Here is a 102,976-nt window from a genome sequence, read left to right as displayed (position 1 = left end):
ACCTATTTTGCGTCCATCAGTTTCTGACTTTGTGTGCATGTAGCGCGTCAGCGACCATAAGCTCCTTATTATTCTTTGCTTTTTATCCTCCCCTCTCACACCCCTTAGATTTTTGCTCAAGAGCTTGGATTCACTCTGTAGACATACATGTATATAAGCGTATATACTCGTGTATACATATATGTACTCGGTGTATACACGTAAATGTACGTATATACGTCTTTTAAGGTATATAATTGTGTTTACACGTATACATACTTATATACTCGTGCTTCCATATATACATGTATATACGTGAGTAGACATGTACAAACACGCATTAGATGCATCCACGAATTAACTCGTGTATACCCGTACATACATTTATGTACACTTATGTATGTACCCCACATGTACAAATTGTACAAATATGCGTATATACGTCTACTATACACATATACTCAGGTATGCACGTATATACTCTAGATACCAGTATAATGACGTATAAATGCTTACATTACTCGTGTATACACGTATATACTTAAGTAGGCACGTGGTTGCATGTATCTGATGTATACATGTATCTACTCATATATGAACGTGTTTACTCATGTTTACACGATATACTCGTGTATACACACATATATTAGTGCATATACTTGTAACCATAAAAATAACTGAGTTATACAAATATTAGGGTTATTTAATATGGTTTTGCATTTATTTTTAACTATGACCACTTTACCCCATGCTATGACCACTTTCCCCCATCCCATGGGGTAAAGTGGTCATAAATACAAAGGGAAAAGAAAGTGTTATAAAACTAATTAAATCAATTTTTTTTCTTTTAAATTTCAATGTACTGTGTTCTTTAATAATGCAATGTAAAATAACAACAAAAAAAGTTGAAGTGCTTAAATAATTTGTTGTATTTATTACCCACTAAAGTGTAAAACGTACGAATTTTATGACCACTTTACCCCACCAGACCCAATTGAATATTCTTATTTCTTGCAATGACTTCCTCTTAAACCAGAAGCTGAATCCCTTCTCTCTCTCTCTCTCTCTCTTTCTCTTTTAATATATTATTACGAGTTCAGTCACTATAAGAAATTCTTTAAATGATGACAAAGTTTTTGAGAAAGCACAGGAGATTTATTTACAACTATCTAAGAGGAAATATTGTTAGCAACTGTTAAATTAACCATAGCAATTAGGCAGACATAAATTAACACCGTAAATTCAACGGTTACACACGTATTTACATCCAAATACGCGAAAACACAGCGCAAAGGCTAATACACACAATAACAGAGCTAACCGCTTGTTCCATTCAAAAATCTTATCTTTCAGAAATAGGGCGACCATATACTTCATTCGAATGTAAGGGGGTTGTATATTCATTACAAGAAACTATTTACAGGTTAAGTTTCTACAGTAGTTTTAGATGAAGAATAACGGAATAAACGCCAAATTTAGCCAGATTACAACAAATTAATCACAAAAATAATTACTATTTACAGAATTTGTAACAATATTAATACATGCGTATGAAAAAATGAAGAGACGTCAAGTTGTAAAGTCAAGGAGGTAAAACTGTTTGGAGGGAGAAAAATACTGAATTTACTGACCAAAATTTATAAAATACTGAACAATACTGACGAAATACTGACTAAAATTTAAAAACTTAATAAACTTTGGCGTCCCAAAAAAGAGTATCATACTTAGTGAAATAGATGCCTCCTTTATTTGTAATGTGCAGCAACATAATGTAAAGCTTATTTGGTACAAATTTTGACTGAAAGTTGTGAGTTAAATTCATATATTTACTGAATAATGAATAAAACTTTTTTAAAACTAGGAAAATAAATTAAAAGTTCTCGCAACTGGTCAAAATATTATTAAATAATTTAGAGCAGTGTTTCACTTACATTTCTTTTCTTTGAAAAAATGCACAACTTTAAGAAAGATTTTGTGTTTACACACATACATACAACACACAACTTTAAGAAAACACAACTTTAAGGAAACACAACTTTAAGAAAATTCTGATATTAGGAAATAAAGTGAAAACAATCTATAAATTGTACATTTAACCCTACTACTTTTTAGTTAAAAAATATTTTTGTAAAATCCAGAACACATTTAAAAGATTCTTTTAATTACTAATCAGCAAATATTTTTTTATGTACAGGAACTAAGTTCACTTGTACTGCAAGAACTTATGATGAAAGTTAAAGGCAACAAATAAAGATAACAATTTAAACATAACAAATTTTTTTTTCATCTCGAAATTTTACACAAATGTCATGTATACTTTATTGCTCTGATATTATCTTCATCTTACCTTGGACAAAAATAGGGGAAAAAATCAATTTGTTGAATCAATTTTCGGAGAGATCACCCCTTACTTACCATGTACTGCATGATTAACGGTTTTGTACACCATTTAAAAATAAAATATACACACTATTATCTTATGCAGTGATAATTAATTAGATAAATAGAGACAAGTACTACATGATGTGTAAATAATACTGTTTGATATTTTAAACCGCGACCTTCCTCGAATTTGCGCATGCGTCAGGTCGCTTCTGATTTTATCAAAATAGGGGAGATATTGATATGAAAGATAACGAATGTGAAGGGATTTTTTTTTTTTTTTTTTTTTTTCGTTTTGTTTTCCGTTGGATTCGTTTATTAGAGATAGAGGTGTTGGTTTGAGTTGAGAGGCTTGTTTTTTTTTTTTTTTTTTTAATTTTTTATTCCCCTTCCTTATCACTAAAGCAGAAATGCTGCCATGGTGTATTTTCTTAATTAAGCTCTCACCCCTTTTTAAAATGAACCGTTCAACGGTGCTAGTCGAGGCATTCGAGGTCGTACAGTATTTTGTTCTAATATGAACTTTAACCCCTTAACTGCGTAGCCCGAGCTGAGCTCGGGGTGAGGTTTATGTACCTTTAACTGTGTAGCCCGAGCCCCTTGAGTAGGGGCAGTGGACTTTCCTGCAGTATTCGAAGCAACTAACCGCGGGTGTCTTAAGATAAATTCCGAAAAAAGGAGCAACCGCGAGTAGGTGGAGAGTCAGTTGTCGATCTAATTTATTTCCGCTCACTGGACAGGCGCACGTGTTCGAGAGCTATGAGTAAGTTCATCCTAACACTGCTTGAAATGGATGTGTACTCAGAAATTGTGTATTTTTAGATTGCAATTAGGTACTAAAAATGAATATTCTCGCAAAATGCTGAAAATGAAGTTTTCATTATAATTAATTATCAAATACAAAAAGATCTGAATTAGAAATCTTAGTCTGAAATAAATATAAAAGTATAACTAGCGTCCCAGCATAAAATCTTTATTAATCTGTTCAAATATAAATAACCTGTCAATTATACTTTTTCAAAAATATCATAAATTTAAATCTCTCTTATAAAATGAAAGTTCATGGCACTAGCGTCCCTAAGAACTCTAAGTGACACTGTTGTCCGATGGAATATGAACTTAATCTAATAATGTGAGTTATTTCATGTATCTCTTTTTTTTATTATTAATTCTTTTCGATTTTTTGCGTTAAATCCGAAATTGAGAGGAATTTTCTTGTCACACAACACAGTTCCGTAAAATTAAATTTTTAATATTTGCAAAAAAGATCATGCTTACAAGTGGTTTAAAATAATGAAATAAAAGCACCATTTTGGTTTTAAAGAAATGCAAAGTCCCCATCCCCCCCCCCAAAAAAAATGCTGTCATCTGTTTTGGAGTTACAAGCCCGTTTTTCAAAGCAAAAAGACACAAGCTTATTGGTATAAAATGCATACTTTTCCATTAATTAAATTATTTTTTATGAAGTATGTAATACCATCACGAAACTCTTATGCTTTATCAACTCTTGAAGAGGAAGTATGAAAGGTTTTTAGAGCAAATTCAATGTGTTCAGAGTACTCCCCTAAACATTCGAGGTAATCTACAATACTTATCACTTAAAATTAATCCTAAACTTGGACTGATATTTGCAATTCAAGTCTTCTGAAATATATTTATTTACGAACTGTTACGACAAACCCCTCTCAAGATAAAATTCTAAATTGTTATACCGATATCTGTTTTGCGCTTTTCTTTTCTCTACAGAATGCCTTTCCGTCAAGCTCTTAATAAATTTCCTAGTATGAAATAAATAAATATCTGAACTAAAAAGTAAATGGGGAAAAAATCAACAACTTTGGAAACAGCACAAGTTTACCAAAAACTCCAGTTACATGTTTCGGGAAAGGGGGGGGGGGGGGGGGGGGGGGCAAGGAAGACCTTCTTCATAGAAAATTTTTTTAAACTTAGATATGGACTTTATTGGATGTTCTGATTACCTTATAACATTCAAAGCTCACATCTTCTTATATTACAAGTTTCTCATTGCAATCCTACTCTTCACTGCAATACCCTTCTATCTGCACCTTTTTTTTTTTCTTTTCTTTTTTTGCAAATTAGTGCTGTTTTAAACGATGTTAAACTTATTAATCACCTAGTGCTTCAAGTTTTTATTTAAAAATAGAAAAATATTACATATTGCACCTTTTATGCAAATGTTTTCAAAGGAAAATATTAATTATTTAAAGATGAAATTGCGAAACGCTTCTCATACACCTGGTAAAGCTCGAACTGAAAAAACTGCAGAGAAACATGATGCATTATTATATATGCAGGGTGTCTCAGTTAAATGTTTCAGAGCTCCTAGGAGGGGTGGGATGCATCCTGACGACTTGAAATTATATCACATTGCGGGGTCGGAATTTCTTTCTCTACCCGAGAAATTCGACATATGCCAAAAGTATTGTGCGAGAGATAAAGATATAATTAGAGAGAACATAAGCAGCTGGTGCACAAAAAAGTTGGAGATACCTGAGGGGAGGGGAGGGGAGGGGGGTAGGTAGACGGTGCCTGTACAGTGTACAGGTGACTTTTTCTAAAATTTAATTTTAACGTTATTATTGATTAACAGACCTTTTCTCAAAATGTCCGGGGCACGACCTCAAATATTGGGACTAATGGTCATATGGTACTTCTTTCAATTCGATGCTACATTTTTTAATTTTTATAAAATAATAGGAACCTTTTCTTTTGAAAGAAAAGAGGGCAGTTGTTCCCCATACTAGTCGATTATAAATATATGTAAACAGAGAGAGAATCTAGTTGGACGTTTTTATTTTATTACAAAGAGTCAACTGAATCTAAACTTGTGCGGCGTTTTAGTTTGTGTAAACTAAACGTAGTGCAAAAAAATCGTGGCATAACGTGAATCAATTAAATGTATCAATCTGCAATGATGTAGTTTAAGAGAACGAAGGGTAAGGGATGCTGCCCCCCGAAATATTTGAATTTCTATGGTAAAAATAATGCAAATTGTTACGTAAAATCGTTCAAAACCACCTTTACTTATGCTGTTGCTTTTTGTGGTCCCAAACCCCAAGTTGAGGCTAGTAGTTTTCCTTCTAATCAATATGTTCTTTCTGTTTTTCTTTTTAAAAAAAAAATAAGATTTAAAAAGTAGCAGTTATCACATCGGGTCACTTTTACTATTATAGAGTGACAAGGTAGAAAATACAACACGTGTGTGTGAGCTGTTTGCACCCCAAAAAGATATCTATTCAGAAAGGCTTAGAATCCGATGCGAATAAAAGACTTCAGACACTCCCAAGAGAGATAGATGAATACGGAAACAGGTTCGCTGTCGTATCCTTTAGAGAGGTCTAAGGTCGTATCAGTGCATTCCATCCCAGTAAGCAAAATATCTTGCCTCAGTATTGCATAAAGGTTGACATGCAAGAAAAATCATCTTGCATTAATGCTGCCTCAATGTTGTTATGTTACTCCATTTATGCTGTCAGCAGGCTGCCACAATATTGACTGACAAGGTGTATGCAGCATAATATCAGGAAAATATCAAGGTAGGCTGCTTTTGTAATATTGCATACGTATTGATATGACAGGATAATATCAAGATGTTGTCATGACAGCATGAAATCAAGGTCTAGGCAAGATGATCTTGCTTTTGTAATCTTGCATACGTATTGATATGACAGGATAATATCAAGATGTTGTCATGACAGCATGAAATCAAGGTCTAGGCAAGATGATCTTGCTTTTGTAATATTGCATACGTATTGATATGACAGGAAAATATCAGGATACATTGACATGACAGTATGAAATCAGCACGTTTGCAAGGTGTTTTATCTATTTATTTATTTGTATTATTTTCACTTTAAACTCGAGAATTAAATTTCATTCTTTAATTATTTCTGTTATTCTTCAAGATAGTTTTTTAGCCTAAGAATATTTTCTTAAAGCTGACATCTGATCGGAAATTCATATAAAGGTATTAATAGTACTCGCAATTCAATTTAAAAAATGAAAGTTTCTTCGTTTTGCGTAACACTTGACTTATTTTTTAAATTCATGCTTCTAATTGTATTATAAAGACATAAAATGCCTAGTTAGGAATAATAGCGGAAGTTTTTATAGCACATTTAGGAGTAAAGAAAGAAAAATAATAAATAAGTAAATAAATACAATAAAGTACATTTCCAAATGGATGTCAGCATTGAAAATATCCCATTGACAAAACACATAAATTTATCTTAAAGAATAACATAAATAACCATTGAATAAAATTAATCTTACTCATGAGATTGAAGTGATAATACGAAATTCTGGGCTTCATGTCCTTTGTTTCTAAGTCTAGGGACGAAAAACGTTATTTTCGGCCATTTCTAACATTGATCGCACATCGTCTGCGATATGACTTGTTTAGTACTATATTAATAAACAAATGCAGTTATCAGTCATTCATAAGTTATTCCTAAAACAATACTATTCCACACTAATAACTAAGCAAACAACTTAACGAAGCCTAAAGAACGCAACGCCAACGCCACGTGCAGCTCCTCTAAACCGACTGAATCGTAGGTCGAAGGAGGAAAATGTGCCAGCAATGCGGAGGGACGCTGGGTAGAAAGAACTGTGCGCATGCGCAAGTATCAACGAAGGTCCACCTGTTCTATTGTGTACTAATTACCTTGACGGCGACAGCATGAAATCAATATCATCTTGACGGCGTCAACATGTATGCAATGTTGTTATTGTAAGGTAATATCAGTATTGATATTTTAAGATGAATGCAGTGTTGCATACGTGTTGTTATTGTAATATTGCTTTTTAATCTTTATGCAAGCTTTATGCAGCATGAAACACGTCAATATTGACGCCGTCAGTATAATATCAAGATCTGTCAAGGTTGATGCAAGAAATTTTGCTAGTAGGGATTAGCCCTACTTTCTTTGCCACAAACACAATTGTGGAATGCGAAGTTTTATAATAGCAAGATTCACTAACAGCTGGTGAATTTGAATAGAAAATCTTAAGTCAAAAAAATGTCAAAAAATAAATAAATAAATAAAATAATAATAAATTTAATCAATGATAAAAAAAATCATTAAATAATACAGTAAAATCTCATTGCAGCGAATACCTATGCAAAGAAATTTCCATTTCAACGAAATAAATATTCAATCCCATTTTTATTTCTAGTATACATTCAACACAAGATGACTGGTTTTAGAAGAAATTGATCAGAGAATATTCTTACTTTTCATTCTGAAGCTGAAAAAGTAAAATATAGTTCTGCTATAGGAAAAAAATATTTAAAATCAGTGAAACATAGTAAAAGACTCTAGGTTTCACGAACAGACATTATGTTTATGAGACCTAAGAAATAGTATTTCTTCCTCGTCAAAAGTATCATCACTTTACCAGTAAAAACTCGACCTGTTTCTTCAACTCAAAACATCTTTAATGTAAAGTAAATTTCAAGTAAAGTTTATTTTAATATTTTCGGTTAAAGGTAAATGAGGTAATCCTGTATTGCGTTTTTTTTTTCTTTTTTTTTCAATGTGTTTCAAATCAATATGTGCTGAAAAATTCTTTTTCTTTTTTTTTTTTCCTTTAACACATTTAGTTCTCTTCCGGTGATACTTTCCATAAAATAAAAATAAAAAAAAATCTGTTCGGAGTATCCGAAGATTCGGACATGCAAGGTTCTACAGCATATAGTAAATAATCTAGAATGTAAAATAAAAAATAACAATGTCACAAAGCACGATTGCAGACTACTGCAGACACGTGTTTCGGCGTTACAAGGAACGCCTTTTTCAACGCAAAAGAAATGAGCTTATGGAGGAAAAGACATCCGAAAGCTCATTTTTTTTTGCATTGAAAAAGGCGTTTCCTTGTAACGCCGAAGCACGTGTCTGGAGTAATCTGTAATTTGTGCTTTTTTGACGTTGTCACTTCTTATTTTACTTTTTAACACAAAGGTGTTTATTTTACTAATCTTGGATGTATTCAAAACGAAGCAATATTCCTACAATTCACGATATATTTTCAATAAATATGAACAAGAAAATTAAATGATGCTTTGATTATACACATAAATTGGATCGATATTAGGAGAAGAATATTTCTTATACGCTCTTTTCGTTATTCCCCTCCCCCTTTTATTCTCCTCCCTTTTAACAAATGTTGCAACCGAATCCAAGCAATTTAGTTTTTATCATGATCAAATTTTCACCGTCACATGGGACGTTTAGCCACGAAGATGAAAAATTAAGAAACAAGAACAAATTTTAATAGTTTGAAAGAGGAAAGGATAAAAATACAAAAATGTATGCTTTCCCCTCTTACTTATATATACACGTATAATATATGTGCATTAGTTTAAACATATACTAACACAACCCAGATCTTTTTCGAGTACTAATTCTAATCACAGAAACTAGATTCTAATGCTCGTTCAAGCACGAATTCCCACGTTGATTCTTCTACAATAGTTCAGGTTTTCTTTTGAAAGGGGATAATTCTTTGCTCTTGCTTTTCAGGGGTGCAATGTCTGACTGATAAGGTGTATACTGGCTGTGCATGTGCACTTCACAGTAGCTGCATTGTTGTATCTACAACGAGAAGGCCTTCATTCTTTGTTGAACATTCGATGCATTTAGAACATTTTCTTCTTAGCGAATACTTACATGCTTCATAATGTCAGACGCAGATTATTCGAGCAACGACAGCTCTGATTATAGTATTTATTCTAATGACCAAGAATCTTCTGATGAAGAAAACAGCGCAGATGACAATTTAGCCAAATACCCCCCCCCCCCCCTATCTCCGCCGAAAGGATACGTACTCCCACGACCCGACAACGATACTTGAGTCAGTCGCTACTCACCATCTTTATTTGTGGGCCCTCCCCTCCCCTGCTTGGTGGTTGGGTGGACCGGTACCAGTAAGGAGGAAAAATTTGCCGGTCCTCAGGGTTTTTTGCTCGTCCTCGATTTAAAATCTACATAAATAAAACAGTCAATATATATATATACGTATGTGTGTGTGTGTGTGTATGGGGCCCTATATAAATCCACAGTTTACGTCGGATCTCGAACAATTTGGCAGGGAGGTACTTGAGCACCCAAGAAAGAACGTAAGGGGGTTTTTGAACGCGAAAAAAAAAAAAGAAAAACCAAACCGTTTGAATTCTAATAATAAGATCCAAAAATGGCGTTTTTTCTATAATATGAGGGCAAAAAAAAAAAAAAAAATGCTCACAAAAATTAGAATAAAATATCCATGGAAACCACTGATTTTTCTGCATCATTTGTTCCAATGTCCCAAGGTGATTAGAACGTGAGTTACAACTGTTTTTAACTAATTTCAATTTTAAGATGTAGGTAGGCCTTCAATTTGAAATTCGTTGCTGCTTACGGTCATTGTTGAACAATGATTTTATAAAAATTAGTAGCGTGACGAAAATCATTGAGAAGAGAGAGCTGTTGCCGTTTTTTCTCTCTCGAATATGAACAAAAAATTCTACCTTTTGTTTTGAGGCTTTTTCAATAATTGGGGGATTTAAAAATTTTCTATTTTGGTAACTTTTTCTCGCTTCGTCAGGAAATTTTGAAGATTTTTAATATTATTTAGCCTGATCGTTTGACATAACTTTTGTTTTCGAGGTAGACCGATTGAAGCCCAGGTGACGCAGCTATGAAATAAACAAATTAAAAATTCTTTATTCAAAAAGAAATAAATGTAAAAGTCTAATAATATCCTATATAACGGTTTTTGCATGAATTTGGTGATTAATTTTCAAAATTGTCTGATTTTTCTCAAATGCTCACTTACTTATGGATAGTTGTTACAACAATTAGCTATCTACAACCTTTGCTATAAAATGTTTTGCAACAAATCTCTAATATGTAGTAAAAAAAAAAAAAAAAAACTCGACTGCCCACTAACTTTTTCCACAACAATCCGCAAGTCAAAAATTTCCTTTTTTTTTGAGAAAAAAAAAAACAAAAACAAAAAAAACAAAAAATAAAAAGAAAAGGAGAAAAAAAAGGGGGGGGGGATTCTCCGGTCAGATTAGATTTTTAGCAGATTTTTCAGGTTCTGCGAGTTATTTTCTTTTTTTTTCATATAAAAAAGATAATAAATAAGGCAAGAAAAAAAACTGACCGGTCCGGGAGTTCTTTTAAAAAGATGTTGCCGGCCCGCGGGTCAAGAAAGGTTGAAAGAAAAATCAATTTAGTGCTTAGGTATTATAGCAGTCACTGGCGTAATCAGAATTACCATCTGGGAACTGGGCCGTAGCCTACGGCTCCTGCTTTTGAAATGCTCCCAAGTGACTAAGATTTTGATTTAGCCAATGGCTAAATCCAGTGGCGCACATGACAACCCCGTGGTGCGGGGGGGGGGGGCAAGAAGTATGAGGGCGTACGTTCAGAAAAATAAGCACTATGTTGAAATTTAAATTTTGCGGGGGGGGGGGGGAGAGCATCAAAGTCTATCTACGCCCCTCTCCCCATATTTTAGTCGGATCCTGCATTTGATTTTGATTTCAGCTACAGTTGAGGTAAACCTAACCTGACAGCGTCGTGATGTTATCATTAGGATCTGCTCAGCCTTCAAAATGCTGCCAGGTTAGGTTTGCCCCATCTACAGTTACATTTTGTAAGCAAACTCTTCTTCAATTGTAAGTTTGTAGACGTCGGTTCCGAATGACAATATAACATATACGAAGCATTCAAGTTTATCGTTTAAAAAAAATACAATCGCTATTGAATTTTTTGCCGGCTTGAAATTATTAATATAGAACAGGATAAATTATAAATGTTTCAGTCTGAATTTCATTGCTAGAAAACATTGGTTTTAAGTTGGTTGGAACCAAGGAAACAGTAGCACACCCAAGTAAATGGGTGTGACTCAAGTCATACGTGATGAAAGTTAATGCCCCAGCTTTTGGCTACTATATTAAAATTTATGCAGCAAAACTACAAACCGTTAGTTTGTAAAAAAAATAACATTGCTTATCATAGTATAATCATGTAGCAAATACTAAGCTTCGCAGTTTTAATAAGCAATCTAATTATCCATAGAATATAAAGAACTTCATGTTAAAGTTTGTGGTAAGGGAAAGTTATTTCAACTTCCATCAATTATTTTTTTTAATCTTATTTTTTCAATTTTTAAATTAAATTGATTTAATTGCGCAGTTTTAAAAGTTGAACAGCAAATTTCAATAACTAAACTAGTTTGATTAGCATTTACAAAATATATAACGTCTGTCTGAATATAAGTAAATATTTCGGAATTTCGTAGTAAAATGCTTAGAGGTCCTTTTGAAGCTAGGAGAATTTCAAAATGGTTTCCAGAACAAACCTAAGAAAAGAGAAAGCCAAAATGAATACATTCCAGCTGTCATCGTCAACCTACCCCTTGCACCTCAGGGACAACGTTCCCTCCCACTCTTTAGAAACCATCGCGCGCTGGATCCCCATAATGGCTAGATTGATCAAGCAGAAGCTCCTTTGTAAAACGAAAGGAGTAGCAACCCAGGAGGTCCCGGAACCAAATGCATTGCTGGGAAGTGAACATTTCTCTTCAAAATGTTTACGCATAAAAGGACCTTTTTTGGGGAAGAAGTTCTCACAGTAAAGAGGTTAAAGAATAGTGGGAGAAAGGAAAATTTCTTAAAGTTAATTTTAAAAAAATAATAATAATCTATACATGTAATAAAATAAGATGTTTGTGTGTGTGGCGCGCTTCCCGGGAAAACGGTAAGGCCTAGAAAGATGAAATTTGGTATACAGGTACAGTTTCTGCCGAAGATGTGCACCTCGGGCTTCGATTTTTGAATTAGAAAAAAAGTTATTTAATGTTTTATGTGTTTTTTTGCACTTTTTACCTCACAGACCCCAAACCAATTGCACCACACAAATATTTTTTGTACTGTAGTGTTGGAAAGTTAATTTTAAATATGATGAATGAAAAAATTTTGAAGATTGAGCAATTTTTGTATTTTTTATGAATTTTTGAAAAAACCTTCAATTTGCATTTTTTTCTGGGTTTTATATTTTTCTAATATCATCCTGCGAGAAGTATCAAAGCCTCATTTCTAAAATTTAAGTTGGTAATAGTAAAAACATTTCGCCCTCTTCAGAAGAAAAAAGTTCTTAAAAATACGCAATAGTTTTTTTTTTACAATTTTTTTAATGCTGAACACATCATGTCTTTCCACGCATCCGTCGAAAAAAGCGTTCTTCAATCTTTTATACCTCTGACGTCACTACTTGGATTTAGATTCGATATTTACGACGGAATCTTAATTGCAAACAATGTTAATCTTTTTTTTACTATATATCTTACTTCTGCTTTTTATAACGTGATGGTTACGTGTTTTTCCGGCAGCGCTTGCTTTTTTTCTTCCCTTTTTTTGTTTTATTTAATGATTACATTTATTTCTTCTTTCACCCCCCCCCCCCACCCCAAGCTGGAAGTTTTGCTGTATCTATATTACGTTACATTTCATATTTGCGTGCATTTAATTCAATAAAAACAGCGAGATTTTTTTTTTCTTTGTCACTTGCTTTACTTTGTTACTTTTGTACACTATGGGGAATTTTGGAGACAACTTTTTTTTTGCTCTACTTAAATAAAAAAAAAAGCGGTTTTTTGAGTGATCTTTGTTTTTATTAGGAAATGAGCGGGGATGTTGAAATAAATCGAGATGGATAAGAAAATTTAGAGATAGATCGTGAAGGTAGATAGCCGCCGGAGGCGGCAATCTCGGCGTCAAAACGGGAATGGCACAAAAAAAGATAGAAATGGATTGATTAATACTGCTGCCAAATTTATTTAAAACAGTCGCCGAAGGCGTCAAACTTGAAATAAAAAGGTAAATTACAAGTTAGTCAAACATCCGCCGTAGGTGGCTGCTTGCATAGAAAGGTGAATGGCGTAAGAAGATGAACCAGCTGTCGCCGCAGGAGGCTAGTAAATAAATAAATAAAGCAATTTTTCTGTTGCAATAATATTTACATTTTATTTTGTAAGTATTAAATCAATTTTAATCAAATAAATTTAAAATAAAATTCTTTTTTTCTTGAAAATTTATTAATTTTTTCCCAGCAGAATTCTTGATTACCCTTTTTAATCATTGCCAAAACAAAAAAGAATTTTGTTCCGATTCAAAAGTATACTTGTTTTGTTTACTTATTTGCACATTTTCAAATGTATATAAATTGATAGGTTCAGAAATTCCAGAACATGTTTGATTCCTGACATTGAACGTATCAGTGGGTCGCATGGATTAGTTTTGCGGGCCGTATGTTGGCCACTACTGTTTTAGAGTATAAGAATTCCTCTTTTTCTGTATTCTTTCGTCTTACTAAAGATCTTTAGTTTCTAAAACCTTCAACAAATTAAGGTAAATTCTGTTAAATTTAATAAAAGTTCTTACGAGTGATGGAATCGAATTCGGATGCAATTGAACTGCTTTTTAAGTGATGTCCAAGCAGTAAAATCACATCGCAAAAAAAGGCAAGCGGCTGCGAAAGAAGTGGATGCAATGAGATTTCAAAATTCAGATTTGATTTTGGGATCGTTCAATTTTCTTTTTTAATGGCTTTTATGTGCTATACTGTTAAATTACTCAAGATTTCTAATGCTCCTTTAGTTACTGTTACTTCGCTACATGTCCGTCAGCTTAACATCCAGGATATTTTTCCATGACTTGAAATAAATTTCCATGACTTTCAATGAAAATTTCAATTTTCCATGACTTTTCCAGGTCTGAAATTCGCTTATTTTTTTCCATGACCCGTACGAACCATAGGCTTCTTACTCTCCTGACATGGCTCCTTGCGACAATCTGGCTGTTCCCCATGCTCAAGAGGCGATTGAAATAGTGCTGTTCCAGTCATTTTATCAATATATCCCAAGAGGGCACAACACTTTACGTCAGTCAAACTCTATTTGCCAGTGACTGACGCCACTGACAGACAGGAAAATTTTAAAGCATGCGCAATGCATAGAAAGGTCCAAAGTTGGCTTTTGCAAGCCTGTTTGATTTATCAGTGGTACAGCCAAAGGGAGGTTTTGGGGCAAAACCCATCCCAGAACCCTTGGTTTTGACCAGGGATGCGGAGTCAGAAGAAAATTGGCCGACTCTGACTCCAGGATTTTCAAACGTACAACTCCGGCTTTTTTTGCTTTTCTTTTTTTTTTCAAATAACCCCGCCCCCCTCATGGGAAGGTGAAATATAACTCTTAAACAGAGATTGAAATATCAATTCCTTTTAATGAAATTTTTGCGTTGTATTTTATTGTAAACCTAAGATGCATACAACATTGGAAATTCCATTTGAAAATCAAATTATTCAATAGTTGTGATTTCTAAAGTAAGGTTACTTAAAAATCCCATTTTTAAAACACTTAAAAGGATTAATTTGCTCCCCTGTAATATTTAACAAATAGATGTTGATCAAATCCTGTGCTTTCAAGTTTTGAAAGTCAGGGTTCGTACTCAATTTCAGAAATAAAATGAAGGAGTTTTGAAGGAGTTAAATGAGATTTCGAAGGAGTGCTAATGGGCTGTCTAGAAATGATGTGATGACATCACTTTTTTTTTCAACGCATTTGACCCCTTCCTCCTTTGTCACAAAGTGTCACACTTCAACTTACTCCTCTTGTCTCATGTCATAATTTTTACAAACATATTGTAATACTAACAGTGAGATGTCCCTTTTTGTCACCCTCTCTCTTCCCCTTGTCACAATTTCATTACCCTGTCTCTCCCTCAAGGTATGACAGCACTTGTGGATGACCCTTTTTACAATATCATAACTGCTATTTATTAAACAATTGTTTTTTTAACACAATCATTTAATAAAGTACATCTATTTATGTATTTTTAAATATTTAAATAATAGTTAGACAAACTGACTTTTGCTGCTGAGAGTGTGGTGGAGCAATAATCATAAAACTTGAAAAAAAAAAAAAAAATGCCAAGCACCAATTAAACATGTTTTACTTCACTTATGAAATGTCTTAGGCATTTAATAATATTTTCACCTTTAACTTTTAGGACTTCTATGATCAATTTGTAAATCACCCCTTGATGAAAAAAATAAATATATGAAATTACTACATTAAAATCGCCCTCATACCTATCGACCCTTCCCTTGAGTTGTCGATTGTTGAAGTATTTTAAGTTACTGTCATAGAGGAAGATTTATGTAGTCTTGAACTAAAAAAGGAGTTTTGAAGGAGTTAAAACACAAATGAAGAAGTTTGAAGGGCCCTTCAAAAACAATTTCCAAAGGAAGGAGTATTGGAGGAGTTTTTTGAAGGAGCGTACAAACCCTGAAAGCACATAGAAGAGTGAGAGAAGGAGTTACGAGAGAAAAAAATAAACCTTTTTGTGAAATAAAAAAATTTTTCTTGAGAGGGGGCGGTAACCCCCCCTTCCTCCCGGATGACTCATCTGGAGGATGACACCTCAACTTGATTTCAGAGTTTATAAAAATTGAAATACTTTTAATTCTGAGAAAAAAATTCCCAATAAATCTTAACTTTCATTTAAAAAATTCAACAAAAATATTGCACTATACTGCGGAGAGAGGTCAGGGACATGTACATCTGGAGTAAATTTTACACAAAATGCGGCAGTATACATCTTTGTATGAATAGCTTTTACTACACCAATATTTCTTGACTCAATTTTCAATTTTAATTTTATTGGATTAACTATAATAACTTAAGAGTTGTAACCAAATAAATCATGTACTTTTAGTGAAAACCAAGCTTTCTTTGATAAAGTCTTCAGATTTAAAGAAACATTTATATTTTATCGGATCTTTTGGATTTGCACTTTTCTGCCAAAGTTTATTTGAATTTACCAAGCACCCTCAGAAGTTTCCCAACTTGCTCAAGCGATACATACATTCCTTTTACTATTTCATAACTGAGATGGAGGTAAAAATATTACTATTATTTGAAAGTGATTACTTAGAAAACATTAGACAAAAAAACTGTTTGTTGACAGTTGCTATCAGTTAAATAAAGCTAGAAAATAAGCAAACTGGGAGACGGCGTAGGTAGGTGTTACAGAAAGTTCAATAAACAATCAAGCCAGCTGGTTATCACAATGACAGTTATTTTCTTATTAGTAGGCCATTATACATGCAATCAAATTAATTGGTACTCAGTTTTTTTTAAATGCAAGGATAGTCAGTAAATATTAAAGCAAAAAAAGATACTTGGAGTCGGTATGTTTTCGAACAACTCCAACTCCGAATCCTTTACCACAAAATCAGTCTGACTTCGACTCCACAGCCCTGGTTTTGACACATACTGCCAACCTAATAAAAGAACTAAATATACTAAGTGTGGTTATGACTAAAAACCCCACCCAGAAGGTAATGTCTGGCTGCGCTACTATGTCCATTAGGTTTTCCCACAAAAATATGGTCAGCTATTTCTCCAACAACTTGTATATATGTAGCGTGCATGACTGAAGAGCAGCTAGTCATCAAAAGATGAAATTTCGTACACAATACATGAAGAAGGTATAATGTCCAATATCTATTTGTACATCTCCTTTTTTTTTGTTACAATTAGGGATTGCAATACTGGACCAAAAATTCAATACCGATATTCAGTATTTTTAAAATGTGATACCGGAATACTGGTATAAAATACCAGTATTTGAAATTTCTCAAAACATACTTGAAAACCTATTGTTCCGTTGCCACACATTTCATTATTGAAAACATATTGTGAACAAATACAAAATGAAGGAACAGATGTCATAATTAAAAATCAATAATGGTAAAAAACATAATGCTTCTATTGAATCTGAGCCTAGAACTCATTTAGTGCTCAAATTCCCAACAGTTAGAAATATTCTTTCTGAATTCATGCAGGTTGGTGTTACTGTTAACGATGGGCGATACACCTCCTTCAATTGTCTAGAAGTTCTTCATCTTCAAATAATTTGATCTCTTGCGCGTTATTTTTTGATAAATCCTTTTGTGTGTGTGTGCGTTTATTTTGCATTGTGCGTATTATTATTATAATTTATAGCTAGTTGTAATTTCTTTCCGAGAGATACTTTTCCATTTGGTTAGAAAGTTACGATAAACTTGAAAATTTAATCTTGTTAGTTTCTCTTATTCATTCTCGCATTCTGTTCAAAACTCTTTACAATTACAATTATGTAAATAAAAATGATTATGATTAAACCTCTATGCAAATTTTTAAGACATCATATAGTTCCTAAATATTATCTTGCCAAGTATGACAACAAACCAATACCAGCGACAACAAATTACCATTTGCTTTACTAACAAGAAAACCTTTTTTGCCAAAATTCAGTACAGTTGAGACAAATATTTAAAGAAAATATCATAAAGTATTACTGCAATTGATGGTTGGAATAAATTATTCGTAGAACAAATACATTAGAAATTACACTCGAAATTAGCTTTCACAAAAGGGAGTTAGTGATCAGGAAAATAGGGAAAAAAACATGGTGTACAAAACTGCGATTCATCTCACCATTTAGTAATGAAAATATCATTTTGCAATCTTTCCTTTACAATACTTTAGTTTCATAAAACGATTATTAGTTCGTGATTTTCAAGCCAAATTTTTACATCAATAGATGGATTTTGGTTCTGTATCACGGAAAAAGAAATGTAAATTTAAAATATAAGTAGATATTTAATAAGTTAAATTGAGAAAATTCTTGAATTAGAACTTTTTTTCAGCTAATACAGAAAATACCGGTATTTCGAAATTGTAAAATTGCTCAAAATACGGGTATTTGGTATACCAGTATTGCAATCACTAGTCACAATAGATTGCTTGTCAAGAGGTAAATAGCATGCAGTATAAGGATGTTGTGACATCGTTATAATGTCCATAATCTCAATTATTTTTACAAGGTCGAATACTTAACTACCACCCAAACTTCCCCAAACCAGGGTAGAACCCTCTCCATGCTTAATAGTTCATTGCACAAGTTGAGGCTTCAGAATCCTTCACTCACATTACACGTTAGTGTCCTTCTTTCACTTTTTGCATTAGTGAGGGAATGAAATTTGTTAAATTTGATTTTAGTAACCAGGCATAGTTGATCTCAGAGTTTAATGACCCATAAATGTTCTTCGACACGGAAGTAACTAATGATTTATCAGTTTTAATGATATTTTATTTTTCTTTTGAAAGCAAAGTGAGAGAATGACAATGGTAAAAATAAAATTTACATGGTTTTGAGAATTCAAATTGATTTCAGAGAAATTTTTAACAATTGGAATACCAAAACAAGCTGCAGTGTTCTTCAGTGTTAGTAGCTGTTAACTATTAAATATTTTATTTTTACTTTTTTATATTTTGTTGTGATTCTGAAGGGTTAATTTACTACAGTGACACTGTGAGGGAATGACAGAACATGCTGGGGACTAATTTAAAAACATTTGGGTGGAAGTTATTTTAAAAGAATTAAATTTAAGAATTTTAGTATTATATAATTCACATTATTTTGAAATGAAAAATAGAAAAATTGAACTTACTGTTTGCTTAGAAATAATTTTTTGGTTATTTTTTTTTACTAACTGCAGGGACAAGTGAGAGAATGAGTTTCGCACATTGGATGTATACAGGATGAGGACTGCTGATGGCCTTTGAAAAAAGTGAGAAAGGTGACAAATTTGAAAACAAAGGTGACTAAAAGGTGATAAAAAAGTAACTAAAAGGTGACCAAAAGCAATTTCTTATGAACTCAAAAAACAGAAAAGAAATATCCCTTTTTACTGACTTTTACCAAAATAGCCTATATGCTTTTTGTAAAGATTTCTTCAGTTTCACTTTCAATAGATGTTTTAATTTTTTCCATTTTCTTAGTCATCCGACTTTTGTCGGATGTCTTTTCATTCATAAGCTCATTACCTTTTTGCATTGAAAAAGGCGTTCCCTGTAACGCCGAAAGACATGTCTGCTGTAATTGGCAAATTTGTGCTTTTTTTAACGTTGTTTTCCTTACTTTACTGTTCAGCACAAAGGTATTTACTTATTACAATATTTTATTGTTCGTTGCAGTTCTTTTTTGTCGTTGCCATTGGTAGTTTCATCAAAGCTCAAAGTATAATAGGATAAACATGCTTCTTTTAACATACATTCCCGAAAATAAGGAGCAAGTCCATCTGTAGAAGGGATAGAAAGACTGGTTCTGCTCATAGGGTGCAATTGCAAGCGATTAAAAAAATTCCCTGATTTCCAGTAGCATAGCTATTTTTCTTAAACAACATGGTGGGAGGGGGCATATTTAAGGCTATTTTTTAATTAATTTACTGTTAAAGCTATATTCAGATACTTTTCAAAGATTTATTTTTTTAAAAAAAATCCTAAGACGCGCTTCAAGAAAGGTGAGAAAGATGACAAAAGTTGCAAAAGGTGACTAAAAGTAACCAAATTTTCAAAAGGTGACTAAAGGTGAGAAAGGTGACTGACTCCTCGGCCTGGATGTATATAAAATGTATTTAAAACAAAATATAAAAACTTTGCTTTTATTATCTTGTGAAAAAAATTCCAAAAGTAGTTAAACCCCACAAAATGTGCCAGTCATAAAATATTGTTAAATTATAATGAGGACATGAAAAATGGCTCTTTTTGAGAGAATGACCCATATATGGAGAATGTAGAGTCCCCTTCCAGCTTTCTGACTTCCTTTTATAGAAAAATGAGGCAATGGAAATCAAACCCTTGTATATGCAGAGAGGCAAAAAAATCAAAGCAAGTTTAAACAAAAACATTTTTATTTTTGAATCATTAAAACAAGCTTTAAACGGCAATTTTATTTTTTATAGTCATGTACGGAAATATAGAAAAAAGTAACTATATTTTTAATCATGAACTTCAAACTAATGACTTAGGAAATATACTTATAAAAAACAAATTATGTACAACATTTATATAAAGATATATAGCACTATACATTTTTTACATACACACAATGCAAAATAAAAAATTATTTTATAATTTTTACAATAATTTTGGAAATAGCTAAAATAATACATTTAGGTCCAATTAACACAAATCAGTACTTAATGGAACATACAAGAATAAGGAAGGAATGTGTAAAATATGCATTTGAGATTTCTTAATAACAATACTTTTCTAAAATGTTTTATGAGCTCCTCCTATAATTAAAACTTCTGAAATAAGATACTAAAGATTTCTCAAGAGAATACAGAGATACTATTCACTTCAATACATAACAAATTTACAACCTCTATATAGATTTTCGTTAGTATGAAAAAATATACTATGATTAAAATATACATAACTTTTTTTAATGACTTAAATGTCTGTACTTTTGTCTTCACTGAAAAATTACTCGTGCTCTACGCAAAAAGTAAATAAATTTAAACCATTAAATAGATTTTTTTTAATGAATTATTATTAAAAGTTACATAAGATTTTTTATGGCTTAAATGTCAATACTTTAGCATACAAAGAATACCTTTCCTTATTTACACACCATAGTTAAATGATTGTAGTTAGGTTAGCAAACAATTTTTCAGGATCCCAATTCAAGCAATATTTTAAAGGTGATTTTCTCCAACATAAGCTACACAAGCTGAGTATAAGCAATGTATAACTTGCTTAAATGCAGCTTTAGGAATATTAGGGAACAAAAGTATAAGGCATTAAAACAGCATTTGAGTACAGACCCGAAAAAATTCATCACTCACCGTTTGGTTTAATTTATTATTGCAAATATAAGCTTAGTTTTGAGATGCAGCTTGTGATCATATTGCTACACATGAAACTTTAATCAATAAGGTTTATTTAGAAGTTCAAGTGCAAAACTAAGGTACAAATTTTGTTTTCACAAAGAGAAATACAGAAAGAAGTATTCAATTCAGTGGCAGATTTATTAGGGGGGCGGTGGGGCTGACCGTAATTTTGTAAAACCAATAATATAGAATTGAAGGAATTACTAGCTATCGCTACTAATTTCAATCAAGTAAATTCCAAAAATTTGTTTTAAAGTTTAGACAGTTAGTGTAGTCGAGGATGGACAGCGTTACCCACTTTTTAATTTGAACCCAAGCTCACCCCCCCCCCTTTTTTTAACTTTAATAATGTTTATATTTCTATATGTGTCTTTCAACCTTTTTCTTCCATGAACTACACTATACTGGTATGATAATACATTTTGCAACGACTTAGAACAGTGGTTTCCAATCCTGGGGGGATAGCCCCGAAGGGGAGATTTAACACTTCAAGAGGGCGATAAGTTCGTGAGGGGCGATAGGGTGCAAGTAGTATTACAGGATCGGGGGGGGGCAATTGATTCCCCCCCCCCCTACATGACAAGTTTGAGGGGAGAAATATAACTTTTACGGTTTTCAACTGCCATCCCCTTGAGTAGACTGTAAATCTGCCAGACTCAATTTTACCAATACAACTGCAATTACACTAAATAAATATTAATAAAATTATTCTCAAGCTTCAAGTTTTTTGTTAACTTGCATGATTTTAAATACTCTTACAATTAATAGAATAAATTCATAACAGAACAGATGACGACTTAATTCTTTATTTATTTTATTGTTTTTTTTCCCTTGCATAGTGAAGAATATACTGAAATGAGTTTCAATTTTTAAAAATACAGTTAAGTCTCAGTAACTAGACACAACAATGGAAGGTAAGTACTGGAGCACATATCGAGCAGAATTTCAGCTAATAAATATTCATAGGTGGGGAGGGGAGAGAGTATGGGGTAAATGGAAACTGCTCATTTATTCCCCATGAGGTTGATGTAGGTAGATGATTGCACCATACACATTAAGTTTAGAAACTTAAGAATGCTCTACACCAACAATACTCAATCTGAGGCCTGTAGGTCGCATACAACCCACTGATTCCTCCAAATTTAATATAAAATCATACAAAAATCAAATTAAGCGCTGAACTTTATGTTAACACACACATCGCACACACACAAATGTAATTTGCATCAAATCTTTTTACAAAAATAGGAAGAAAGAAAAATTATGTTGCTTCCATTTATTTCAGAGTTTGTTTTTTTTTTTTTTTTTTTTTGAGCAAAATGCAATCTAAATTGTACATTAAAAACAGCTGAGAAGATTAAATTCATACATAGATGTTTTAAGTAACCTTCCACATGACAAGTAAAATTTTTTCAAACCACTTATTTTGCATCTGTGTGTCGGGGAGGGACATGGTCAAGGCAAAGGTGGTTCCAGGACATGTAATCAAGTGGGAAAATAGCCTTTAAAAGTTGTGTTTATTATGTTGTTTGCAAAAATTAATCAACAATGTATTTAAAAAATGCATATCAAATAATTATTTTAATATATTAGTTCATTAATATTTGATAACTAATTTATATTTCATCGGAATTATTTATTAGGAGCTCAAAAAATAAAGAGGACTTGTACGCTTTTACGGTCTATAACACTTGATACAGTGTTTATTACATGTTTGCAATTACAAATGCATGCATCAGGGGCTTTTAGAATAACTTTCACCTAAATAAGTGAAAATAGTCACAGTTAAAAAGTAATCTACGCTCACCACCTCAAAAAATAAATTAATATTCTTAAAGGCTTACTTTATTAAAATCTACAAAATTAAGCATGTAATCAAAAATATGATGCAAGTGCAAAACTAAGGTACAAATCTTGTTTTCACAAAGAGAAATACAGAAAGAAGTATTCAATTCAGTGGCAGATTTATTAGGGGGGCGGTGGGGCTGACCGTAATTTTGTAAAACCAATAATATAGAATTGAAGGAATTACTAGCTATCGCTACTAATTTCAATCAAGTAAATTCCAAAAATTTGTTTTAAAGTTTAGACAGTTAGTGTAGTCGAGGATGGACAGCGTTACCCACTTTTTAATTTGAACCCAAGCTCACCCCCCCCCCTTTTTTTAACTTTAATAATGTTTATATTTCTATATGTGTCTTTCAACCTTTTTCTTCCATGAACTACACTATACTGGTATGATAATACATTTTGCAACGACTTAGAACAGTGGTTTCCAATCCTGGGGGGATAGCCCCGAAGGGGAGATTTAACACTTCAAGAGGGCGATAAGTTCGTGAGGGGCGATAGGGTGCAAGTAGTATTACAGGATCGGGGGGGGGGGCAATTGATTCCCCCCCCCCTACATGACAAGTTTGAGGGGAGAAATATAACTTTTACGGTTTTCAACTGCCATCCCCTTGAGTAGACTGTAAATCTGCCAGACTCAATTTTACCAATACAACTGCAATTACACTAAATAAATATTAATAAAATTATTCTCAAGCTTCAAGTTTTTTGTTAACTTGCATGATTTTAAATACTCTTACAATTAATAGAATAAATTCATAACAGAACAGATGACGACTTAATTCTTTATTTATTTTATTGTTTTTTTTCCCTTGCATAGTGAAGAATATACTGAAATGAGTTTCAATTTTTAAAAATACAGTTAAGTCTCAGTAACTAGACACAACAATGGAAGGTAAGTACTGGAGCACATATCGAGCAGAATTTCAGCTAATAAATATTCATAGGTGGGGAGGGGAGAGAGTATGGGGTAAATGGAAACTGCTCATTTATTCCCCATGAGGTTGATGTAGGTAGATGATTGCACCATACACATTAAGTTTAGAAACTTAAGAATGCTCTACACCAACAATACTCAATCTGAGGCCTGTAGGTCGCATACAACCCACTGATTCCTCCAAATTTAATATAAAATCATACAAAAATCAAATTAAGCGCTGAACTTTATGTTAACACACACATCGCACACACACAAATGTAATTTGCATCAAATCTTTTTACAAAAATAGGAAGAAAGAAAAATTATGTTGCTTCCATTTATTTCAGAGTTTGTTTTTTTTTTTTTTTTTTTTTGAGCAAAATGCAATCTAAATTGTACATTAAAAACAGCTGAGAAGATTAAATTCATACATAGATGTTTTAAGTAACCTTCCACATGACAAGTAAAATTTTTTCAAACCACTTATTTTGCATCTGTGTGTCGGGGAGGGACATGGTCAAGGCAAAGGTGGTTCCAGGACATGTAATCAAGTGGGAAAATAGCCTTTAAAAGTTGTGTTTATTATGTTGTTTGCAAAAATTAATCAACAATGTATTTAAAAAATGCATATCAAATAATTATTTTAATATATTAGTTCATTAATATTTGATAACTAATTTATATTTCATCGGAATTATTTATTAGGAGCTCAAAAAATAAAGAGGACTTGTACGCTTTTACGGTCTATAACACTTGATACAGTGTTTATTACATGTTTGCAATTACAAATGCATGCATCAGGGGCTTTTAGAATAACTTTCACCTAAATAAGTGAAAATAGTCACAGTTAAAAAGTAATCTACGCTCACCACCTCAAAAAATAAATTAATATTCTTAAAGGCTTACTTTATTAAAATCTACAAAATTAAGCATGTAATCAAAAATATGATGCAAGTGCAAAACTAAGGTACAAATCTTGTTTTCACAAAGAGAAATACAGAAAGAAGTATTCAATTCAGTGGCAGATTTATTAGGGGGGCGGTGGGGCTGACCGTAATTTTGTAAAACCAATAATATAGAATTGAAGGAATTACTAGCTATCGCTACTAATTTCAATCAAGTAAATTCCAAAAATTTGTTTTAAAGTTTAGACAGTTAGTGTAGTCGAGGATGGACAGCGTTACCCACTTTTTAATTTGAACCCAAGCTCACCCCCCCCCCTTTTTTTAACTTTAATAATGTTTATATTTCTATATGTGTCTTTCAACCTTTTTCTTCCATGAACTACACTATACTGGTATGATAATACATTTTGCAACGACTTAGAACAGTGGTTTCCAATCCTGGGGGGATAGCCCCGAAGGGGAGATTTAACACTTCAAGAGGGCGATACGTTCGTGAGGGGCGATAGGGTGCAAGTAGTATTACAGGATCGGGGGGGGGGGCAATTGATTCCCCCCCCCTACATGACAAGTTTGAGGGGAGAAATATAACTTTTACGGTTTTCAACTGCCATCCCCTTGAGTAGACTGTAAATCTGCCAGACTCAATTTTACCAATACAACTGCAATTACACTAAATAAATATTAATAAAATTATTCTCAAGCTTCAAGTTTTTTGTTAACTTGCATGTACTCATTTTAAAGTGATAAAATTAGCATATTTTTTTGTTACAGGCTATAATTTAAACCAATACTTGACAGTTTTCTAATTTTTTCCGTAAAAAGTTACTTGAGGGAACATTATTACTAAATTTAAGAAACTGCTGGAAGTACCAAAGATGATCAATCAAGCCTTAAAAATATATCTTTTCATGATGCAGCTACTGCTGAACGACTTTTAATTTCAATTCACGTCACGCAAACTTTGTTTCAGTTATTTTTACCCAGCAATCAATTTTCACCTTACTAAAATTAAGTTGAATAGAGAATTTCCCATCTAATTTCTCATTCACCCAGTGCAGCAATTGTTTTGTTTACCAATATGCACTCTCTCTCTCTCTCTCACACAAAATTTGAAACCACTCCTTAAATATAAATTATAAACACTGAATATTAACAATTTGATTCCGATAATAATTTCAAGAGATGTAAATTGAATATTTTTTTTTATTTTCATAGGAAAAGAAAAAGTTAACAGATTTGCTGTTTATTTTCAAATGACTTATGCAGTTTTACACATAAACAAAACCTCAATGCAAAAATTTGAAAGTGCTTGCCACTTCCTTACATAAACAAAATATAAACCAGAATGTTTGACTTAAGAAGATTTAGCACATTTAAGAGTGCTTACTGAGCACTCAAGCAATTGCACACTAAATACAGAAAGAAAAGAAAAAAGTTTTCAGATCAAGGTTTCAAATAATGTAAATGATTCAAGATATCATGTCAGTGTGTGTTTGATTAAATGTAGATTTCCCATAATTAGATTTTCACAAGACGTGAAGTCAACCAACAAGACGAAAGAATGTGGGCATCAAAATTTTGAACTGCATTAAAAATCAAAATATTTTTTCCATAATGTGAAAACTACAATTGGTTTAGGAAGAAGGGGGAAAATCCTATAATACATATTTAAAAATGACTAATTCCTTTAAAATGGATAAATTTTCTTTCTTATCAAGAATTTCTGTGTTTTGATCTAGATCTTCCAGCATAAAAGTAAAATTTAATATAATTCTCAAAAAAATAAATAAATAAATAAAATAAGAAAAAAGAAAGGATTTGAAGTAAAACATTGATAAAAATAACTTGCATTATTTGACTTAAGATGCTTAACCCCTTCTGCACTAGTGAAGTGCCTGTCATTTGTCTGTCAAAAATATCTCAAATATACATCCTAGACAATATACATGACATGGTAAGTTCCTATATGGAAGATATGAGTGTTTGGTTTACAGTAGATTAATTGCTCTCTGGTACTGCATGGTGCAAAATCGCATTTTATTTTTTGACTGCAGTTTTTGAAAAATGGATTCAATCTAAAAACTAGCCCAACTTTCATGAGAATTATGCTTGTTTTTCAAATGATTTACAATATTATTAGTAATAACGTTGTAATTATTTTATTTCATTAATGTCTTATAATCAACTATCACTCATTTTTCATGTATTACCTTAAAAGAAATTAAATATAGATAACTCCAATTTTAGTATTTCCAACTTTGCACACATGGTATTAGGGAAGCATTCTACTGCACTCAACTAGCAATGAATTGGGTTAATAGCATTTGTTGCAGAACAAATGGCAGCAATTTTTTCACTAAAACGTACTTAATTTGAAATTTGAAATTAGAGTATGCCTGAGTTTAAGGTTTTATTACTATATTTATAGTCAAAACTACTTTTATGAAAATAACTTATGATTTCTAAAATTTGAAAAAAGAACGAACACATCAGCGATGTTTACAATTACACATTGATTTATGCTTTTGCGTACTAGCCTATTCAATTCAGTCTCAGAGGAAATTATTCATGAAGTGCCACAGAAGAGGTAAATCTAATATAAATGACTATAGGGAATAATATAGATTCTCTTCAGATTTTCAGTGGAAAGAATTGGTTACCATTTTTTCTCTTTATGGAATATGTTTACAAAACTTTACATCTTCATGGCTTAATATCAAATTTATTATAAAAATAACTCCAAATTGCAAGCATTTTTTTCCCCTTTAAATTTAACAATTAACTGTCATGCAATTCTTAACTTACATTAGAAGATAAAGGACATTCTTAGGAAATGGCACAGTTATAAACTAAAGCACTTGGAGTAGTTCAAAAGTATCCAATTAAAATTGTGCAGCTTACAATCTTGTCAATGCTGTAGAAAAACTTCGATTTGAAGCATCAGAATTACAGTGTACTAAACAGGTCCTTCGATGCTGCTAACTTTCATTGTGAAGTAATAAATTGCACGAATAAAAAACAAAATTGACAGAAGAAAAGCACCTGAAAAGAAATGGCAATATTATTTTTAAATACCAAAACGGAAAACACATCCACAAGCAACCACAAGCAAACTTAAAATTTGGAGCCATAAGTTGAAAATTTAAACAAGTAAAATCATTTAAAAAAATACTTGTAAAATCTTATTTTAAGATTAAAGAAAGAACAAAATGAACCCCAAGGTGCACCATACAGAATTTTTGAGTTTTCTGAGATAAGACAAAGTCTATGTCTTCATTTTTGATATTGTTAGAATACAAACTAAAATGCTTTAAACTTATGAAGAAATACTAATTTTAGGTCTCTCTGACTGCATCTTGCTAAAACTGTTTCAAAAACCATATTTTTTTTAAAATGCACATTACAAACCTGCATGTAAATAAAAGTTCACATATGGCTTTTTAATTTCTTTTCAACCATAGATTCTTTTTTTGTTTTTTCCTTTTTACTTTCAAAAATTTACACAACGTTGGTCAATAAAACAATTTACCAATTCAAACACTAGAAAAAAAATCAGGGGTGTCCTGTCTTTTAAAAAAAGAGAAAAAATGAGTGGAGATTGGGAAAAGTGCAAATTTTGTTGTTGAATATGTTAAGATAAGCAGTCAGAGGATCAATACCGTAAAAGAATTTAATTATTAAATCATTCCAGATTCTAACAATAATTTAATGGTTAGAGTTGAATTTCTGATGAAAAAATGAAACAGTATTAAAATCTGCAAATTACACACTAAGCACAGGGGTCTGTCCAGGATTTTTTACAGGGTCCGTTTTTTATGAAAAGTAAAATAATTTTGTGAAAAATGAATTAATTTTGTGAAAAATCAAATAATTTTGCAAAAAAAAAAATGTTAAATCGAAATTTTAGAATTTAGAGCGGGCACAAACTGCATAATTTAAACTTAAAGTAGAGTATTTTCCTCTTCTATGTTGAGAATATCATTCTGGGGTGTTTTTCTAGTATTTGGCGGGGGGGGGGGCATTGCTCCCTTAAGTAGCAATATTTATCTACCATTCTACATTATGTTAAATTATACTAATAATATTTCTGTACAGCATTTAAAATAATTGTAACAAAATAAATAAATAAATAAAATTCAGACGAGGGGTTTAAGCATTTAACTTTTTGACCAAAGACACTCTTAAAAAGCACAGAATTTTGTTTAAAACTTATAAATTCCGTGATTTTAACAAAAATAAAAGGAGATTTTATTTGTTTACTTTTTAACAAAGCATATTAAACATCAAAAATTCAAAAAATCGGATTCCCACAGCGGATGCAAAAGATCGCAATTCTCAAAGTGAAGGCATTAAAGGTATAAAAACGGCTTGTAAAAGAAATATTTTTGATAAAATTATTTTTAAATTGCATTTTAGAGTCCTACGATAAACATATCATTAATATCTGTGGACACAGTTGAAGCAAAAATAAAATTAAACCATCAATTCAGCATTTTAATTTTTGACTCATAAAGAAAATGGAATTTTGCTTTAAAAACTTGAAATGCGTGTTCTAACAAAAGTAGAGACTTTTCATTTATTTGCATCCTAATAAAGCGAAGTTAGCTTGAAAAAAGAACAAAATATGATTCTTATATCGGATGTTAAAAGATTGTATTTTTCAAAATGTAGACATTTCAAGAAAAAAAAAAGGCAAGTAAAACAGTTTATTAAAAGGCAAGTTAATCATCCTTGTTAGCATCGAAAAAACAAACCTATATAATTTTCTCCCAAAATAACAGTTAAACATCGCATAGCAACATAAAAACGCAAATATTGACAAGCTGGTAAAATGATGAGAATATTTTCTATTCAAGTCATTATAAAGGTTTAACGCCAGACGGTAAATGGCAATAATTTTGAAGTTGGTAACCCTATCTGAAGCGATCATATTTTTCCCCAACCCTTGCTATCCCTTTGCAGTTCTAAGTTCATTTCACAGATATATATTATTATAATTATTGTTCATTAAATCATGAGCGGGGGGGGGGGAGTGCTTACCAACGCATTTTCAGAAAAGTTTACAACAAAGCTGCTAATTAGCTGTGATAAAGCAAACAAAATTATTTAAGACTAAACTTATTTTCAGCTGTTAATTTCTTTCCAAGAAACAAACAACAAGCATTATATTTATTTGGCAGTAGCAATTATTTATCGCTTGAAGGAGCATCAGAGCATCACAAGAGTGACAATTTTTTTTTTCTTTTTGCAAAATTAGCAGATTTTGTGTAAGCTGATCCTTTTTAATTTGACTTCAAAAAAGGTTCCAAAAATTATCATTTTTATCCACGGAAATATGCGTTATTTTGCTTTCAGATTTGCTCTTTCAATAAACTACTCGTGAAAGATTCGTTCTTGTTTATCAGAATTTTGTGAAGGGTCCGTTTTGGTTGATCGGGATTTTGTGAAAGGTCCGTTTTGGTTGATCGGATTTTTGTGAAGGGTCCGTTAACGGACCCAAATATCCTCTGGCCAGACCCCTGAAGCAGGCATTCTTCCCTATTGACTGAATAAAAAAATTACTTTTTGAAAACAAGCTGTCCTTTACTTACCAGTATATACAACTATTATTCCTCCATTTTGTTTTACTGTGAATATTGTTCCTAACTAAAAACAGGAAAAAAAGTTGAAATTAGAATTCATGGATACACTCATTGTTCATTATTAAAGAATGCTAAAATAAACTTGAAAAAAAACTTCTCAAATGTTTATGTTTTGAAAATCATAAGACATATTGAGAAACATATACAAACAGAAGGAATGAATCCAGAAGGTCATAAGCATAGATCTTTAAAAGGGATAGATAGGCCCTTCTCCTACAGCGCAGCGCATTTCGCCCGGAGAAAGTGGGGTCATCATGATTCTTCCGAGAATCACGTGATCAAGGGACATTGTGTCTCCCTCTTCTCGGGCAGCAGTGATATAACGACATAACAATGCGAAGCGTCGTTAAAAGTCCAGGATTGTCTGAAGATTTTCATTATACTTATGTGAGAAATCTCTATATGTGTGAATCTGAGATTTTCTAGCGAAAGAGGATTTGATGAATTTTATTAAAAAATAAAGACATAGTGAGTAACAGAAATCTTTCTTTCTGCGAAAGGCAAAAAAAAAGTCCCCATGCAGAGTTGAAATTAAGAATATTTTAAGCAATTTACTGTAGATGGCGAGCATTATATTAAATCACTAAAAACAAGCGATGGAAAATTAGTTATAGTATGCCCGCGAAAAATTGAAATTTTAGGTTTTTCTAATTTTTATGAAAAGTGTGCTGGGAACATATGAAAAGTATATAGGTGCGTAATGACTTATAAGCTTACTCAGGATCACCTTGAAACTTTTTTCAGTGCAATCAGGTTATGAGGGGGGATTCAACAATAATCGTCTGACAATTTCGAAGTGCGAAAAAAAGATTATTCATTCATACGGAAATTTAAAGAGTCCAGTTCTTCAAATTGCCTGATTTTGAACACCTTCAAATGCTAAGATTAAATTTGAAGCGTAACAAAAATTCTTTGAAAGAAAGCCTAAGAGTTCTACCGATTCCTTTGACGACGATTTGGAAAATTCAGAAATCATCTCAATTAACATGACGTAGTTAATTAATGATGTTTCTGACTATGCTGGATTTTTTGTCCGGCAAGTGCACTCTGTTGTGAACTGCGACGACTGCAACACAGTCTTAACTACAACAAATCAAAAAATAGACCTAATAAAATTTAAGAATTTTAAGACACATTCATGTATTGCAAGATTGCAGCCATTGAAATATGTACATTTGTGAAGAACAACTGAGCAAAAATGTGAAAAAGTTTTGGGAGTAAAACATAAAAATATAATGTTACTCATGAGACCACAAAAGTTATGAGAAAAATTTCGAATTCCGTTTTTCTAAGTTTAAATAAGCATATGTTGGAAACAGAAGCAGCAGATTTTCTTGTTAAAAAGTTTATAAAATTAATCGTTACTAAATATTTAAGCGTTAGAATGTATCGCGCAGTCAATTCAAACAATGAAAATAATTCACAAAGACCAATAAGTAGGAAAGTATCAAAATTAATATTGTTAAGGGACAATAATCACTAGTTTTCTTCACCCTCAAGTTTAAATTGTCAAAATTATCATATTCTGTGGACGAAAAAAAAAAGAGAAAAGAAAAATATGGGAGGGGGCGGAAGTCAAATGACCATTCATGTAGTTTATAATTGCAAATGAATTTATTTTCTGAGTACTTAAAAAAAACAGAAAACACTGAAGTTGCTTAAAAATTAGGAACAAACCAAAGTTATTGGTGTGGCTAATATAGTGTTGGTGCGAAACGCATGCGAATGTTAGAATATTATTTAATTGAGTTGATATTCGATACTATTTACATTTGTATTTCTAATTGGTTTATGGTTTTAGATAGGGTTTTATGTTAAATTGTTGCACTGGCTTCAAAAGTTATGGGAAAAAGCACGCATTGAAACTATTTATCTGTATTTGAAAAATTTGATTGAAATAAAAGAAAATTTATAAGATTAATTTTTGTTTAAGATTTTTGAAGACGTCTATTTCTACTCAGTATTTAAAGCAATTGAAAACCGGTTTAAATAGCTTGTGCGCCTGCTTCAAAAGTTATGATTGGAAAAATATCTAATGAACCATTCCATGAAAAACTGTCATTTTGTCCTGCATTTCATTAAAAAGTAATAACTTAAAAAGGTAACAAAGAACATTTTTTGCAAAAGTACAACAAATACATTTGCGATATCTTAATGAAAAAAGTGTTACCTTTTTTAATTATTACTTTTAGTGAAAAATATGAGGTGTTACGTGAGGGACAGAGTGTTCCCTTTTTCTTTAATATTGGGTAAAATGCTTTAATTTAACCCATACTTAAAGGGGGGTTTAACCCTTAAAGCATTCAACCCATGGGTTAAATGCTTTAATTTCCCTTAATTGTGCAAATGATCGCGGAGCAAAGTAATTCTCTTCGATAAGGAAAACAGTTTCTTGTGAGGGGTGTCCCTTGATCACGTGATGTCCAACGGGGGATGTTGACGCGCGCTCTGAGGAGAAAAGTGGGGAGAAGGCACATCTATTCTATTTTAAGATTTATGGTCATAAGGTCAAGACCACCTTTCATGTTACCAAAGGCAGCCTTAAACTAGGTTTTGAGGACTTAATTTGGAGAAATTCCCGGAGGACACTCCTAAGCCCCCCCCCCCTTATTATTTAATATTACACTTAGAGGAGGCTAAGGGGTACAACAGCAATGGTGCCCGGATGGAAAAGGGATCCGGTATGATAAAAGTGAATTAAGAAACTTTTTTCATGTACAGTACCGCTCAATAATTTCAATGCACCAATGAAAAAAATGGAAAAGCGTGCAAAAAATGTTTTAGATGTGTTAAGTTTTACGCAATGAGCATTTTATTTCAACAAAACACAGTTCTGGGATAAATCTTAATCACATTCTGTAGGGATAAAGAAATTATTTCCTTTTAATTATTTAGAAAAATGGAAAAAGGGTAAAAAGGGCAATATTTAAGAGAAGACGGAATAAAACAACATAAATACACAAATATTTGGGTTTGACAGGACACTCAATAACATAGATATATTTTCAATGCCATCACTGTTTGACAAAACTTTGCTCACAAAAGCAAGACTACCCCATTGCATTAATATTGCATTTAAATTTACCAGTGTTGTATTTTAAACATCTATATTTCTTTATTTTTAAAGAATTATTAATTGCACTAAAATTATCAATACTCTTAATACAATCATAATAATAAATAAATATGCTGGATAAAAATTATTTTATATGAATTATGACATTGATTTTGTAACACAAATAATTGGATTGGAACTACAGGATAACTTTTACAAAGTTGTACTGTAAAAATTGACGAGGGTTGCAAAACTATTTATGAGAAAGGGGAACCCTGATACCAAAACTGTGGAGCCACTGTGTTATACCGTTAAAAAAGTGTCCTTTTTGCTGCTAAGAAATAAGCTTATGAAGAAAAATACATCTCAGGCAAGTCAAAAAGTTCATTATTGACAAAACTTTTCAGTTTTGAAGGCTCCCATCTGACTGAAGGCTCTATGCATGTCCATATGGCATTCAGACACTAATTATATGTATTCTTGTTTGTTACCATATAGATATTTCAAATGATTTTTTTTTTTTAATGCAGTTATAAAAAAACATTCAGAATTCAGTTTATACTAAAATAGAGTAGCTTTGTTTTTTGCTTCTTTTTACAAAGAAAAGGAAGTATTGTATTTGCGAAACAAAATTGCACTCAAAAATCGATCTTAATTTCCATTTTACTCACCCCCCGAATAAATATTGAGTTTTTTTTCAACTCGACCACATGTGGATAAGTGCCTAAGAATATATAGACACGCGAAATATCCATTTTGACAATTCCCGAGTTAATTACTAGGAGTTTTTTCATGATGTCTGTATGCACGTATGTATGTTGCATAACTCATGAACGGTATGTCCTAGAAAATTGAAATTTGGTACGTAGACTCCTAGTGGGGTCTAGTTGCGCACCTCCCCTTTTGGTTGCATTCAGGTGTTTCTAAAAGGGTCTTTTGCCCTTTTTTGGTGGGAAATCATTGTTAATTTTGATGTAAACTCAAGTGGTGTTATAATTTGGCTAACACTTGGCAATATATCACCAGTCTTTTGGTCGCCAAATTTTGTTGCCAACTTAGCGAAAAATTTAGCGATTTTTTTTTTAAATCTGTTTTCAATTTGGCCATTGTTGGTGATATTTAGAGAGTAAACTATTGAATCACACTACAATTGCTAATAATAGGAAAATTACATTAAATTGTCATACATTTACATAACATAACAACATACAATTACATAAAGGAAGTCATGTGATGCACAACATCAGCTCGTTTAATACAAGATTGCAATGAAATCAAATAGTTAAAATGCCCCCCCCCCCAATGGTTTTTGTTGATTGTCCTTCAACCCAAGATGTCTGCAGATTTTTGTACACACAAACTGAGAGCTTATTTTTAACGTTTTTTCATATTTTTAATTTTTGGTACAAAGCTATTTTCTTTTTCTTTTTTCAAAGGAATATTCAAACTTGTCTTGGTACAGGAGGGGAGAAGACAATTTACAAGCAAATTTTCACCAAATCCTTTTGCAATTGGTGATGCAGCATATACTCCTTGTTTACTTTAGCAGGCAATGTGTTCATAATTTTTCCTGTTTTATTTTATTCAAAGCACAATGAATATTCACTTCAAATTCTTCTTTGTGTAAAAACAACTCAACCCATCACCAAAGCTAGGCGCACACAAGCACGCCATACATGCATACATTTGCAGTAGATATGTGCATCGTCCGATAACAGTAAATCAATATCAATATAAAACAATGAAAGGGTGCGTAAATTAATGAAGTTCCGTTTTTGCATTTATGGATACCTGATCGAAAGCAAAAAGCCTCTTTTTATAAAAAATTTTGCCAACTCACTGTATATTGATCTTTCTAACAGCAGATAGTTTTGAGTTGTGTGCACAGATACTTGATATTTTTATTCTAGTATGCACATCACACACTTAAAATCCCTTGACTACAGTTAAGAGAAATAAAATAATTGATACAAACAAAGAAATAAATGAAACATTTAATATCAAAATACTTGGAAATAGTTTTTGTATGAATGGTTCAAATTAAATGCATAATAACGAATCTTTTGCACATTTAAATGTCGTCCAACTAGTTCATTGGCAAATTGTAAAATTAGACCCTCAGTGCTTGAACAGTGTATAACATATAACTAAATATTCTAAAACTCTCAATCTTCATTATGGTTTTCAGTAACTTTATCACAGTAACATCAAAACTAAGTCTTGAAGTACGGAAATTGTAGATAAATCCCCAAGTTTTTATCAAGTTGTCACACCTCATCTTCATTTCAAGAGATTGCCTATTTTTAATTGCAAACTTCTTTAAACTGTCTTTATGAAGAAATTCTTATAGTCTATCTGTTAAATAACTGGGCCTGTGTAATGTCTATTTCAGTGAATGACGGTTCATCAAGTGCTTGCCAATAGTAGACCTAAAAAGGCAATTATTTTCACAATTTGACAAAAATAAGAAAATAAATATATGTGCAATAAAAATAATGAGGATGACATTTTTTAAAAGTTCATTGAGTGATTAAATCTAGCATCCATTTGGGTGAAATTGCTGCCACTCTTTTTGATACCACCACCATGGTAAATAAAGCCCAAACACAGCATTTTAAAATTCTAAATGGTTTCATACAACAGCACAAATTTTTATTTGAAAATTTTCCACATGAACTCTAAAAGAAAAACACTAATCTCAAAATTATAATCAAGCGCTAGGTTACCAATGCCATCAAATTTAAATTTTGTTTGAAAATCTTTTTTTCACTACCTAACGGAAAAAAAGTGAAGAAACCTAAAAAAATATTATGATGCATTTGGCACAAAGAGATTATTTTTTTTTTAGGTTAACATTTAAGTATATTTTTGCTTCATATAAAGACTATGCATGAAAAATAATTACAATTCTACAAATAAGTAGGATTAATAAAAACTTACAACAAATATATAATTACAGATGTTTAAAAAATCAACAATTCAAAATAACTCCAATTATTTTCAGACATGCTTATGTGAAACATCATTTCTTCACTTATTTTATACAACAGCCTCTTCCTTTTTATGCAGCATGTCAGTTGAAGTTCACAATTAAAAGCCCGGGGTTAGAAATTACAATTTTATTCAAGGAAGCACAATGACACATGGGTATGTTTTCTAGGCACAAAAATGGAAAGATAAGTGTTATATTTTGCAAATCAAATTACATGAAATTATAAATAAAATCCACTAAATAGAAACAAAACTGTTTGGGAACAGATTTTGAAATTTTAAAATTTTGAATTCATTTCTATTCTTTGCCATTAATTAAGTATCACAATAGCAATGAGTGGGGGAAGAAACTGCTTTCGGGTACAAATTTGATCCCCACAGGGTTCATACTCTATTTGGATGAAAAATTCCATGACTTTTCCAAGACTTTTTCATGATTTCATTGAAAACTTTCATAACCTCATTACATGAAGAGAATAGCACTATTTAATCTCAAACTTAGTAATATTTTGAAATGAGCATTAGCAAAACGTCTAGTATATGAATGCCACAGCCTCATTGAAGCACTTACTTGTAATGGAAAAAATATAAGTGCACACTTAAAAAACTAAACTATTCTTATTTGTCTTTATCGTATAAATTTTTGTAAAGTAAAAATGCAGTGAAACAAATATGATGCTGCTTAAATGTCTGATATTTTTTTTTAAATGTGCAGAATGATATTGAATGGGACAAAGGTCATCACTAAGTTTCAATAAATTTGCTTCAAAAGTTACCTTTTAGTGTCAACAGTGCATTTAATCATCCACGTAACTTGATAGTATTTTGGTTCTTTAAAGTAAAGCCACATAGTTTAGTTCTTTTTATGTTTTTAAACCAGATCTTTTTTGAAAAAAACATTCACTAATGAATCAATCTTCTGATTCAAAAGTATATTTGTTTTGTTTACAAATTTGCATATTTTCAAATGCATATAAATTAATAGGCTCAGAAATTCCAGAACATGTTTAATTCTTGACATTGAACGTAGTAGTGGGTCGCATGGATTAGTTTTGCATGCCGTATGTTGGAATTGGGAACTACTGTTTTAGAACATTAGAATTCCTCTATTTCTGTATTCTATCGCCTGACTTAAGATCTTTATTTTCTAAAACATTCAACAAATTAAGATAAACTCTGATAAATTTAATAATAAAGTCCTTACGAGTGATGGAATCAAACTTGCATGCAATTGAATTGCTTTTTTTTTGAGTGGGCGTGGCAAAACTAAGAACATGAAATTTTGCTACTACAGAATATGAAACATAAGAAGTGTTGAAAATAACAGAAAATTCAAAATAAGTCCAGGCAATAAAATCACATCTCAAAAAATGGCAAGCAGCTGCGACAGAAGTGGATGCAATGAGATTTCAAAATTCAGATTTGATTTTTGGAACGTTAAATTTTCCACTTTCAATAGCTTTTATGTACTATACTGTTAAATCACTCAAGATTTCTAATGCTCTTTTAGCTACTGTTCCTTTCTCTTTGTCCAAGACATTTTTCCATGACTTGAAATAAATTTTCATGACTTTCATTGAAAATTTCAATTTTCCATGACTTTTCCAGGTCTGAAATTCTGTTATTTTTTTTCCATGACTTTCCAGGATTTCCATGACCCGTACAAACCCTGTCCCCAGGTTTAGAAATGAGGTAGTTAAATTAAAGTATTTAACCAAAAAATAATTTAAAATACAATATGAATGTTTATTTTGAACACTGCAAAAGCAGTAGGCATAGCATAATCTATTGTTTTAAAAGTCTAAAACTATACAAAAAATTCAAAACCAAAAATTATGAAACTAAAAAAAATTGTTAATCTAACTGATGAAAAAAATAAAAAATATTTTTAGACAGTTACTGGATAAAAGTTTTCACCAATTATTGTCAAGAACTTTGTCAGAAAGGTATTTTTGACACAACACTTAAAAGTTGGGCATGCCAAGTGTCAAGAACCTGCCAATTGATATTTACTAGCTGTCAAAAACTTTGACAACCTTGTGTATAACCAAAATATCTGTTTACCGTCTTTATGAATTAGTGCTTTCTTGGGTAAATGATATACTGTTTTGCTACTTCAAAGTAAATTTAGCATGTATTTACCACGACATACACACATAACATTCAAAATTAGTTTTTACCGCTGTGATTTAATCTGATCGTTGTCAAAACAATGTGAGGGAGGCCTAGCTGAAATGCCTGCCCCAGGCCCAATACTGTCATGATCGGACTCTAGTTAGAGTTTTGAGATTTTTTTTTTTTTTGTTGAAAGATTTTTTACAGAAATTTATATATACATATAGATATCAGTGTACAATTAAGTGCTGGTAGTAAATCAATTTTTCTAATCTATCTCAAAAATACATTTCATAATCAATGCAGAAAATACATAGGTTAAAATTAGATTATGAGTAAACCATTAACGAACAAAATCAGTTTTCTGACAAAAGGGAAACAAATGTGAATGATACTGCATTGATCTTCAAAAGCTAAGACAAAAAAAAAAAAACTTTAATATTAAATTGCATACCGTTACTCCTAAGCCTATTGCTAACATAATAATGGCTATAATAGAGAATATAATTCCTCTACTTCTGGAGAACTGCCTGCCGACAGATGATCTGAAAATGAAAAAAAAAAATGTTAACAGCATGTATTTAAAATATTAAACTTGGACTGACATCAGATAACTAGAGTATGACAGGATTCATACACAACTTTTAAAGGCAAAATTCATCACTTTTTAAAGAATCTTTAAATACTTTTATAAAATTACAAAACAAATAAGAACTTAAACACAAAAATACAAATGATATATGCTTGGAAATTTAATTAAAATTTTATAATTTTGTTAAAAAAAAGGGAAATATAAGTAGCACTAAGCACCAATGTAGCACTTTTACCAAAACATCTGCAAGTAATCCAACAAAAGCATAAACCAATTTAGTCTCATAGTTAATCACAAATCATCTTCAATATTGCACTACTATTAAAACTTTCATCACAACAAGTTTCACAAACACTTGCTACTGAGCATCCTGACAGTTGTAGATCTGCGCTCAGAATAATAACAACAATATATAGACAACTTTCTGCTATTTTCTGGAGAAAGACCCATACCCCATTAAGTATTTTTTTAATGCTCTAATGAGCATTAAAAAAATATTTCGAAATATGAAAGCAAGAAAGAAAAATAATAAACATAAATTAAATTAAGAAAGAGGAAATTTTAAAATCACCAACAAAATTTGAAAGTTTTTCAAATTAAATTTCATTGTCAACAAAAATGCACTCAAAACTCAGATTCCCGATTTGGCACTACTTCTGTAGATATTTAATAATAAATCATACATTTTTATGAACATTTAAATAAAATTAATAATATCATGTACAAATATCAAAATCTAAATAGTCATCAGTTTCTAAATTTTTGCAAAAGTAGAAAGATTCTAATAACAAACTTTGAATTTATTTCATTATCAACACTTTGAGGCAGAAAAAAAACTTACACTTTGCGACAATGAGGACATCTTGCAAGAGCATTCGTTAAGGTATTGAACTACAAAATAAAACATATAACATTTATTAGACAACAATCATATTTGACTGACATCAAGTTTGAAAGAATTGATGCAGAATTTTTAAAAAAGTATTCAAGTAGTAAATGACAGTGATTTTAAATACTCTTACAATTAATAGAATAAATTCATAACAGAACAGATGACGACTTAATTCTTTATTTATTTTATTGTTTTTTTTCCCTTGCATAGTGAAGAATATACTGAAATGAGTTTCAATTTTTAAAAATACAGTTAAGTCTCAGTAACTAGACACAACAATGGAAGGTAAGTACTGGAGCACATATCGAGCAGAATTTCAGCTAATAAATATTCATAGGTGGGGAGGGGAGAGAGTATGGGGTAAATGGAAACTGCTCATTTATTCCCCATGAGGTTGATGTAGGTAGATGATTGCACCATACACATTAAGTTTAGAAACTTAAGAATGCTCTACACCAACAATACTCAATCTGAGGCCTGTAGGTCGCATACAACCCACTGATTCCTCCAAATTTAATATAAAATCATACAAAAATCAAATTAAGCGCTGAACTTTATGTTAACACACACATCGCACACACACAAATGTAATTTGCATCAAATCTTTTTACAAAAATAGGAAGAAAGAAAAATTATGTTGCTTCCATTTATTTCAGAGTTTTTTTTTTTTTTTTTTTTTGAGCAAAATGCAATCTAAATTGTACATTAAAAACAGCTGAGAAGATTAAATTCATACATAGATGTTTTAAGTAACCTTCCACATGACAAGTAAAATTTTTTCAAACCACTTATTTTGCATCTGTGTGTCGGGGAGGGACATGGTCAAGGCAAAGGTGGTTCCAGGACATGTAATCAAGTGGGAAAATAGCCTTTAAAAGTTGTGTTTATTATGTTGTTTGCAAAAATTAATCAACAATGTATTTAAAAAATGCATATCAAATAATTATTTTAATATATTAGTTCATTAATATTTGATAACTAATTTATATTTCATCGGAATTATTTATTAGGAGCTCAAAAAATAAAGAGGACTTGTACGCTTTTACGGTCTATAACACTTGATACAGTGTTTATTACATGTTTGCAATTACAAATGCATGCATCAGGGGCTTTTAGAATAACTTTCACCTAAATAAGTGAAAATAGTCACAGTTAAAAAGTAATCTACGCTCACCACCTCAAAAAATAAATTAATATTCTTAAAGGCTTACTTTATTAAAATCTACAAAATTAAGCATGTAATCAAAAATATGATAGGATTAAAAATGATAGTTTTGATCATATAAATCTGTTACGTCTTTTGTTGAAGTGTATATCAAAGAATGTTTTTAAAATGTTATCCATAACAAGTCATTAGCAATCAGTAAAGGTGTGAAAAAATGATGACTTTTTGAAATTTAAGAAAAAAAAATGTATGGTGGTGTAGAGGGAGGGGCGAAAAGAAGAAGAGGTCTGAATGAAAGAAGATTTGTATAACAAGGCCAAGTGATAGTGAAGGAGGAATCAAAGGAAGAGTTTTGATTAGATTGTCTTCGTTTCTTTATTTTTGGGAGATAGTTTAAAATTTCGGGGGAGGATTTGTCCCAACGGTCCTTGCCCTGTCTACGGCTCTGTGCTGAAGGGGAAAATGTGAGATCACTAAACTGGTGATGCCTATGCAATAGTTTGGAAACATGCGGAACTCTCAGTTCCCCGTTGCATAACTGTCTACTCAGGCAGTTACGCAACATAGAGCCTAGAATTCTGAATGTTTTCAAACAACTGTGTAGGAATACAGGGCGGTAATTTACTGAACATAAACTGTGTAGGTGTCACTATAGGTTAAAGATGGCACTGTGAAAAAAGTTGCTTACTTAAGTTGAATGATCCTATGCTTTCCTCTCTAGCAGGAATCCAAATATTTAGTAAGTGACACCATGTTGTTTTAATTTACAATGTGAGTTGTTGCAAAAAATATTTTCTTAAGGACTCCCCCCATACTCTTGATTTTCAGATTAAGTGTTTCCATTTACCTTATACGAGGCAGTGAGAAGCAAAGGGAGGTAAGTGGCAAAATTAAGAATTTGGAGATAACCAGTTCACATTGTAGGTGAACCTCTCCTCTGTCTTGGTGCAAGAGATGATACTAGTAGCCCTGATAGTTGCTGCTATACAGCATGATTTAGAAAAAAAAATTTCAATGAAAGCCTACCTAGGATATTATCTTTAAACGTGCTTAACTCAAAACTTGAAAATGTCCACTTACATCCCTTTGCTTCTCACTGCTTAATATATACTGCACTAAGAGGTAAATGGAAACAACTAAGCCTGTTATTGTTACCTGTTCTGAAGTTTAGACACTGATGCTAATTATACTTTTGTTTCTACTTAACATAATGTTAGTGAATTATAATTTTTGTGTGATATTGCTCTAAATTATTTCAGAGTACGATGGGAGGTTTTAGTAGGTCATATGCAACTTATCAGCTGTAGATTGAGTATTGTTGCTGTAGGACTTCTTAAGTCTAAGTTAAGATTGTGAATATTACGATTCTGCCACCATTAACCTCATGGGGAAAGAAATCACACTTTCCATTTTCCCCAGTCTAGAGCCTGTATTATATGTACAAAAATATTAAAGTAAACATCAAATATGCACTAAAGACACTTAAGATAAGCACTAAATATTTAAAAATGTTTTTTTTTTTTTTTTTTGAACAGTTGTCCCCTCTGAATAAGAGATGATTATTTCTGCTTTTGCATTTCGTTCTTAAGACTATAAATATATTTTAAATGATAACATATATTAATTTCATTCCAATAAATCACAATACAGTACTTTCTCTATTCTGGACAGTCATGGGGACGAACAAGTCTTCAGATTACGGGGTGTTTATTATAGAGAGACATGTGCTCCTCGGGACCATCAAAATGTCTTCAGAATATTGGGGTGTTCACATTAGAGAGTGCTCAAATAGAGAGAGTCCACTGTATATTTTTCAAGGATTTCTCTAGTTCGAAATTATATTTAATATCATTCCTAAAGATGAAAATCTCCCTTTCAATTTTTGTAGATGTTATTGGGCAATATTTGAAATATATTTGTCCAGTGACTTTTTAAACTTATTTGCAGTAAAATATTCTCCATATTAGGAAATCGAACTCTTCACAAGCATTCTTTTATTGCTTCAAACATATTTACAAGAAAAAATTCAAATGAGAATTTTGAAGCATGGTATTATACCTTAGTAACCCAAATTCTTCATTACTTAGACCAGGGTTTCTGAACGGGGGGCCACAGTAAAAAAAATTTAATTTGCAGTTTTAAAAATGCATTTTTGATGTTCTTTGATAATTTTACGGAGAGAAGAGGTTTGAGGGAAGTCCCTTGGAAATGTTTCGAAATTGTAGTTTAAAACACATTTTTAGGCAAATTTTGGAGATTTTATGATGGGGGGGGGGGGGGCCTCACCTATAAAAAATTTTCAATGTATAGTCTTAAAAAGGCATTTTGAACTATCTTTGGTCTGGAAGATGTTAGGGGTTAAGAGATTTGGGGGGTCCACCCCCAGGAATTTTCAAAATTCAACTCTTAAAACCGCATTTGTAGGCTATCTCTAGAAATGCTTACCGACAATTTTTTCGAAATAGAAGCTCTAAAAACACAATTAAAACAACTCTTTAGAAAACCAAGATTAAAAAAATTATTTAACGAATAACAACCAATCTGTGAATCCCTATTTAGTTTTGGAACCATTGCTCAATTTTTCAGAAACTCTTAGATGCATTTTGGGTGTCACCCCTCCCTCAAAAGGATGTCAGCTGGCGCAATGCCCCCATCACCTCTGTAGTGATGCTACTCTGCTTGACATATTAAAAATAATTTTAAATATTGGAGAAAAAATTCAGAACTGAAGTAATTATCAGCCCGCCCCCTTCGAGAGGGTGTCTACCAGCACAAGCACGACCCCCCCCCATTTGTCTTCATGTGGTGATGCAACTGTGTTTGATGGAGTAAATATTAAAATATTCGGGGAAATTTTCTGACTTGAAGTATTTGTATTTTTCAAAAACTTGCAATTCCACTTTGGGTGTCACCCTTGGGTGGGGGGGGGGGGTGCCCTTAAACTGGTGACACCCAGGCCACCCCCCCCCCCCCTCTCTCCTCCATAGCAACCCCATTGACTTATATTAAATCCATTTTCAAATATGGTAGTGAATAACATAGAGATTAACTCTTCTGAAAGAGTCCAAAACAAAGATCTTCGGCTCATCACTGGAGTGGTGAAAACAACTCTGCTTCTAGCTATGCAAAACTACACTTCCAACCCACTGAACCCAATTGCCACTGAAAAAAAAGCAGTTGGTACATTTGTTAAAATGAAAGCATTACATCAAGCGAAGTGCATGAATGAATGCAAACCAAGCACGTTGAAGACCCATGATCCTCCCCTAGGAGTTTGCAAGAATGTACTACTACAATAAGACGAAAACAAACCCATGAATTGTAAAAAAATCATGGCTATCTCCTTGAATATATAGATATCAATTAAGACCTAGATATTAACACTTGGGAAAGAAAAATATTTATGACACAATCTTGACAGCAAACACACTATGAATGTCACATAAACAATACTTAGAACCTGAATGGACAAGAGTGAACACTGGTGGCTCAAAAATACGGGACAGCTCTGGGGCTGTTGTACACAGCAAACTTTTCCCGAAGTGCTCCTGAGCAAGGATGTTGGCAAGCGAGGGGGGGGGGGGGGGGCAATGGGTCCAGACCCTCCCTTCATGAAAGATCCTTGCCTTTTTTTCTTAATTGTCGCACTTCATGTGAACAAAATCTTTTCAAAAGAAAACATTTCTATTCAAGCCGGCATTATCCCTTTAAATATTCCCATTAATCAACAATTTTCCACGAGAACCTCCTGCAACAACTGCCGTTTCCCAGTTGCTGTCTTTTACTGTGTCACATACTCCGCCCAAAACTAGGAATTTCCGTTTCTTCCTCCAACTCAGCTTTGGGCCTCTCCCTAAGTCCACCAGATAATTTTCCTTTATTTTGCCAATGACAAACATTCATCATTAGTTTCCCTGTACCCCAGCCTCATTGGTATGGTTTTCTTTCTTTCTTTCATTCTTTTTTACTCTTATTATGTTAGGACTTGATTTTCTAGACACATGTTGCGCGTAAGACAGCCAGAGTGCGGCTCGTCCGTGATGAACCAGTAATAGAGTAGTTTTAACCTATTAAAAATTCCTATTTTGACTATCAGATATTGTTAACAGACCCTCAAAACTCAGAAATTCACCAATGCTGTATTTTAAAACACGACTGATTTTTAATGAATTTTTAAAAATTACACGTGCAAAAAAGTGCGTCTTGAGGTGACATCACACGGCTGTACAGAGACTCACTTCAAGCGAGGTCCCATGTTAAGACTACGAGCACGTAGAACGGTCCACATTTAAAACCTTGAAATCTATTAATTAATCCATTTAATACAAAACGGAGGCTGGATTTGTGAGAGGACAAATAGGGGTCCAATAACCTTCCTGAAGTGACTTCGATGATGATATTTGACTTTTTCCGAGAGGACAAGAGATTGAAAGTTTAAGAAACGCAGGGAGTTAAACGAACAACATTGATTGCTAGCATGGTGTATGGTAACCCTCTGTTTTCGCTTGAAAGTTTTTCTATTCATTGACGATAACTTTTGATAAATCTCTCTCTTTTGTTCTCTTTTCCTTTCTTTTTCTCTTTTATTATTTTCTATTGTTCATTTAATTTTATTCTGTTTTAAATTTTTGTGGTTTAACTTTGCAAACAAAAAGGAAAATATTTTTTATAGTTTTGATATAAAAAGTGCTTTAATTTATTTTTGCACAAAAGAAAGGTTTATGGAAATGTATTTTGCCCAACTGAGAATGTATTTTTAAAGAATCACTTGTATTATATGAAAAACTATCATATAAGCTTTGTGCTACAATATGATTAAGGTGAAAAAACAACGCAAATAAAGCACAAATATTGGAGAAAATACAGCATATAGCTATTTCAAGGCTACAATGGAGCCTCTTCATCAGTGTAGAGGACTCAGTTCTCTCGCAACTTTACACTTTCTTAAATCTTTCTTCTAACACTTTCTTCTCTCTTTTTTACACTTTCTTAAATACATAAAAGAAGTAACCATGCCAAGTTTCAATAAAATTCGAGACTGTGGGTGCTAAGCCACATTTTTTCATTGACTTTTGCATTTTTTCCAAAATAAATTAATGAAATAAAAATATTATTGAAATGAATAAAATAAGCAGATCTGAGGTAGCATACAGTAAAAAACCACCCAACATTAAAAATAATCAAAATACTAGCAGGATGCAAAAAGGAGAAATCTCAAACGAGGCATGCAACTTTCAGCACAGCACATGTTTGATGTCGTAGGTATGATTCCAAAACATACGCTTCTGGCTGATATCGCGGAGGATGAAGATTCAAGAGGCTAAAATAGAAAGAATAAGAAATCAAAGACCAAAAATTTTTTTAAATCTTTTTTTTTTCTCCCGATTTTTGAGAAAAATAAGGCCTGAAAAAGGCAAAAAAAGGGAGGAAAAAATTTAAAAGCCAACAGAAAAAGCCGGAAAAATCTCATCCCAAACTGCAATCTCACTAGCTCTAGAAAAAGATCAACTGTTTCTCAAAAGCAGTTATTCTAGTCGATTCCAAAGCAGCCATCCAGGCTGCAGTTAAAAGTCATGACACAGAAATTTAGATCATATCAAAACCTGAACTTTCTTATTCATTACAACAAAACAATCATTTTTCAATGGATCGCTTCACGTATGGCTGTGGATGGAAATGAAAAGACAAGACTCACTAGCCAAGAAAGAAACACTAGAGCCACAAGACAACAAATCAACTCCTCCAGTGACACTTAAAAAGCATGTTTTGGAGAAATTTATAGAGAATTTTAAATTTGACAAGGTAGCAGAATCAACAGGTAAACCCTGGGATAACATCCAAGCCACTTGGAAAATGTCTTGTCATTAACCGCATAATGAGGCTGCGGCAAACTTCATACTAAAAACTTGCTATGATTGCATGGCAAAACCTCTCAACAACATATCCTTCCATCTAGTATTTGCCAAATATGTAATTTGGGCACCATGAATGCAGAACATCTTTTATGCCCAAAACTTGACAAAGAGTTTCAGAAATGCGGAGGGATTAAACGAACTATTTAAGAATGCCAGCACTTACATGAACTCCTTGTACAGAATACATTTCTTATGTCCCTTTTATTGCTGTATAGCTATTAATTTTTTATTTTAAGTTCATTTGTTGATTTCTTCATGTTTCCATTTTAATAGCTTGTGTATTTTGCTATCTTACTTGCTCTTATTTGATACTCAAGCTGTCTGCAATGTATGAATTGATTTTCCCAATAAAGCCTTAAGCAACAACATCAGTATAACATTGATTGCAGTTGTTAAAGGAAAACCACTGAAAATTGTGTAAAACTTTTTGTGCATGAAAACATCAGACACAATAAATGATAAAATAGTAGCTGCTAAAGTAAATAAATTTGCAATCTTACTGCATACTTGCATGACAAAATGCTTTGAGAAATTTGTGCCTCATAATTTGTTTTATCATTTATTGTTTCCGCATAAAAGGAGACTTTTTTTGTCACATAAAAGGAAATTTTAATGAAATAGGAAGTCAAAAAACTGACAGTTAAAACACTGGAAGATGACTGCAAGTGAACATACTTAGTAAAACCCGAGAAAAAGCATTTGCCATTTTTTTCTTTTTTTTCTACACTATGTAAATATGATCTACTCAATAGCAGAACTGAACACTCATGGGAAAATACATAATATTTTTATAGGTAGTTCGAAGTTACTTTTTCTATTGTATTAATCTCATGAGAAGAAACAAATGTATCAATAACAAAAGGAAAATATATACAAAGATGAAATTGATTCAAATGGAAGAGAATTTAAAATTCTTAAATGAAAAGAAACAGTCAATTATTAATTTTTACAAAAAAAAAAACTTTAAGATGTGATTTTTTTGTCCTGCACAAAAAGACTAAAAAATTAAATCAATGACGGAAGAAAGTTCAAATAACATAATCATTCTTTTAGAAAGAACTCAACAAAAATATATATTGCCAAGAGTTATTTCATTATTTCGTAAACCTTAACTCCAGAAAAAGTAATATATTCATAATTTGACTGCAATTAAAATTCTATACAGTTATGTTATATTAAAATTTTATTGAATTAACTATAAACAATACATAATTTGTTAACTATATTCAAAGTATTTAATTCTCTGTTTTTTTAAGGGACCCAACATTTTCTTCTGAGCGTGGGGCCTCAACTGGTCATACTCTGCCTCTGTTCAGCTTAAAAAGGAATGATCTTAATCTTTCTCGATTCATCTGAAAAAGGAACAGTCCATATGGAAATATTAGTAGAGGCTATTTTATGCAGTAGCTCAATCACAGTTTATTCTATTAATTACAGACAATTTCAGATTTAATACCACACTAAAGCAGGGCGTCTAGCAGGACAGTAAGACAAAGGGTTATTCATTTTATTAAAGGAATAATTTTTTATTCATTTTGTTGATTACCATTATTTTGCAATGCAAATAAGTGAACGTAAGCAATTTCGGACAGTTCCTCTTTTAGTAAATTTATAAGAGAGAAAAGTGTACAAATTGATTTCATAAAAATAAGAAGCAATTATTGCTTATTAACCCTAGCGTCAATGACCGGGTACACGGGTACCTTTTTGCGACTTTTATCATGATTTTTACTCTTTCTAACTCTTAGTAAAATTGCTTTTAATCCTTGTTATTTACATGAATCTGAACAAAAGAAAGTTGTAACTGTGTTTTCAGAAACTTTTTTTTGGGGGGGGGGGGGAGGGGAGTTTTTTAGCATATAAAATTTTTATACCTATATTCAATAACCAAGTACTCGGGTACCCATTACACTGCACATCAAAAAATACCAAATGAAAATGCTTCTGACACAGGGCTCCCAACACATTTTAGCCATAGAAAAGGGTAAAAGAGGACTACTTTGAATCAAAAAGGGGACCAAAGAGGACCAGTTAGGATTAAAAAGAGGACCTTGGGAGGACCATTCATAGTTAAGCCCAGGGTAGCACCAAAAGGCAAATTAGCTGCCTGGCAATGAATACATGAAGATAATTCGTTAATTAACCAAAATAATGATTTTTAATGATAAATCCTTATCACCTTCTGTACATCTAAACTTCTTATCTATTGAATTATATTATTCACACAAACATTTGGATGGGGGGGGGGGGAGTGACAAGCAAGCATGTGACTGACCATCTTACAGAGTGACTTTAATTGTAAAATAAATTTTCTACTACTTAACAGGTAAAAACTGGCTAGTTAAAAATGATCACCCAAGTGACCGATCAATCAGTGCATACCTAATAAAGACCTTTTAGATACAGTTATTACAGTAAACACCTTAGTACAAAGTAGTTTACAAAATTTTTCACATAACCAGTTTAAAGAGAATTCATTTTGATATACTGCTTTTACTGGATAACTTAATGTAATAAATAAATGTGTAAGTTTAGATTCATAGAGCTATATTTTCAAATTGAAAATACTCATTATGAGTACTTAAAAAAAATACGGATACAAAGTTTTTTAGTTTTTAAAAATAAAATTAAATTAAATAAAAAAAAAATTTGAGGTAGCACATGTCAAAATAATTACAAGATGCAAAAGGATTGAAATCTTGCGCAAGAGAATTAAATTTTCGCGAAGTATGTTCACTGTTGGCATAGTTTCAAAAAAAAAAAAAAAAGAATTCTCTAAAACTAAACATGACTAAAATTGAACATAAAATATGCTAGTCTAGGATAGCATATGTGAAAATAACATCCGATCGCGCAAAATATCAAAATATGTACAAGATGCAAAAAGATTGAAATCTCAAAGACAAGAAGCAATTCCTCGCGAAGTTCGAGTAAGTGCAATGCTGCTATGGGTTCCAAAAATAAGAAAGTTTATTATCTATTAAAATTAAACAAAAAATAAGCTATTCTATGATGGCGTATGTCAAAATAACTTCCGATTGCCAAAAATATCATTACATTAACAAGATGCAAAAAGATCGCGAAGTGCGAGTAAGTTCAATGTTGCCATGGTTTCGAAAAAAAAAAAGAAGTTTATTATCTATTAAAATTAAACAAAAAATAAGCTAATCTATGGTGGCGTATGCCAAAATAACTTCCGATTGCCAAAAATATCAAAATATTAACAAGGTGCAAAAAGATTGAAATCTCAAACAACGACAAGCAATTTTCCGCTAAGTGTGAGTAAGTTCAATGTTGCCATGGTTTTGAAAAAAAAGTAGTCTCTTATCTATTAAAATTAAGCAAAAAATAAGCTAATCTATGGTGGAGTGTGTCAAAATAACTTCTGATTGCCAAAAATATCAAAATATTTACAAGATGCAAAGAGATTGAAATCTCAAAACCCAGCAAGCAATTTTCGGCGAAGTCCAAGAAAGTTTGATGTTATCATGGTTCCGAAAAAAAAGTTTATTATCTATTGTAATTAAACATAAAATAAGCTAATCTAAGTCAATGAATGTTAAAGAAACTTCTGATTGTCAAAAACATCAAAATATTAACAAGATGCAAAAAGATTGAACTCGCAAACACAGGAAGTAATTTTTCGCGATGCTACAAATCGAACACAAGTTCAGAAAATTGCACTGATGAAACATTCTTGATTTTTTTCAAGTGTGTACGAACCCGTGAAAAATATCGGTAGCAAAATGTTTTGATTTCACGTCATAACTCTTCCCCCAAACTTCTCCATTTGCTAGATTTCCATGTATCAGCGGTGGGAGGAGGAGTAATGACGTAAATCTGAAGCGAAATAATACCAGAAAGTCAAGTTCAATAGAAAAACGGCGCCGCGGCAGCGTGTTCGAGCTTAACATAAGTCCGCACGCAGTATCTTTTAATGTAATGAAAATTTTTAAAATCTGATTTTTTAGTAAAAACAATACAAAAGCGGACTAAACGGACCAAAATGTTAAAAAGCGGTCTAAAGCGGACTTTACCCTAAAAAACGGACTTTGGCGGGAAAAGCAGACCATTTGGGAGCCCTGCTGACAGCTTTCTTGATGATTCTCATGTAAAATGAGCCCTTGAATCAAAATATGACTACTGTTTTCCCTCATCACTCCCCTCAACCATTTTGATATTGCACCCCCTAATTTTATTTAGTTTTCGGCAGTTACATCGTAATTATTTATATTTGATAGGGAGAACAGCAGAAGGGTTAGAGAAGTGTATACAGTCAAAACTTGATATCTCGAAGCTCTTTATTCTGAAACCCTTGATATCTCGAAATAGTTTTTCCCTTGCATTTTGCATAAAACTCTCAAATGTTTTCTATAGTTATCTCGAAATTTATTTTTCAGAACCCTTGCTACGTCGAAATTTTTGCCACAGAAGCAAGGTTTAATTGATGCTTTTTCATTGGAAAATTTTGTAGCAGAACCAGTTATGGTGACACCTGCATGTAGCCTTTCACCCTTTTTTCCTGGATAGTATGAGAATAGAGGATTGGGGGGTAAGATAATAGAGGAGCTTTGGTATGAGGGGGGTGCTGACGTCTTTGGTCTGTTTTCTGTAAAGGTTAGATTCTTTCTCTTTTCTTCTGGTTTGGAACACGCGCTCACTTTGACAACAGGGGGGTCGAGTTTTTTTGTAGTTGACCAGTTTTCCAGGGAAAACGCGTTCTTCTTCAGTCTGATTTGTAACTCCTGCAAAATGGCTGGTGAAAACCGTGTGTTATCAATTGAGGATAAAATTAAAATTTTGGAAGTTTATAGATGAAAACATGCTGATGAAGAAAATTGAAATTACTGCTAATTTTAAAATCTCTACCAGTACACTTGCAACAATAATAATAAAAAAAATCAAGCTATTGAAAAAAACTATGATCAAGGAAATTGAAAAAAAATATTTGAAAAACTGCTTATTCTGAAAAAGAGGAATGTGTGCATTTAAAATCAAGTAAATTGCTAAAAGGAAATATTAGTTTTTGTCGTTTATGCAATGTGATATATTTACCTGTCATTGTGAGAGTTACAATGACTTTTTTTTTTCTTTTTATTTATCTCTCATTAATCTCCTTTTTCTTATTTTTTTTCAAAACCTTGATAACTCGAAACCTTTATATCTCAAATTTGTGCTGTAGTTCAAAAGCATGAACATTTATAGCAAGTTGAGACACTCAAGAGAGAACACCCCCCCCCCCCAAACACACACACATAGCTAAAAAATTCTCATAAATATATATATATATATGTATATATATATACATTTTTTTTTTTTTTTTGAAAAAGGCTTGTTTTGCAATTTTTTAACTTTTTTGGGGGTGTAAAACCAAAGTATTGGACTTGTTCCCATGCTCGAAAAATTTCATGCTGTAAAAAAATAAGAAATATAAACAACTTCAAAGCATTGCATATTACATACAAGTCACACTGCAGATCTTAAATGCAAAAAAACTTTCTATATTATTCACATTTATTCAAATTACATTTACAGATGTAATTAAGATTTTAAAGGAAATTAAGTATTCTCATAATATGCATTAATGTATATTTATTTCTCCAAGGGCAACACACCCATTGTTTATCATCAATCAACCAATGCTTTGAAATTATCCAAGCATTTGATCAATCGTGTCAACACCAAATTTTGTTTTGTTATAAAACAAAGTATTTGTGACTTTTGGTTGCTCCAGAGTTGCTTTTGTTATGAGCAATACCACGGCCTTTTTTCTTTTTGTTGATGAACAGAGATATTGATTGTCAGTGATACCGAATTAGGAGCTTTGTGTCTCTCGTGATGTAGACAATAATATTTCAGTTGGAATATATGTGGCCTATCTTTTTTTTCTCTTTTTTGAGTATACCTTTGAATGTCAGACGCGATGACAGCAAAGGTTGAGCAAATGCTAGTGAGGATAAAAATTACAGATAATATTTTGCAATGCAATGGGCCACATGTATGAGCTTTGTAGGCCCCATGTGGTCCGTGAGCCGTAATTTGAACATCACTGATATAAATAAAATAATACACAAAATACAAATTCACTATGAAATACCAAAGCATACAACGTACTACATCCAGCGATGTTCCCATCAATTTTTCTCAGGGTACACTCCCAGTAATCATTATGTACAATATGTGGTATGCGATTATAAGGCGTTCAAAAGGCATTTATTTATTAAATGTTAAGAAATATAAGGAAATAAAACGTTACTTGTAAGAAAATGTGGTTAACATAAATATATTACTTTTGCTTTAGGAAAATTTAAAAACATGATGATAGAATCTGAACTATTAATGAAAATTTTTGAAGCTTGGGGGTATATGCTATAATTCTAAAAAATGTTTGCGGGTATACAGCGTATATGGAGTATACCCTATTGGAACACCACTGACTACATCCAGTATTACAAAAAAACTGGAGAAAAACATTTTTTTCCAACAGACCATTCAGCGTGAAACATAAGCATAAAATGCTGGAAAAACAATGAGCCATTTTGTTTTTCGGTAAAAACAGGATATAGACATTTCCGAAGATGAGGGTGGAAGAAAAAGTTCCATTTAAATACAAGGTGTGGCTAGAAAAAAACCGAACTGATGCTATAAAAAAATTTTATTTTCCATTATTTACAATTTGATGTTATCTCCTTCAATGTACTCTCCTCCTCGGTCTATACACCGCTCCATACGAATTTTCCACTGTTCATAGCAATGCTGCAGATCATTTTCGGTAAGTCCATACATTACTTCCGTCGCTTTTTCTTTTACTGCTTCAACACTCTCAAATCTAGTTCCTTTCAAAGCTGACTTGACTTTAGGGAAAAGAAAAAAATCACAGGGGGCCAAATCAGGTGAGTAGGGTGGATGGTCTAAGATGGGAATGTTGTGATTGGCTAAAAACGTCTTCACTGACAATGCATTGTGAGCTGGGGCATTGTCTTGGTGCAGGATCCATGTCTTTTTTTTCCACAAATCGTTCCGTTTTCTCCGTACTCGCTCATGTAGGGTAGTCAGGACGCTCATGTAGTAATGCTGATTCACTGTTTGTCCCTCTGGTACCCAATCAATGTGTACAATCCCTTTGACATAAAAAAAACAATCATCATTGCTTGAATTTCGATTTTGACATTCGTGCTTTTTTTTGTCGTGGAGAATCAGGAGATTTCCAATGCATCGACTGGCGTTTGGTTTCGGGATCGTAACTAAAAAACCACGATTCATCACAAGTAATAACATTTTGTAAAAAGGTGGGATCTCTTTCAATGTTTTCTAGGATGTCAGAACAAATCATTCTTTGGCGTTCCTTCTGTTCAATTGTGAGACACTTTGGAACCATTTTTGCACACACTTTGTTCATGTTGAAACTTTCATGAAGAATCTGCCTAACACTTTCCTTGTCAATTCCTGTCAACTCAGACATTGCTCTGATTGTTAAACGGCAATCTTCTCGAACAAGTTTACCGATTTTTTTAATGTTTGCATCAGTTTTTGCTGACAATGGTCTGCCAGTGCGAGCGTCATCACTTGTGTCTTTGCGGCCATCTTTAAATCGTTTAAACCACTCAAACACTTGTGTTCGCGATAAACAATCATCGTCGTAAACTTGTTGCAACATTACAAACGTTTCACTTGCAGATTTTCCAAGTTTGAAAAGAAATTTGATGTTAACACGCTGTTCTTTCTGTACACTCAACATTTTTCTGACGCACAGACAAAACGTCAACTACTTAGAACAGACGGCACGGCCCGACTGAGTGCAGGAGGCAGATGAAACTCGAGCAGTAGGCGGAGCAAGAGTCACGTGACAGGCCAGGCGATTTTCAGCCTTATTGCATTCGTTTTATTGTTTCACCTGTGCTAGTTCGGTTTTTTTATAGCCGCACCTCCTAGAAGGGGTGTCAGAAAAAAAAATTTTCTTTCTCTACATCTTCAAAATTTAAAATGCGTATCCCGTTATTGACAGTAAGGGGAAAATTTGGTCATTGACACTAGGGTTAATAAACAATTTCTTCAAAGTAGAACCAAAACTATTTATAAATTAAGGCAGGAAAGAATTTTATGAGTGCAATTTTTTTAATTTTTAGTTTGCATAACTCAAAATCTTCAAAATATTGTTTCCATTAACTTTCTCTGCATTGATGGAAAAAATACTATACTTAACAATAACATCTGTATGCAATAGATAGGATTCAAACCTGCACTTATGTAGCAGAGTTGTCTGTTCTGTTCCTTGTGTTACATAATCACCCAACCACCTAAGAGCAAAGGCATCCCCCCCCCAAATATTGCAACCCCTCCCCCAAAATGAGAAAAATACCCTTCAAAACACACCTCCCTAAAAATTTCAATGGAACAGGCTGCACCATGACCCCCCCCCCCCCCAGGTGGGCACCTCTGCTTCGGACACTGTTTTGTAGCAATTTGCAATGCACCATCAGGTAGTTGAAAATGTTCTGCGATACGTCAATGCATATGGTGTGTTTAAGTCGATACAAAATAAAATACTAAGTTATTTCGTATGTAATCATGTCTTACAATATTCTGAACCATGTATCAAAAGAATGAAAATAATCAACAGAATGTCTAAGATATTTGTTGCTTCATTAAATGATTTCTTGTTTGACATTATTCAGCGAACTGTTAACTATTATACAGCAAGAAAACTTTGTTTTTCAACATGTCTCATATTTTAGCACATTTTACTACTGGCATCATCAACTAGCATATTTAAATGAACAAAAAATAAATTTATCTACTAAAATAAATGCAACTAAAGAAGTTCAGAAAACTTAAAGCTGGAAAAGGTTGTTGATGTATTGAATATTATTATCGTCGAACATCAAACGATTAATCAGAAGGTTGAATAAATAAAAATATTAAGCCGCAGAATTAAAAAACATAAATATATACATTTATTTACAACCGATCACCAAAATATCAAGCGCCTTTTTTACTCCAAACTTATTTCGCTATCTTTGTTAAATTCATATTTATGGAATTCTAAGTTGAAAGCTAAAGTTATTATTTTTCTTCTTGCAACACAATGCCTGCAAGGCTTCGCTCTATCTTTTAGCTTGATGGAAGGTTTTCCTGTCCGTTACAGGTAGTCCCCCTCCAGCGACAGCGACAAAATTACTTGTAGCAGGGCTTAAAACGTATTCTTCTTCCAGATCTAGTAGTTATTACTGGAGGATCGGAAGCAGTGCTGTCCTGGTTTGGTTGCTCTTTTTCGGATTCAACATTTGCGGGAGATAATGGTGCGAATGGCGAAATGTGAGAGGTTGGAGTAATATCACTTTGACTGATATAAGCTGGTTTTAGCCTATCAATATTTACATAAACTGTTCTATTCTTGATGCAGAGTTGGAAAACTTTATCTTTTCGATCAAGAACTTCATATGGTCCTTCATAAGGTGGATCAAGACTTTTCTTTATCCTGTCGGTTCATAAGAAAACATGAGTACAGGTTTTCAAGTCTTTGCTTACGAACACGGATTTGTTTTGACACTTAGGTGACGCAGGACGCATGTTCCTCATGTCATCCTTCAATCGTCCAATAAATGTTGCAGGATCAGGAGGAGAGCTTGTCAGGGAAAGAAATTCTCCCGGAATTCGTATAGGAACGCCATACAGCATTTCAGATGCTGTAGCACGTAATTCTTCCTTCCAAGCTGCACGGAAACCAATAAGAATAGTGGGCAAAATCTTTGTCCAACGAGGAGTGGCATGAGCTCGAATAGCATTTTTTAAATCTCTGTGGAAGCGTTCCACTAATCCATTTGATACGGGGTGGTACGGTGAAGTACGATGCCGTACAGTACCCAGTAAATCATTTAATGCTGTGAAAAGTGAAGATTCAAATTGAGCTCCTTGATCCGTTGTAATTCGAAGCGTAGCGCCAAATCGCGCAATCCAGCCAGCATACAAAGTTTCTGCTACTGTAGCAGCAGAGGTGTCACTTAAAGGATAAGCTTCGGGCCATTTTGAGTAGCTGTCCACACAGGTAAGGCAATACTGGAATCCATCAGATGGCGGAAGAGGACCAACTAAATCAATATGAATGTGCTCAAATCTTGCATCAGGCGGCTTAAAACATCATAACTCACTTCGTGTATGTCGAGTGACTTTAGATTTTTGGCACTGAATGCATGATCGAGCCCAGGTAGTAACATCTTTTTTCATGGAAGGCCAAACGAATCGCTCTTGTATCAATCTCAAACTTGCTCGAACACCAGGATGTGAAAGGTTGTGTAACACATTAAATATAGGTCGGCGAAAATGTTCAGGTACTACAGAACGAATGCGGCCTGTTGAGACATCGCATTGCAGGTCATATGAAGAGTCAGCTACAGGGAGTGGTTTTAGCACTAACGATGTAGTTGAATTTCCCGAAATAATGTCCTGCAGACCAGTATCTTTCTCTTGTGCAAGAGCCATTTTCTTATAATCGATTGATGCTGACGAGTTGATATGTGCAATCTCAACACGTGAAAGTGCATCGGCTACTGAATTTTCGAGACCGTTAATATGGCGAATATCTGTCGTGAACTGTCCAATGAAGTCCAAATGACTCAATTGTCTGGGAGTACATTTGTCAGACTTCTGTTGAAATGCAAAGGTTAAGGGCTTGTGATCAGTAAACAGAATGAATGGAGGACCTTCGATCATGTGTTGGAAGTATTTTATGGCTGAATAGGCAGCTAACAGTTCTCTATCGTAAACACTATATTTTTGCTGTGCTTGCGATAGTTTCTTTGAATAGAAAGCAAGGGGTTGCCAAGAACCAGATACTAACTGTTGTAACGCAGCTCCTATACCTAAGTCAGATGCATCTGCAACGATAGCAAGCAATGCTGAATGCGAAGGAAACGCTGGAGTAGTTGCTTCAGCTAAGTCGTTTTTGTTTTGAGAAAGGCAGCTAATGATGTTTCTGTCCATTCCATTTTACGTTTATCATTTTTACTAGCATCTTTTAAATATTTGTTCAGAATAGCTTGAGTTTCAGCAGCGTGTGGAGTAAATCTTCTGTAAAAATTTAGCATAGCGAGGAAACGTCGCAGCTCTTTTATTGTACTTGGTTGAGGAAAATCTTTTATGGCGGATACTTTGTCTGGAAGTGGCGTAATTCCATGAGCGCTAATTTTATGACCTTAAAATGATACAGTAGATTCACCTAAAACACTTTTTGATGCAATGAGTCGTATGCCATAGTTTGAAAATCTTTGAAATGCTTCTCGAAGATGTTGAAGATGTTCTTCTTCATCCCTAGAAGCAACTAAGACGCCATCGAAGTATGGAACACAAAAGTTCAGTCCCGTAAGTATATTATGAACAAAACGTTGAAAGGTAGCTGCACTATTGATTAATCCGAACGGCATATATAAATACTCAAACAGACCGAATGGAGTAGTGACTGCTGTTTTTGGTATGTGCTGTTCGCGAACTGGAAATTGGTGGTAAGCTTTGATCAAGTCCAAGGTGGAGAAAATTGTGTTTCCTTCTAAAACTTGGAAGCAGTCTTGGATATGGGGAACCGGATATCTGTCGGGAACAGTGACCGAGTTTAATCTCTTATAGTCCCCACAAGGATGCCAATCACCATTTTGCTTTTTAACCATATGAAGTGGACTTGCCCAACTGCTCTTAGAGGGTCTACAAATCCCTTCAGACACCAGGTATTCAAATTCAGCTTTAGCAGCTTTCAACTTGTCAGGTGGCAATCTTCTAGGTCGTGAGAAGACTGGATGACCTTTTGTTTCTATACAGTGCTCAACATCATGTTTCACTTTCAGCGGTTTCAATGCAGTTTCTGTTAGTTCAGGAAATTCACTCAGCAGGCGATGAAATTTGGACTTTCCATTTACGCATTTTACTGTAGGAGCAGCATTAGCAGATATTTGGCATTTTGACTGTAGGTTTGTAAGTGAATCAAGCAAGCGTTCATGTTTGATATCCACTAACAATCCAAAGTTCTTTAAAAAATCAGCTCCGATAATTGGTTTAGTCACGGCAGCAATTATAAGTGAAACACTCTTCGTAAACCAAGGTCTAATTTTAGCAATTGTTGGCCATAAGTCTGGATGGCAGTTCCATTTGCCGCAAAAAGTTGTAACTTCTCGGGAGAACGATGTACTCTCAGAAAATCAGGAAGAACTACAGAAACATCAGCACCTGTGTCAATCAGGAACCGCATACCGGAAGAACTATCCGAAATATAGTCTACGTATAGCTGAATGAGTGCCGTCACCCGAGGGACCAAGTGACGGCCCCCGTTAGTTTTCCGAGGAATAAGTAGAGGGCATTATGCATTTATTTGCTTTATCTTGAAAACAATAATGTTACCAACACAGGCCATTAAAGTGTTTTCTATTACAACTTTGGGAACGTCTTCTTTTCGGATTAAAATGAGAGCTTTTATCACGAGAGCGAGAACTCATTTCTAATCGGCTAAGACGGGAAGAAATGTCATGCAACATGTCTTGAACTGACTGCTGATCGGATGAAACAGCTGTAATCTTTGTACAGTTATTATCAGTTGCAACAATTCCATCAGCCATCATAGCAAGTTTGTCCAAATCATCACTGGAAATAGCTAAAATTTGCTGTGCATTTACTGGAAGTCTTTGTAAAAATAAAGTTTTTAGCAATTCTTCACTTATATGACTAGGGGATTTACTTCGCATTTCTAGTAACAATCCCGAAGGCTTTTTATCACCCAACTGCATACCGGAGGTTAAACTTTTAAAACGTTCCGTTTCACTTTCTGCATATTATTGGCAGAGTCTAGTTTTCAATGCAATATATGGAGCACTGCTTGGTGGCTGCAAAATTATGTCGCCAACCACCGCCAATTCTTCTGGTTGAAGCGCTGACACAACATGGTGAAATTTTGTAGATTCCGCAGTTATATTCGCGAGCTTAAATTGCGAGTCTAATTGTATAAACCAAAGTTCTGGATTGCTCGCCAAAATGCAGACAATTTTATTGTTACAGCAGAAACAGTTCCATTGTTTGTATTTCCTGCAGCAGATGCATTTTCATTATTATCATTCATTGCGAATTATAACGTGAACAAAAGTTCAAAATATAGAGCAAAGTTCAGAGTGAAAAATATAGTGCAAAATATTGAATGAAAGTTATTACAGGAAATAATCAGTCATTTCAAATAACATTATGATAATGAATAATAATGCATACCGATATGGAATGCTGGCACATTTGAAATTCCACGGCAAATGGTTTTGAGAAAGCAATGTTCTATATGGGTCACCAATTTGTTGTCTTGAATATTATTATCATCGAACATCAAACAATTAATCAGAAGGTTAAATAAATAAAAATATTAAGCCGCAGAATTAAAAAACATAAATATATACATTTATTTACAATCGATCACCAAAATATCAAGCGCCTTTTTTACTCCAAACTTATTTCGCTATCTTTGTTAAATTCATATTTATGGAATTCCAAGTTGAAAGTTTTAAGTTATTATTTTTCTTCTTGCAACGCCTGCAAGGATTCGCTCTATCTTTTAGCTTGATGGAAGGTTTTCCTGTCCGTTACAAAGGTCAAAATCTACTACTGAATTTCAAAATTGCTGTTCTACTTACAACTAATGCATCCTCTAATAAAGTAGAGGTTCTATCCTGACAAAGACTGTAACAAGAAAATGATGTCTTTCCTACATTGCTACTACCTTGCACAATGTTCATTTTTATTGAGAATTGAAATGCAATAGACTTGGAGATAAAATTAGTCACCAGATTGGCAATAGAATGTAGGAGATAGACAAGATCAAATTGAGATGTAACTGGCTGTGCAGTTGAACCTGAGCTATTTTACTAAATACTTTCATGTAAATTACTTCATTGTAAATAGTTTTAAAATTAACTAGTTGAACCTGCACTGCTGTGCTTGTGCTATGAGTTTAAAAAAAAAAAAACCTTTTTAAGCCTAAGTAAATTTCCCTTTCCACTCCAAAATAGAAAAAAAGATTATATTTCGTCATTAAAATGTGCACACATAAATTTATCTATGCTCCATGAATTAATAAAAAAATCTTGCTACAATAACGTTAACTGCTCAATCTTACATTGATAAGGAAAATATCAACTCCTCTCAACGTGTTTTAAATTGCACAACAAGGTTGTTACAATATCAAATGTAATTTGAATATCACAGCAAAACAGTTAGAACTTAGCTGGCTGCCTTAAGGGGTGATCAAATGAAAAGGTACAAAACGACATAAAAATGAAAGTCAAATATTTGGATATTCCGCCATGGGAGAATCTAGCGAGACATCTTAGGACACCATTGGAGGCTCTGACTGGGATCAAAGCATGTGTGGGTGCCTGCATGCGTAGGAGAGAGCAAAGGTGCTTATAAAAAGCGGCGTCCAAATGATGTAGCAGTCCGTATGAGGACAGGATGGCGTTCGCATTGCAAAATTCAACGATTGAGGAGTAGCGAAGTGTGATCCGATTTTTGAAAGTGGAAGTTGGGAAACCGGCAGCTATTCATCGGTGGATGGTGATCGTTTACGGGGCGAAATGTGTCTCTGACAAGTCTCTAGAGCCACACAAATGGAACTGCACAAGTTCAAATTGGACACATTGGACCATCCGCTCAACAGCCCGGACATGTTTCCCTGCCATTTCCATGTGTTATTTCCACTGAAGAAACGCCTGAAAGGGAAGCACTTCAACTCGGCCAACATACTCAAGGACACTGTGAAGGACTGGGTCTAGTCACAGCCATAGGAATCCTGGGAACAAGGAATCCTACGGCTTGTTCGTCAGTGGAATCGTTGCGCTCAGGCCTATGGTGTATATTTTGAATAAAGTCTACATTTGTACCCACCGTGTCGTTTTGTACCTTTTCATTTGATCACCACTTGTAACATGAGATGCCAAACATATACATACAAAAATACTGTAGGACTTACTAAAAATAGACTTCTACAATGGGCACATGATACTTGACACATTCCAGGGACACTTGGAGGTGCAGGATTAGCAGGAAGAGGGGCAAGATTTAGTATCCTTTTGCTGCAAAATTTTAGACTTTTGTAATGAAAACCATTTAATAGTTACAAACATTGAGCTCAATTTTAACAAAGTATATTATGGATTAACTTATTTATTGAAAATGTATTTACTAACAAATTAAAGATCCGCAAACCTTTATTTCTCACAGCTGCAGATTTGATAAGATTTTTAACAAGCTGCCACTTTTGAATGACTGCTTGCCCTGGCTACTAGTATTAAGGAACTTCCCACAGGAGGAGAAATAGTGAGTAGACACAAAAGTGTAAAATGCCTAACTGCCATGGTTGAGACAGGTTTTGACAGGTCCATCACTTCAAAAAGCTCCAGACAAAGGGTTTGCATTCAACAAATTTTACAGGGAAATACAATAAAATACATTCAAGAATGCATAATTACATTATGTTTCTAAATTATGTAAATAGGACCAGTCATAATTTGATTTAAATTTTACATAGACATGCATATACATAAAATTCATCAGAGAAAAACTTTAATTTTCAGTATAATTCCTAGTCTGGAGCTTTCAGTGATGTGCTCCCATAAGATTTGAACCAGGTAAATTCCTTTAAACCTTGTTTATTAAAAGAAAAAAAAAACTTGATTTAAAAATAGTTTCCAGAAATCACTTCAAACTTTTTTTTAATTTTTTTGCACTGTGCACTTTTTTTAAAAAGTAGTGCGCTACATTACAAATAGCTTAAAAAAACGTTGTTACTTCCAACCCCTGGGGTAGACTAACCAGTGAATGAACAACTTAAGTGCAATTTAATTTTTAAAAATTAACAGTCATGACAAACTGCAGCATTTGCCCCCCCCCCCTGACAGTAAAGCTATTTTAATTGATATAAAATAATTATTTTTCAAAAATTTGGAGAACGTTTAGCTTTTTGGATGTAGAAATCAAAAAACGTGCCCCAACTCAGTTGAATGAACAGCTAACTTGAGGACAACAACAGCATCTTTTAGTCATTTTCTTCTGAAAATGCATAGAAAGAAGTTACTACAGCCCACTCACTCAAAGAAGAAAACTTTAGCCTCACTGGAAGCATGTTCACTCACTCGTCTGTCTACCTTAAATAAATACTTTAATGATAGAAAGGAAAAAAAAGCTAATACCAAAAATATGTTACGACTGGAAATGGCAAGTGACACACAGAAAAAGAAATATAAAACACAATAAAATAGATACCAGTTATTCCTGGGACAGGAAATCCTTTGAGAACTAGCTTTACAAATAAGCAAACATTGACAAGGACATCTCACATACTTCTTTCCAGGAGGTGCACTCTTTATTGGCTAAGGAATATTGAAAGTAAATAAAACAAGTGTTAAAAGAAATTACTTGTTGAAGACCAAATAAAGAAAATTTTAAAATATTATACTCTGATACTCATATTATATAAATTAATTTTCAAGAATAAATTTTTTGTATCCTCCCGAACCTCTCCCCCATTCTTTAGCCATTCATTTCGCCAGGCATTAATTATTAACTCTCGGCCCTCTTAACACATTTCATAACTCTATGTCTCAATTTCCACCAAATATTTTACAGATGAAGCAAAAATGAGCATTTCTTGCTCTGCAGCAAAAATGTGTACGAATAGTTGCAGGCAAGGCAGGAGTATAAAAACATATTGAGCACTTAAGGGTCAACACACTAATAAAAAAAAACCTGTAATTATGATTAGTGCATTTAGATTATACAGTGAAAGCTAAATTCTGGAAGGCTCAGGACCAGAATCTTTCCATGCTTCACATCCTGAGTGAAAAAATTAACGAAAAATATCACATCCTGCAATATTTGGCACATTTTCCGCTTATTTTTTTTTACAGAAGCAACTATATTTGAGATTTTTCCTCTCTTTTTTTTTCTTTCTTTTGTGGGGGAAAAAAAACAATATATTTTTAGCTATCTTAATTCTAATCTGACATCTTTTTGGTGTAGGGAATCACTTAGAAGTTGGAGCCATTTTATTGTATTTTTTTACTTTTATTAATGCATAGTTTTTAGAAGAGTTGTTTGAGCTTTAAAAAAATTTAAAGAGCTGCATTTGCAAATGAAATTTAAGGAAAAAGACTAATTTTAAAACAAGAAATTTCGTGAAGTGGACACTCCTATGATACAGAATTGGTGAAGGTTCGCAAGGAGGACCCAATTTGCGTCTGGATCAACCCATGGAAAGCGGATATAAACGCTAGGTGTTGCGAAAGCGACATCGACCTCCTGTGAACTGTAGGAGCGCCCTCTCGCGGACGAGCGAGAAGGCTGGGGAGAGTGGAACTTGATTTCACGGAACTCAGTTGTACGGAACTTGATTCCGAAAGAATAGGACTTTAAGCTAGGAACTTGATTCCACCAATCTTCTATTTTTTAATGTGTGTGTGTAAAAATTAGTCTAGTGTAGCATTAGTGGTTTAATCGTTCATTAAAATATGTTATTAGATATTTAGGCTTCGTCATTGGTGCTACTACAGAACATATACGCAAATCAACAAGGGATAATAACGGATTACTTGCCGCCCGGGAAAGAAAATCAGATTAGATGCACGGGGATTTTGCAGGTGAGCACCTTTTTACCTGACTTTCATTATCCAGTGCATAACGTAATTACATACGTTAAATAGAATTGGCATCCCTGCCGGGATGGCAAGAGTTTGTTATTGATATCGAAAGTAGATGCATATATGTTTTTATGTTCAGGAATCACACATACGTAAGGCCATAAGTTAAAGACACATAGCTTGTGACATTATTTATGATAAGAAAAGTTATTCAAGGTTAGTAATTATGGCAGAAAGCTTAATAAATAAAGCTAAAAAGAAGCGTGGCGCAATCAGAGAGTCCATCACCAGGATAATTACTAAAATTCAGAATGCGTTAGAGAATTTAGATACAGATTCTAGTGATGTACTAGAAGAACTTTTAGAACATTTAAATGAAAAATCTTATGAAATTAAAGCGGTTGATACCGAAATCGAATCATTAGTAGAAGAGAAAGAGTTAGACGCAGAATTATTGAGTGCCGAAGAATATCGCGATAAAATTACCACTTGGCGGTTCAGAGCCACAAAGAAACTGCGATCTCTGACATCGGAACAGAAACAAGAAATAAGCCACCCGGAACATTCGACTTCTAACGAAGTAAGAACAATTCAAGAAACAAAAGAAAAAGTAAATATTAAACTTCCGAAACTTAGTATTATTAAATACTTTGGAGACCATAGTGAATGGCTATCATTCTGGTCCTCTTTTGAATCGGCAATTCACAAAAATGATTCATTGGATCCCGTAGATAAGTTTAACTACTTAAAAGCTTATTTAGGAGGTAATGCACTAAAGAGCATTGAAGGTCTCGCGATGACTTCTGAACATTACGAAAATGCAATCGAAATATTGCAAGAAAGATTTGGAAATAAAGAAGCTCTCATTAACGCGCATATGAGTAACCTACTAAATATTTCCCCACTCAGAAATTCGGATGATACTAAGTCATTCAGAAACATGTATGACAGAATTCAGACTCAAATTAGAAGTTTGGAATGTTTAGGTGTTTCCACGGACAGTTACGGAAATCTTTTGTGTCCTATTTTGATGAAAATGTTACCTCGTGATATTATTTTAGATTTTAATAAGGAGTACACTGATTTGAAATATACATTGAAAGAAATCATGAATTTTCTTTTACGGCAACTCAATTCAAGAGAACGAACATTTTCCGATTGCGAAATCGTTTCTTCCCCCTCGCGGCGCCTCCCTGCCGAGCGTCTGCCACAAGAAAAATCCCCCCCCCCCCATAGAGAAAAAAGAAAAACTGCTTCAGCAGCTGATTTATTCGTTGGCGATGCAAATGAAATCGCATCTTGTGCATTTTGTAATGAATCATCCCATAGAAGTGAGAACTGTAGTTTCGCGCGTAAATTAAAGAATGAAGAAAAAATATCTCTACTTCGGAAGAAGGGTATCTGTTTTCGATGCTTAGGAAAGAAAAGACATTTGCAAAAGTTTTGTAAATCCAAGGTTATTTGTTCTTTTTGCGGTCATAATCATGTTTCAATAATGTGCAACAGAGATAAGGTCTTTGAAAAAGAAAATGAAAAGAAATCCGCGAATGAAAAAGAAAATGAAAATCGCGTATTAACTAATAAGGCAAATTATTCAGAGGTACAGTTGCAAACTTTAATTGTATCTGTAGTTGGCAAAGGCATCAAGAGTTATTCTATGAGGGCAATATGCGACACAGGGTCCTCCAACAGTTACATTTCTCAGTATGCGGCGGGAAAGTTAGAACCAGAGAGGGTGAGAAAAGAAAGAATTAAGCATGGTCTTTTCGGAGGTACTGTGGTTTCAGAAAATCATAATAGGTACAAATTGAAGTTAGTTAATCCAGACAAAGAGTTTAGCTGTGAAATAGAGGTATTAGATGAAAAGCAAATATGTGCTTCTATTCCGAAGATTAAAAATACAGTATGGATTAAACAATTAGAAAATAAAGGGATTTACATAAATGATGTAGGTGGAAAAAGGAATTTATGTCTTTATGACAAGGATCCCGAAGAAATACATTTGTTGCTTGGAGCTGATGTATTAGGAAATTTGTTCACAGGAAGAATTGAACGTTTGTCTGAAAATAACATGATAGCTATTGAGACTAAGCTGGGTTGGACTCTAATGGGTAAAATGTGTAATGAAAAGGATAACACGGAGAAATCATTATCAGTTTTGTCTTTATCTATGCATGTTTCCGACTCTAAATTAGAAGATTTGTGGCGTCTCGATACGTTAGGAATTTCCGCTCGTGAAGAAAACATAACTAAAAGTATGTTAGAAGAAGAAACTAGAAAACATTTTGTTAGTACTCTAAAGAGAGATGAGAAGGGCAGGTACGAAGTTGCCTTGCCATGGATTGTAGATAGTTCCCTTTTGCAAAGTAATCGATTGATAGCAGAAAAAAGTCTCGTTAAGACAGAGAAGAAATTAATTAGCACTGATAAAAGGGAAGATTATCAGAAAATTTTTGATTTTTGGGAATCGGAAGATATTATTGAAGCGGTGAATGACAAGAAAGAGTTGGGTGTGCACTATTTGCCTCACCGGCCAGTGATCAAAGAAAGCAGTGAAACCACGAAAATTCGTCCTGTATTCAATGCTTCAGCACACTCGAGAAACAACCCATCACTTAATGATTGTTTAGCCAAAGGTCCAAATTTAATTGAGATAATACCCACTATATTGAACAGATTTCGAAAATATCGGATAGGTGTATCATCAGACATTGAAAAGGCATTCCTGCAGATTAGCGTCAGGGAAGAGGATCGTGATTTTTTAAGATTTTTATGGTATGATGATGAACATAATCTTAAAATTTTTCGTCACCGGTGCGTCGTTTTTGGTTTGACGACTTCTACTTTTTTGTTGGCTTCCACACTGGATTATCACTTAAGTAATGCCCCAGAATCTCGTAGAGAAACCGCAGAAATGCTCAAGACTTCCTTTTATATTGATAACTCTTTAGTTAGTCTTAATTGTGTCACTCAGACTGAAAAATTCATTCAGGAATCCAAATCCATTTTGTCTTCTGGACATTTTAACTTGAGATGTTGGAAATCAAATGTTGGAAATTCTATGATTGAAGAAGTGAAAGGGGAATCCAAGGAAATACCTGTGCTAGGTTTGATATGGAATTTAGAAGATGATTGCTTAACTAAAAAGTAAGAACACCTGCAATTTAAAAGATCCTGTCACAAAGAGAAAAGTGCTGTCGGTAACTCAAAAAGTTTTCGACCCGATAGGATTTACTGCACCAGTACCTTTAGTACCGAAATTGATTCTGCAAGAGACCTGGATCCAGAAAATTAAGTGGGATGAAGAACTCAAATTACTTTTGCAGAAAAAATTCCAAATTTGGATGAAACAGTTGCATTTACTGTCAGAAATAAGAATACCCAGATGGATGAACATTGATCAGGAAAATGAAGACCGAGTAACGCTCCATGTATTCTCAGATGCCAGCAAGAGTGCTTATGCAGCATGCATCTACGTGCTAAGCGACATCCGGTCCAAAATTCCAATTGGTGAATGCAAGGAGTCGAGTAGCGCCGATAAAAGAAATGACAATTCCACGACGGGAGTTACTTTCTTGCCTGATAGGAGTAAGACTCGCGGAAACTGTCAAGGCTGATTTACAAATGTTTAACTCGATTTACTACTGGATTGACTCAACGACAGCTTTGGGATGGATCAGAAGAGACCAGGCTTGGGGTACTTTCGTCCATAATCGTGTCCAAGAAATAAGATCCCTAACGGACATGTCTGACTGGCGACATGTACCTGGAAATTTAAATATCGCAGACCTCCCAAGCAGAGGATGCTCTTTTGAGCAGTTACAGAAATCAAAATGGTGGGAGGGACCACCTTGGTTATACTGGCCTGAAACTGAATGGCCTCGATCTGAAGAGCAACCCGATGAAGAATTACTAAACAAAGAAAAAAGGAAAACAATTGTGACATTGATGGACAGAGAAGATAAGTCAGATTGGTACTTTAGACATTTTTCCTCCTTCAAGAAAATAGTATGAATGATTGCCTGGATGTTCCGATTTTATGGAAATACACGAAATCTAGGAAAGAATGGATCTCCAAATCTTTCAGTCTTGGAGAGAGAAAAGGCGGAAAAAACACTTTATCGGTTAATCCAAGAAGATTCCTTCACAGAGATTACAGATCCAAGCATTCGCACTCTAAGACCCATAAAAACTGAAGAAGGAATTTTGAGAGCAAAGTCAAACGTTGCTCAGCGAGATGACAAAGAAGATTTTCGCTATCCTATCATCCTACCTTCTAATCATCCTGTTGTTCATCGTTTAATTTTTGAGAAGCATGTAGAAATGCAGCATGCAGGAGTTACAATACTCATGGCTCAACTAAGAGAAACATTGTGGATTTTAAAATCAAGGAAAACCATTCGCAATGTGATAAGAAAATGCGTAAAATGTCAAAAATTTGATTGCCCTAAGCTAGAAGTTGAACCAGGGATTCCGCCCGAAGATAGAGTTAGAGAAGCGGCTGTGTTTGAAGTCACTGGAGTGGACTTAGCAGGACCTCTTTATCTTAAGGATGGCTCAAAATGTTGGATAGTACTGTTTACATGTGCTATTTACCGTGCCGTACACCTTGAGTTGGTTACATCATTATCGACAGAAGCATTTATGCAGTCTTTCAGAAGATTCATTTCTAGGAGAGGGAGACCACATGTAGTCTATTCAGACAATGGTTCTAATTTCGTAAAGACACGCAGTGCTCTCTCAAGAATCGATTGGAATGCCATTGCTGCCGAAGCAGCTGATCAGAAAATACATTGGAAGTTAAATCCTCCGTCCGCCGCTTGGTGGGGCGGATGGTGGGAGAGGTTAGTGAGGATGGTGAAGCAGCTTTTGAGAAGAAGTTTAGGACGTGCATCTTTGAATTACGAAGAATTAAGCACAATTTTGTGCGATTGCGAAAATATCTTAAATTCCCGACCCATCACCTATGTATCCGAAGATGTTAAGGATCCACAACCCTTGACACCTCTTATGTTCCTTCAGGAGTTGCCATCATCCGGAGTACCCGACCTTGATAAGGTGGATTCAAAGGAGCTTGGTCGGAGAGCAAGGTACCGGCAACGACTTAGGAGGGACATAAGAAATAGATTCCGGAAGGAATATTTAGGGCAACCGCGACAATTTGCATTGAAGAAGCGTAAAAGCAACCCAGTTAAGATAGGAGACATTGTACTGTTGGAAGATACGAACAGGAGAAGAATAAACTGGCCGTTAGCAAAGGTTGTGGAGATTTTTCCTGGCAAAGATGATATTGTCAGACTAGTTAAAGTCAAAACAGAAAACGGTATGCTCCTCCGCCCGGTGCAAAGACTGTACCCCCTGGAGATTAACAGCCCGACTACAACAGGTGCCCAGGAGCCTGCAGCCGCAAACCAGGATTTGTTGAGTTCATACCACAGACAGAACTCAAGGTGGGAGAGTGTTGCGAAAGCGACCTCGACCTCCTGTGAACTGTAGGAGCGCCCTCTTGCAGACGAGCGAGAAGGCTGGGGAGAGTGGAACTTGATTTCACGGAACTCAGTTGTATGGAACTTGATTCCGAAAGAATAGGACTTTAAGCTAGGAACTTGATTCCACCAATCTTCTATTTTTTAATGTGTGTGTGTAAAAATTAGTCTAGTGTAGCATTAGTGGTTTAATCGTTCATTAAAATATGTTATTAGATATTTAGGCTTCGTCATTGGTGCTACTACAGAACATATACGCAAATCAACAAGGGATAATAACGGATTACTTGCCGCCCGGGAAAGAAAATCAGATTAGATGCACGGGGATTTTGCAGGTGAGCACCTTTTTACCTGACTTTCATTATCCAGTGCATAACGTAATTACATACGTTAAACTAGGGAGAAAACCAAAAATAAAGCTGAAAGGTTGAATTGACTAAGAATATACAGAAATAGTAACATTGAGGTATTTCAGGGGGATTTCTAGGATAAAAGTTAAAATATGGTTCAAATGAAAAATTTTGTTTAGAATTTTTTAAAATCAATTAGTTTAGATCATCAAAACCTAGTAAACAAATAATATCACAATTAAAAAATGCTACCGTATTTTCCGGAACAAGCCCTGTGGCGCATACAAGAAAAAAAGCTTAAAAATGGCTGGTGTGGTGCATATAATGGGTGCGGCGGATGCAGTATCTTTTTTTTTTCCCCAAGTTTAAAAAATAAAAGTTGAAAATGCTGCTAATAAATGGCACCACATCGTTTCGTTTCATTTTGCAAAATCCTTAAACCTTGGGCGACAAATAAAGCAAAGACAGGGGAGGGAAGGTGAATCAGCAATTGCAGGTGTTCCACTGAGGAGAGAAACGCTGATCCACAAGGGCCAGCAAGCCTTATCGCGAGGGAGTAAAGAGTCGGAAAATCCTTTGACCTTCGGAGACAAGTAAAACAAAGAGGGGGGAGGGAAGGTGAGTCAGTGATTGCACGTGTTTCACTCAGGAGTCGGAGCAAAGCGGTCAGGGAGATGAGGCAGTAAAAGTACTAGCTGGGTAAAGGGATTTTACCACCGCCCTCAGAAAGTGGGTTGCTCGCTCAAACAACCTAATTGAAAACTTGTCTCTAAGCTCTAATTTTATTATTCACTCACATCGTCGCGTTCCATTTTTTGTTGTAGTTTGTGCGTTCTTGGCTTATCTTTTTTCACAGAATTTTTTCAGAGTTGCTTTTGAAATGGCTCCTAAGCGATTGAAAAGTTATACTACTGCAGCCTTTAAGTTTAAGGAAAAAAGGCAGAAGCAATTGGAAATTGTCTTGCTGCCAGAGAGTTTGGCACTGATGAGATGCATGTGTCCTTAGAAATCGGATAAACTAACCATCGAAACTGATTGACCAATCGATGGGTGCCAAAGGCAAAAAGTGCAAAATGAGGATTTTTAAAAATATTTCATTATTGTTAATTAAAAAACATGAGAAACAAAAAAATATTTTTTATTTACACTTAATCCAGCTTTCTTTACTACTGATAGTGCTTTTAAGTAGTTTAATGTTGGCTGCGCCCATATGGAAGGTGCGGCACTTACACCGGGTGCATCGCTTATTCCCGAAAATACGGTAATGTGTCATGGCGGAATGTTAAGAGTACATAATGAAATCAAATGAAAACATGATTTGAATTTCCTCTAATACTCACTGTAGCTTCATTGCAACTGCTACATTTGACAACATGCTGGTCACTTCTGCTCGTAATATCAATCATGAAACCGCATACTTTGCATGACACCATCGGCACTCCTTGAGGAGAGGGGCTGTAAGGAGGAGGCAAATCATCGGGACCAATTGGAGGCACTTCGACATACGTAGGTTCACGTCCTACTCCTGAAAAAAAATTTAAGTGAGATACAACAAATGCATTTTGTTTGTTGCACAACAAGCAGATTCCTTTTTCTTCTGATTTTCTATTGTAGCAAATCAGCTACAATCCCTACCGTAAGTTATGACTCCTCTGTATATTGATAGGCTTATGACATACGGGAGGGATGCGCTCGAAAAACCCTCATGTGAGTAAAAATTTTGCACAGTGAAATTGGCTATTGAACAGTGTTAGAAATAAGAAGTTAAATATCAGTACCATGGCTAGACAACATTTTTAGCATCCAAATGAACAAATTAATTGCCATTTTTAATAAATCAAATGTACCGTATTTTCTGGGAGATAAGCCGTGGCTTATATGCATTAAAAAACTGGAATCTGTCCCCTGCGGCTTATACGATGCAAAAGTAATTTTTGAAGCATTTTTTTAATATATGCCAAAATTGCCTAAAAGTTGGAAAAAACAAACCCATGCAATTCTCGTGCCGAACACACGATTCAATTTTCCATTTGATATCGAGTGGGCATAGACTAGCCAATCAGATTTGTACATTTTTGAGTTCTTAGGGATCTCAGTTGACTTGTATTCGCACATGTTCTTGCTGCGCAGTATTCTCGACTTAATTCGTAATTTTGCTTTACATTTGGAAATGCCTCGCAGGAAGACTGCTGCTTTTAAGCTTGCTGCTATGAAAAGCGCTGAAGTCAATGGAAATAGTGGATGAGCGGTGCATCTGAAGATGGAGGAATGATAAAGAACTCTAAGAAGTCATTCCTAAAACCAAAAGGGCTAAGAGAGGCGGAACTACTAGTTGGCCAAATTGAGAGGTGAACTTAGAAAAGTGAGTCCATGAACAGAGAGGAAAGGGACTTTCGGTGTCGACGGTAAAAATTCGCTTGCAAGCTCAGTTGATTGCTCTGCAGTGAAATATATTGAATTTCAAGGGAGGACCAAATTGGTCTTACCGATTTATGCGGAGGAAAAAAATTTCTATCCGTGCAAGAATGACTGTTGGACAGAAACTGCCTGAAGATTGGCTTGAAAAAAAGAACTTGTTTTTAGAATATATCAAAACATATATTGCTGATAAGAATTTAAACAATGGACAAGTGGGAGGACACACATGGACAACACATGGATGAAGAGGGTGCTGCTCACCTTCGATATTCTTTCAACAAGAACTGTGAGCAAAGCAAGGGAAAAGTCAATGCTCATCGTCACAACATGCCATGAAAAGAGCTCATTCGCATGCGTTTTTGCTTGCTCTGCAAACTTCGATAAATTAAAGCCATTGTTTATTTTTAAACCGAAGACTCTTCCAAAGGGGAATTTCCCTAAGGATGTCTGCATTAAAGTGAATGTCAAGGGCTGGATTTGTGAAAACATCAAGCTAGAGTGGCTGGAAGACGTCTTTTGGCGACGAAATGGTTCGTTTTTCCAGCCACAGGGTCTGTTAATTTTTGACTCCATGAAAGCCTACCTACTAGATTCTGTGAAATAAAAGTGCCGCCAGATGTCAACTGGTTTGGCCGTCATCCCTGAAGGCTTGACGAAAATCCTTCGGCCGTTGGACCTCACGATAAATAAATCATTCACGAGCCAGATGCGAGCTAAATGGGAGGAGTGGATGCGGAGTGGTTTGCACTCCTACACGGAGTCGGGTCGAATGAGGAGAGCAACGTACGAAGAAGTAGGATTTCTTCTTCATGGAATGCCATAAGACTTCGACAATAACCGTTGGTTTTACAGAAGCAGAAATAATAGACTTGAACATGAGTGACTCTGATATTTCGGATACATCGGATGCAGAAAGCGATGCAAATTTCGACTTTTATTTGGATTTGTTCCACTCCGATGATGGAGACTCGGAATTTGAAGGATTTGACGAGTACTGTTTTAATATTTTAGTATTTGTTCAATGTAATTTGTAAATAATAAATTTTTCTTTATTTAAAAAAAAAATGCGATTAGGCCTAACGTGACATAAATCGTAAGTATTGTGCAAAAAATAAATAAAGCAAACAAAGGTAAGTCAATATATATACATTTATGTATAGATATGTGTATGTAAATTTTGAAAATTCTTTCCTGGGTTCTCCAAGTTGATGATATTGCTAAAACTATTCATAGTACTGATTAATGTCTGTATTTTAGACATATGTCAATTTTGTGAGTTACTATGCTACATAGATGCTCGTTCATAGGTTTTTTTGCGAAACTTAAGTGCGGCTTATATGCCGATGCGGCTTATCTGATGATTTTATTTTTTTCTCTCGGAAATTTTGGTGGGTGCGGCTTATCTCCGAGAAAATACGGTATCTAAATATTTTTTTTAATTTAAGTAATAAAAAGAAATGCTGCACACCACTGATTGCATATTTAAATTAATCTGTAAAATATACAAAAGAAAAGGGTAATTCCATATCAAATCAACACTGAATATGTTAGGAAATTTCTTTTTAGTCTAAAACATAAATTTCTAAAAAAACTCAAAATTTTCTTTCCAAACTACCTTTTTAAAAATTCACACTTTGAATTTCTTTGTTATGATCTTCTGATCTACAAAGTTGGTTCTACTCAACAACATCAAACTTACTACTGTACTTTTAGTTTTTTGAAAAAATCCTTCGACTATTTAAACTTTTCAAAACTACACAGTAAACTTTTGGATTTTTTTTCCCATCAAGGATCTACAAATTGTCTTCAGCTACAAATTCAATCCTCCTTTCTCGAAAAAAATTCTAAACTATCAAGAAGTTGCAAAAAAATTTTGATAAATATTTGAACTTTGATTGTAATTGTGCTAATTTCTCTAATTCCATCTTCTTCAACTCTGATCTTGGTCATATTCTGACCGGTGATTTGAATTTTTTACAAAACAAAAAACTCATCAAACTTTTTAGTTTGGGTACTAAATATCGGCCTAATTTTCGTATTAATTTCCTAAAAGCTTTTAATAAGCTTACATTTGAACTTTAATATTTTTTAAGAAAAATCTCCTATTGTTTTAATGTTCCACTTAATGCATTTCTTGAATATAGACACCACTTTTTAATTGAACTAAAATCACGTTTACATGAAATTGTTAACACAGAATCTTCATACTTCCATCTCTCTGCTGATGAAAATAATACCATTAATGATTTTAAAAAAGCCTTTGTCTTTACAGTTGTTGATAAAGCCAATTCTAATTACTCTATCTGCTGCAAAAAATTATGTGCTAATATTTTGAAAAATGAACTAGAAAAAACCACCACTTATGTTTCCTCCAAATTTAATGAATCCACCATCATCAAAAAATTTGCTGCTGCTTACAAACTTTTTAAATTGCCACGTCCTGATTCTGTTAACTTACCTTACTTATGCAATTCCAAAATTTCATAAAACACCTGTTGGATTTCGCTTTATTTGCTCTGCCACCAACACCATCGGAAAAAATCTGAGTGTAAAGCTCGAACAGTTTCTCAAAAAAATTCTTGAACAACTTAAACTTCAACAAATGAATTGGTTCTGGATTGTTAATAATAGTGTTGAAGTGATCAATTTACTTAATATGCTTGATATAAATTACTTAGAAACTTGTGATTTTGAAAACCTCTTCACCAATATCCCACTCATTGAACTTTTTTCCTATGCTTCAGAACTTTTTAATTCGGTCAAGGATTCCCTTGATTTTAATGAATTGTTTTTTCTTGGTCTTTTTAAATTTTGTATTTTCAATAATTTTTTCAAAAATGGTAATTCATGTTTTCTACAAATTAATGGCATAGCAATGGGAGCTAATTTTAGCTCTACATTAGCCAACCTTTTTCTTTTATATTATGAGAGAAAATATTTAATTGACAATCCTTCCTCTACACCTCTTTGTTGCAGATACATTGATGACCTTTTGTGTATAAATTTTCCTAATTTTTCTGAACTTAGCAAAACTATCATAGTTCATTAACGCTCAAAAAGACCAGTTCTAATCAAAATAGCTTTAATTTCCCGGATATCAACATACAAATTGACTCAAATTGTTCCACTACAATCTATGATAAAAGACGTGAATTCAATTTCACAGTTAACAGCTTACAAGATTTTTCCTCCTGCTTAAGTAAAAAGGTTTTTATTGGCATTATTGTTTCGCAAGCTATCAGAATAAAAAGAATTTGCAATACCATTTCTGCATTTAAGCAAGAAATTTCAGTACTCAAAAACTTACTTTTTAATAATAATTTCCCTAAAAATCTAGTTGAAAACATTTGCTTAAGTATAGCCTTCGATGAGCATTTCGCTTCTTTTGAAACTGTTTAACTGTGTAAATGTATGATACAACCGTGACAAACCATTTTTTATGAATCACCGGGGTGGATGAATTTTTTACATGTGCGAAACAGGTGACTTGGTATGTCTATGGACTGATTTCTGGATATGTTTTTATGTTTTTAATGTTTTGTTGACAAATGGAATGTTTTTTTATCAGGTTGAACAATGGATTGGGATGTGTTTACGTGGATTTCAAGGTAAGGCAATTTTGTTATAGGCAGGTACTGTCCCTTGGAAGGCTAATTATTGGAACTTGTTTTCCTAATTAGTCGAAGCGAAACCCCCTGCTTTTAGCTTTAGATTTGAGCTCTAGTTTATTGTTTTTAGCTTAGCAAGTGGTGCTTTTGCCCATTGTTACTCTATATTGCATGTACTGGAGCTTAAACATTCTCTTCTAGTTCATAGTTAAAATTTTGGTCTTTTGACCATAATTAATGAATCCTCCACGGCTGATGAGCTCTGGATTCATTCTTTATCTATTCCTACTTAATAGTTGTTTGCATTTTTCCTTTTTATCATCATTTATTATTTATAATTTGTTTAATATTTGAAATTATGATTGCTTAATTATATATATATATATATATATATATATATATATATATATATATATACAGGGGTCTGGCCAGAGGATATTTGGGTCCGTTAACGGACCCTTCACAAAAATCCGATCAACCAAAACAGACCTTTCACAAAATCCCGATCAAACAAAACGGACCTTTCACAAAATCCCGATCAAACAAAACACAAAATCCCGATCAAACAAAACGGACCCTTCACAAAATTCTGATAAACAAGATCAGATCTGTCACAAATTGTTTATTGAAAGAGCAAATCTGAAAGCAAAATAACGCATATTTCTGCATCGGAACCTTTTTTAAAGTCAAAGTGGAGGGATCAGCTTATACAAAATCGGCTAATTTTGAAAAAAAAAAAAAATCCGCACTCTTGGGATGCTCCTGCAAGCGATAAATAATTGCTACTGCCAAATAAATATAATGGTTGTTTGTTTTATCACAGCTAATTAGCAGCGGTGTTGTTGTAAACTTTTCTGAAAAGGCATTGGTAAGCACTTTTCTCTGCTCATGATTTAATAAACAATAATAATATATATCTGCGAAATGAACTTAGAACTGCAAAGGGATCGAGTGAGGAAAAAATATGATCCCTTCAGATAGGGTTACCAACTTTAAAATTATCACCACTTACTGTCTGGCCTTGAACCTTTAATAATGACTTGATTAGAAAATATTCTCATCATTTTGCCAGCTTGTCAATATTTGCGTTTTCACGGTGCAGTGCGATGTTTAATTGTTATTTTGGGAGAAAATTAAATGGGTTTTGATTTTTCGATGCTAACAAAGATGATTAACTTTGAATATACTCTTTTAATTACCGTTTTTTTTTCTTTAGATGTCTACATTTTGAAAAATGCAATCTTTTAACATCCGATATGAGAATCATATTTTGTTCTTTTTTCAAGCTAACTTCGATTTATTAGGATTCAAATAAATGAAAAGTCTCTTTATTTCTGTTAGAACTCTCATTTCAAGTTTTTAAAGCAAAATTCCATTTTCTGTTATGAGTCAAAAATTAAAATGCTGAATAGATGGTTTATTTTATTTTATTTTTTGGGTCAACTGTGTCCACAGATAGTAATGACATGTTTATCATAGGACTCTAAAATGCAATTTTAAAATAATTTTATCGAAAATATTTCTTTTACAAGCCGTTTTTATACTTTTGATGCCTTCACTTTGAGAATTGCGATCTCTTTGCATCCGCTATGGGAATCCAATTTTTCGAATTTCTGATAATTATTACGCTTTGTTAAGAGGTAAACAATTGAAATATCTTTTTATTTTTGTTAAAATCACGGAATTTATAAGTTTTAAACGAAATTCTGTGCTTTTTAAGAGTGTCTTGGGTCAAAAAGTTGATTGCTGAGCCCTATTCCGAATTTTTTATTTATTTATATTTTTGTTACAATTATTTTAAGTACTGTACAGAAATATATCTAGTATAACTTAATATAATGTAGAATGGTATATAAATATTGATGCTTGACAGAGCGATGCCCCCCCCCCCCCGCCAAATACCAGAAAAAAAAATCCAGAATGATTTTTTCGACGTAGAAGAGGAAAACACTCAACTTCAGGTTTAATTGATGCAGTTTGTGCCATCTCTAAATTCTAAAATTTCGTTAACAAAAAAAAAATTTTTTTTTTTGAGAAATGTTTTGATTTTTCACAAAATTAATTCACTTTTTACAAAATTATTTGATTTTTCACAAAAAATGGATCCTGTGAAAAATCCTGGACAGACCCCTGATATATACAGGTTTTTTTAAATAGTCAAGAATTAAAATTTATGAACTGAAATATATTAGTCTACTTATCGATGGCAAATGGTCCGTAATTGAAAGTGTTGAAATAATTCAGTAAAGCAAAGGTCTCCAATCAACATTTTTTCAATCCTATGTTCATGGGTTGATACAGTAGAAGGCCTTGACCATCATGAGTCATGCTTCAGCACCTACATCCCTGCTACCCATCCCCTAAGTAGCCATTCCCACTCATCAGCTGCCTGCTGTAATGAACCCTTAGGCTTTCTCCCAGTGTAATATGAAATCCGTCTGCTTTCTCCCACTACAGAGGCATTGAAATCTTCAGTACTTTGTATGTTCTTGGACAGTGCACATTCTAAATTTTACTGCTTTCTTTCTTTGAGAAATTTTTTTTCCAAGTTTTATTGTTATTATAATGCTAAATTTACGCATATTTTTGTTGTTAAGAGTCAACTTTCAGTTGAAAATGGATAAACAAAGGAGTTATATGCTCCTTTGTTTATCCATTGCAATGTATTGCTGCAATCCATTTAAAAAGGAAGGACATTGGGTGAAAAAAGATCTAAGAACTGCAAGCTTGTGGATGACAACACTAACATATGGCATTGAAGAAGGAATGAAAATTTGTACTGCTTGTCGCATACAATTAAGTAAGCAAAAACATTCTTCAGTTCCTGAAACTGATAATGTTATAAGTGAGTTCAGCAAAGATCCAAAACCAGGCTCTAGTGCAGAGGATCCCGAGTTCATGAGCCCTCATAATGGGGATGTACAGTTTGAAGAAATTGTAGGCTATATTGCTTGTGCTTATGACAGCAAATGGTGGATAGGATATGTAATTTCAAAAGATCAGGTAGAAGAAGAAATCCAGGTTTCTGTCCTTCATCCTAGCGAACCATCATCATCATTCATTTATCCAAGAAAAGCAGACATTTTGAACATTCCTAAAAATTTTGTTCTGTGCAAATTACATCCTGTCACTGCTACAAGCAGAACATTATGCCAAGTCTCGAAAGAGGAGATAGCAAAAGCAACTGAAATCTTACATAAGAAGAAAGTATATCTATACTATAGGACTTACAAATTGAGTTCTATAGTAGCAAAGTGAGTTACACATATCTCAAACTGCTTCTTAATGGGCTTAAAAAATATTAAATTTTATAGTGTAGCAATTTAATTATATATAAATAAAACTTAAATTTGCTTTTAAAATATGACTAAAAAAGCTTCAGTAACTTAAATTGAAGTTTTTCAAATTTAAATAAAATTTGGATTTTTTATTCAATAATAAATATTTTTTTCACCGAAAAATTGTTTGAACTTGTTAATATGCTTGCAATACTGCCAAGTACTTGTTTTTCTATGCAATAGTCCCAGTTTAAACTTTAATTACTTTTCATCAGAACAAATGTTTTTTACAAATAAAATTAAAGCAACTGTTTGAAAGAGAAATTTTTTTTTTCTCCAGCACAAAAATGAGTGATGAAATTTTTAATTTATGTTGCTTAAAGAAGACTAAGTACCCTGTTATTTTTTTTTTTCCGAGAAAATTAAAAATTTTGATTTTCAGTTTTTACAAAATATATATATATTTTTTTAATAAATGAATTTTTTTTTTTTTTTTTTGTAGCTAGGTTTTGTTATATATTTTTTAAAACCTCCTAAAATACTGAACAAAACAGCACAAGTTTTAACCTTTTAAGTCAATTAGTTCTTTGATAGCCTTTTAAAGATTACTAAAGGATGTAAAATTTATGATGCTTCCAGAGTTTAAAAAAATTATAACTTTGGAAAGAATTGTTGAAAAAGTTTAAAACTTCAGATTTGTCATCACGGAGGTGTGTATCCTAGACAGATAAAAAATCATTACATTCTAAAATATTGACCTTAAAATTTATTTTTTACTAGCCGCCTGCAGCGACCAGCTGATTCGCCTTCTTACGCCATTCACCTTTCTATGCAAGCAGCCACCTACGGCGGCTGTTTGGCTAACTTGTCATTTACCTTTTTACTTCAAGTTTGCCGCCTTCGGCGGCTGTTTAAACAAATTTGGCTGCAGTATTAATCAATCCATCTTTATCTTTGTGGTGGATTGATTAAAACTACAGCCTTATTCTTTTTTGTGCCTTTCACATTTTTACGCCAAGATTGCCGCCTTCGGCGACTATCTACCTTTACGATCAATCTCTAAGTTTTCTTTTACATCTCTACTTATTTTAACCTCCCCGCTCATTTCCTAATACAGTACCCGCCACTAATAAAATCACTGGATTATAAAAGCAGCCGCTTTTTAAAATCAAATCTGGAAGAACAGAATCATTGCAATATCAAAACATGTTAAAACCATCTCTTAATAAAATCATTATCGCCGTTTTATAAAATCACTTTTGGACATGTTGCGTACAAAATTGATAAAGAAGCTCCAAGAAGTGAAGTAGAAGGTCTCAGAAGATGAGGAAATCTCGTTGCCGAATTTACCTGCTTCAATAGAAGTCAGAAAAGCGCTTGATGTTTACGTTATACTATGTACTTTACAGCACAGAGAAAAATATAACGTTGAAAGTTACAGTGCATTTTGTAAAATCTTAAACGATATTGAATCCTTACTCTCAAATTCTGTTAACCAAACTGCAATACGCCAATATTTTAAGACCCGTGTGTAAAAAAATAATTAAAAAAAACCCCTCGTGGTTAGTTAAAAATGACAGCTGTATTTTGAAATACTTCAAACAAAAATAAATGACGTAATTCATTTCTTTTTTTAAAGTATTTAAACTTCAAAACCTTTCTTTTTTTACAATGTAGGTATGCCGGTTTATAAAATCAGCCGCTTTATAAAATCAAATGTCCTGAGAACGAATGTGATTTTAATAAGCGGCGGTCACTGTAATAACAAAGATCACTCAAAAAATCGCTTTTTTTATTTAAGTAGAACAAAAAAAAAAGTTATCTCCAAAACTCCCCGTAGTGTGCAAAAAGTAACGAAGTAAAGTAAGTGACAAAGAAAAAAAAATCTCGCTGTTTTTATTGAATTAAATGCACACAACTATGAAATGTAGCGTAATATCGAAACAGCAAAACGTCCAGCTTGGGGGGGGGGGGAGAGATGGAAAATAAATAAATGCATTCCCTAAATTAAACAAAGGAAAAAAAAGCAAGCGCTGCCGGAAAACACGTGGTTATCACGTCACAAAATGTAGAAGTAAGCTATATAGTAAAAAAAAAAGATTCACATCGTTTGCGATTAAGATTCCGTCGTAAATATCGAATCGAAATCCAAGTAGTGTCGTCAGAGGCATAGAAGATTGAAGAATGCTTTTTTCGACCGATGCGTGGAAAGATATGTGTTCAGCATTAAAAAAATTGTTAAAAAAAACCTATTGCGTATTTTTAAGAACTTTTTCTTCTAAAGAGGGCGAAATGTTTTTACTATTTCCAACTTAAATTTTAGAAATGAGGCTTTGATACTTCTCGCAGGATGATATTAGAAAAATGTAAAACCCAGGAAAAAATGCAAATTGAAGGTTTTTTCAAATATTCATAAAAAATACAAAAATTGCTCTATCTTCAAAATTTTTTCATTCAGCATATTTAAAATTTAATTTCCAACACTATAGTACAAAAATATTTGTGTGGTGCGTTTGGTTCGGGGTCTGTGAGGTAAAAAGTACTAAAAAGTGCAAAAAAACACATAAAACATTAAATAACTTTTTTTCTAATTAAAATAGCAAAAATCGAAGCCCGAGGTGCACTTCTTCGGCAGAAACTGTACCTGTATACCAAATTTCATCTTTCTAGGCCTTACCGTTTTCCTGGAAAGCGCGCCACACACACAAACATCTTATTTTATTATATGTATAGATTGGTTGATTTGACATGGAATGACCCATTAAAAGCACTGTTGAAAGAGGAAAAAAAAATTTTCTGCATGATACCAAAAGAATGCCATCTTGAAATTTTGAATAAATGTTGCTAACAAAAGGCTAAGTAACATATATTTTTTTCAAGAAAATTAAAAGTTTTGATTTTGAATTTATACAAATTAAAAAAAAAACTTTTTTATTAAAAAAATTATAAAAAAAAAATTTTTTAGCAACTGGGCTTTGTTATATATTTTTGAAAACCTCATAAAAGACTGAACAAAACAGCACCAATTGTAAACTTCTAAGTCAAATAGTACTCTAATAATAGCCCTCTTAAGATTTTAATCAATGCAAAATTTCGGATTCCTCACAAATTTAAAAAATGCATAACTTTGCAAAGAATTGTTGAAAAAATTTGAAACTTCAGTTTTTTCATCCTGGAGGTAAGTATAATAAACAGACAAAAAATCATAACAATCCAAAACATTGACCTGCAAAATTTATTTTTTATTGGTTGATTTGATATGGAATGACCCAAAATGATTCCTTAAAAATAAAATTAATTGCATAGTCGAGTTTTGAAAATCAGAGTCTCAAAAGCCTGAGGTTCAGGTTATTTTGAGGTGCTTTATTGACATTTTAAGGTGTGTGCTACAAATTTGATTTATATTAAAACCTGAAAATAGATTTTTTTTCCCCTAATTAAACACAATAAAGTTATAAATAAAGTACAAGACATGAACAATATCTGTCAAGTGGTACAAAATATTTATTGACTACTACAGATAGATTAAGATTTGAAGAAACATGACTTGAAATTTACATTGTTTTACCACTAAGAGCAAGTAAACTGCCTCATTGTAACATCTGATTGGAATCAAAATGCATTAGTTGTCAACCGGTTTGCACACATAAACCTGCCAAGATCATCAAAAAAATAGTCGAATTTTCTTTGGATTGAATCCAGGGGTCTGGCCAGAGGATATTTGGGTCCGTTAACGGACCCTTCACAAAAATCCGATCAACCAAAACGGACCTTTCACAAAATCCCGATCAAACACAACGGACCTTTCACAAAATCCCGATCAAACAAAACGGACCTTTCACAAAATCCCGATCAAACAAAACGGACCTTTCACAAAATCCCGATCAAACAAAACGGACCCTTCACAAAATTCGATAAACAAGATCGGATCTGTCACAAATTGTTTATTGAAAGAGCAAATCTGAAAGCAAAATAATGCATGTTTCTGTGTATAAACCGATAATTTTTGGAACCTTTTTTTAAGTCAAATTAGAGGGATCAGCTTATACAAAATCGGTTAATTTTGAAAAAAAAAAAAAATCGGCACTCTTGCGATGCTCCTGCAAGCGATAAATAATTGCTACTGCCAAGTAAAAATAATGGTTGTTTGTTTTATCACAGCTAATTAGCAGCGGTGTTGTTGTAAACTTTTTTGAAAAGGCATTGGTAAGCACTTTTCTCCGCTCATGATTTAATAAACAATAATAATATATATCTGCGAAATGAACTTAGAACTGCAAAGGGATCGAGTGAGGAAAAAATATGATCCCTTCAGATAGGGTTACCAATTTCAAAACTATCACCACTTAGCGTCTGGCTTTGAACCTTTATAATGACTTGATTAGAAAATATTCTCATCATTTTGTTGGCTTGTCAATATTTGCGTTTTTACAGTGCGGGTGCGATGTTTAATTGTTATTTTGGGAGAAAATTATATGGGTTTTGATTTTTCGATGCTAACAAGGATGATGAACTTTAAATTAACTCTTTTAATTATCGTTTTTTTTTCTTTAGATGTCTACATTTTGAAAAACGCAATCTTTTAACATCCGAGATGAGAATCATATTTTGTTCTTTTTTCAAGCTAACTTCGCTTTATTAGGATTCAAATAAATGAAAAGTCTCTTTATTTCTGTTACTATTTATTTATTTATTTTTTTTTTATTTTTTTGGTCAACTGTGTCCACAGATATTAATGATATGTTATCATAGCACTCTAAAATGCAATTTTAAAATAATTTTATCGAAAATATTTCTTTTACAAGCCGTTTTTATACTTTTGATGCCTTCACTTTGAGAATTGCGATCTCTTTGCATCCGCTATGGGAATCCAATTTTTCGAATTTCTGATGATTATTACGCTTTGTTAAGAGGTAAACAATTGAAATATCTTTTTATTTTTGTTAAAATCACGGAATTTATAAGTTTTAAACGAAATTCTGTGCTTTTTAAGAGTGTCTTGGGTCAAAAAGTTGAATGCTGAACCCTATTCTGAATTTTGTTTTATTTATTTATATTTTTGTTACAATTATTTTAAATACTGTACAGAAATATATCTTGTATAATTAAACATAATGCAGAATGGTAGATAAATATTGATATTTGAAAGAGCGATGCCCCCCCCCCCCCCCCCCCCCCCGCCAAATATCAGAAAAAAAATCCAGAATGATTTTCTCGTCATAGAAGAGGAAAACACTCAACTTCTTTAAGTTTAATTGATGCAGTTTGTGCCATCTCTAAATTCTAAAATTTCGTTTTAACAATTTTTTTTTTTTTGCGAAATTTTTTGATTTTTCACAAAATTAATTCATTTTTCACAAAATTATTTGATTTTTCACAAAAAACGGACCCTGTGAAAAATCCTGGACAGACCCCTGGAATCAAAATGAAAATTTCTTTTGAAAATTTGAGTGATACATTTTTTTGGAAGACATTACTTTCTTTTCCTTGGACAAAGAAATAAAAAGGGCTTGTCCTTATGTTGTCCAAAAGGTGCTAAGTTTTAATTGCAAAGAATTTTCTGGATAATCTGAGTTTTCAGTGATCCGATTTAACATGAGTCCCAATTACCTTGGGTTTTTGAGACACTACTGTATTTTAAAATAACTTCGACACAGACCCAGATCCCATGGTGCAAGGGAACCCATGTCATTAAGGGGCCTAACAATCCAAGAAATCGAAAAAAAAATCTAAAGCTTCTTAAAGTTGCAAATATACACTGCTGACCTCTTTGGTGGAGGGGCTACAGATTTTGTTGCAGAGGGGCCCAAAATATATTAATCCGGGACTGATTTGGGATTTTAATTCTTCAAATCAATTGTTGCTCTTAATCCCAATGAGTCAGGAAAGATAAACTCTGATCCAAATTTTTAGGCACCAAATTTCGCACCTAGACTTTAGCTTTTTACATGTAAACCTGCTGTGCCAAGCACAGAAGTTTATCTGCATTTTTTTTATCAAAATTGAGTTAGTCACCAGGTATAATCCGAATCCAGTATTTAGAGGATTAAGATGTAAAACTTCTGGAAAATTTTAAGCAGTAGGAAAAAAAATCCTTCACGCTTGGATCATGTTGGTCCACTTTACAAAGTTCGGTTAAAAAATTAATATAAAAAAGCTAATCAATTCGACATTATCAAAAAAATCTGAGATGAGAAAGATTCAGTGAAATTTATTGTAGAAAATTGAAAGGATCATTACATTTTAGGATTAGATAAAAAAAGAGCAGTAGAAAAACGGCCCAAGGTGCCTCATCTCCCCCTACATAGCTATACCGTGGAACGCCGACATTTGTCTCTCTCTATTCGCATTATTAGCAATACATCCAACTAAAACTGAACCTGTCATTCACACCTTTCTTTGCTATATGGACAGGGTCACTTAAAGGAATTGGTCAAAAACCACAGAAATGAGGGCTGACAGTGGAAGAACTCTAAAAACTGCACACGGAGTAGAAGCGTTTAAAAAAAATTGGGGGTGAGGTAGAAAGTAGTAAAAGAAGCCTTTTCACAGCAGATTATTAACCAACTGTGTTACTGCTGGTAGAAAACAGAGCGTGGTGGGAAAATTGCAGTGAAACAGTGCTGGGTTCAACAGAAGCATCAACTTGCTGAACAACAATGTTAATAGTCAAAGGCAGAAGACATTGATTAGGTTGCAGAGAAAGAATCACAAGATTACACTAGTGTAAAAAATAAAAAAATAACACCTCAAAGATAGAAAACACCTGAAGGAATTCTGTCTCGATATTTTTTTATGGAGGGAGACTCCCTTTTCAAGTGTCCCTCTTTCTCCTTCCCATATTTCACTTATGCGATCAGCCCATCCCAATACAAGCAAAGTGCAGTTGTATTCTCATTTGGGTAATACATGAACTGAATTGTATTTTTATTGTTTTTCATAGGTTTAAACAAATATTTTCTGTAACCTTAGTGTTCTGGAACGCCAAAAGCAAACTTACATTGTACATTATGTGAAAAAATGATTCGCCCTTCGAACTACTTTCTAGAACGAATAGCGAGTTTCCACTACTTAATTGCATTTTCATTTGAACTGACGTATAAGTCAACGTATTTTTGAATTATTTACATTTCTCAAACTATTAAGGTAGTGATAAAGACAGTTGATTTATCATTCGTACGAAGAAAAGTGCAGTACATTTGAGGCGCTATGGTACAAAATTAAGCCCTATTAAAATTTCACTCAACATACATTCATTCCACAAGGAACGAAGTAGTTTGCAAAGCAATCTTAGCACCAAAAAAAAAGTGATGTTTGAAACGACTAGAATTTGGAATTTCTGGAAGTTGGTTCACATCAAATGAAACATACCTTCTGAACTTTGATTTTGACCATATCTTTGGGAGCTAAAATCCTCTTTCAGCAGCGGAGATCTTTCAGAAGCCATTTTAACTGTTTAATGTTTTTTTTTTTTTTGCATCAGCTGACTTTACTTCCGAAGTACTGTCGTAAAATGCTGTCCCCTGCCTGATTGAAAACTTCAATGGCTTAACAGCTAGTTAATTTTTTTTTATGCAATTTATTTCTTATTCCAAACTAATTGAAAGCCAAAGAAATGCCCTTATTTCAGGTACCATGATCTATGATTTTTATGCTTGAAATTTATAGCATTTAGCAAAAATTTCCTGATAAATTAAAAAAATTAATATAAAAAAAATGCGTAGTTTTTTTTTTTAAGTAGAAACTGGCAACGCTTTAAGTTGCTTTGCAAACTTTTTGTTTTTATTCAGATTTTAGAAAAGTAACCGCTCTTTATGTGATGTTAAGAACTCTTTTTTTCTGAATTTCAAGTTTTGCTTTAAATTCTTTTCAACCAACTACGTTTTTCTTAATAAACAAAAAAATTACGTCATTAATTTCGCATTTCCGCATCTGCTGCAATCACGTGGACATTACCTTCGACGCTGATTGGTCTGTAGTCTTGTAGGTCACCATAATAGAATTCTTACCTCTACATTTTAACCTGTGGCAAACGGACGAACAGAAGGATGCGTCCTGTGTTTTGTTGATCGTAATATGTTGATGTTTAATGTAAATATGTATCGTCCTTCATGATAGATCATCTCTCCAAAACACATCAGAAAGAGAAATTTGATAGATTCAGTGAGTCTTCCATGATATCATTCGTTTCTAAAGCTGGTTACTTATTATTTCAGCACTACACTTCCAAGTGTAAAGCGTATTGTGATTTTACTAAGAAGCTGAAATTAGAGGAGAACTGTAAGAAAAAATTGATTTGAAGTTGTTAAAAAAGTCTTTGTTGAGTTGTAGATTTGAATATTGAAACTGCTTGACTTAATTTTGCGATTTTGTATTGATCTCGTACGTAGTTGACAGTTGGGTCATCTGATCGTACGCCATCTTGGATGAGAAGAATTAGTACAAGTGAAGGAAAACTGAAGAAACGTGATAGAATTAAAAAATTATGATGGAAATGATGGGTCGCAACTCGGACTATTTTCACCTCGCCCAGCAAGGCGTCCAGTTGAATCTGAATTCTGCACTTTGCAGTTTAGTGACGCCACCTCGGTGCAATAATGGCAGCAACAACAAGCGAACGACGCAGTTCAAGGTCAAGACTCCCCCACCTACAAAATTGGCCGAAAATCTCAGCAAATCGCTACCTAAAAATTCTTTGACCAGGAATAGTCCGTCCAGACTATCACCCAGTCAGTTGCAAGGAAAGGATTTCTACGCTGGTGCTAAGTTTGGGGAGAGGCCTCCGCCAACCGAACTGCCAAAGCCTCCCAATCACTGGGTGAGCGAAAATCGAATGATGTTCGCCTCCAAAGAGCAGAGCTGTTTAGAGATGACAAATAACCTGAAAGTTTTACTTAAAGTGCAGTCATAAGATTTCTCGTGTGCCACATTCGCTGAATTTCCATAATCACTAACTCGGTGTTGCTTAGGGTTGCAAAGAATTCTGAAATGTATCAAAATTCTTACTTAAAAACTGAAAACAAACTCTTAAAAAATTGCCTTTAGAACAGTATATTTCCTTTTAATTTTAATAAATGCTCGTTTTACTTTTCAGTGCTTAAAATTTTCATCTAATTAAGTTGAAATGTTGTATTTAACCATAAGATGCCTCTAAACTCTTTCCCTACATTAATTGTTAAATGAATATTATATGTTATTATTTTTTGATGGAGTAACAATCCCATTTAATTACTCTTCAGAATAAGCATTGACTAAATTTTAGAATTAAAATTATTTGCTCTACTGCAGTAAAGTGATTTTAATAATGAAAAGTCTATAACTTTCAAGGTTTTAGCAATAACTAATGTTATAAATTTCTTGAAAAGGGACTTTTTCAATGAATTTCCTCATCAATCTGGTACTTTTTTCTTTCATTTGAAACTAGTATAAAATTGATTTTCGTTGCATTTAACATCCATCATTTTTTCCCATTTGGCATCTTAATTGTATGCAAAAAAGTAGTATTTTAGATAACTAACCCTAAGCACTTGGATATAAATTTTGAGATAAAATTTAGTGTAACTATAGTTATTAAATAGGGCTTGAATATTTTTGGGGAAGCATGGTAAGTGCTTGCTTCATCATCAATTTTTATTCGACTGGTGCCTTCTTTACTTTTTTTGCACTGCCAAAAAACATAACAAAAGTGGGGTTGTTTACTTTTAAATTTAGGGTTGAAGAAGTCAAATTAATATATTCAATGAAATCGTTTCGAGTTATATTCAAGCTCTGTTTATTTGGATGCATTTTTGATATCTGACTCAAAACTTAAGTTTTTACTAATGAATCGTTTATAGATTCAAAAATGTATCTGTTATAATCAGTGTTACTATTGTGTTTGCTTGTTAAAGCTTTGAAGTCCAAATAAAGTAAAAATCCCACAATATTGATCAGTTAATGAATTATGAGACTTGATCAACAAAAATAATGTATTTTAAATTTTTTTTTTAAGATTAAGCACTGAATCAAACTTTTTTCCTGTACATAATAATGGTAAGGATGCTTGTCTTAGTACTTAATTAAAAACAATTGTGAACTGACCAAATGCTGAATTAGCCTAGTAAAGTTATAGAAGTTATTCTTTGAAAGCATGTTTTTTAGTGGGTTTAGTTTAAGCATAGGGACCAAATAAGTGCACCGTAAGACTTAAAACTCAAATTTTTAATCCATTTCATCTGTATGCTTTTTACTGCACATTATAGTGACTGATATTAAGCCTTATTTTAATGCTTTGTAATTTTCATAAGTTGCTTCAGTTTCTCATAAGTTAATAACAGGCATAGAGAGTTGTTTTTATTCCAAATTCTCATGTAGCCATTAACATTATTAAGTTGAATTTTTAACTAACAAATTTGTTTTCAATAATTTTAGAAACTTAACTTTCCATAATATTTCTTTCTGAACAGTTCATTGATTGTAGGACATCATAGAAATAAAATTTTAATCTAGCATTAGTGTTTTAACCAAGCATTTTCAAGAGGATGCTGTGAACTCTTTTGTTGTTAATCTTTGATATACCCAGCCCTCTTATTTTTTTTTTTTTTTTTTTTTTTTTCATTTGAATACTTGCATATTTTTGGCCTCAAAACATATTTTTCTTGTCTCCTTTACAATGTGATTTTGATATTAATCCAAACATAATCCTATAAATTGAGCATTAAAAACAGTTTTTGTGATTATTTATAAGAAAATAATTACTATATTGTTGCTGTGGAAAGTATTAAAGGAATAAAGCACCTTTTCTACTACAAAATTCCTATTCAAAACTATCGTTTTAATTGAATTAAAGTGACCTTTAATATGGAATCACCCTGCCTCTTTTTCGGTCTGGGGGAAACAACCAACATGAATTTAGGAATTAAAATGTGGGAAATCTGTATTGCATCTGACCAACATCTCTAAGAAGTCTGCCGAAAATAAAACTTATATGCAATAGCAGCTTCATCAGTAATCATACATTAGCTAATGTGCCGTAATTTCTTAACTTCTCATACATTTATCTTGTTTCAATGCTGTTTCCTTTCATTTTTTTAAAAATAATTATTGTCATTATAGCATTAACATTTTTGCAAATCAATATGAATACAATTTATCTGGAGGAGGTACAAAATTCTTTTCATTTTTAGTTAATGGAAACTTTATCGCAAGTTTTCAGATTTCAAATCATTTTCTAGAATTTTTTCTGATTTTATAGACCGCTGGATGGTTAATTTGCCAAAATTCTGGAAGATGATTTGTTTGTTTGGTAGGGTTTTAGAAGAATAACTGATATAATAATTGAAATGACAAAATAAAAATTAAGATTCATTCTGTTGATCAGATCTCATTTTAAATATTTCAATGTTGTTATTTCAAATAATTTTTCATACACTTCGTTTAAAAAAGTTCTAATTTTTAATGCATTTTATTTTTTTTTTTCATAATCCATGCCTTGATAAAGTTGTTTTTACACACTTTCTCAAAAATCCTCTTAAAAGCACATTGATTTTCTAGCCTAAATTGTTCAAAAGTTATATTTATGTATGTGTGATAAGTTTATCATTTGAGCATTATATCAATGTTCTGGGATTTTTAAAGTTTACATAATATTTATTTGCAATGTGTATCATTTGAATTTTTGGTCATTTTCATGTGTATCTTTATTTTAGCTTTTATGATTTTTACCTTACTTAAATCTTATGTAAACTTCTTTAGATTTAAAAAAAAAATTTTAACTTACGACTGGAAGCTTTAACGAGCAGCACCAAAATGTATATGTGTATAAAGTATAAATGTATTTTTATTCCCTTGTGAGGAAAAGTTTTAAAGTGTGCTAAGGCAGCATTTCTCAACCTTATTGGATCTACTGACAGGTTATTTGGAAATAACTTAATTTTTCTTCTCACTAAAAAAACTAAGAAATATTTCAAAACTATTGAATGCCTTGTTCCTAGTTTATAGTTTTACTATCATTAACTTATAATTATTCATTTGTAAAAATTTTTAACCTTTGAAGAAAATTAAAAAACATGATTTTAAAGTCCAGTCCAGTTATAAAAATCGGCAGTAACTAGTTACAAATCCTCCAATGTTGCCTTCTCAGTAACAAAATCCTAAAAATGTTTGTATCAACATGGAAAATCTTCTACAAAATTTTATCTTTCATTTCTTGCTTGAAATTAACAAATCAAAGTTTTCCATAGATTGGTGCCAGTCAGGAGGACCAATGGTTGAGAATGCTTGTGCTAAAGAGCTATGTTATTTTCAGTGATTTTTTTTTTTTTTTTCCTGTTTTGAGACTTTTTCTCAAAAGTTTAATCTTTGTTGTTCTTTATGGTGATCTTAAAATTAAGTTGCAATTTTGAAGTAGATTTAAAAGAGATTTTGAGGGTTAGTGCCCCTTGTTGGCTTGCTTTTGTCTAGTCACGAAGACTTTTTACTATGGTATATATTTTTATCAACTTTTGTAATTGGTGCCAGCACGAGAGGACTGTTAGCTGTGATATTCATCTCTTCGCTCTCAATGGAACAAAGTCATAGAATCCCCAGGCACCCCTCTGCGGCGAGGAAGAGTGACGGAAGGTGGATTCGTCCAGAATGTTCGGCGTTGTAAAACTCCCAAAAGGAAGTGCAAAGGGAATGTGTGGTAGCCGTGTCCTTTGTCTGGGGATTCAATTGCAGCACACATTCCACAATTTTCATAAAACATTTTATCATTCAACGCACATGTTCAGAGCTGAGTTTTTAAATCATGTGGTATGTTGTGATCCAAAAGTCTTAAGGTGCTGTAGTCGAAATCAAAGTGCTTTGTGACCTGCCATCAGGAGAAAAGGACTCTTTATTAGTATTTGCCATCAAGAGACACTAACAGATCTACTATTATGCCTTGTGTGTATTGATGCTTTTTTTTTCTAATGTTCAAAAGTATTTTGTATTTCTTTGCCAAAGACTTTCACTTTACTCTCTTCTTTTTCTGTTATTCTTTATCTTAAATATTTCCTCCTCTTTCTCTCTTCTCTTTTTCTTAAGAAAAAAAACCAAAAAGAAACAAAAAAAAAAAATTTCTTCCCTCTTTTCCTTTTTCCTTATTTTTCCTTTTTCTGGGTCCACTAGGACTCTCCAATGCTAAGGTAATTATCACAATGAACATACCAAACTTAGAGGTTACCAGTGATTTAAAGTAGGTGTTTGTTGGTATGTTAATGTAATGAAATTTAATTATTTTAAGAAAAATTGCTTTTTAATGTTTTTTACAAGGAATCACAAACAGTCAACTACTGCAGCTCCTCAGCAAAACACTTAATAGGAGCAATCTCCCAAAATGGTTACATTTCTTTTTTAAAAAAAAAAAATAATTTTTTTATATTACTAATGCTAAGAATATTAATTTTTATCAACCAATTTTCATCATTCAAGATGTTGGGAAAATTCTTGGAATTAATATTTTTCTTGGTAAAAAAAAAATGATTTGTGTAAAAAGACCTTAGCAAAAGATGCTGACAAATCATAGCTTGCTCATGAGTGAGAAAAGGTTAATAAGTTAAACAAATTGGGGTTATCAGTGTTAATATTTCCAGGCCCAAGAATATAACATTTTTAAAGTACACTTGTGTAAGTTGAATATCTGAGTAAATTATGGTAGATTAAAGGGCCTATTGAAGTTTCCTTATAATCAACCAAGGAAGAATAAAGAATTTATTTTTAAAATTATGTTTAAAAAAATTACCAGCAAGAAGTTTTCTTGTTGGTTAAAAAATAAAAGAAATATATATAACTACAGTAATCTCTCACTTCTATACCAGTACGTGAGACTGGGGGAAAGAGATCTGCACATAAAATTAAACTTTATTTTCGATCAAAAGAAGTTAATAAATAGAATGAAAAGATAATCACAATGGCAAGAACTTTTGTGTTTTATACCTTAAAGTACTTTGTAAGAGAAGATAATTTTCCCACTTTTAAGATAAGCTTTTTAATCTTATTTAAGTGTTAAAACAAGTACATCATCATTTTGAATGTGAATATTTTGGAATTAAAATTGAGAAAAGAATAGTGAAGTAAAATATTAAGTTAAAGTTTACTACACGTAAAAAATGCCTCTGATACATGAAAAAAATACTTAAATAACACTACTTTGTATACCTTAGGTCGGTATGTTTTAAAATTAATGTACGATTCAGACTGAAGCATAAAAGAGCCGTTGCCGAAGTGAGAGATTACTGCAGTTGTAGAAAAACAAGAAATTATTTCTTATACTCTCAAAATACCAGAAAAAAAATTATAATTTTTATGCAAAGCTTTCTGATTTTAGTAACATAACATGCTCTTAAACAAGTTCTCAATTGTAAAGTAAAATCCAGCAGTTTAAAAAAGAAGCTTTGTACCGTAAGTATTTAATTTTCATTTATGCAAAAGGAATATAGACCTCCTGGGGAACCCGCCTTGCATTTTGCGAAAGGGGTAATGCGTCTATGAACCGTACCTCCTGGGTGACGTGGAAACGGTTCCATAATTTTAAGAAATTTAAATAGTTCTTATTTTTACTTGCAATAAATTTGAATTCACGCAAAGAAATATTACATGGTAGTGAAATGTAGAAATGAAGGAAGTGGATGATACCACAATTCAATGTTATGAACCAATAGAAAGTCTTTATTTTCCTTCTAACAAATTCCATTTAAAATAGGCAACTCTGAAATCCACACAGCTGAAGTTTAACCAATTTGGATTAATGAATTTTGCATATTTCTGTTCATTAATTTGTGTATAATATTTAATTTTGTAATAATACATTGCGTAATCATCACCTTTATAAAAGAAAGAAAAAGTCTTTAAGTGTAAGGTTTTTATCTTGTTTGTTTTTACAATTTTCAGGCAATTTTTTTTTTTTTTTTTTGGCTTAGTACTGACTTGTGTATTATTTTTTAGTATCAGGGCATAACTAAACAGTTTCTGACAAGATCAGATAAACATAAAATTGAAAGGGTGAAATACCGGGTTCTGGATCAAATGCAATAATTACACTTTTAGAAGGAATCTCACTTTTTTTTCACCAGAAAGGGGATTTTCTCACCCACATTTTTTCCGCTAATGGGAATTCTCGTGAAATATGTGTTCCTAGTGGGAAAAATTTTACCTTAATTTAAAAAAAAAAAAAAAAAAACATAATTTTAGTTAAAAAATTGTATGATTAACCCATTTTAAGTTACCATGGAAATAAGTTTATTATGTTTTTATTTAAAAAATTTTAATATGTTTCTTCCGCACTAAGCAATTTGCCTTCCTGTTTTTAATTAAATGCAAATGGTCCAGAACATTCAGCATTTATTGCCTCACAGTGAATCTTTTAGTGATGGCTTGTTGAATTACATATCTTTATTACTGGTTAGTTTTACCTGTTGACACTTGACGTAAAGTGAGAATGTTGCTTTGACAGGAAAGTGAGAATGTTGAAATGTTTTATACCTGTTGCTTTACTAGTAATATCGATGGCTATTGCCATTTGTTTGCAGTCTGAGTTATTGATGTACAGTGAAGCACTGTTTATATGTTTCTCTTTTATACGTTTTTATCAATTATAAGTTTTTATATTTGGTCCTTGCAAAGTCGAATACACATTAACCTATACCTATTATACGTTTTTTCGTTTCTACGCTTTTTTCATACAGTCCCTGGTGCTTCACTGTATTTATGTATTCATTTACTCATCAAACTACCATGAATGCAGTGCATAATTTTGACTAATATTCATATTTGAACTGCTTATAGTTTTAATAAAAACTTTTTTGTGAAATGTCGGTGTTCTTATTTTTTGAAAATATTATTTTTATCTTACACTTGGAGGAAACGGTAGTCTCCCCACCCCCCCCCCCCCCCCCCCCTCCCGGTTAATATATTGATTTTTATTTGAAAAATATAGATGACTGATATTATTTTCAGGGGTTTCAATTTAAGTTTACTTGTACACTAAGGTTGAGAGCCCCCAATCCTCCCTTTAACATTACCACACTTGTATAAATTTCAATTTTTAAATAGATTTCGGAATTAAGAAATTTCAATTTAGCAATGTTCTCTAGAGGGAAAGCCTCGTATCTTCCCCTAAAATTTCATTTTTAAGGGTTCACTTTTGACATTTTTTGGGTCTCCGGAGACTCCCACCTTCGTCTAGTCTCTGAAGTCACTAAGGACTCCTTAAATTTACGTTTTTTTTTTGGGTAAGTAATTTTTTGTAGATTTGTACCTTTTTTTTTCCGGGGGAGGGCCTTTTGAAACTTCATTGATTTGCCTTTGACTTCACTTATCGGAGCTCCTCGCGAAACTTCTAGCCCCTCCCAGGAAACAATCCTGGGTGTGCTCCTACTTCAAACAGTTAATTATAGTAAAAGGGAAAAATTCACAAGGCCGTCAAAGGTAAATGTGGGCCCCTTTGTCAGTTTGATCTCCGGATCCCCTCCGCCTATAAAGTTTTCAAAACTTAAACTACTGCGATTCAAAGCGGGACCCTAGTTTCTGACAAAGCTGACATGACCTCTCGTGGGCCCCTAAACGTGAATGTGTATTGGTTAAAAAAGCATCTTAATGCAACAATTTAAAATTAACTAATTGAGGCATCAACACGATTCATAGTTCAAATTAAACATTGATATTGCGCTGAATAAAAGGTTTTAAGAAAAATACTGAACAGAAATATTTTTGTTTAAAAAAAAGAAAAACGGAAAAATCCTAATGAGATTACTTTTGTAGCACATTTATCTCACTAGATGGAGCGCAACTGATCTGTTTCTGCTCTGAACGAAAAAACTAATTCCGAAATTAAGAGGAAAAATAACTAACGCCCTTTATTGAAACGATCTGACGAAATCTCGCTTTGCTGGCAACCCGGAATAGAACGAAACTGAACTTCCTAATTTCGCTGAAAGCGGCACATACGCCGTTGACGGAATTTCTAGCCATTCTTAGCATGTACGAAAATAGGGATTTTATGTAAGTACCGAGGAAAAAAGTACCGCGTATTATGTTAAGCGCTTATCACACGATCCAACATGAGACAAGTCCAAGCAACGCTGAAGTTCGAGCTATCCTCTATACCAGCCAACACTGGCAGAGCTCAGACTTGTTTCTAAACCATGACGTCATCGTTACTATTGTGGGTTGCCGTAGAAGTTCGGATCGTCTGCTCTCAAAACAAATACTTGGTTTGCTAAAATAAGTTTTTATCTCTTCATGCGGGCTTTTTTTTACTTGTTTCATCGCCGATAGTTTTAGTAAATAATGTTTGAAAAAAGGACTTTATTTTGATACATTTTTTTTTGTTCCGTATGCTATTTTTTTACTTCCTTCCTTTTTTCAATAAAAATCTTTTTATTGTTCACTTTCAAGTAAAAAAAGGTGCTAAATTTTAACTGCATAAAAATTGTCATTTTTGTCTTCATTTGTTTGGTTATTAATTTTTCCCTATGCAGATTCAAAATAATGCCTTATGAAAAATGGCTTTTATAATTTAGTTCCATGATTTTTTTTCATCTCGTTTGTGCGCAGAAATGCAGAAGAAATTTATTGAATTTAAAATTTTCCTAAAAAAGTGCTATTAATGTAGGTTTAACTAACTAAAGACTAACAGCTGAAGTAAATTAATTTTATATCAATTTTATAATAACAAAAAGGCTTTTTTTCCCACAGAATAAATTTAGAAATCTGCTGCCCCCCTCCCCCCCCCACACACATAACTTTTGAGTGAATAGTCAGATTTGAACAAACTTTCTGTTTGAAAAATTTCAGCGAGCACACCTCATTTCCAAATTTTACTTTTTGATTTGAAATATATTTTGTTCCATTTTTTAAGCATCAAAGGAATGTAACATTAGCCTCTAAGGGAAAATTTAAGGCAAAGATAAATCCCTAACTTAAAGGTGAATTTGCTTCAAACAAACAGTTGGAAAAAGTTCTTGGTGGTGAACATGTATATAGAAAAGGTATTTGTCAATTTAACTATTTTAAAAGTATTTTTTGAACAACTGAAAATTTTTTAACATTCAGAATGACAGAAAACATTATTTTTTATCACCTAAAAAAAATTAAGGGGGGGGATTTGTGCAGATTTTGAATACATTCTCAATTTTTGGTATCAAGGAATAGATAAAAAAGCTATCACTAAAATTGAAATGCTACATCTCGTAGACCTGAATATTGACCTAAGAGATAAACATGACTGAACCAAAATGAAAGGAATATGAAATGCAAATGGTTTTACTAATGCTGCGGAATTGAAGGGAAATTCCTACCTACCAATTCTGACTCCTGTACCATACAATTAGTCGTAATCCGACTCCCCAGCTGTGGCAGAAATTCATTACTTCCATCTTTTTTTTTTTTTGTTTCGTTTTACTTCATAAGTTAATTTATTATATTTTCCCTATTCAGATTAAAAATGTACATTATGAAAAATTGTTTGAATAATTTAGTTTTATGATTTTCTTTCTCCATGCATGTACAAAGAAATGCTAGAGAAAATTTTAGGGCCTCCAACTCCGACTCCTGCACCCCCAAAATTAGTCGTACTTCCATTCTGCAGCTTCGGCAGAAATTCCTTATTTTCATCCCTTTTGTCTTACTTTATTGAGCACCGGTACTGGCACGGCTTTGTCAGTAGTAGAAAAATAAAAGGTGGTTTGGTTTCCTGTATATTTACAAATAATATGTGATGAATTTCTTGCCAATTTGATGTGTTCATTTGCTCTCAAATGTTACGGTTCCATGTTATGATAAATTGGAAATTTATTTGTCCAGGTTATGATAATTTCCTAGGTAAAATATTCTTAACATTGGAATAGTAAAAGAACAAAATGGAATTTTCGAAAAATTTCTTCGAGGTGCTCACCCCTATGCTACAAACTGCGCCAAATTTCATAAAAATCAGCCGAGCAGTCTAGGCGCTATGCGCGTAACAGACGTACAGAGATCCAGAGACAGACACAGACTTTCATCTTTATTATTAGTAAAAGATTATTTTTTCCCTATTCAGGTCAAAAATTTTACAAAATGAAAAAGTTTAAATTACTAATTCAATGATTTTCTTTCTCCATGCTTGTACACAGAATTTTTTTGAAAACATTTTTGGTCCTCTGACTCCTGTATCCCAAAACTAGTTGTACTCCGACACACACCAGTACGTAGTGTTTTCAATTCTAATACTACCCTAATATTAATATCTGTACCTCAGGTCAGAACAACGTAAGTCATATAATTGTAACTTTAGAGGCGAGAGGAAAAACTTTTGTCTGCCGCATGCAAAAGATTGAACATGCGCTCAACACAGACACAAATGCCTACATACACACACACGAACTCCTACACACACAGCACTGCATACACAACACGCACACACATGCATACATACACATATACACGGACCCACATACATGTGCCTACACAAACACACACGCGCATTCATACACACACACGCTCGTGATTGCGAAAAACATAATTTGAATTCAAGATGCCAAAAATTCAAATTAATATAATTTTTTTTTAGAATTGCATTCACATGGCTCAATGCGGAATGAATAGGATTCTACGTACAATATAATAATGAACGAATCGAAAATCACAATTTTTGGACTTACATCAGTCTGGCTCTGAGGTACAGGTATTATGGAAGAGGTATGGAAAGTGTTCACATATGCAGGAAGATGTTATATTCACAAGTAACCCCATCTTATCTACCTTACAGCTGACTTTCAAAAGAAGTTGATTCAATTTAAAAAGTTATGTCATAAATTCACTTGCATGTTCATATAATGGTTTGCAACAGCTAAGTTTAGCTCCATAATTAGTTTAAAATATGTTTTTACAAGGAAAGGACATATTGGTAAAATTATATACAACACCCGCTAAAACAAAGATTATGTCACCAAGAGGTAGGACTGGTACTGTCATATTTTGAGAATTTTAAATATTTTTTGCTTGAGGTTATCTTACTAAAACATGCCATGTACACATGTGACCCATGTTCAAATATGCCCCTTTTTCCCCTACATAGTCATAAAAAATGCAAATTAACATCTAAAATACATCATTAAGAGTTGTGCTAAAAATGTTTATTTTTTAAAAAAGAAATTAATAAACTCATAATTAAAAAATCAACTTTAAGAAATCTTACTGTGTTCAAAAAATTCAGGTAGAGTCTTAAAAAATGCAAATTATTATCTTAACTACTAAAGGCAAAACTTGATGAAGGAAACATGAAAAGTTATTACATCATCCCATTTAATTGAAAATTTTCCATCAAACCCCAATTCATACCGGATAATCCCCACATATATACCGGATAACCCCCATATCAATATCAGATTAACTACTGGATAGCCTGCAAAAATCTGTCAGATATCCCGTACGGTGTGGGCTGGCTGGATCAGATACCGGATTGTTAAAAAAAAATAGCCGGAAACCGAATAGTTCCCAAATAATTGGTGCAACATTGTTAACATATTCGCAAAGTAATGACATGAACAGCAAGTACACCAAATTGAATAACAATGTTTATTTTAAATATAAAAACTATAGCAAATGTTCTAATCATGCTTTACTCAGGTAAAGATCTATTCGTTAAAAAAATAGCATAAACTATAATAAAAGAACAGAATAAAAAAAATACTATGAAATCGTAATAAAAATTGGTAGAGGGGAATACATTTCTAGGTTTTTCAAAGTAATGATGCTTGGGTTCAAATCTTCATTTCTTCTTGGTTAAATGCAATGAATTCTCTTCAAATGGGAAAAACTTGGTTTTTTTTTCTTGAATTAAAACATAGCCATCACCAACTGAACTATTACAATTGTAAATGCCTCAGTGACTTGTGGTTTTCTTCAATTACTTTGGCACCGGAACTCAAAGGATGAAAAGATTAACCAGCAAGTTAACCAATATGACAGATAATTTAATTTATTTAACCTGTCAATATCGACAAACCAGCTAGCGTTTAATAGTAAGATTTCACTAAACGGTCTTTCTCATATCCTTCTTCATTCATTTGCACAAATGAATGGCTGAAAAGGGATCCTTGTAACTGAGAAGCAAAAATTATGTACAGCTCTCTTACAAAATGATTCAGAAACTCACTTTTAAATCATGATAAAGCAATAACATAGATTAATTTTAATTTTTTTTAACACTAAAAGCAAGACAAAATGATAATTATTTGCAAGCAGGATTAATACTGATTTATTAGCACTGCAAAATGAAAAGTTGTTTTTGAATCTTATGAAATTAAGAATTTCTCACTATTCTAGAACACCTCAAAAACTATTTTACAAAGATTTAATATAAAAATTATGTATCAAGCATCAGCCTACTTTTTATATGATACTGTTTTATGTAAACAGTTTTACATTTCGCACATACACACTATGAGAAATAATACGGCAAATAATCAAATTAAGATTGTTATTTTTTCCAGTAATTTGACAAGGATTCAGTAAAATGTAAACAATCATTTGGCGTCGATATGTACCGGTACTGTCGCCAATGTACCTTTAACCAAAACTACGAATTAATATAAGAATTAGCCAAATTTACAGGCGAAATTTCAGCACGAACAACAATAAAATTAAAGGTATCACAGCATTTAAGATTTTTCTTTCACGCACTATATCAAGCAAATAAATAAACATCGAAAAGGATATCTTTACCGTATGTAAGGAGTATGCATGCTTTCGGTAATCGCTGATCATAGGCGTCGGAACGGGGGGAGCTGAGGGAGCTTGAGCTTCCCCTGGAATATTTCAGACCGGCTTAGCTCCCCCGGAAAATTCTTGCACTGCTGCTTTTTGCCGTACATTGTTTACCTCAAACCTGATTTCAAAAATGTGATCTGCCTTTTTTGGGAATTTCGGAATTTCTACCCAATGAGCAACAAAAGCAGCGAGCAGACGGAGTGGTCAGTGCACTTGAATTCACCTTCACCTTTTTTTTCATTGTTTAAACACTCTTGATTGCCGAAATGCGAGAAAGTGGTCTCTACTCAGCGGCCTGCGAAAATCAGTACCAGTCAGAGGCGTAGCATAACCAAACATTTTTTTTGGGGGGGGGGGGCACCATAGCCATCACCAAGAAAGGTTTTGCTACCTCCCCCCCCCCCCCCGCCCAGTTTTTCTGAAATGGCGTCACCAATTTCATATTAGTAAGGAAAAAAAAAGCAGAAAGGAAACCGATTTTAAGAACATGTAATATAAATGATAAGTGAACAAATAGAATAAAAGTGTCGAAAAGAGTTTTTTCTGCAAAATTTGAAAGCAAATGCAATCTCTGAATATTATTTAGGAACATCCAAGCAAGGTTATGCATTATGATTTACCTCTGAGGAACGCTGAAACGAACGTTTCGAACATTTTTTAAAGAAAAGAAAGTATTCAGTGTTTAGTACATATCTATGACAAGCGTCAGTCAAGTAAAAAATGAATACGTAAATAAACATAACTTCATAGGGGCTGCCAGCATTTTTTAAATTTCTTTTTTTTTTTCTTTTTTCTTTCTTTTTTTTTTTTTTTTTTTGTAAAAATATCATCATGAAAATAGTGATTAAGTAGAGAAAAATATATGTGCCACCAAAATACATTTTAATTAGAGAAAAAGTTGAAACAGAGTAAGGCGAGATTTAAAAATGAGTCACACCACTGCTAGTGTGCTAATTCTAAGTGTTTAAATACAAAAGGCGAAATTAAACGAAAATTTTATCGCGATGATCTGGACACATTACATCTAAAACAAAAGAAAGTGTAAAAACTAAGATAAGTTGAACTACCAAAAAATTCAAAATGTTTTTTTTTTTTTTTTTTTTTTTTTTTTTTTTAATTGACGGAGGCCGCAAACGCTTGTATTTCAAACAGATAAAAATATAAGGCTAGAAATTGAAAATTTCATTATGGAAAAACCAAACTACTTAAATAATTTTGGAAATGAATAGCACCTGAGA

General features: G+C 33.1%; 1 protein-coding gene across 2 annotated transcripts; it reads right to left on the bottom strand.

Moving 5' to 3' along the window:
• Positions 1-23,560: 23,560 nt before the first annotated feature.
• On the bottom strand, positions 23,561-87,464 carry LOC129221580 (type 1 phosphatidylinositol 4,5-bisphosphate 4-phosphatase-like). 2 transcript variants are annotated; one of them, XM_054856086.1, is made up of 8 exons: positions 87,360-87,464; positions 72,025-72,209; positions 63,476-63,582; positions 62,184-62,286; positions 40,067-40,116; positions 39,088-39,178; positions 30,422-30,476; positions 23,561-27,872 (listed from the first exon to the last, which is right to left on the bottom strand). In XM_054856086.1, exons 1-8 carry the CDS (start codon positions 87,433-87,435, stop codon positions 27,787-27,789), a joined length of 753 nt encoding a protein of 250 aa, XP_054712061.1. In that variant the 5' UTR covers positions 87,436-87,464; the 3' UTR covers positions 23,561-27,786. The 2 variants fall into 2 exon arrangements, with proteins under 2 accessions (XP_054712061.1, XP_054712062.1); XM_054856087.1 differs by lacking the exons at positions 23,561-27,872; positions 30,422-30,476 and adding an exon at positions 34,916-35,956.
• Positions 87,465-102,976: the final 15,512 nt, after the last annotated feature.

The sequence above is a fragment of the Uloborus diversus genome, chromosome 4, assembly GCF_026930045.1.
Source record: "Uloborus diversus isolate 005 chromosome 4, Udiv.v.3.1, whole genome shotgun sequence".
Classification (NCBI taxonomy): domain Eukaryota; kingdom Metazoa; phylum Arthropoda; class Arachnida; order Araneae; family Uloboridae; genus Uloborus; species Uloborus diversus.
The sequence above is the reverse complement of the archived record's forward strand: the minus strand, read 5'-3'. Positions and strand labels throughout refer to the sequence as shown.

Bases quoted from the DNA above. Each gene is read 5' to 3' on its own strand.
- LOC129221580 (XM_054856086.1), bottom strand. From the start codon at position 87,435: ATGGCTTCTGAAAGATCTCCGCTGCTGAAAGAGGATTTTAGCTCCCAA. The intron at 39,179-40,066 runs GTAAGTTTTTTT...TTTCATTTTCAG, and splicing joins TGTCCTCATTGTCGCAAAGT to ATCATCTGTCGGCAGGCAGT. The intron at 30,477-39,087 runs GTATGCAATTTA...TCCTGTTTTTAG, and splicing joins CAATAGGCTTAGGAGTAACG to TTAGGAACAATATTCACAGT.